Source organism: Schistocerca cancellata, chromosome 7 (genome assembly GCF_023864275.1).
Source record: "Schistocerca cancellata isolate TAMUIC-IGC-003103 chromosome 7, iqSchCanc2.1, whole genome shotgun sequence".
In the NCBI taxonomy this organism is placed as follows: domain Eukaryota; kingdom Metazoa; phylum Arthropoda; class Insecta; order Orthoptera; family Acrididae; genus Schistocerca; species Schistocerca cancellata.
In genome coordinates, this window is record NC_064632.1 from 447,324,899 (window position 1) to 447,469,077 (window position 144,179).

Sequence of the window (144,179 nt, forward strand, 5' to 3'; positions counted from 1 at the left end):
TTTCTCAGCAAGTTTCAGAATTAATTCTTGCAAACTCTTTATTGTCTCCGTTATACACAGTCCAGTTCACTTGAATGTAAAACTTTGCACATTTATAAACAACGTAATTTCGAGGTTAGCGTATTATGCAGTGAAGAAAAAGCATAACCTCCACTTCCCTCCGCTCATATTTTGTGAACCGTACGATCACGAAAGTCTATAGACAGTTATTTTCGTTTTGGATATTGCTTGTGACGTCGAAATGACGTCACGTTTGCTGGAAGTCTTGTGAGATGAGTGTTGCCCATGAGCTGAGTGTAGGTAACAAAGGAACGAACTCGTCAAAATTTGTCAACGTAAGTAAACTCAAGTAAACAGCAAGAAGGAAGCCTGAGAGAAGCTGTTGAAAGATAAATGTTAAAAAAAATCGTCACAAAGGGTAAGACTGGCGATTTCATGTGCTTGTCCTCTTAATTGTTCCGGAGTAGGAAATATCACAGGAGCATCACGTAATGGCAGATTACATCATTGGAAATTTTATTGAGACTAAAGCTGATGAACTATCAACAACATTGAGCACTAGTCAGATTAACATCTTAAAACCAAAAAAGAAAAGCTTAGACCAGCGATCCATTTCTCTAATCGAGTACATAGGAAGGGGATATTCGCAACTGATCTCTCTAACACAAGAACTCAACGCACATGGGAAATAGAAGGATGTTACATCCTGCACATTATAATTTTGTAGAAACAGAAGAAACACTCGGAGAAATATTTACGAGACCGGCCCTTTGTGGAACTTTGTTTTCTTTTGGGTAGTGTCGACCTTTAAGATCCACGGAACCCATACAGTAATTGGTAAACAATTAGCGAAGGAGATGACACACTGATAAGAAGCTAGAGTGAGGCGGCAGCCTTGGTGAAGTTGACGTAGCGTGTCTTTGTGGGCCTCCTGAGGTGGAGTTTGAATTTTAAAGTGGGAAACATGTCGGAAATTTGAGGCTAGTGATCCTTTGTAATTAACAAGTGTATTTCCCTGGTACAGAAACCCTACAAAACTTTTGAAAGTACGTTCCCACTGGCGGGCGTCGAATTCTGCTTGGGCATTTTCCAGTTTTTCTTGGCAACTGTTGCGAATTAGTGAGTGTGGCTTCGACCATTGGAGAGAAGCCTCCATAGCCAAGCATGGATCGATTAGATAGCTCCTGTTGTTGTTGTTGGATAAAAACGACGAACGGTTAGCGTGAATTGGCACTAAATACGTTTCATTTGTTTCCGTGAAAATACGTGATGATTCTATGTAGATCTTTCCCTGTTCATTTTGAACTATATTTCGGATTTGCTGCTGTGGAAAATATCGACGAAAGTCGCTAGTTACCTGTTGGAGTCGCTGTATGAACAGTATGCAGTGTACATGTCCCACTCCAGTGGTCGGACCTCGGTACCCCTCCGGAACTACAAGGCTTTTAATTACTGACGTTAGAATTTTGAAAAGTTTAATCCTTTATTGTAGGTCAAAGCAAGGCTGGCGATCGTTACACAATACACCGTCTTTATTGAGTGTGTTGTCCGATATTATGATCTCTATTTCTTCGTTTCTTAGGCTATCCCAGAAGCCGTTGGTCAGTTTCATAATATCTACATCTACATAGCTACAAATACAGGGTGTTACAAAAAGGTACGGCCAAACTTTCAGGAAACATTCCTCGCACACAAATAAAGAAAATATGTTATGTGGACATGTGTCCGGAAATGCTTAATTTCCATGTTAGAACTCATTTTGCTTTCGTCAGTATGTACTGTACTTCCTTGATTCACCGCCAGTTGGTCCAATTGAAGGAAGGTAATGTTGATTGCGGTGCTTGTGTTGACATGCGACTCATTGCTCTTCAGTACTAGCATCAAGCAAATCAGTACGTAGCATCAACAGGTTAGTGTTCATCACGAACGTGGCATTGCAGTCAGTGCAATGTTCACAAATGCGGAGTCGGCAGATGCCCATTAGATGTACGGCTTAGCACGGGGCAATAGCCGAGGCGCGGTACGTTTGTATCGAGAGAGATTTCCAGAACGAAGGTGTCCCGACAGGAAGACGTTCGAAGCAATTGATCGGCGTCTTATGGAGCACGGAAAATTCCAGCCTATGACTCGCGACTGGGGAAGACCTAGAACGACGAGGACACATGCAATGGACGAGGCAATTCTTCGTGCAGTTGACGATAACCCTAATGTCAGCGTCAGAGAAGTTGCTGCTGTACAAGAGTAACGTTGACCACGTCACTGTATGGAGAGTGCTACAGGAGAACCAGTTGTTTCCGTACCATGTACAGCGTGTGCAGTCACTATCAGCATCTGATTGGCCTCTGCGAATGGTTCATCCAACAATGTGTCAATCCTCATGTCAGTGCAAATGTTCTCTTTACGGATGAGGCTTCATTCCAACGTGATCAAATTGTAAATTTTCACAATCAACATGTCTGGGCTGACGAGAATCCGCACGCAATTGTGCAATCACGTCATCAACACAGATTTTCTGCGTACGTTTGGGCAGGCATTGTCTTGATTGGGCACCATGTTCTTCCACCTACGCTCAATGGAGCACGTTATCATGATTTCATACGGGATACTCTACCTGTGCTGCTAAAACATGTGCCTTTACAAGTACGACACAACATGTGGTTCATACACGATGGAGCTCCTGCACATTTCAGTCGAAGTGTTCGTACGCTTCTCAACAACAGATTCGGTGACCGATGGATTGGTAGAGGCGGATCAATTCCATGGCCTCCACGCTCTCCTGACCTCAACCCTCTTGACTTTCATTTATGGGGGCATTTGAAAGCTCTTGTCAACGCAACCCCGGTACCAAATGTAGAGACTCTTCGTGCTCGTATTGTGGACGGCTGTGATACAATACGCCATTCTTCAGGGTTGCATCAGCGCATCAGGGATTCCATGCGATGGAGGGTGGATGCATGTATCCTCGCTAACGGAGGACATTTTGAACATTTCCTGTAACAAAGTCTTTGAAGTAACGCTGGTACGTTCTGTTGCTGTGTGTTTCCATTCCATGATTAATGTGATTTGAAGAGAAGTAATAAAATGAGCTCTAACATGGAAAGTAAGCATTTCCGGACACATGCCCACATAAAATATTTTCTCTTTTTGTGTCTGAGGAATGTTTCCTGAAAGTTTGTCCGTACCTTTTTGTAACACCCTGTATACTGCGCTAGCCATCAAGCGTTGTGTGGCGGAGGAAACAATTCGCGCCAAAGTCATATTTCCCCCCGTCTGTTCCACTCCCGGATCGCGCGACGGAAAAACGACTCTGAATGCCTCAGTATGAGCTCTAATTTCCCTTTATCTTTGAATGGTGATCATTGCGCTATTTGAAAGTTGGTGGTAATAATATATGCTCTCATCCTCGGCAAAGATCGGATGTTGGAATTTAGTGAGCAGCCCCTTCCGTTTAGCGCTTCGTCTATTTGCAAGTATGTCCCACTTCAAACTTTCTATGAGATTTGTAACGCTCTAGCGATAGCTAAATGTACCAGTGACGAATCTTGCAGCTCTTCTTTGGACCTTCTCAATCTCTTGAATCAGACCCAACTGGCAAGTCTCCCATACAGACGAACAATCTCTAAGACTGAACGAAATAAAGTATTGTAAGCAATTTCCTTTGTTGATGGACTACATCGCTTCAGGATTCTACCAATAGACCGCAGTCTAGAGTTTGCCTTACCCGTTACTTTTGTAATCTGATCGTTCCATTTGAGATCATTTCGAACAGTCACACCCAGATACTTGACGGATGTTACCGCTTCCAAGGACTGGGCATTTATTTTGTACTCGTACATTAAGGGGGATTCTCGCTTTGTTATACGCAGTAGGTTACACTAACTAATAGTGAGATATTACACTTACTAACATTACCAGCCTTTACAGCACTCATTTATTTTCTGCAAATCCTCATTGTTCACTACTTTCGTGTGATACTACTTTCCTGTACACTACAGAATCATCGGCAAACAGTATAATGTCGCTGTCAATACCATTAACCAGATCGTTTATGTAAATCGTAAAAAGCAGCGGACCTATTACGCTGCCCTGGGGCACACCTTATGTTACGTTTGTTTCTGTTGAAGTCTCCCCATTCAAAGCGACATAATGCTCTCTGTCTGTTATAAAACTTTCTATACCATAGCATATGTGATCGGATAGACTGTAAGCAACCACTTTTTAGAGCAATCGACGGTGCGGAATTAAGTCGAACGCCTATCGACAGTCGAAGAATATGGCATCAACCTGGGAGCCAGGATCTAGAGGCTGTTGTATATCACGCAAAAAGAGGGCCAGCAGCGTCTCGCATGACCACTGTTTCCTAAAACCGTGCTCGTTTCTGCAGATGAGCTTCTCATTGTCTAGAAAGGTCATTATGTCTGAACACAAAATATGTTCCATGATTCTGCAACAAAACTATGTCAGCGAAATTGGCCGGTAATTATGTGCATCCGATTTTCTACCCTTTTTTATAGATTGCTATGACCTGAACCTTCTTCCAGTCCCGTGGAACTTTCCGCTGTTCCAATGATCTCTGATAGATGATGGATAAGAATGGTGCTATATTTGTAGCATAGTCAACATAAAATCTTACGGGGATACCGTCTGGACCAGATACCTTCCTGGCGTCTAAGGATCTTAACTGTTTTACAGTCCCAGATACACTAAACGCTATAATGGTGCTGCAGTCCTCTACCTTAAACGAGTTTTTGAAAGTTAGGTTTAAAATTTAGGCATTCTGTTTATCACCATCCGTTACATTACCCGTACTGTCAGCAAGAGAAGGTATTGAATTATTCGTAGTGTTCATAGATTTTATGTACGACCAAAATTGTTTGGGGTTATTTTTAGAATCTGCTGGTAAAATACTGCTTTCAAATTAGTTGAAAGAATCTCTCATTGACCTTTTGACAGCTGCTTTAATTTCGCATAATTTCTGTTTGTCAGCGGGGCAGTGACTACCTACCTTTAAAACAACTGTGCAAAATTCTCTGCTTTCTCAGCAACTTCCTAATATGTTTGTTGAACCAAGGTGGATCCCTTCCCTCCCTTATATTTTTGCTAGGCACATGCTTCTCTAGCACGTGGTGGACAATACCTTTAAATTCCGACCAGAGATGCTCAATATCGTTGTGTTTCTTGGTAAATGCTTGGAGCTGACTGAAGATATTCATTAATGACACTTTCATTTGCTTTCCCAAACAAAACTCTACGCTGTTTCTTTGGTTTTTCTTGTAACTGTCACTGACGCAGAAGCCACAACAGCGTTATGGTCGCTAATACCTTCTTCTAGATTAACTTCCTCAAAAAGATCAGGTCCGTTTGAGGCCAAGATATCTGGTCTCCAGTTGGTTTCCTAACCAATTGCACAAGATTGTATGTTGAAAGCGCTCCTAGAATAACTTCACACGAGTCTTTGCTTCTGATCCCTGTGGTAAACGTGTAATTTTCCCACTCAATGGACGCCAGATTGAAGTCTCCACCTATTACTAACGGATAATTTGGATATTTATTTCCTGTGTACTCAAGTCTTTCCCTGAAACGTTCTGCGACGTTTGTTGCGGATGCTGGTGGTCTATAAAAACATCCTAATACAATGGTCACTCCTTGTCTGATTGACAGCTTTATCCAGACTGTTTCACAGTCCGTCCCAGTATCGATCTCAACTACGTCTTAACTAAAATGAACACACCACCTCCCATAGCTTCAGTCCTATCCTTCCTAAACATTGTCCAATCTGAGTTCAAAATTTCACTGCTATTTATGTCTGGTTTCTACCAGCTTTTGGTACGTAATACAATATTGGCATTACTACTGTTTATTTCGGAGAGAAGTCTCGTCGTATGTAATTCGGTATCCGTTTTCCAGAGGATGTTGCGGATGCTGGTGGTCTATAAAAACATCCTGTTCAGTAGTGCAGACAGTCTGACCGGCGTAAAACTGCCAATACCAAAACGATATTTTGTATATTTTATTAATGGATACTGCCACGAGAGTATGTATCGCACATTATGAGTGGTCCTTCGGTGGGACTAAGCCGGTATTAACGAGACTTCCTGTCTCCTTCCTGTTGGTCGGTGACTGCCTCGCCACATTCACGTAGTCGCCAGTTTGAAAATGGTGAGCCTCATTGTAGCATCCTGAGTTTGCGGTTTGCTTGGACACTATAATAAAGTTTGGAAGGTAGGAGACGAGATACTGGCGGAAGTAAAGCTGGGAGTACCGGGCGTGAGTCGTGCTTTGGTAGCTCAGATGGTAGAGCACTTGCCCGAGTAAGGCAAAGGTCCCGAGTTCGAGTCTCGGTCGGGCACACAGTTTTAATCTGCCAGGAAGTTTCATATCAGCGCACACTCTGTTGCAGAGTGAAAATCTCGTTCTGGAAACTATAATATCAGGTTATTGATCACCTGAGATAGTGATTTACAAGATAAAAGGGTGTCCGTAGAATTCAGTCTTTGTCTAAAGCCAAAATTGGTTTCGGTACGGGCTAGTAGCCATCACGGTGGAGCTGTTATTTCGGCTTCTAAGAGTGGTGACGTTACGACGTCCGTTTATTATTGGTTTTGGCCATAAGTAAATTTAATTGTGCAGCAGCTCTCAGCCGTGCGGTGAATAGCTTAAGTCTCTATGTTTTCTTTTGAATAATGAGTAATGTTCTATTAAAAGCGATTTTTTTTTCTTTTGGGGAGGGGGGAATGTGCATTTAGTTTGTGCGTGTATTTTGCTTTTGTTAGGTGACCTGTTCTGTGGTACGAATTGCTGTATATACAGCGAACGCCTAGCGGAAACGTAAAGTAGGGGGCACCTGGGATCCGGTTGTGCAAGGTCGTGTGTGGGCTTGTACATATCTGGTACTTTTTTTTTTATTTGTTTAAATGGATTTCATTTCTTACCAGGTTCTTGCTTATTGAATATTAACAGTTTTGGCGATGGTGCCGTTTGTTTTTCAGTTTTTATAACGGTTTGTTATTTATTGAAAGATCTCAACAAAAATTCTTTTTCTTGTGTCTTTTTAACTTTTTAAAGGAATTTTTAAAAGTTTTTGAAATCTTTCTAAAATCGCATTTGTTTTTAATTTTTTTTAAATTAGCCCTTTTCAATAAATTTTCATTATAGGCCCTAGTTTAAGGTGCGCTATTTCAGAAATGATTAAATCAGAATGTTGTTGCTGTTGTGGTCTTCAGTACAAAGACTGGTTTGATGCAACTCTCCATGCTACTCATCTCCGAATAACTACTGCAACCAAGAACCGTCTGAATCAGTTTAGCGTATTCATCTCTTGGTTTTCCTCTACGATTTATACCCTCCAGGCTTCCCTCCAATACTAAATTGGCGATTCCTCGATGTTTCAGAATGTGTCATACCAACCGATCCCTTCGTCCAGTCCAGTTATGCCACAGATTCCTCTTCCCCCCAATTCTATTCAGTACCTGATCATTAGTTACGTGATTTACCAACTTAATCATCAGCTTTCTTCTGTAGCACCATATTTCGAAAGCTTCTATTCTTTTCTTGTCTAAACTAGTTATCGTCCATCTTTCACTTCCATACATGACTACACTCCATACAAATACTTCCAGAAAAGACTTCCTGACACTTAAATCTATACTCGATATTAACAAATTTCTCTTCTTCAGAATCGCTTTACTTGCCGTAGCCAGTCTACATTTTATATCCTCCCTACTTCGACAATCATCACTTATTTTCTTCCCAAATAGCACAATTCGTTTACTACTTTAAGTTCTTCAACTCCTAATCTAATTTCTTCTGCACCACCTGATTTACTTCGACCACGTTCCGTTATCCTCATTTTGCTTTTGTTGATGTTCATCATATATCCTCTTTTCAAGACACCGTCCATTCTCTTCAGCTACTCTTCCAGGTCCTTTGCTGTCTCTGACAGGTTTACAAAGTCGTCGGCAAACCTCACAGCTTTTATTTCTTCTTCCAGAATTTTAATTCCTACTTCAAATTTTTCTTTTGTTTCCCTTACTGCTTGCTCAATATACAGATTGAATAACGTCGGGGACAGGCTACAACCCTGTCTTACTCCCTCCTCGACCACTGCTTCCCTTTCACGCCCCTCGACTCTTATAAATATCATCTGGTTTCTGTATAAATTGTAACTAGCCTTTCGTTCCCTGTATTTTACCCCTGCCACCATGTATGGAAGTGAAACATGGACGGTAAATAGTTTGGACAAGAAGAGAATAGAAGCTTTTGAAATGTGGTGCTACAGAAGAATGCTGAAGATCAGGTGGGTAGATCACATAACTAATGAGGAGGTATTGAATAGGATTGGGGAGAAGAGAAGTTTGTGGCAGAACTTGACCAGAAGAAGGGATCGGTTGGTAGGACATGTTTTGAGGCATCAAGGGATCACCAATTTAGTATTGGAAGGCAGCGTGGAGGGTAAAAATCGTAGGGGGAGACCAAGAGATGAATACACTAAGCAGATTCAGAAGGATGTAGGTTGCAGTAGGTACTGGGAGATGAAGAAGCTTGCACAGGATAGAGTAGCATGGAGAGCTGCATCAAACCAGTCTCAGGACTGAAGACAACAACAACAACAACGTTCAGAATTTGAAGGAGAGTATTCCAGTGAACATTATCAAAAGCTTTCTGTACGGTCTACAAATGCTAGAAATGTAGGTTTGCCTTTCCTTGATCTATCTTATAAGACAAGTCGTAGGGTCAATAAATCAAAATACGAATTTGAAAAACAGGCTGTTTGTTTGTCTTTCATTTAAATTATATGTTAGTGTACTTATTGCACCAACATGGATGTCAGTAGATGAAGACCATAATGCCTAGGGGAGTCTAGAGGGGACTTTTATCCAGCAGCGTTGGGGTACTTTCTACAATAGTTTTAAATACACTGATTTTCGTTTCTGATGTAGTATTTCTGCTCCATACAACTCCATTAGGTTGTTTGACTTCTTGTCTATCTTGGCCAATATTTCGCCTTTAGTGTATCGTGGATCCATCTTTGTTAAGTGACTCCAAAATGTATTTAAGCGCCTACAGATCTTAATACCCCAAATCCTAAATTCAGGTTTCCATTCACTCCTCCAGCAGCAAAAACTCCGTTTTCTCTAATTAACACTTAAATCTCATTCCCGATATTCTATTGCAACTTTTTGAACACATAGTTCATGTTATTTTCATCGTCTGCAAAAATGTCTTGGTCAGTAAATCAGAATACGAATTTGAAAAACACACTGTTTGTGCTTGTGATCATTTACAGACATAACCATATTACGAAAGGACGTTTTTCATAACTTTGAGACAGAAATAAAGTATATTTTAAATAATGTAGGTAGTATCGCTCATCCTTGTCGTAACCCTTTGGTCACTGTATTACGAAAGGACGTTTTTCATAACTTTGAGACAGAAATAAAGTATATTTTAAATAATGTAGGTAGTATCGCTCATCCTTGTCGTAACCCTTTGGTCACTGTAATCTCTCCAGATACATTCTACCTATTTTATTTCTGTTTGTTTGCCACTATAGAAAGCTCTAACCGATTGAACATATAAAAAACTGACTCCATTCTCTAACATTGCACTCCACAATTTACAGAGGCGAGTGGTATCATAAGATTTCTTAACGCCAGTTACAATCATATCGGTCTCTAAATTCCTGGTATCGTTTCTTCCACGACGCAAAACGTTTTGTCTGTGCACTTTCTTTCGTCACTGAACCGATTCAGTTCATCTTCGCCCACAATCTGTGATTCGATTTTCCTCTTTATAACTTTCCCGTGTAATGTACAGACTGAATTTGTTACACTTGCTCATCTACAGTCGATGCAGATTTCCTATCGCCCCTTTTTTTGTATGTTGGATATGTATGATGTTTCCCAACCCTCTAGTAATATCACCCCACCCCCTCCTACACACGCACACTATGGAAGAAATTGAAAATAAGTCTATTAATACCAGACGTTTATTTGGTCTATTTCTGAACAATTCGATGGGCAATGATTTTGGACCTTGTAGCTTGACTATTTTTCATAGTCATACGATTTTTTTTTTCATTTTGTACTTCTACAAGCGTAATTATTTCCTCCTCTTCATAAGATGCATCCGAAATAAGCAAGTTCTCGTAATTTTTACAAAGAATTCTGAATGGTTTTCAGCTAAGGATTCCCATAATACATTCTCCACTTTTCCGATGGAATTAACGTAGCGGAACCCCATTCTGTTGCATGTCAGAGATTTCAGTTCTTCAGGATTCACTTCTTCGCCCACTTCCACTACATTGATCAATGTGTCTACATCTATCATGCAAACCGTATTGTTTGCATTCCTGACTGCTTTCTTCACCTCTGTTCTATATTTTAAATATTAATTCCTATTTTCTTTGGTTTTGACATGTATGCTCTCTTCGTTTCCTGTACTAGTGTTTCAATGTCCTGATTCCACCATGCATTTCTCTTTTGAATTCCTGACTTACTCTGCGATACTGCTAAAACTTCCCTAGCTGCTTCCCCTACACATCTATCAAAACCCTGATATGTATTTTACTCTTCACTCTTTCTCTAAACTTTTAAGGTTGTACTTCATTTCGTTTACCTCTTCGTCATCACATTCTGCGTTTCTATGCTAAAAGACTTTGCTATTGGGAAAAATGTTTTAGTTTTCAGAAGATAATAGTCAGTGCCACATTGTTCACTTCTTTATACTCTCACGTCGTGAAATTTTAAAAAGGACTTCTGTCTACTTATTATGTGGTCATTACAGATATTTTCTGGAGCTCAGCTTGTGTCCGGGTAAATTTAGTACATCTTTATGATTAAGATAAACATTTTGAATCCTTGGTGAATACTGCTGCCCACTATGTTTTACCATTCACATCCTTTTTTCCATGTGAACCTACAATTACATCCAATAGTTTGGACGCAGCATGAACCCCAAAATCGCCTAAAGGAATTGTGTCTTTCTTGTACTGATACTGCCCGGTATCTGGCTTAATTTCTCATAATGCTCATTCTTGGCATTATCTATTACCATCTCATGGAGTATTCACTGCAATGACAGCCACCTCATAACCTTTTACTTTATGCTCTAGTTTTATAATTCGTTAGTCTATTGCATCTCAATCCTCAGTTTTTTGCTAACTTTTTCTTGGTAAATATAGAAATCCAGTCTTTGCACTTCCTTGTCTTTATCGACACCACTACATAAATGGATACACACCCCCAGTTTTTCGCTTCCTTTTCTCCTCCATTTAGTCTCGGTAAGGGGTGCTTTGTACAGCTGAAATTGCTCTTCATTCAGAAACTATTTAATATTTGTTTGCAGGCCATTTATATTCCAGGCACCAAAATTAGTAATCTCTTTTCTTTTTCAGCGTCATCTTACGTTAAATCCACTCTCTGTGACACCTAGAACGGTAACCAGAGTGCAATGGTGTTGTTCGTGTTTAGTGTTGTTACCAGGTCTGATAGGGTATAGGAGGAGCATGCACAGCGCCAGATGTTGAGTAATCACTATAAAGGACAGAGAGATCCTACGTACCCGTGGGAGACAGCGTTATCAGCAAATGATAGGGCTCCAAGCAGCTTCCGTGTAGGTCATCGGCCGGGGTGGCCGAGCGGTTCTAGGCCCTACAGTCTGGAACCGCGCGACCGCTACGGTCGCAGGTTCGAATCCTGCCTCGGGCATGGATGTGTGTGATGTCCTTAGGTTAGTTAGGTTTAAGTAGTTCTAAGTTCTAAGGGACTGATGACCTCAGGAGTCCCACAGTGCTCAGAGCCAATTCTGGGTCACCTCTTGGTCAGCTGGTTAGATCGCATATTGCGATTTGTGAGGCATCCGGATGTGACAGTGATCCAATGTTGGACTGCATGAGAACCTGAAAGCAGGCGTAGTAACTGTCAAGATTCCGATCGACCATGTCTCATCGCCACAAGGGGGAATGCTGCACTGTACATCAAGGACGCCGTAACCCCTTCACTTCTCCGCCTGCTATCCGAGAACAGCAAATGGGCTCCCTAAAACATTCTGTGTCATTCTGCACCATTGATTAGAGACTGGAAGCAACTAGATTAGGGTATTATCAGCGTATGCGTAGGTTCCTGTTAACAGCACAACACAAATGGCTGCATTTGGAATGGTGCCATGTCTAGAAGCATGGATTGATGATGAAATAGGTTGCATCATTTTCAGTGATGACCCACAGTCCTACATCACACTGGATGACTTTCGTCTGTGAGTATGGAGGCGTTCCTCAAGTGTTACTTCTAATGCGACAGTACCGTGGAGCAGTTTTTTAACAACACAATGCTCGTATTTCTGTGTACTGTCTGCGTGGTGTTGAAGAACGCCTGTGGCCAGTAGAATCCCCAGATCTGTGCCCCATAGAACGTGTGCGAGACCACTTCAGACGCCAACTCTCTGCCCGTTCCAGTATCCAGCGTATCAACGCCAGAGGGTGTGCAACGACTTTCTGATAAGTAGGCCTACGCTGTCATGTTGTTTTTAAATTTTGACTCGATTTTGTAAGCATTGTAATAATGTCACACACCATCTAAGCCGGTGAAACTTCATTTCATCTCTTACTCCCCGTTTTAGTGCTAAGCTTTTCTTATCAGTCAGTGTACATAAAATATAAGATTGAAAATGTGAACTAAACTGCTTCTTGAAGTATGTACTATTGTACAACAAATGCTATGGAAGTTTGTTACTGTGTTTTTTTTTTTACTTATACAGTAAGCATCACGATTTCAACATTATTTATTTACACAGAATTCAAGGGAGAAATGGTTCAAATGACTCTGAGCACTATGGGACTTTACATCGAGTCCCCTAGAACTTAGAACTACTTAAACCTAACTAACGTAAGGACATCACACACATCCATGCCCGAGGCAGGATTCGAACATGCGACCGTAGCAGTCGCGCGGTTAAGGACTGTAGAGCCTAGAACCGCTCGGTCACCGCGGCCGGCTTCAAGGAACAAGTACGATATCACCGGTGAGCAGCACGTGACGTAAAAGAAGTAGTAGTTTCTGGCTGTAGCGAGCTGACCACGAACTGGAACCCGTCCAGTTGTGAAGTGCAAACAGTTTCTGTGAAAGAAGAGGGAAGCGGAAAGGCGGATAACGGGCGCCGACTGAGCTGTGGAATATCGCCATTTTGTGCGGATTGCGTGTTCTGCGGAAATGTATAGATGGAAGTCTCTCTCGTAATTGTTTTATTAGTATCTCTATGTATCATAGAGTACCCCGATATAATCGCACCACGGCTGCGGACAATAATCGTGTCTGCCACGTCTTTTAACGTAACGCAGCTGGCGGAAGAGAACACAACCACTCTAGTTCTGATTTCATCACAGTGTCTTGGATGCTGTTCAGGGCGTCATTTTTTTAAGTTCGTGCATTTACTTTGAAAGAACTGAGCGGTGACGTTAGATATGATTCACAAGGAAACCTCCCCATCGCACCCCCCTCAGATTTAGTTATAAGTTGGCACAGTGGATAGGCCTTGAAAAACTGAACACAGATCAATAGAGAAAACGGGAAGAAGTTGTGTGAAACTATGAAGAAAATAGCAAAATATACAAACTGAGTAATCCATGCGCAAGATAGGCAACATCAAGGATAGTGTGAACTCGGGAGCGCCGTGGTCCCGTGGTTAGCGTGAGCAGCAGCCGGCACTGAAGTTCAGCGTGTTCGGTCAGAGGGTTAGCCGCCCTCTGTAATAAAAAAACTGAGTTAATCGATCAACAACGAACTTAAAACGGCTGTCACGACGTCCGCCCCGAGCAGATGCAACGAACGAAAGCGAACAAAATGAGATTAAAAAAAAAAGAAAAATGAAAAGTTTACTTTCTTTATTTTCGCAAAGTTATGGTCTGTCCGTTCGTTCATTGACGTCTCTGTTCACTGTAATAAGTTTAGTGTCTGTGTTTTGCGACCGCACCGCAAAACCGTGCGATTAGTAGACGAAAGGACGTGCCTCTCCAATGGGAATCGAAAACATTTGATCGCAATATCATAGGTCAACCGATTCCTCCACAGGAAAACACGTCTGATATATTCTATACGACACTGGCGACGGCATGTGCGTCACATGACAGGAATATGTTGTGGACCCATCTAACTTGTACACTTGGCGAATGCGTAAAAAGATTCTTCTACCTTGCCCGATTTATGTTGTCTTGTAAATGTGATAATCATAAATTAAATAAAATAAATTAAAGTTTACACTCGGTGGAAGACTTGAACCAAGGACATTTCGTTCCGCAGCTGCTCACGCTAACCACGGGACCACGGCGCTCCTGAGCTCATACTATCCTTGCTGTTGCATAATCTTTCGCATGGACTACTCGGTTTGTATATTTTGCTTATTTTTTTCATAGTTCCACACAACTTCTTCCTGTTTTCTCGATTGATCTGTGTTCAGTTTTTCAAGGGCTATCCACTGTGCCAACTTATAACTAAATCTGAGGGGGGTGCGATGGAGAGGTTCCCTTGTCAGTACTAGATGTAAGGCATATCACATCTTTAAGTTTGCAAAACCATGAGAGACGAATTAAAGGAAATAAACGCTTTTCAGAAGTCTCTGCCAGAGGTCCGCAGCTCGTGGTCTAGAGGCTAGCGTAGCTGTCTCTGTGTCACGGGGTCCCGTGTTCGATTCCGGTTGGGATTTTCTCTGCCCGAGGACTGAGTGTTTGTGTTGTCCTTATCATTTCATCATCATCATCATTGGCGTAATGTGGTGGTGACCGGAAGGGCATCCGGCCACCTCTTAAATTAACCCTGCCAAATCCGTCCTTAACCATGCCGACCCTGAGAAACTTTTGGACAAAGGCACAAGGAAAAGAAGAAGAGGACGTCTCTGCCAGAGCAAGTAATTTTATGAATCGATCGGTGTGTCCCTAACACCTGAGCGTGCCAGGCATGCAGCTTGTCTCTGTAGTATTTGAATCGAGTAACGTGGCACAGTGGGGGAGACGATGCACTTCGTGGTCAGGCGGCTATGATACCTTATCCCAATGCGGCTACAAAAATTTACAACTTCCGTATTTTCCCCAAAATCAAGTAAGGGAATAACCTCTTTCTCTTCCCACCAATACCGATTATGAACTTGTGTTCCGTCTGTAATGGTCTAACCTTATCTTCTATGGATAGAAAAACCTGTTATTCTCTCCTATTTTCTCTAATTTTTTGACATCTCACCTTTACACGGGGAGACGGAAGAAGGGAGGACAGAGTGGGGCTGGTGGGTATGGGTATTTATGCACTCCCAAGTAGACGGTGGAAACGCCGTTGTCCTATAGTGTGGCATGAAGTTCCTTGTCAGGGTCTACGTAAGAAAATCATTTTACGCGGCACTTTGATTCAGTTTGTTTACATACTGAGGTGATCGAAATGCGATACATGGTGTCCGGTGTCCGGGAGTACTTACCACTCAGACCATACAAGCAAATCAATGAACAGTCTTTATTTTACGCAACATCTAACCTGTACACGCAGATGGCTGTGATATGGAGGACACAGACTGGATTTCTGATACCGCAGGGACTTTTCCTAGTGGGAGGACTGGAACTGGGCGCGTTAAGCTTCGTGGTATAATCTAAGAACTTGCTGGAATGTTCAGTAGCGCCTGCAAGGTCTAGAAGGCCCCTCCATACCGCATCCAAATGATGCCAGTGGTAAAGGATGACGCGGCGGTCTGCCGGTTCCGACTGGCCCGTCTGAGCCGGAACGTGGAGTTGGATGAGCCAGAATCCATGTCTTCGTTCCTGTTTTTCCTTGTGTCTTGGAACCTAGCAGAGAACTTCCTTCGCCCAGCCATCACTTAGTTGCTGAGCTACTGGTCCCATATACCTCTACTTCGTTTCCATTAAGGTTATAATTGCGTCATTCACCTCATTCTGTTCACTGCTCAATTTACGAGGGCGGTTCAGAAAGTAACCTCCGATCGGTCACAGTGCGGGTTGTGGGGGGAGTAGCGACGCCATCTGTGCGTTCACGCACTCAACAGGTCAGTCGGCATCAAGCCGTGGTCGAGTGAACGTCGTACCTGCGCTAGTTTAGTTTTTGTGGCAGTTTGAAATGTGTGCTGCAATAGAAAACCCCGCCAAATGTGAAATGCGTGCTGTCATAAGGTTTTTTACAGCCAAAGGATATTCTGCAGCAGCTATTCATCGTGAGCTTTGTGCCGTGTACGGACCAATAGTTATGAGTGAAGGAGTTGTCCGTGAATGGGTACGTTTATTTAAAAGTGGACGAGAAAACGTTCATGATGAAGAGAGGAGTGGTAGACCATCATTGGTGACTGACGAACTCGTTCAGACAGTTGATGCAAAAGTTCGTGAAAATCGACGTTTCTCAATGTCGGAGTTGTCTACTGGTTTTCCATAGATTTCTAAGACTCTCTTGTACGAGATAGTGATAGCAAGATTGGGTTACCGTAAGTTCTGTGCACGATGGTTGCCCAAAATTCTTACCGACCACCACAAAACTCAAAGAATGGCCTCTGCATTAGACTTTCTGTCGCGTTATGAGGACGAAGGAGAACCATTGTTAAACAGAATCGTGACCGGTGACGAAACCTGGATTAAGTACGTGAACCCTGAGACAAAAGAACAATCAAAGATGTGGGCACATTCAAATTCGCCTACCAAACCAAGAAAAGCCTCGCAAGATTTTTCTGCCAGAAAACTGATGGCAACGGTGTTTTGGGATGCCAAAGGGGTGTTGTTGGTTGAATTCATGGAACGTGGTACGACCATTAATCAAGACGTGTACTGTGAAACAATACAAAAGTTACGACGGGCTATACAGAACAAACGCCGTGGTATGCTGACTTCCGGTATCGTTTTTTTGCACGATAACGCCCGTCCTCACTCTGCTCGCAGAACAACGGCCCTTCTTGAGTCCTTCAAGTGGGACGTTATCAACCATCCACCTTACAGCCCAGACCTGGCGCCAAGTGATTATCACCTCTTCATGCATTTGAAGAAATGGCTCGGGTCACAGCGGTTTGATGACGACGAAGAGCTCAAAGATGCGGTCACAGGCTGGCTCCAGGCACAAGCGGGTGATTTTTATGCAGAAGGAATTTCAAAGCTTGTGAAGAGATACGATAAGTGCCTCAATCGCTATGGAGACTGTGTAGAAAAATAGTGCAAAGATGTAGTTGTAAGATGTATATATTAAAATATTTTTATTTAACTTGGTGTATTTTTTTAAATCAACCGGAGGTTACTTTCTGAAAAGTCCATGACTCACTACCAGGAGTCGAAACTGGTAATACACGCGTCTGACCGTAAAGTTTCCTTTCCACACATATGGGAAATTTAAAAGGGAAACTCCCCATCGCAGCTCCCTCTGATTTAGTGGTAAGATGGCCCATTGGATAGCCCATTATAAACTGAACCCAGATCAAGCATGAAAACAGGAAGAAGATTTACCGAACTGTTAAAAAAAGATGCAAAACAAAAACTATGAACAGTCCAAGCTCGAGATGTTCAACATAGACCGAGTTACAAGGACCAAGGCGCTGTGAGTATGTGCTCACGGTGCTGGACGACGAAGGGGAAGATCCGATTCAATTCTCCCTCGCGCCCCTTTTTCTCACAAAATTATGAACTGTCTGTCCGGTCACTGACGTGTCTGATCGCTGTATTCAGATATGTGTCGGTGCCGTGGTGTAACATCCATTTGCAACAACGAGGTGTAAGCAAGGAACCTCCAGAGGTACGTATCTCCTATTTGTCCTACACAAGTGCCACATCTTATGACTCTTGCGTTCCGTTTTGAGAGTTTTGACTCTTTGCTGTAACATAGTTCACATCCGATTATTTGTTGCTTTCTTTTCTGTGAGATATCTATGCAGCATCTCGCCTGCTCTACTACGTTAACACATTCTTACCACAAGACGCTTATTCAATAATCAATGTACAGTATGACACCGCCAAGACTACGAAAGGAGGACAGACACGTCAGTGATCGGATGCAGAGTTCATAATTAAGGAAAAAAAAAAGACATGAGTGAGCTTTGAATACGAACCTCCCCCGTCGCAGTCCAACACCGTCACCACACAACCACGACGACGTGGGTCTTGCAGTTCGCTCCACGTTGTAATGTTGTACATCTTCAGCTTGGACCGTTCACTATTTCCGTTTTGCTTCGTTTTCCACAGTTCAGTACACCTTCTTCCTCTTTTCAGGTTTGATCCGTGTTCGGTTTTTGGTGTGCTACCCACTGGGAAATTTTACCACTTGTACTTAGCTGCCCTAAACATAAAGATTAGTCAACGATTCCATTACTACGTTTTTAATTTTCACAATGTCTTCTCCGTTTTCGTGTGTCAGCCTTGTTCGTGCCACATCTTCTTTGATTTTCAAAGACTTCTTTTTTCCATATGGTACATTTTTCACGATTTGTAATGGTAATTACCGCTAAGACGTTATTTCCAGGTTGTCTTTCCATTATATTGATATTCAAGGTTCAATTTTAACTCTTTTGTGGTATCATCATTTTTATGTAATTTTGTACACACTTACACACCTCTTAGGAAAGTGAAAACAGCGTTCGGTGAAATAAAAAGCCGCGGTGGCCGTGCGGTTCTGGGCGCTGAAGTCCACAACCGCGGGACTGCTACGGTCGCATGTTCGAATCCTGCCCTCGGGAATATTTTTGTACAAAATTACCAGGTGTTGTGTGATGTCCTTAGGTTAGTTAGGTTTAAGTAGTTCTATGTTCTAGGGGACTGATGACCTCAGATGTTAAGTCCCATAGTGCTCAGAGCCATTTGATAACATTAAGATTGCGACGGAAAATCCACTGTTAAATGCAGAGGAGAGAGCGGATACGTGAAAAGAGTACACTGAAGGTTTCGATGAGGGGGAGGAAGAAACAGGAATTGATTTAGAAGAGATAGGAATTCCAGTGTTAAACAGACTTTAAGAGAGCTTTGTGGGACTTAAGATCTAATAAATTAGAGGGATATAAAACATTCCATCAGAATTTCTAAAATTATTGGGGCAGGTGGCAACAAAAAGACTATTCAAGTTGGTGTGTAGAATGTATGAGTCCAGCGACATACATCTGACTTTCGGAAAAATATCATCCACATAGTTCCGAAGACTGAAAGGGCTCGCAAGTGCGACAATTATCACACAACTAGATTAAAGTATCATCCATCCAAGTTGCTGACAAGAGTAATATACAGAAGAATAAAAAGGAAAATTGAGGATGTGTTACAGGACGATCAGTTTGGCTTTAGAAAAGGTAAAGGCACCAGAGAGGCAAATCTGAAATTGCAGTTGATAATGGAAGCGAGACCAAAGAAAAATGAAGACAGGATAATAGGATTTGTCGACTTGGAAAAAGCCTTTGACAATGTAATATGTTGCAAGATGATCGTAATTCTGAAAAAGAGAGGGGTAACCTATAGGGAAAGACTGGTAGTATACAATATGTACAAGAGCCAAGAAGGAATAATAATAGTGGACCACCAAGAACTAAGTGCTCGGATTAAAAAGCGTGTCAGACAGGTCTTTCCTCCCTTCAGTTCAGTCTGTACATAGAAAGAGCAATGACGGAAATAAAAGAAAGATTCAGGAATGGAATTAAAATTCGAGGTCAAGGGACGTCAATGATACGATTCACGGATGACATTGCTATCCTGAGTGAAAGTGAAGAGGAATACATGATCTGCTGAAGGGAATAACCAATCTAATGAATGGAGAATATGGATTGAGGATAGATCGAAGAAAGACGGAAGTAATGAGAAGTAGCAGAAATGAGAGCAGCGAGAAACTTAACATAGGGATTGATGGTCACGAAGTAGATGAAGTGGGCACCAAAATTACCAATGACGGACGGGGGAAGGATGTCATCGAAAGCAGACTAGCACAGGGAAAAAGAGCATTCCTGACTAAGAGAAGTCTACTAGTCTGAAATTTAGGCATTAATTTGAGGAAGAAATTTCTGAATATGTACGTTTGGAGTACAGCATTGTATGGTAGTGAAACATGGACTGGTGGAAAACCGGAGCAGAAGAGAATCGAAGCATTTGAGATGTGGTGAAATTTAGATGGACTGATAAGGTAAGGAATATGGAGGTTCTGCGCAGGGGGAGAAAAAGAACAGGGAGAAGGGACAGGATGATAGGACATCTGTAAGACATCAAGGAATGCCTTCTGTGCTAGTGAAGTGAGCTGTGGGGAGGAAAATTGTAAAGGAGAACCACCTAGAAGACCGGTGACTCAAAAAAAGGGGGGTTGGGGAATTCATTTCCGACCATTTTTTTCTCCGTCAATTGGTAAGGGACAGGTCAGATAACCATAGAGATACAGGAACTGACATAGCAGTTATATAAATTAATTTTACTATCTTTAATCAACTCTGTTTTCAATGCCAGAAATACATTGGAATTTCACAAGATTTTGATACACATTTTGATTTTCTAAATAACATATCTGAGCACGTGCACATAGCGATTTAATTTGGAACAGCCAAATAAAAGTAATCGCACGAAAGACAGATGGCATACGCGTTCACTGGAGTAATCCTCATGTCCACAGGCAAACAAGGTAGCTTATACAATCCTCTCAGAGATACTCATTCAGCTCTAGTAGCAGATGCTACAAGGAGGCGTCGTGCATCACGACGTGGTTTTCTGTTCAAATAATATTGCGTATTTTGATAGAAGAGTGAAGCTATATATTACCTCCTCCTACTCAACTGGCGAAAAGATCGAGAAAGTAAAATTAGAGAGATTCGAGCCCACACAGGGGTTTACTAACGATCTATCTTCCAGCGCACCATTCGGTACTGGATTAGGAAATGAGACAAGCGACAAAGGTACACAAGTACACCCCACCACTCCTAAAAGTTAACTTGCGGATAGATGTAGGTGTAGTGAAGACGTGTACCGTGCCGTACACCAGGATATTTTTTTATCGGTCGGAGGCCGCAGAAGAGACCGTGACTGCCACAGTAGGAGTTTCGCGTCCCGACCGCTGAATGGCAGTTTAATCGCCGGCGGCGCGCGACGTCCCCAAATTATTTTCCTCCGTCTTCCCCACTCGTGTTTCCTTCCGTTCCTCCGTCCATTTGCGAGGCTGCGCCAGCAGAACTGGACCGCGGCCAGCGCTCGCCGTTCTTGCTCCACGCCCAATGAATTATTTCGGTTAAATCATTTACAGCTCACTTGCCACTGAATCAGGTTTAAAGCTGGAGAGAGAGAGAGAGAACGGGGATGAAGAACGGGGAAGGAAGAAGAAAGGAAAACAGAGCGAGAGGAAGCGGCGGTGCGGTTGAAGTATTCGGGCAATTACTGCCGAGTGACTGGCGAGGCAGAATGCGGCTATCGCCGGCCACGCTCTGACCGCGCCGGTGCTCGCCGCCGCGCCGTCGTCGTATATCGCGGCGCCGAGCATCTGCTGCCCCTCGCCTCTCCTTCCGGTTCGCCGAAAATAGCGCGTGGCGAGTCCACGCTTCGATAAAAGCCAAATTACTGTGCGCATTTGTTATGGCGCCGCCACAGCATTTATTTATCGTTGTCGCTCGTTAAATTTGATTCCAGCGCTGCTTTTTTTCACATTTTCTACCTTTTTCTTTGAACGATCTCATTGTTTTCCTTCAAGAAACTTGCACATGCACATACACATCCACAACACACACATACACACAGACAATCACGAACGAACGAAATGTACAGCAAAAGTGATTTTTACCTACCAGAGTTTTTAGTTTTCTCGAACAACAGCTATGTCCCCTTCAAAGTGGTTCCCTACGGCAGCTATACACCAGTGGAGTCGTTACCAGCCTTAGTAGCAGCGCTGAAATGGTAAGGCCTTTAACATGTCGATCACATTCTTTTTAATGTTCTCCAGAATCCCAACATTACGCCCTTCTGTTTTTGAATTTCGGGAAAATAAAAAAGCAACAAGAGCTGAGATATGGCGAATAAGAGGGGCAGTGATGTACAGTTAAAATGCCGCTCCCCCATATACAGTGATTCCATAACGTGTCCACGAGTGCAGGTTGTGAAGCAGGAACGACGACTTACGGAGGTTTTGGTCTGGATGTGCGTCGTGCACGGATACCCAAAGACGTTGAGGCGATCGCTCGCGTAAGGTGGGAAATTCAGATTCGAGTTACGGTCCGGCACAAATTTTCGTTGCCGTCATTCCCTTATACAGCAGGTGGTCGTAACATTTGATGTATTTCATAGCGGCTGTAGTCGCCCCAGTGCCTGTTACTTTGAACCTGCATCCATGTCTGAACCAACATTGGCAGTATCAAACATGATCAAGTGTTCCTAGGTCTTAAGGTTTGCATTTTAGATGACACGTTTACTAGACTTCATTTCTTCTTTTCGTCCACACTACGATCTTTGAAAGTAGCATAATCTAAAATCTTAGCAACAACAGTGCCAGTACATGAATTCCACAGTCAGACGTATCAGAACGATTTTCGCTTACAACTTTCGACTCTCTCGTGTCCGGACCGAGGACCCTGATTTCACATTGATGCGTTTACACTTCTCCATCAGACTGGATGTCTGTAAAATAATCACCAAGTCATTCCTCTATACGCACCGGTGAAACCGTTGCTGTTTCGCAGGGCATTTCAAGACACGGCAGACTCTCCAAACATTCCGTTCCATCACGATCAATCGGTTTTGAAACTTCACAGCGTTCTGTCACCTTTGTTTTCTTGCTTCCTCGTAACTGAACGTCGCTATAGCTCCACAGTAAAGTAAGCAGTTAAAAAAAAAATTCTGGACCGTTTTTATTAACGAGGTAAAAACATCTAGATTGGTGGCCAAAAATTTGAATTTTCCACTATGTCTGATAAAAGGCCATGTAACAGTGCTTAGAGCAGAACCACTACAGCAACATTTCCCACCGTTACCGACTTCAATATATGGGGCGTTCAGAACACAAGGGAATCAATTCGCAATAAGCAACTTTTTAGATGTTGTTGTTCTTATTGCTGTGGTCTTCAGCCCAGAGACTGGTTTGATACAGTTCTCCATGCTACTCTGTCCTGTGAAGCTTCTTCATCTCCCAGTACCTACTGCAACCCACATCCTTATGAATCTGTTTAGTGTATTCATTTCGCAGTCTTCCTCTACGATTTTCCTCTCCACGCTGCCCTTGATGTTTCAGAACATGTCCTACCAACCGATCCCGTATTCTAGTCAAGTTGAGCCACAAATTTCTCTTCTCCCCAATTCTATTCAGTACCTCCTCATTATCTATGTGATCTACCCATCTAATCTTCAGCATTCTTCTGTAGCACCATATTTAGAAAGCTTCTATTCTCTTTCTGTCCAAACTATTTATCGTCCATGTTTCACTTCCATACAAATACTTTCAGAAACGACTTCCTGACACTTAAATCTATACTCGATCTTAACAAAATTCTCTTCTTCAGAAACGCTTCCTTGGCATTGCCACACTTTATATCCTCTCTAATTCTACAATCATCAGTTATTTTGCTCCCCAAATAGCGGAACTCATCTACTACTTTAAGTGTCTCATTTCCTAATCTAATTCCCTCAGCATCACCTAAATCAGGTGATTCGACTACATTCCATTATCCTCGTTTTGCTTTTGTTGATGTTCATCTTATATCCTTTCAAGACACTCTCCATTCTGTACAAATTGTAAATAGCCTTTCGCTCCCTATATTTCACCCCAGCCACCTTTAGAATTTGAAAGACGGTATTCCAGTCAACATTGTCAAAAGCTTTTGAGATAAATATACATAATGTTCTTGCTGAATAATTAATTATAGGAAAAGTTTACACATTTCTAAAAGATTGAATGGTAGAAGATATTGAGTGTAATGTACTCTCATATTGAATTACGATAAATTTAAGTGCTTACGTTGAATAGAAAATTTGGTATTGATTATTTTTTTCACTGAATCTGCTGTACTTGTATCTTCCTCTTTATTCTAATCTTCAAGTTGTAGTACAGAAACAGTAAATATGATACATTTATGTAATAGATAATTAAAACTTTATTTTCTGTTTCTGCTTATAACAAAATGTTTCCAGTTCAGATTCAAAGAAAAATCTGTTCACTTTCGTCTGCTTGCTCTTGCAAAGTGGAGGAAGTTCTTGTGGGAGCAGCACACGGCAGGCTCCTGAGAAAACGGTGATGCGCAGCAGGATTGTTATCAGTAAGTCCTTCATAGTCTTTTTCTTTGCCTTTATAGACATTTGATAGAAAAGAGTTCCGTGCTGGGTGTCACAAAAGTCTGTCATGGAATGGCCGGGTTTCTTCCTTACGCCAGCTTTCTCAAATTGCACACCAAGACTCACAGTTTAAAAATTACGACAAAATTTGTATCATAACCCTCAACCGTTCCGGCATAGTTGAATCAGAATGGAGGTATTTACTTTCACATTCTTCTCTGCAGTGCGATAGTTTTGCAAAGATGGGATGGATGTTATATGTTGAACAACTTTAGTATCATCAGTTTCCTTGCCTGCATCCGTCTTACACCAACCAATCAGTATACTAAAAACTTTATATTTTCCTGTGTGTACATGTACACCACCGGCCATTAAAATTGCTACATCACGAGGATGACGTGCTACAGACGCGAAATTTAACCGACAGGAAGAAGATGCTGTGATATGCAAATTATTAGCTTTTTCAGAGCATTCACACAAGGTTGGCGCCGGTGGCGACACCTACAACGTGCTGACATGAGGAAAGTTTCCAACCGATTTCTCATACAGAAACAGCAGTTGACCGGCGTTGCCTGGTGAAACGTTGTTGTGATGCCTCGTGTAAGGAGAGAAATGCGTACCATCACGTTTCCTACTTTGATGAAGGTCTCATTGTACCATATCGCGATTGCGGTTTATCGTATCGCGACATTGCTGCTCGCGTTGGTCGACATCCAATGACTGTTAGCAGAATATGGAATCGGTGGGTTCAGGAGGGTAATACGGAACGCCGTGCTGGATCCCAACGGCCTCGTATCACTAGCAGTCGGGATGACAGGCATCTTATCCGCATCGCTGTTACGGATCGTGCAGCCACGTCTCGATCCCTGAGTCAACAGATGGGGACGTTTGCAAGACAACAACCATCTGCACGAACAGTTCGACGACAATTGCAGCAGCATGGACTATCACCTCGCAGACCATGGCTGCGGTTACCCTTGACGCTGCATCACAGACAGGAGCGCCTGCGATGGTGTACTCAACCACGAACCTGGGTGCACGAATGGCAAAACGTCATTTTTTCGGATGAATCAAGGTTCTGTTTACAGCATCATGATGGTCACATCCGTGTTTAGCGACATCGCGGTGAACGCACATTGGAAGCGTGTACTCGTCATCGCTGGCGTATCACCCGGCGTGATGGTATGGAGTGCCATTGGTTTCTCGTCTCGGTCACCTCTTGTTCGCATTGACGGCACTTTGAACAGTGGACGTTACATTTTAGATGTGTTACAACACGTGGCTCTACCCTTCATTCGATCCCTGCGAAACCCTACATTTCAGCAGGATAATGCACCACTGCGTGTTAGAGGTCCTTACGGGCCTTTCTCGATACAGAAAACGTTTGACTGCTGCCCTGGCCAGCACGTTCTCCAGATATCTCACCAATTGAAAACGTCTGGTCAATGGTGGCCGAGCAACTGGCTCGTCACAATACGCCAGTCACTACCCTTGATGAACTGTGGTATCGTGTTGAAGCTGTATGGGCAGCTGTACCTGTACAAGCCATCCAAGCTCTGTTTGACTCAATGCCTAGGCGTATCAAGGCCGTTATTAGGGCCAGAGGTGGTTGTTCTGGGTACTGATTTCTCAGGATCTATGCACCGAAATTGCGTGAAAATGTATTCACATGTCAGTTCTAGTATAATATATTTGTCCAATGAATACCCGTTTATGACCTCCATTTCTTCTTGGTGTAGCAATTTTAATGGCCATTAGTGTATAAAACCTTTTCCCACGAACTTTTAACGTGTTCAAAAAATACTTCTTGCACACCCTTACAAATCTCACTCCAGTCCGAAAGAAATATTTGAGGCTAACGTCCATAGATTTCTAGAACCATCCGAGACCTCATGATAGTACCTGACTGGACAAGTCCACGAAGGTACTCGTTTCGCCGACTGTATATCACAAAGTTCCCAGAAGGAGTGAAATATGTTTTCGTCTCTTCTTCGTTAAGCTGATTGTGGTATTCCAACTTGCAGCAGGGAAAGCTTCTTGCTGGAACCCCTACGGCTTTCATATATTTCTCTCCGGAGTTTCGCTGCCGTAGCTTCATACTCCTCAGGATGCCGAGAATGTCTTCTGCCTCTCTTTTTTGCTCCACCTTTATTGCAGGCATTATTATCAGCTGCTGCAGAAGCATCGCATTGCTCACAGCTCTGCAGCCATACTCTCCTGCATTAAAGGAAAAAAGTGTTAATATAACGTACAACGACTTTGAAAGTACCATGTAATATTGTGCACATCGTATATAGAAATACTGTTATACATTTAACCTCAGTAGCCTAGTCTGGTAATTAACTCGTTAGTTTATTCTTACTTACCAATTTATAGTGTAATTATTAGCGTTACCTGTGCTAGAATGCCGATATTTCGATGCGTTATCTTTAATATCTTGAGACGTATCAGTCACAGTCTTTATTCCACTTTAATTAAAACACACACACCGACAAAGCAAACAATGCAAACTGTGACAATGGACATGCTGCCATTGTCCTCCGAACAAGAGACTGCTTCCCTCCCCCCCCCCCCCCCTCACGCTCAACAGTGTTGCCAATACTATAACTGTTATTCGTAACATCTAGACATGACCCTCTTCTATGCTGTACCTTCATAAATAGTTCTTAAAATTGGAATAATTCCAAACTGACTAAGAACAGACTTGTTTTCTTTGTGCACTGAAAGCCTCTTACGTATCTCCGAGGGTACAATTTAGGCCTATTTTCCTGTAGAGAAATTGACCCTCTGTTGCAGACAACGTGGAACATTTATTACAAATCTATTGTTGAAACAGAAAGGCCGTCACAGAAAGCATCAAGTGTAGTTCAAAATAAGATATCGGAGAGAGATATATCATGTAAATAGCAGCTATATCCTTGTCTCCTTAGATTTGAACTTACAATCACAAATACATATTCAGAGGAAATAAAAAGAAACACCCTATATTAATGCCACAACACTGGTGAGACATGCCTCAGATAATTAACTTATCTATTTCGTCACATTTTTTGCAATCTATTCTACATCTACATCTACATCTACATCCATACTCCGCAAGCCACCTGACGGTGTGTTTCAGAGGGTACCTTGAGTACCTCTATCGGTTCTCCCTTCTTTTCCAGTCTCGTATTGTTCGTGGAAAGAAGGGTTGTCGGTATGCCTCTGTGTGGGCTCTAATCTCTCTGATTTTATCCTCATTGTCTCTTCGCGAGATATACGTAGGAGGGAGCAATATACCGCTTGACTCCTCGGTGAAAGTATGTTCTCGAAACTTCAACAAAAGCCCGTACCGAGCTACTGAGCGTCTCTCCTGCAGAGTCTTCCACTGGAGTTTATCTATCATCTCCGTAACGCTTTCGCGATTACTAAATGATCCTGTAACGAAGCACGCTGCTCTCCGTTGGATTTTCTCTATCTCTTCCATCAACCCTATCTGGTACGGATCCCTCACTGCTGAGCAGTATTCAAGCAGTGGGCGAACAAGTGTACTGTAACCTACTTTCTTTGTTTTCGGATTGCATTTCCTTAGAACTCTTCCAATGAATCTTAGTATGGCATCTGCTTTACCGACGATCAACTTTATATGATCATCCCAATTTAAATCACTCCTAATGCGTACTCCCAGATAATTTATGGAATTAACTGCTTCCAGTTGCTGACCTGCTATATTGCAGCTAAATGATAAAGGATCTTTCTTTCTATGTATTCGCAGCACATTACACTTGTCTACATTGTGATTCAATTGCCATTCCCTGCACCATGCGTCATTTCGCTGCAGATCCTCCTGCATTTCAGTACAATTTTCCATTGTTACCACCTCTCGATATACCACAGCATCATCCGCAAAAAGCCTCAGTGAACTTCCGATGTCATCCACAAGGTCATTTATGTATATTGTGAATAGAAACGGTCCTACGACACTCCCCTGCGGCGGAACAAGTAAAGGATAAACAATTTATTTGAGAACCTAACAATAAAATGTCTTACCATTTGAAAAAAAAATTACAGTGATAATTATAAAATAACGTACTATATTCATTTTAAGAGTTTCCGTGAAGATTCTCCTAGCAGGAATACAGGGAGTTACCAAACAGAAAGTTGTCTAATTCAGACTTTAGGAACACAAGTTCATATACACGTGGTGCTTTCAATAAGTAATAAACCCATATATTTCTCGACCATTTTCAGTTCAAAAAATGCAGAATTTGTTGTGCGGCATTGCCAAATATTCCCTATTCAGCCCCTATAGTTTCGCGAAGTTCCGATGGATGGCGGTGCTACACGTAGCCTTCAAAATGGCGTCTGTAAGCGGAGGTGCGTTCCAAACTGAGAGCTGTCATAGAGTTTCTTTAGGCGGAAAACCAGAGCATCACAGATATTCATAGGCGTTTTCAGCATGTCTACGGAGACTCAGAAGTGAACAAAAGCACGGTGAATCGTTCGGTGAGGCGTCCGTCATCATCGCAGTATGGTTGGGCAAACTTGTCCAATTTTCCGCATGCCGGCCGGCTGCATACAGCTGTGACTCCTCCAGTGTTGGAACGTGCGGACACTCTCATCACATCAACAAATTCACACCCAAACACATCGCTGCACAACTGGACGTCTCTGTTGGCAGTGCCAGCACAATCATCCACCAGAAGGCGTACCTCAAAGAATGTGCCCGCGGGTTCCTCGCCACCTAACAGAAGATTTCCATCTGTATGGCTCAATGAAGGATACACTCCATGGGAAGCGGTACGTCGAGGCTGGGGAGGTTATTGATGCAGCAAGACGTTCGCTCCACGTCGACCATGCTGGCATACAGGCTCTCAGTGTAAGGTAGCGTAAGGCCGTCGCACTGAGCGGAGGTTGTGATGAAGAATGAAATTTTGTAGACAAAAGAGCGGAGAATATATTGGTGTATTTGAATCCTGAATAAAATCAGCCTGCTTCCAGAAAAATATGTGTTGCATTAGTCATTGAACGCCCCTTGGATACATCAAACATTTACTGTCGTCTCGCATTTGTACCCATTTAACAATAAGTGGCTTCTGTGCTAATGAAAGCACCTTGAATTCTCTGCAGGTAATGTTTTTATTACAGTGTAATATACCGGGTGATCAAAAAGGCAGTATAAATTTGAAAACTGAATAAATCACGGAATAATGTAGATAGAGAGGTACAAATTGATACACATGCTTGGAATGACATGGGGTTTTATTAGAACCAACAAAATACAAAATTTCAAAAAATGTCTGACACATGGCGCTTCATCTGATCAGAAAAAATGGTTCAAATGGCTCTGAGCACTATGGGACTCAACATCTTAGGTCATAAGTCCCCTAGAACTTAGAACTACGTAAACCTAACTAACCTAAGGACATCACACACACCCATGCCCGAGGCAGGATTCGAACCTGCGACCGTAGCAGTCCCGCGGTTCCGGACTGCAGCGCCAGAACCGCTAGACCATCGCGGCCTGCTTCATCTGATCAGAATAGCAATAATCAGCATAACGAAGTAAGTCAAAGCAAAGATGATGTTCTTTACAGGAAATGCTCAATATGTCCACCATCATTCCTCAACAATAGCTGTAGTCGAGGAATAATGTTGTGAACAGCATTGTAAAGCATGTCCGGAGTTATGGTGCGGCATTGGCGTCGGATGTTGTCTTTCAGCATCCCTAGAGATGTCGATGGATCACGATACACTTGCGACTTTAGGTAACCCCAAAGTCAATAATCGCACGGATTGAGGTCTGGGGACCTGGGAGACCAAGCATGACGAAAGTGGCGGCTGAGCACACGATCATCACCAAACGACGCGCGTAAGAGATCTTTCACGCGTCTACAATATGGGGTGGAGCGCCATCGTGCATAAACATCGTTCGTTCCAGCAGGTGTTTATCAGCCAGGCTGGGGATGATGCGATTCTGTAACATATCGGCGTACCTCTCACCCGTCACGGTAGCAGTTACAAAACCAGAATCATGCATTTTCTCGAAGAAAAAAGGCTCGATATCGGTAGATGTGGTAAATCCAACCCATACCCTGACTTTCTCGTCATGCAATGGAGTTTCCACGACAGTTCTAGGATTTTAGGTAGCCCAAATTCTGCAGTTGTGGGCGTTGACAGACCCTCGGAACGGTAAATGAGCTTCGTCGGTCCACAACATGTTACTCAACCAACCGTCATCTTCTGCCATCTTTTGAAATGCCCACACCGCAAATGCCCTCCACTTCACCAAATCGCCAGGTAACAGTTCATGATGCCGATGGATTTTGTACGGATAGCATCGGAGGGTACGCCTAAGTGCCAACCAAACAGTAGTGTATGAAATGCCGGTGCGACGTGCGACTGCACGAGCGTTGACTTCCCCGTCCACAGACGAACCCGCTACAGTCTCCATTTCTTCCTGAACTGTCTCAGCAGGATTACGCCTTGTGCTCGGTCGGCCGCTACGGGGCCCATCGTCTAAACAACCCGTGGCTTAGAACTTCGAAATCATTCTCGCCACAGCTGCATTTGTCAACGGACCTTGACTCGTTCGAATCTCCTTCCTATGGCGATAGGATCGTAACGCTGAACTAGCACATTCCCCATTCTGATAATACAGTTTCACTAACAGCGCCTTTTCAGGTAACGTCAACATGCTGCGACTGCTGGCGCATCTGATTCTCTCTCTTATTAAAGCTCCTTTTATACACGATTGTAATGCGCAGTCACTGACGTTTTTCTGTCCAGCGCCATCTGTTGGACATTTTGTGAACTTTGTTTTTTTTTTTGTTCTAATAAAACCCCATGTCATTCCAAGCACGTGTGTAAATTTTTACCTCTCTATCTACATTATTCCGTGGTTTATTAAGTTTTCAAATTTATACTGACTTTTTGATCACCTGGTATATACACGTTGCATCATTATTTCGAGAAAAATTGAATCTTATAGTATGCCTCTCCATTCTGAAACTATCTGTACCTGTAAGTAGACTTTCCTCGAAAAACGATTCCATAACTCATTAGTGAATCGAAGTATGCAAAATCATCTAGTTCCTTCACTTTCAAATCACCTGTAGTTGTAATACTGCGTACAACTGAAGTGTTTCAATAATGATAGGCGGTAGGTTATTCAGTTATGGTTGTGATCTATCTGTAGCCAGAAATCGTAGCATTTTCTAGTTATTGTGTTTCATTGTTTCAATAGCCTGTTTTCTGAGGTTATGGAAGTCTATGGAATGTACAGAACTGTATGTGCCAAATTTTGACAAAGTTTAACGATAAAGGATTTGCCTTGAACCGTTTGTTGCTATCACTTAGATGAATGGTATTATACTACTCTTTATTAGTACACTTTTATCATCTGCATAAAGGTCAAAATTTGACTCTTCTGGCAATATAAGATCATTTATATTTCTATAAGAAACAGCAGGGGACCAAAAGTGGAACCTGCAGTATACCACGGCAGATTATTTCAAATTTTGAGTGCCAATAATTATGTGAGCGACATGATACTGAGACATGTCACGTAAATAAGACAAAAACCATAGACTCACTGTGTCTGCTGTAACTTTGTTCTTCTTACAAGGCAGAACATATTACTAACATCTGAGCTCTCTTTCGCCGTGTCTGGTTGATTACGCTCACGAATGCTACTACCTGGACAAGTGAAGCTGCTCGTGAGATCGGTTGCATCGTATGAGAGAAGGTAACGTTCCCGCGAAGCCTCAGCACAGTTTTCCCCCAATAGAAGAGCGGAACGAGCGGGTCCAGCGGTCACGTCACTATTACCCCTCCCACTCCTTCTCCCCCCACCTACCCTCCTTTCCTCCTCCACCTGCACCTGCGACCTTGACCCTGCGAATTGACCCAGGGCGGGGCCACATTCTCGACGACAAAAATGATAGTCGCGTCAGAAAAAAGGGCAGCGAAACCCAGCCACCGGCACGTGTCCGTAGAGGCACTTTCCGTCGGTCATAACGCGTCATCGCAGAAGAGCTAACCACTCTACACATTGTTAACAAATGACATTAGGGAAATGACATCTCGTTACTTTATTTTAGTATTTTTTCTGTAATTGTTAGGACTGTCACTCTTCTAAACAAAAATGATATTTCTTTGTTGTGAACCTGGACAGAACTCATTCATAACTTCTTGAATCGGTGTTGTAATCCTGAACAATACAAGGGGTACAGCTACAGCTACGAAACACACCAAATTATCTGAAACTGTACGACTGTATTTTAAATATTTAACTTCTGCCACAACGTAAAACTGTATAATAGAAAGGCTGTCCTGAAATTCTGCATTGTCGAGTACAGTGAGAAATGATACAATGTGTGACGGTGCAATACCTGGCTTGCACTTCCAGTACACAAAACTAACAGAACAAATATTCTGCATAAAATTGCAAATTGAATTATGAGCAAATAAATAACGAAAATGTTTCTATAAAAATGTCGTGCGATTCTATGCCTGCAAACTGACTACACAAATTTCCACACACTGCAAATATAATATTGCACTGTGAGAATGAAACTATCTGCATAAGAAATGAGATTTGAACACACTTTGCCTAATTTGATACGGATAATAATCTTGAAATGCAAAGCTAACTGTAAATGTTATTGCTGTGTTCTGATTATGATCTAACTGGCCCTTACAAACATTTTTGTGGGTTTCCTTTGGCAATGAATATTCCGTACTGCTCTAAGTGACGAGCATAAAAAACTACAGCGCAGCAGCAAGCTAACTAAAAGGAAATAGAACCTAGCGCAGTGCAGTGCAAGGACATGCAACTATTCTATGCAGATCATGCTTTGACTGTAGCCATTGTATTCCGCAGAGTGCCATGTGGTGAAATACATAATAAGAAAAATGAAATTCTCTCGTGAGATAACGATGGTGGAATTTGAACTTGCTAAATGTTTGAAAAAACCTAAATTTTAAAAAACTCATCTTTTGGCAATCATTATGCACTTCACAAAAATTAGTTTTTGTAAAAAAAAATATTTCTCTAACACGACATTAATTATTGAATAAAAGAAGGAATCATAAATCTATAGCCTCTGAGTGCAAGCCTTGTGCACTGGTAGCTTTATTTCATCAAGTCTGAACAGTGACGTTAACTACTCCAAAGCAACAAAGCAAAATTCCATTAAAAACTTCCATTATTCAAACACATCATAACTATGCACAAGCAAGAGGTGCAGCAACAACAGTAGCTGAAATCTTCATTTGTCAAATTAATCTTCACCAAATCATATTCCAAAATTACACATTCTCCGTATCTTTATCTCTGGGCTTCTTTTAGAATACTACAACAATGACAATTCCACTGGCAACCAAAGATCACGTCGGTTATACTCAGAACCTCTATGGCTATTGAAAACTACTATTTGAGAAATCGCCTGAAGTATGACATCGAATGAAAATATAGAGCTCCCAGCGTATTCTCTGAATATCAAAAATAAGGTATAAACCTATCAAGAATCCCGTAGTAATTAGATACGCAGGAAGGAAATATACCAGATATCGAGTTGTAAGGACTTTCATTCATTCGTGGATCACTTTTACAACAGAGGTAAGGTGTTAAAATTTGAGGCAAAAAGTATAATTCATGTATAAAGAAATTAACATACTTACAGGTGTGGGCTGAGAAGGATGGGTCATATATTCGGTTGTGGGAACCATTTGCCTAAAGTAATTCAGGGAAACCATAAGAAAATCAGAAGCGCCAGATGGAGACTGGATCATCTGTCTTTCAAAATACAGCGCAGCAACATTCAGTGTTATCACTAGTGCGTAATAGTGTTTTGCAGAGAAGTGATTTAATAATACAGCATAAACTCTAGTGCTACACAGCTCTTCATTTCGTACTACCAACCACCACACGCACTACATGTATATAATTTATAATGTTTCAGTATTCTAGTTCATTATTCTTAAAAAGAATTTGACTGTCTCAGGGTTGCGTCTTTTGTTGAGTTCAAACGTTCAATTCTCTATTTTGAGCGAGTTAATAATATCGTATGCAATCAGTCTAGTTCTCCCATTCCCCTTCTGTCCTATAGCAGTTCCACAGTGAATCTATCACTCTGAAAAGGAATATGTTCTGTTTTATGTGCTGCCACAAACCCTTCTCGTCTCAAATTTCTGCTAGCTTTTTACTATGGACAGTTCAACAACAGCATTATCGCTAGCTTTCGACTGCATAAGACACTACAGAGAGTTTTGTAATTTTCCCCAGGGCTCCGGATGAGTGTCTAGTGGAATGAAAATGACCCTTGCCGTCCTAAAGCTGCCGATGAAAATTTATTTTAATACCTGAATTCGAACTGGATACCTGCGCACTAAGCCCCATCGTCCTATCTGCCCTACGGACGCTGTTCAGTTTCCTGTAAAATGCCTCAACACACACCATGTTATGTTTTATAGCAGTACACATGCCAAATATTTGCAAAATGTGGTCTATCTTCACATGAATAACAAAAACCAAACTTTAGTATTGATTAGAAACAGTCTTGGTTGCAATTTTATTTTTCAGCGACGCGTATCTCCTTATTTAGGAGCTCCTGAGAACGGGAACGCGTTATGCAGATCTTGGTGCCTCTCGCGTCCATGTAGAAAAGATAACCTGAAGATGCCTAAATAAGGCGAAACGCTTCGTTGAAAAATAAAAAAAAATTGCAACCAATACTGTTTTTTAACCAATACGGTTAGGCACTGGTTTGCTGTATGCCACAGAGGTATTGGAAGAATTTCCATACTTTAGAAGATGTTAGAGTGCTAAAGACGTTACGTTACAGAGACCGTAAACACTGAGGTGACAAAAGTCATGGAATACCTCCTAATATAGTGTCGGACTTCCTTTTGCCCGTCGTAGTGCAGTAACTATACTCGCCATGGACTCAACAGGTCATTGGAAGCCCCTGCAGAAACACTGTGCCATGGTGCCTCTACAGCCGTCCGTAACTGAAAAAGTGTTGTCGATGCAGGACTTTGTGCACGAACTGACCTCTCGTTTATGTTCCATAATTGTTCAATGGGATTCATGTCGGGCTATCTAGGTGGCCATACCATTCGCTCGAATTGTCCAGATTGTTATTAAGGCAATCGCGAACAATTGTGGCCCAGTGAAATGTCGCATTATTATCCATAAAAATTCCATCGTTGTTTCGGGATATGAAGTCCATGAATGACTCCACATAGCCGAACATGACCATTTTCAGTCAGTGATCGGTTCAGAATCCAATCAACCCAGCCCACACCATTATGGAGCCACCACCAGCTTGCACAGTACCTTGTTGACAACTTGGGTCCATGGTTCAAAATACTATGGGACTTATCTTCTGAGGTCATCAGTCCCCTAGAACCTAGAACTACTTAAATCTAACTAACCTAAGGACTTCACACACATCCATGCCCGAGGCAGGATTCGAACCTGCGACCGCAGCGGTCGCGTGGCTCCAGACTGTAGCGCCTAGAACCGCTCGGCCACTCCGGCCGGCTTGGGTCCATGACTTAGTGGAGTCGGCGCCACGGTCGCACCGTACCATCAGCCCTAACCAACTGAAATCGGGACTCATCTCATCAGGCCACGGTTTTCCAGTCGACTATATTTCATCCGATATGGTCACGAGCCCAGGAGAGGCGTTGCGAGCAAAGTCGTGTTGTTAGCAAGGGCAAATGAGTCGGTAGACTGCTGCTACAGCCCATTAACGCCAAATTTCGCCGCACTCTCCTAACGGATACGTTGGTCGTATGTCCCACATTGCTTTCTGCGTTTCTTTCACGCAGTCTTGCGTGTCTGTTAGCACTGACGGCTCTAAGCAAATACCGTTGCTCTCACTCGTTAAGTGAACGCCATATACCACTGCATTGGACGTGGTGAGACTGAAGTCTGCAATTTGATATTCCCGGCACACTCTTGACACTGTGGATCCGAGAATATTGAATTCCCAGACGATTTCCGAAATGGAATTTCCCATGCGTCTAATTCCAACTACCATTCCGTCGTGCTGTCATGAACACGTTGGAAACCTATTCACATGAATCACCTGAGTGCAAATGATAGCTCCTCCAGTGTACTGGCTTATCATAGCGTGTGTACCCGATACTACCACTGTCTGTATATGTGCATATCGCTGTACCATGTCACATGTACCTCAGTCTAGTGTGTAAGGGTGTGGCAATTAAACCACACTTACATAGCGCAGGTGCTATACTGTGTTTGTAATGCACAACACAAATTTAGGACGAATTCGTCACACAAAACATTCAACAAGCCAGTTTTCGCACCTTTTTTTTATTTTATTAACTTGAAGTTCATGTGAATGTTTCTGTGATAGTCAAAATAAAAAAATAAAAAAAACATCAGAATAAAAAAAAATCTCTTGTAACTTTACCGAACCATAATCGAGAAGCCTTTTGTCTTATGCAAAATACAAAAAGAGGCACCTGTAGGAACGAAATAAAAACTGTAAGATGAGATTTTAATGGGTACAAAACCAGTATTGGTTTGATTGAGTTAAATAATCATTTTAAACCACACTCATGGGTTGTCGCTCCTTATATAATAAACCTCATAATTTTTTTTCTAACTCTACAAATGCTATAACTGCAGATAACCTAAACTGATCTTCTCCTAGAGTTGCTTTCTACTAGTGATTCCACGCTACTGTAAATAACTCAAGTTGACAGTTTACCCCCATGACTTATTGAAGTAATGTTTCGATAATATTTACACCTTTCCGCACATATCTCTTTCGGAACTGAGATTATTGTATTCTTTTGAAAAAGAAATATGAGGACACTTAGCCAACCTCATATTTCAGTCCTGGTTGCTTTCTTAGATATTGTAATTATTATGAGAAAAGTCGTCTATTCCATGTGCATAATTCGACTTCGAATTTTCCGTGCCCTTTTAGTTTCTTTCATGTACATTAGCCTTCTGTTCATTCTTTCTGCCTTTCTTACTCTCCCGCTTTGCTTAGCTCGGGCTTGCCATCTTAGCTTTCCTGTTCTTACAGCTTTCGTACAGTTGCTTCTCATGTCTCCTGTGTACGGCCTCCATTTTGTCCATTGTTCTTTGCAGCTTTGTACTTCTCCTCCTGCCTTTTTCAGTTGGCCGCTTTGCACATTTTATCAGGCTCCTTCTTTAGATGCCAGTATTCTCTTTCACCTGTTTAATATTCTGTTCTTGTTATATTTTCTCCTTAAATGTAATATCTAGTTTGTTATCCAAGGAAATTTACTGAGACGTCTTTTTGCCTAGCTGTCCCTTGCTGTCTTCGAATTCCTTTCTTAAAGCTACACATTAACGTTTTCTTGCATTTATTTCTGTAACTGGCCGCTAGGGTCAACAAAAATACACTCTGAAGATGAGAAGAAAAAAAGGAAAGAAACTAACGCAACCGAGGAATTATCCGAATGGGGTGGGAATCCGTAGATGTGATGTACTTGCACAGAAAAACAAATGATTACAGTTTCAGAAAAAATTGGACGATTTACTCAAGAGAAAGAACTTCACAAATTGAACAAGTCAACAACGCTTTGGTTCACCTCTGGCCCATATGTAAGCATTTATTCGACCTACAGAGATTGATGGAGTTGTTGGGTGTTCTCCTGAGATACGTAGTGCCAGATCCTGTCCTATTGGCGCGTTAGATCGTCAAAAGCCCGAGCTGATTGGAGGGCCCTACCCGTAATACACGAAACTTCTCAATTTGAGAGAGTTCCGAACTTGCTGGACAAGATAGGATTTGGATAGCACGAAGAAAAGCGTTAGAATTTCTCGTCGTGTGCTGGTGGATATTATCTTGCTGAAATACAAGGTCTGGATGAGGTGCCACGAATGGCAACAATACGTGACGTAAAATATCGTGGACGTACCGCTGTGTTGTAATAGTGCCGCGGATGAGTACCAAAGGGGACTTCTGGTACTCTTAGGTATCGGGCCGTATGGCGGGTGACATTCAGGTTGATATCCCATCACTGTTTTCAGAACGTTTCCAGACAAGTCTTCGCTGGCCATCGGAGCTCAGTCCGAAGCGAGACTCATCACTCAGATTCCAGGCCGAATAACATTTTACACAAGGCCAGTTGTTGTCGAATGACAAGTTTTGGTTGTTTATTGATGGCAAGCGGAACTACAAGTGTGTGTGCTGTGAGCTAGAGCATGGCAACTTGTCAGTTTCATGCTGTGAGGCGCTGAGGCGGCTGCTGCCCTCTGCAGCGTTTTCCGCGGGGGGCCGCGCGCGCTCGGCTCGGCAGTTGGATTCGCACCGAGCTGGCGGTATTTTGTCTTCCGCCCCGGCACGGAGGTGTGGTCTCGCTGTTCGCGGGCCTCGTTGATTTGGCCGTTGGGCGGTGTGGCGTGTTGGTGACGTTCTGTAGTGGGCAGCTGATGGATCCCCGCACGCGATCGCTCGAGGTTCTCCGCCTCTGAAAAGGGTGCCACGATATCGTTTGGGTTTCCGCGCCCGCATCTCGTGGTCGTGCGGTAGCGTTCTCGCTTCCCACGCCCGGGTTCCCGGGTTCGATTCCCGGCGGGGTCAGGGATTTTCTCTGCCTCGTGATGGCTGGGTGTTGTGTGCTGTCCTTAGGTTAGTTAGGTTTAAGTAGTTCTAAGTTCTAGGGGACTGATGACCATAGATGTTAAGTCCCATAGTGCTTAGAGCCATTTGAACCATTTTGAGTTTCCGCACCCAGGAGTTGTAAGGACTGCAGGGCAGGCTTTCTGTGTGTTTGCTCTGTCCGGTCTGCTTGGCGGGGTTCGTTTCACCTAACTTCAGCTGTTGTTTACATTTTCTGCGTGATTCCGTTTTGGCCGGAGTCTAGGTGTCGAGTTTTCTGCTGGTGTGTACCCGATCGTCGCCCCAGGTTTCCCGCCCGGGGGGGGGGGGGGGGGGGCAGCCGTATTTGTTGGTGGGAATTATTTGCCAGTGTGAGTTTTGCGTGGACCCGGTGTGCTCACGCGCCCTGATTCTGAGTTGACATTACTGTGGTCAGGGTTCGGTTGCTGGAGTGTGTGTTATTGGTTTTCTGGCTTGCTGGGGACTGCGCGCGTGCCTGTTTTGTGATGTGGCAGCAGTCTGATATTTCTATGTGTGCTTATTAAGTTGCTAGCAATTGCTTTTAGCCTTGCGCTTACTTATTTTTATTTAAATTGCTGGGCATTGTCATTTGCCTGTTCTTTTACCTTTATTTATTTGTTGTGCCAGTTAGCCCTAAGATGATGTCAGACCTTGGTATCTGTCAACCTTATTTTGGCTACTAGCGCTCAGGTGCAATATTTCCCGGCCCATCCCGGATTTTGTCATTAATTGAGATCCTTTTATACTGTATTTTTAGTAGTAGGTTTGGCAAGTGCAATTGCGTATGGTATTTATTAGTTCTCCCCCCCCCCCCTTCCTCCGTCGTGTAAACTGATTTTGGTAAGATTGCTAGGTGGCCTGTGTTCTTTTATTACCTATGTAAGTTTGCCCGCTGCCGCAGTCGTAACACGTTTTGACCGGGAAGCGGCCCATGTTGGCTAGAGTTTAAACGTGGTCTGCGCTGTTGAAATCAGCAAACTTTCTGTAAGGAAGCAAATGTTGGGCTTTGCCGTACATATATTTATTATTTGAGCTAGTCATGTACGTGTTGTTGTGTTAAGGGTTTTGGGGCATTTTTAATAGAGATACCTTTTGGAAATTTTATCACTCTTTTAAAGAAGGTGTAGGAAGGAGTAACTTCGACTGAAAATTTAATTGTAAATTATACATTTGTGCTTCACATTATAAAATGTAACTGTATTAGGTGAAAGTATGTAGTTTAATGCACAATGATTATTTGTTAATGTATTAAATTGTAAACAGTTTTGTTTGGTAGTGATTCAAACGACACAAATAAGTTTCTCCATCCACCTGTGGCATATAACATTTTTATTACCTCATATTGTAAGCAGTTTGATTTGTTTGTGTCACTGTAATTTGTAACTCACAGTGTAATTTATTACAATTAATTAATTGTTTTGGGGAAATAAACCTTGAATTGTATGTCCCCTTTTCATTAACCGAATCCCATCCATATCGTCCGTTCATGATGTGTTTGGTCAGAAGTGAAACATAAGCTAGCCAGTCGGTTGTTTGGTCGTAGCAAGGGACACAGCTCTGGAAAACGTAAGGAGATCGCCTACGAGGGACACTTGTTGGCAAGACAGGAGAGACTACACTTGTGGTCAAGCCGGGAAAGAATACGGGGAAGAGGAGACTTGTGGTCAAAATGCTACAGCGGTACCTCCTGGTGGGCGTTCGAGCTGGAAATCGAGCACAGGTAGCAACCAAATACACCCACTGCCCGCCGCACAAGCACCGCCAGCCCACAAGCAATGAGGCCAGCCGTCTGTAGCACTCCAGCCCGCTGCCTCCCCCTGCTACGAGACGCTGCAAAAGACGTCGGCACACGGACCGCGCATTCGAACGTTGAGCGTTGAGCGTGCCAAGTTCTGTCGTCATAACGTGAAAAAAGCGCGCCGGGGAGTCTTTCCGAACGTGCAGGACAATATCTAGCAAGTCAGATATTCTGAACGTGCATTTGAACGTAGACCAATGAGACAGAAGAATGCCACCTACATGACATAATGCTTTCTCTCTTTAGTATGGATTCGCCAACGCCGCGTTGGCTTTCAGTAGGAATCCATTTGTATATAAGCTATATATCACGTTTCTAAGCACCAACACATTGAATATCTCTTGAAAACCCGTCTCTGCTACGATTTGTTGTAATAAAATGACGGAAAGCTTCATATTGGTAATTAAAGAATTATTGTAACTTGCGTGTTATGAAAGTATGCCGTCTCAGGCCATTGCATTCTGAGGATCCACAAAAATCGCATTGTTCTTGGTACAGATTTTTATAATTAAATGTTAATAACATATCTACGAAAGTAATGAGAAGTAGCAGAAATCAGAACAGCGAGAATCTTAACATCAGAATTGTCGGTCATGAGGTAGATGAAGTTCAGGAATTCTGTGCTGCCTAGGCAGCAAAAATAATCGATGACGGCCGGAACAAGGAGGACATCGAAAGCAAAATAGACTGGCAAAAAAGGCATTCCTGGCCAAGAGAAATCTACTGTTATCATACATAGACCTTAATTTTGGGAAACAAATTTCTGAGTATGTACGTTTGGAGGACAGCCCTGTGTGATAGTGAAACATGTTGTTGTTGTTGTGGTCTTCAGTCCTGATATTGGTTTGATGCAGCTCTGCATGCTACTCTATCCTGTGCAAGCTTCTTCATCTCCCAGTATCTACTGCAACCTACATCCTTCTGAGTCTGCTTAGTGTATTCATCTCTTGGTCTCCCTCTACGATTTTTACCCTCCACACTGCCCTCCAATGCTAAATTTGTGATCCCTTGATGCCTCAAAACATGTCCTACCAACCGATCCCTTCTTCTAGTCAAGTTGTGCCACAAACTTCTCTTCTCCCCAATCCTATTCAATACCTCCTCATTAGTTACGTGATATACCCACCTTATCTTCAGCATTCTTCTGTAGCACCACATTTCGAAAGCTTCTATTCTCTTCTTGTCCAAACTAGTTATCGTCCATGTTTCACTTCCATACATGGCTACACTCCATACAAATACTTTCAGAAACGACTTCCTGACGCTTAAATCTATACTCGATGTTAACAAATTCCTCTTCTTGAGAAACGCTTTCCTTGCCATTGCCAGTCTACATTTTATATCCTCTCTACTTCGACCATTATCGGTTATTTTACTCCCTAAATAGCAAAACTCCTTTACTACTTTAAGTGTCTCATTTCCTAATCTAATTCCCTCAGTATAACCCGACTTAATTTGACTACATTCCATTATCCTGGTTTTGCTTTTGTTGATGTTCATCTTATATCCTCCTTTCAACACACTGTCCATTCCGTTCAACTGCTCTTCCAAGTCCTTTGCTGTCTCTGACAGAATTACAATGTCATCAGCGAACCTCAAAGTTTTTATTTCTTCTCCATGAATTTTAATACCTACTCCGAATTTTTCTTTTGTTTCCTTTATTGCTTGCTCAATATACAGATTGAATAACATCGGAGAGAGGCTACAACCCTGTCTTACTCCTTTCCCAACCACTGCTTCCCTTTCATGCCCCTCGACTCTTATAACTGCCATCTGGTTTCTGTACAAACTGTAAATAGCCTTTCGCTCCCTGTATTTTACCCCTGCCACCTTCAGAATTTGAAAGAGAGTATTCCAGTTAACATTGTCAAAAGCTTTCTCTAAGTCTACAAATGCTAGAAACGTAGGTTTGCCTTTTCTTAATCTTTCTTCTAAGATAAGTCGTAAGGTCAGTATTGCCTCACGTGTTCCAGTATTTCTACGGAATCCAAACTGATCTTCCCCGATGTCGGCTTCTACTAGTTTTTCCATTCGTCTGTACAGAATTCGCGTTAGTATTTTGCATCTGTGACTTATTAAACTGATAGTTCGGTAATTTTCACATCTGTCAACACCTGCTTTCTTTGGGATTGGAATTATTATATTCTTCTTGAAGTCTGAGGGTATTTCGCCTGTCTCATACATCGTGCTCACCAGATGGTAGGGTTTTGTCATGACTGGCTCTCCCGAGGCCATCAGTAGTTCAAATGGAATGTTGTCTACTCCCGGAGCCTTGTTTCGACTCAGGTCTTTCAGTGCTCTGTCAAACTCTTCACGCAGTATCTTATCTCCCATTTCGTCTTCATCTACATCCTCTTCCATTTCCATAATATTGTCCTCAAGTACATCGCCCTTGTATAAACCCTCTATATACTCCTTCCACCTTTCTGCCATCCCGTCTTTGCTTAGAACTGGGTTGCCATCTGAGCTCTTGATATTCATACAAGTGGTTCTCTTCTCTCCAAAGGTCTCTTTAATTTTCCTGTAGGCAGTATCTATCTTACCCCTAGTGAGACAAGCCTCTACATCCTTACATTTGTCCTCTAGCCATCCCTGCTTAGCCATTTTGCACTTCCTGTCGATATCATTTTTGAGACGTTTGTATTCCTTTTTGCCTGCTTCATTTACTGCATTTTTATATTTTCTCCTTTCATCAATTACATTCAATATTTCTTCTGTTACCCAAGGATTTCTATTAGCCCTCGTCTTTTTACCTACTTGATCCTCTGCTGCCTTCACTACTTCATCCCTCAGAGCTACCCATTCTTCTTCTACTGTATTTCTTTCCCCTATTCCTGTCAATTGTTCCCTTATGCTCTCCCTGAAACTCTGTACAACCTCTGGTTCTTTCAGTTTATCCAGGTCCCATCTCCTTAAATTCCCACCTTTTTGCAGTTTCTTCAGTTTCAATCTGCAGTTCATAACGGGCCGGCCGAAGTGGCCGTGCGGTTAAAGGCGCTGCAGTCTGGAACCGCATGACCGCTACGGTCGCAGGTTCGAATCCTGCCTCGGGCATGGATGTTTGTGATGTCCTTAGGTTAGTTAGGTTTAACTAGTTCTAAGTTCTAGGGGACTAATGACCTCAGCAGTTGAGTCCCATAGTGCTCAGAGCCATTTGAACCATTTGCAGTTCATAACCAATAGATTGTGGTCAGAATCCACATCTGCCCCAGGAAATGTCTTACAATTTAAAACCTGGTTCCTAAATCTCTGTCTTACCATTATATAATCTATCTGATACCTTTCTGATATCTTTTGTGAAACATGGAGTGTGGCAAAACCGGAACGGAAGAGAATCGAAGCATTTGCGATGTGGCGCTGCCGACGAATGTTGGAAATTAGGTGGACTAATAACGAAAGGAATGAGGAGGGTCTGCGCAGAATCGGAAAGGAAAGGAATATGTGGGAAACACCGATAAGGAGAAGGGATAGGACATCTGTTAAGACATGAGAGAATGACTTCCATGGTACTAGAGGGAGCTGTAGAGGGCAAAAACTGTAGAAGAAGACAGAGACTGGAATACATCCAGCAAAAAATGACGTAGGTTGCAAGTGCTACTCTGAGATGAAGAGATTAGCATGGAAGAGGAATTCATGACCGGGCCACATCAAACCAGTCAGAAGACTGCTGACCCCAAAAAAAAAAGAAAAAAAAAAGATCAATGCTTTGAGATGATGGAAAGACGCAAAGTACGTTCGCATTTCAGTAACGGTCGGTAATGTGTAATAAGGAGAAGCCGGTAGCTGTGGCCGAGCGGTTCTAGGCGCTTCAGTCTGGAACCGCGCTGCTGCTACGGTCGCAGGTTCGAATCCTGCCTCGGGCATGCATGTGTGTGATGTCCTTAGGTTAGTTAGGTTTAAGTAGTCCTAAGTCTAGGGGACTGATGACCTCAGCCGTTAAGTCGCATAGTGCTGAGAGCCAGCCGTTTAAATAATATTCGATGTTCATATAAGCGCTCACTGTCTCCGATGTGTGAGTTTGTTCGATTGGCGTTATTTACAAGACAGTTTGCACTACTTGCAGTAAGATATTTTGCTCTCTCTTGTTTCAAGATTGTATTTCCCACGTTGTATTGATCAAGTAAAATTGATCTTAGGGTTTTAAAGTGAGAATGATCGAATAAATTTTAACCCTATGTGGAGAACTATTGTAAATTTCTATCGTGATATTTGCAATAAAACTTTCATAAGCGTATGTCCTTATTGACTGTAATGGTACTTCCCTTTTTACCTTATAACGTTTTCATAGATATTTAAGCTTTTATTTATGTAGAATACTTATAGAACATATGCATATGAAAAGGGAGCAAATGTGCGTTTTGGTAGAGGTGACGCAGGATTTTTACGCCCGTCCGTTTCGTGGACAGTGTAGTTTGCGAGTCAGATGCAGCTGACAATTGCCGCTGGAGTGCGGCTTTACCACATGTAGCACATTGAAGCATACGTACCGTGCGCACTAGTCGCACTGTTTCAGAGTGTTCAGCGGTACGTTGAACTCGGCACTCTGAACGTTGACGTTAAGAAACACAGTCCGTGTGCCAAAGACTTAACTCTCTCAGCGCCAAGCCCGTAGATTCTACTGGCCGCGCTCCCTTCTACGAGTAGAAGTGCCAAGCCCGTACGTTCTACGTGTCAGCATATTTTGTTGATTAAAAAGCGCTGCGTGTTGTTTTCGGGCATCACACTATCGACATACGACGTTTATACTGTCATTTATTAGTTGCACGGATAGATGGCGTGAATGTGCGTCTTGTTTTCGCGGTATTTCGTTCGTTATGAGTCACTGTTTTGCCTGCCGATAGAGAACACTATTGTTATTTGAACGACACAGTTGTCTTTGAAGGAGACTGCAGTAGGCCCACAATGTGTTCAGGCGCAGAACTGTAAAATGGTGGCGAAAACTGTTTTCTCATTTGCTCTTACTAGGAGCATCAAATGCATTTTGATTACACACTTTATTTCAGACCAAGAAAATGACAATAACTGATTTCATTATCAATCTCGCCAACAGCTTCAAATAACCAAAAGAGACTTATAGCCTGACTGATGTAGCGATATTTCCTGCAACGTTTATCACCCACAGGCAAAAAAGTACCTCCCGTATATATTATGTTTGTTCTTCAAAATCATAGAAGGAAAGTGGAAAAGCATCTCGCAAGGAGACACGTTATCAGCGCGAGCAGTGCTGTGTGGCGTTGTGTATGGAACCCTGCTTTAAAATATTTCACACGAAAATGCATTATACATCCACGAAGAAATTGTTCATCATTGCATGTTAAAGAAGACATAATGGGTTTAAAACAACGTTAATTTGCATTTACATGTTCAGTATTTTCCAAGATATAAATTTTTGAACAAAGATAAAATTGCCTGGATTCTGCGGACATGGACAAATATTGGGCCAGTACAGAGTGTTAACCGCTCCCAGTGTGCCGTCAGCTTCGTCGACAAGAGAACGAACAAAGCCCGGTAAAATACACAACAGCTCTCTCTCTCATCTAAATCTGCTTGCCAGTTCAATTTCTCTCATAGCAACCGCGATCTAAACAAACCGGTAACGACCTCGAGAATTTAGTAATTGACAATGGGCAAATTATTATTTCCTGTTCTTGCGGATAAATTTAATTTGCAAATTTGAATAAACTTGGTCCAAAGGCGCTATACTTCTACAAATAAATATTTATGACTAATCTCTTTACATTCTTGCAGGTGGCGTTCGTAATACTTTATATAATTTGCAATTGCCATACTCAGTTGCAATTTCGTTTAATAATATATTGGTAGAATTTCGACAACTAAAAACTACACCACGAACGTGTTTGCTTAGAATTCATCTTCTTTCTTGTTCTATACGCCCAAACATTTGTATTATTATGTAAGTATTTATGAATACATACGGTGAGCAAAAATTCGCGCACGCGATTCCTCACATGCCAGCAATACAAAAATGTCTGTCACAAAATTTCGTCCTGCGCAAATTTACGGCAGTAAATGGACGTTAAAGATTGGAAATCTGGCAACACTGTAATCACATGTATGGCAACTACCTCTGTCAGCACACACATCCAGCCTTGTGCAGGTCAGTCGGCTTTCGGCCGTGGTAGCGTGCGGACCGACTCGCGCACCGGACACCGCACCTCAGTTGTTTACTTCCGCGTCGCAGTATTGAGTATTTCGTATTGTGTAGAAACATTCCAAGCCGAACATGCACGACCACGACCTTCTGAAATTGAAGGGAGTGATAGGTATTTACTCCTTTATTACTGGCTGTATCGTCTATATTAAGATGACGACGGAGGAAGCATGTGCTGAGGTAGTTCGACAACACGCACACGGACTCAAGTTCAAGCATTCCGATGGGCGTATTGGAGAGGTAACGGTAGATCACGCTGGTTTCAGTCTTCGAACAATTCGGGTCTTTGAGCTCCCTTAAAAAGTGCCACGGGACGTGGTCATAGAAGCTTTCCAACCCTAAGATAATGTTGTGGGGCACATCGCAGGAAAATGGCAAACTTTCACGACATACCACGTGTTGAATGGTGTCCACCAAATCAAAATCGAACTCTCCAAATATGTATCATCCTATCTGCTGACAGGTGGCGTGTGAGCCATGGTTATGCATGATGGCCAGCAGCGGAGTGTGCCGGTTGCGGAGCAGAGGGCCATGTTTGGTCAGACTGTCTCCGCCGACGTTTGCTCCAGGTCCCGAACAGTGACAGCTACACCACAGCTGTACGCAGCCCCCATGTGCCACTTCAAGAAGCACCTGTTCTCCCCCCCCCGGCACTCCCCGGTGGAAATGACGGAGCTGCCACGGCCTAACTGGCACCATTTCCTCCGATGGCAACGACACCACCAACTATCCAGAGTTCGATGACCAGCCCGCTCGCTGCGATGGCTATTGATGCGAGTGCGGTGCCTACCTCTGCTTTTCCTCCGACGGGCGTGACCTCGGACATTGAACGTTCACATTATGATACAGGACAGCACCACTGAAAGCAGCGGTCACCCCGAAAAGGGAAGAAAAGAAGTCAAACGCCATCCGACGACATACTTCTTCACGTGGCATCAAAGGCGGTGGAGCCGATACAAGACAGTGATCTACCTTCGAGAGCCCAGATGATAGGAGCGGACGCTCTTGATGTCACATCTGAGGAACGATCCCACCCAACAACGATGGACTCCATGGAGGGAGAGTCTCTGGACCCTGCTACAGCAGCATCACCACAAATCGCTCTCAATCAGTGCGACAGTCGTTTGTCACCTGTTTCGGTCTCCTGGGCTGATGATGTCGACGATTGAGCAGATCGAGATGGTGGTCCTCCCGTCAAGCAGTGATCCATGGAGGTGCTTGACCCACCTTCTACCCAGTGATTTCGGCTCAGTGACTGCATCGGATGTTACACGCAAGCCGGACATCTCTGCCAGAACATCTGTGCCAATGGCTGGAGCACGCCCACAACACTACCGCATTGGACGATGAATCTGGCCACCATTCGGGCTTCCCACAAACTGGCAATGTTCCGAGAGGCCATCTATGCTGCTGGTCTCGAAATTGCCCTCCTCCAAGAAGTGATCGTCGCTGATTTCTACGCCCCCGCTGGTTACATGACACACATCGCCCATGCTTCTGACAATGGTACTGGAGTCACCATCCTCCTCCGTTGTGGCCAGCCACTGTGGCCGAGTGGTTCTAGGCGCTTCAGTCTGGAACCGCGCGACTGCTACGATCTCATGTTCGAATCCTGCCTCGGGCATGGATGTGTGTGATGTCCTTAGATTGGTTAGGTTTAAGTAGTTCTAAGTTCTAGGGGACTGATGACCTCAGATGTTACGTCCCATAGTGCTCAGAGTGATTTGAACCATTCATCCTCCGTTGTGGTCTCCCTGCTGAAGATGTGTACCTTCCTAGTGATAGAGGTATGACTCTCACGCTGTTCGGCGTCCGCATCCTCAATGTATACAAGCCGCCCGGCTCCAGTTGACGTCGTGATCGACACACTTTCTTTGCTAATTAGGTAATGCCGCTTTTTGAGGGTCCCCTGGATGAAATGGCGATTTCAACTAGACGAAAGGGCCTGATGATCAACTTCCACGTCGTTCCCCGTGTGCAGCCCTCTCCGTCATCGTCGATAAACTTCGACTTGTTGACACAGGTTCATGACACCTGTGCAGGTTTCACATACTATACAGGGCATTCATCCAGTCGCCTCGGCCGTATGTATCTCACATGGTCCCTTGCTGCCGACACTCGACAGCCTCTGGCTTTCTCTGACCACGACGCCTACATCTGCGTTGTCGTCCTCGCCCGCCAACATGTGTGGCACAGCCGCAGACTATGAAAATTAAAGCGGGCAGGTGTGGCCGTGCGGTCTAGGCGCTTCAGTCTGGAACCGCGTGACCGTTCCGGTCGCAGGTTCGAATCCTGCCGCGGGCATGGATGTGTGTGATGTCCTTAGGTTAGTTAGGTTTAAGTAGCTCTAAGTTCTAGGGGACTAATGACCACAGATATTAAGTCCCATAGTGTTCAGAGCCATTTGAACCATTTCATGAAAATTAAACGTTTCCCACCTGACTGTCCCTGACTGCTGACAGATCGTTGAGGCTGCATGGGCCCTCTGTCATCGACGTTACCCGAGATACACATCCACCCTATCATGGTGGCTATCCTGCGCGAAACCATCTCTAGGCAGGGCACTGATGGGATATGGCAAAGACTTCAAAGCTTGGCAAGCGAGCACAATGGACTTTTATTATGTGGTGTTTCGTGACTGCACTTCGATGGCATTCTCTCCTGTCCATCGGACGATAGTGCACCATGCTAAAGTGCAGATCACTTCACTCGTGAGACGATGTTTGGAAGGGATCCTTGTCAGATCCTGCACCCGCGACCATATGCCTCACGAAACGCCATCGATGTACCACCTCCTCACAGAACGCCGACGACGCCATCGTCGAGCTCTCATCCAACATCTCACCGATGCGGAAGGACAACGACACATTACGCAATGCACCATTGGTCACGCTTTCTATTCTCATTTCCACCAGTTGTACGCTCCGTCCCACATCTCTTGACCTTAATTGAAGAAGTAGCAGCACTGACTGACAACACCATGCCAGAGGATGTGGCTCAAGAATTTCAGTTACAAGTGATCTCCGATGAAGTTCTAGATGCTGTCTAGGTAGGAGCTGCTAACAAGTCCCCTGGATCTGACGATCTCCCCCTCGAATTTTACAAGAGCTGTAAGCTATCTTTTGAACACCTACTTGGATGTCCATCTGTCGTGAACTGATGTCACCCACAACGACGATCCCAGCCACCTTCCTTGATGGGGTCATCATCCTGGTCCCTAAGCAGCATGGGCGAACACGGATCTGTGATTACCGGCCCATCACTCTACTCGACAGTGACATGAAAATTTGTACACGTTTGTTGGCCTCACGACTCAAGAAGGCAGCAAGATACGTCATCTACCTCGATCAGACTTCGCTGGGCGGTGCAACACATCCACACGGCCCTTTGCCCTTACAGGAACATGATCGCGCTCGCGCGTTCGCAACATTTACCTGGCACGTTAGCTTGAATTCAGTCAGGAATTCGACCGTGTCGACCATACCTTTCTGAAATCGGTCCTCCAGCACATGCGTTTCCCGGCTCGTATAGTAAAAGTATTAATGCGACTCCTGAGCGGCGCGACTTCAAGAATACTCTGTAAAGGCCACCTCACCGCGCCTCTAGCGATCGAGCGCTATGTCCGACAGGATTGCCCACTGTATGCTTTGGCATTAGAGCCCTGCTGCAGGGGCTTCGCCATCGTCTGGTGGGCCTGACATTGCGCGGGCAATGCTTCTGTTGTACAGCCTATACAATGATCTGGTCCTCTACCTCCACTATTTATTTATTTATCGTATCCAAGACATCACCATTAAAAAAAAAAATTATATTGCAATGCAAGAGAAGCAGTTATAATACAATAATACATGGTTATAAGGTAAATTAACTACAATAATATAGGAAAGTATGTAACATATAATGATAACCGCTAAGGATGCGAAACAGAGCGATTTTCATATCCCACATGAAGCCCAATACACTGCAGCTTGAATGGCCTTGTCATTTGCTTCAAATAGGTCTTGAGTCGAACACGGGTTGTTTAGTTTCCTGCAGACCAGTAGGTGTTGTGGGTCTTGCTGTTCTCCACACTCGCAGGGCTCGTCTGCACTGTTGTAGCCCCATTTTTCCAAGTTTGCTCTGCATCTTGATAGGCCTGTTCGTAGTCTATTCAGGGCTTTCCAGGTCGTATATGGGAGTTCAGAGCCAGCTGTGGGTTCTTCCCTGGGGCTATTCCCTGGTCTTCCTGGGTCCTCATTGTACCACAGCTCTTCTCGTCGTGCTCTAGGCGATAAAAGAGTTGCTTCAGTTGTTCGTAGGAAACTCTTCCTTGATTTAAGTCGGCGAGGTTGAAGATTGTATCCGAACATTGGATGCCTGGGATCTGTCTCCTGTTTATGTTTTTCGATTTCTGCGGCAGTCCTTCTTCTGATGTCTGGCGGGGCTATGCCCATGAGGTGGTACAGCTGCTTTGTGGGAGTTGGGCGGAGGCATCCTGTCACGATGCGTCCAGTCTCATTCAAACCTCCGCTATGAAGACGATGTTCGCGCGGCTCTGGCTTGGGGAGGCATCGGGCAGTTCTCTTAACATTTACAAATCGAAGTTCTGCTCATTGGTGATCTACATGAGGTATGTCGTTCCTCTAAGTGTGGCCACCAGCGTCCGCTGTTTGGACATTGATTTTATGAATGACCTCCGTCGTTCAGCGGCAACCAACAGTAGACGTCTCCTCCAGACGATCAGGGCTGGCCTTGTGAACCACCGGCTTAGATCCCTCGACATTGTACACGCTTCATGCATCCCCAATGTGGCGCAAGTGCTCCCGGTTCCGATTACCTCGCACGTCGTATGTTGATGGCGATGGGATCCTTTCACTGTACCGGTATGTTATTTAAAATTCAATATTCCTCTCTTACCCTCCCGCGGGAGCTTTGTGGAGTGGGCTTATTCCATGTGCCAGGCAGAGTTACGGTATCTTTTGTTAGCTCCCAACTGAAAGTCTGGCGTCGCTGCACGACGAGTCTGACCAGACTGCTTTTGCATGAATATGCGCCAGTCTCCATGTCAGCCCCAGTCATGTTATCAGACGTTCCACCCCCTTTTATCACTTTCGGCACTTCTTTCTTGAATTAAATTACATCCTGCACTCCTTACCGCTTCCACGTATACTCCAGACAAAGACTGTACATGACTCATTACAAATGTGTCGATCCTCCAACCCCATCTGACACAAGTTTCTCCAGATCTTATAGCGTCGTATGGGGAAAGCGGTGCATTCTGGTTACCAAGACACCAGCGTTCAGTCCACTTGGTATATCACCGTCAATGGTAAACAGGTCAACCAGTTTCGTTTGCACCACATCCAACTCGCTGACTCACCCCTCTGTGTTCACTGTAGTGTTTTCGACACACGCTCATCCAGTCTCATGTGGTCCGACGTCTGACGTCTAGAGGCTCGCGCAGCGTATCTCGGCATTCCTTACCCGACAGCCACCTGCTCAGATCACTTTCCTGACGCTTTTATTCCCGGATGTGATTCATTACCCTGCAACAAAACCTAACGCTCTGAATTTGGTACGCGGTCATACGGTCCGCTACATTTTTGGCCCCGATGAGAAATCAGAACTAGGTTATTGGACTCACCTTAACGATCGACACTGTGCACTTGTTCGCAACTCCAGTACTTTTCCAATTTTCTATGGAGCGCCTTTCATGACCCGCCTTCCAGCGGGAAAGTCAAAGCCCTGAGATCCCGGTCCTTTTTTGCTGACATGGTGTTCTGAACGCACTATAAACAGAATCTCTATTAAAATTTGGAGAGGACACGTTTGGATGTTCCGCCAATCGGAACGCGCTTGCGACTCCTGGAATTCTGGCACATAGACTAATTTAATAAGAAAATTTAAACAAACAAAAGCAAAAAACAAAAAATAAGCAAATAAATAAAAGAAAAGAAAAATATACATACAAAAAACGCAAAAAACAAAAATATCATTAAAATAAACTAAAAAACAAAAGCTCGTACACAATTACTTTCATTTTCATCGCTACTCTCTACGCTCTTCCCCCCTACTTTCTCCCTTTCCTACACCCTTGTAGTAATAGGTTAGTTGTTTTGGGATAAGCGTAGATAGGCGCCAACATCTGAAGAGTTGCATTTTATTCTTTCTTTTTGTTAGGACACAAGTGGTGGTGGCAAGTAGATATTTCTTTGTGATTTCTCTTTCCTGTCCAGGGACGGAAAAAAAGGGTGGTGCATTGGATAGCTTTTTCGGTTTGGCATGCAGAAAGTCGAGGGTTCGATTCTGTGTCGATCTGTGTTTGTTTTTAATTTCCAGTTTCATTCTGTCATATAATACTGTGGTAAACACATTTTCTTAAACCAGACGTATCCGACACTTACATAGTACATTCCTAGCGAAATGTAATGGACCTGAACGTGGCAAGAATAATAGTTGGTACTAATCGATCGGACCATTGGGGGAGGATACACAGAAAATAGGTCTGGAATCTAGTAGATTCAAAGGTGCGAAACTATTCGCGTCCACGATTTGCAAAATGTTTCTTTAAAAGACGACTAATGAAAACGATTGTACTTTCATTTCTGTGTTTGTAGTACCCAAATGCAAATGTTTTGTAGAAGACCCTCTGTAATCGCTGTATTACGATTAAGAAGCCAGATTTCGTAACATGCTGGACACATTTACTAAATAAAAACAAATTATCCTAGATCTGGATTCGAACCCTCGACCTCCCGCATGCTAGACCAAAACGCTAGACACTGCTCCAGCTAAACAGTACTACTGTCATACACTGGCAGATAATAGTTACCGTACACGAGATTACAGTGTTGCCAGACTGCCGATCTTTAACGTCCATTTACTGCCCGAAATACGCGAAGGATGAAATTTTGTGACAGACACGTAGTTTGGTAGAGCGTTGTGCGTAGATTGTTGTGGTAGCTATCAGGTGACACTAGTAGTGATAGACCATTGCGTAGTTCCCTGTATGATGCTATTTAAGTTGAAGAGTTGTTCTACAGATGAAGTTATCTCAAATTTTATTACTGCTTAAAGCTGAGGCCAAGAATTAAATTGTTGATATTGTTGCCTGATTGTTTAGGTTAGGACAAATGTTGAATTTTAGTACTTTTATTTAATAGAAGAGCCGGCCGGTGTGGCCGTGCGGTTCTAGGCACTTCAGTCTGGAACCGCGCAACCACTACGGTAGCAGGTTCGAACCCTGCCTCGGGCATGGATGTGTGTGCAGTCCTTAGGTTAGTTAGGTTTATGTAGTTCTAAGTTCTAGGGGACTGATGACCTCAGATGTTATGTCCCATAGTGCTAAGAGCCATTTGAACCATTTAATGGAAGACAATTTTTTATTGATTTTGCGAGCCCTACTTAAGGATATTTAAGGTCTACTGGAATATTTTGTTTTACTGAAAGTGTGTCACTATTATGTTATCAAAATAATTTGATGTTTGATAAAATATTGTTAAACTGAGCCCCTCGCCTGCGAAAATCTCAGAACGACATCCCACTCCAGCGACATCCTACGCTTCATTACAGAACACAAATATGATAACACGACAAGAGCCCGCATCTCGTGGTCGTGCGGTAGCGTTCTCGCTTCCCACGCCCGGGTTCCCGGGTTCGATTCCCGGCGGGGTCAGGGATTTTCTCTGCCTCGTGATGGCTGGGTGTTGTGTGATGTCCTTAGGTTAGTTAGGTTTAAGTAGTTCTAAGTTCTAGGGGACTGATGACCTACGAAGTTAAGTCCCATAGTGCTCAGGGCCATTTGAACCATTTAACACGACAAGACGCTATACATACATCCATTACGGTAAGCTACACACAAGAGAGGAGGAAGAAAACCTTTCTGATTCGGTGGTCCAACTACCCCCTGGGGCCCTCCAGTCCACAACACCATGCACTCCACTCTGTATTTCCAGTCGGCCATCACAATCAAATTTTCATATGTGTTAAGATTTTCTTTTTTCTCATAGTAATTCTCTCTTTTTTCAGTCTCTTCGTCATGCTTGGAGCTAGCAAGCATATGTAGTACATACTGTGGTGGACTTTTGGGTGTGTTAGCTATGGTAACACATTCACTACGCTGTCGATCGTAGTCCACCCATATTCGAATTTTCTCATTCATAATTAGTCCCAATCCTGCATCGGTTCTAATCGATTTAGTGTTCAATACCCTGTACTTAACATGCCAGAAAATTTTTTCTTCTTTCCATTGCACTTGTAACGTTGTTGGTTTAATTTGGTATGAAAGTGGTGCTGCTATTCAAGACCATAAAAATGGGTTAAAAAGCTGTGAGCTGTCTGGGGAAGTTAACCTTGCATTACTGCGCAACTATTTCACCAGGTATCCAGTCTAGCTTACCAAATTCCCAACCAGACTAACATTAATTATAATCTTTTAATAACCATACGACAACCGGTGATATATATATATATATATATATATATATATATATATATATATATATATGAGAATTTAAATAAAAAGAAATAACTCAGTTTATATTTGGAAATTTATTTTAACATTGATCATTGAAATTTCAGCATATTAAATTTTATTCATAACTAAACTGGTGCCTTATTTAGGATTGTGGAAAATGTGAGTTTGTAATCTTACAGAACACATCAAATATGGAGCCAAGATTGGGAGACTGCATACAACACTGCATTCATAAAATAACACACGAAGAACGTTGAAACATATGCAAGAGGAAATTAACCACAACCAACCGATTCAATTTTCACCCAAAGAAGTTACGTTCGTAGCGCAATCCTGTCCGTCATGAAATTACCACACACTGGTACACTAAAATCATACTAACTTTCTGTGAAATCTTCCCGAAAGGAATAGCTGAGAGCTATTTGATGCTTACACCACATGCTTCACGTGGTCAACTTGGTTTACACAAAGAGTGTAACTCCACAATAATTTTGATAATTAAAATAAATTACATCGAAACGCGTTTTACTAAAGAAAAACCTCGAACTGGTTACTATCGTCTTACTATTAACCTGATGGGTCAAACAACTGTATAAGCACGTGGTACTGGTCTCACAAAGTACACCCCACGTGGGTTGGACATAAAGAAAATTTGCTATATTGAAAAATATTGTCAAGACGAGACGTTATAATCTCACGCACATTCGCATTTAAGATTGATGATCTTAGAGTTACTGATCAACACGTGGTTCCACTTTACTCACAAAGTAGTGACAAAGCAACTACCGGAAGATATTCTGAACTTCACACGCGAATTACAATGCGTTGCAATTTAAGATAACATTAGATATTTTAGAGCTAAACCTGAAATAAAGGTGATTAAATTTTCAGTTAGGCTGAACTTAAGAAATCCATTGTCCTACGGACTTAGCAGACGCGCTTAGCCGGAGATCTTACCACTTCAGACGCTCGCCACGGACAGACTGACCTGGTCCCTTCCTGAGGGAGGCTCACAAATACAAACGGAAGTGGCCAGATGGGCAGCTTCCTATACCAACATGACAAGGGACGGACAGGACCATACTAAGGATAGAAGCCTCTTTGCTTTTAGAAAGCGTAGCTACCTGTTCCGACGTTGGTCCTACTGTTCTCTAGCAGACAAGCTTGTCTGCTACCCTCAAGCATGCAACTAGAAATACATTTGCTCATTCATCCTCTCACACAGAAGGGAAGGGGGATGACAGTATCTTATCATATACAGTATATAAAAGAAAGCGGATGTAGGTTCCGTATGAGACTGTGTGACATGAATTACATATAAACTGTGTTTTAAAGTGTAGTAGGGTGACAGATCGTTCTTGTTTATGTGTAAAAGTAACACGTTTCACTACTCAGTCTTCTCCCAGATAGTCAGAAACGCCACAGTAAATTTAGAAGAGGAATTTATGCCGTAAATGACAACAGATTTAAGAAATCAAACATGAAAGGAATCCAACAGAGACCTTTCACACTTCATTCCCATTATATCTAACTTCAACATAACCATGTCTCTTTTCAAATTTCTGACCTATGTATTCGATTAAACTACTTAACATTTCACGCTACGACCCATAAAACACCAAATTTCCTGTCGAAAATTACCCTCCCTCCTCCTCTCCCCGTTCATGGATATCAGAATGGGAGGACTATTTTACCCCCGGAATATTTTACACAGGGGGATGCCGTCATTGAATCATACACCATGCTGCAGTACCTACATAGCAAGGACATGTTGACTAACATAACAAGGCCATATCTGTCAATCATTTAGTCTGTTGCCGTTCTACAGGAATCATGTTAGTCACTTCAAAAGAAATGCCCCTACGCTAGGAATATGTTTATCACTGTGGTACGGAAGCCTCGCCACTGCGACATGATCGATGGTTCATGGACGGGATAGTATATCTACATCTACTTCCACATGGATACTCTGCAAATCACATTTAAGTGCCTGGCAGAGGGTTCATCGAACCACCTTCGCAATTCTCTACTATTCCAATTTCGAATAGCGCGCGAAAAGAACGAACACCTATATCTTCCGTACGAGCTCTGGTTTCCCTCATTTTATCGTGGTGATGGCTCCTCCATATGTAGGTCGGTGTCAACAAAATATTTTTGCATTCTGAGCAGAGGGTTAGTGAATGAAATTTCGTGAGAATATTCCGTCGCAACGAACAACGCCTTTCTTTTAATGACGTCCAGCCCAGATCCTGTATCATTCCTGTGACACTGTCTCCCATATTTCGCGATAATACAAAAAGTACTGCCCTTCTTTGAACTTCTTCGATGTACTCCGTCAGTCCTATCTGGTAAGGATCCCACACCGCGCAGCAGTATTCTAAAAGAGGACGGACAAGCGTAGTGGTCGTAGTCTCCTTAGTAGGTCTGTTGCAATTTCTAAGTGTCCTGCCGATAAAACGCAGTCTTTGGTTAGCCTTTCCCACAACATTTTCTATGTGTTCCTTCCAATTTAAGTTGTTCTTAATTGTAACACCTAGGTATTTAGTTGAATTTACGGCTTTTAGATTAGACTGATTTATCGTGTAACCGAAGTTTAACGAATTCCTTTTAACACTCATGTTGAAGACCTCACACTTTTCGCTATTTAGGGTCAACTGCCAATTTTCGCACCATTCAGATATCTTTTCTAAATCGTTTTGCAATTTTTTATCTTCTGATGACTTTATTAGTCGATAAACGACAGCGTCATCTGCAAACAACCGAAGACGTCTGCTCAGACAGTCTCCCATATCGTTTATTTAGATAAGGAGTAGCAAAGGGCCTGTAACACTACCTTGGGAATTGCCAGAAATCTCTTTTGTTTTACTCGATGACTTTCCGTCAGCTACTACGAACTATGACCTCTCTGACAGGAAATCACAAATCCAGTCACATAACTGAGACGATATTCCGTAAGCACGCAATTTCACTACAAGCCGCTTGTGTAGTCCAGTGTCAATAGCCTTATGGAAATCCAGAAATACAGAATCGATCTGAAATCCCTTGTCAATAGCACTCAACACTTCATGTAAATAAAGAGCTAGTTGTCCTTCACAGGAACGACGTTTTCTAAACCCATGTTGACTTTGTGTCAGTAGACAGTTTTCTTCGACGCACTTCATGATGTTTGAACACAATATATGTTCCAAAATCCTGCTGCATATCTGCGTTAACGATATGGGCCTGTAATTTAGTGGATTACTTCAAAAATGTGTATGAAATCTTATGGGACTTAACTGCTAAGGACATCAGTCCCTAGTGTATTACTCCTACTACCTTTCTTCAATAGTGGTGTGACTTGTGCAACTTTCCAGTCTTTAGGTACGGATCTTTCGTCGAGCGAACGGTTGTATATGATTGTTAAGTATGGAGCTAATGCATCAACATACTCCGAAAGGAACCTAATTGGTATACAGTCTGGACCAGAACACTGGTTTTTATTAAGTTGCTTCACTAAAAAATGGTTCAAATGGCTCTGAGCACTATGGGACTCAACATCTTAGGTCATAAGTCCCCTATAACTTGGAACTACTTAAACCTAACTAACCTAAGGACATCACACACACCCATGCCCGAGGCAGGATTCGAACCTGCGACCGTAGCAGTCCCGCGGTTCCGGACTGCAGCGCCAGAACCGCTAGACCACCGCGGCCGGCGATAGTATCTCCATTGCTATCGCAATGTAATTACATAAACTCACTCACAGCAACATATTGTGACGGGTATCTCCCTCCCTAAGCAAACGGGGCTTCAGATACGGATACTCAAACCTGGAAGGCAGCAATCAGTTTATTGGACCAACCAGGCTTAACTCACGGGGCGACGAAGCTTTTCACTTGTGGCCCCCTAACCACACGGAAACTATCCCTTCAGACTGTGAGACTAGAATATCTGCGAGAGTTAAAATGCTCCATGATCGCAAATCAACGGACCGAATCCACGAGCCACTATCGTTGAGCGGAGCGTGAGAGATTATGCGACTTATCGCTCGACTGATTGCCTAGCAAACGCTTGTGGACGGTCCGGATTTAATCAATACGTTTACTGTCACATGGTGATAGAATCTGGACAGTGTACGAGGTTAGGTTTGCAAATACGGACAATGAGTTCGAGAGCGTCTACACTGCGGAAAGTCGCCAGCCAGGCTTCTGCAGTCTGGAAAGATTAATGAGCTCACAAAGTGCCATTTACGCGCAGCTCAAAGTATCACGAGGGAAATTAAAGTACATGAATGAATGCATACCTCGTATGTCACGCTTTTGCTCGTTCTGCTCCAATGCTCTCTATAGCGCATTCATTCTCAAGGATAAGAGAGTACAGTTAAACGGCTGATCCGTTATCGACATTCAACAAGCACAACTGGAGCAATAAATCGAATGCCTGATTTTCATGGGTGATAAAGTCTTTCTGTTTCTCGGTTGGGACAAAAACAGGCCAAACGTAAGACCACGAAAGTAGTTCATTCCTTGGAGTATATCAATGCTGGCGTAATGCCACGTAAAGAGCAATACACATTAGATTGACAAATAAGACACTTTGCTTTCCTTGTTACTATGTAAGAAGTTGATCTAGTGTACAAATTTACTTCAAGTCAATTACGTATTCACTTGTTTAAGAATTCAATCTATCCTTTTCCTTCTTCGCTTTCGTTTCTCTGTAATACATATGAGAATTGCCGAGAAAAACTACAATAATAAAAGACTTTTACAGCTACTTTTCGACATTATTTTCGTCATTGGAAATCATTTAATTGAGATAATTCTATAACGACGGCAGAGTACCAGATATGAATACTACGAAGGACGTTAGCTAAGACAGTGACACACACGAGTTCGAGTATCCTCGATGACGGCTGGGATGAATTTCACACTGCATGTTAGCATATGGACTTTGGTTGCTTTATTCTGAAGAAAAAAAACGTCCGTGCTTGTAAACAGCCTCATTGCCTTAAAAACCGATCTTTGAGTTAGTGTCTAGCAAGGATTAAAAAGTAACCGAAATACCTCTCTAGTGCATGCAAAAAAGGAATCTACATTTTAAAATGTCCATCGAATTCTTGATGGTGTGTGAGGTTTGTATTTTCCAAGAAACGCTCTTCCAGTTGGTTAACTGTTGCCATTTCTTTGCCTACGCTCTATACAATTTCGTTAACTTTGCGAGCTCACTTATCAGTAGAATTACATTTTTCGTGAAGATGTGCCAAGTGAGGCGGCACAGTGATTTTGATACCGCGTTCGTGTTACGGAAGCGGGTACAGATGTCTGTCAAATCACATGTTTTAAGATTTTCAGGATTCTGTACATCACTACAGGACAACGCTACACGTTGTCTTCCAAATGGGGCACGTCCAACGTCGTGAGACACTGTCCACTTGTTGAACATGTGCACTGTCTGTAATGGCCTCGAGGCCGACGTGGTGCCCTATCTTGCTTTTGTTTTCACGAGTGTTTGAATCACTCCAGTTTGGTTCATGCAATTAACCATGCTTTCTCATGTTTGAGTTTCGGTTCGTTGAAAGAAAAATGCATTGCGTGTGTCAAAAGATAAAAAGGAAAGCTGCTCTCAACCCGACGTCCGTCTGAACACAGCAGTGCTTTAGTGTACATGGTCCTATTGGAATTCGCAGGCTGCACTTGCCTTCCTTCGAAACGACTTATCCAGACGGTTATAGGGGACACACAATTTTCAGTTGACTTGGCGTTTCTGACTTTCATGTATGATTGCTAGATTTGAAAGAGGAAAGTGACAGGAAAAAATTCTTCGACGACCAGAAGATAGGACACACATTAGGACTTGCAGTCTAACGCATTCCTCCTTAAGCACGTACCTACCCTCTCAAATCGATAATAAATCTTGATGACTTGTTTCCCAGAGGTTAATATTTTGGAAATCAGGCTGGTTTACGGTAGTAACAATTTGGTCACATTTATCTGGGAGGTAACAATTGCTTGCACAGCACACAACATTTACGCTGATTATCTGCATCGCCTGCCAGATGCCCATCTAGACACAAGCAGAGATGGTATCCCTCTTGAGTTATCGAAATAGTTTAGTTAGGACTTGGACCTCTGACACTCATAAACGTAATAACGGGAAACACAACGGCAGTGCATTTCATTTTCTGTCGTTTTAATGCCCCTTTTAAAATCTTGCAGAATATGTGAGCCAAATACACATGGTGTATAAGAACACTTGTCAGAAACGTTAGGGATTTATTCTCACCATCAAAACACAACAAAATGTACATATGAATATGGGTTCGAAAATGTTTCATCAGGGAGGGTGTGAAAGGTGTGACATGACAGTCACATATGCAGTAGGGGGGAGTTGTGCAGTATCACCTAGATTACAGCGACGGCCACTACTGTGATTTCTCTTTCCGCCTCGAAATTGTAGTACAGTAAGCATAAGCAAGCTTCTGTTTCAATGTGCTCTGGAATCTGATATCTTTTTCTTCTCTTCAATGCTTTACCTACTCTGAATGCTTGATGGTGTTCGTGTAGCTTGTGAGTTAACGAGAATTTCGCTCGCATTTAAGTATATGGCCGAAACAGTCAGCCTATAGGAATTGTGAAACGAACCCTGTCGTCCAGAACCGCGAGCCACAAAAGGCGCAGATTCATCACGAGATCGGGAAATTCACAGGCGTCTATTGTCTATTGAGGCCTAAGCGCTGTAGTGCGTGAGTGAGGCAGACGAGAACCTACGTCATAGGGAAACCCAGTAGAAGCAAATGTGTGTGAAATGTTATGGGACTTAACTGCTAAGGTCATCAGTCCCTAAGCTTACGCACTACTTAACCTAAATTATCCTAACGACAAACACATACACCCATGCCCGAGGGAGGACTCGAACCTCCGCCGGGACCAGCCGCACAGTCCATAATTGCAGCGTCATAGATCGCTCGGCTAATCCCGCGCGGCCAGTAGAAGCCTTTTGTGTAGCAGTGTTAAATATGGCGGACCTAAGATCGGCCATAAAGGGAAACATTTATGAAAACTATTTAATTCTGTAGTAATGCAGGGAATGAAGCCACAGTAATTTTAATCTGCCATCCTCCATGAATTTTCATGGTAATTCCAATAAAACCTGAATATTGATCATATCTATAATAGTTAAGGATTTACTGTTAAAGTGAAATTAACAAGTTTGTAACAAAGACCAGAATGCTAAAATTTAAAAGCTTTAGTCGATCTTAACGAACGACATTTCATATAGAAGCGCATCGTTAAAATAACAAATGTTGTAGATATCAACTCTGCAACTTCATTTGTTTAAAAGATATATTAGACTTAAATTATCAGTATTTTCAGTTAAGCATCAGATCATTATTTCCTCCACACAAAACACATTCAACGATGACAGCATGACACCTTATTGAATCATTAGGTAATAGAATATTTAGTGCATAATAGTTACTTGTGTTCTTTATTTATTTATCAGAAAGTACGTTGGTGCAAGGCTACTGGATAGTGTAACTGGCAGTTACACGATCGTCTAGGGATGACGGAACTCGTCTGGCAGTGTCCATCCACCGCTCTGGAGTCTGAAGATGACTCTATGAAAGAGTCGAAACCGATCACTCACTCCAATAAAAAAATTGCGATCAAGACGGTTTTAAATTTTAATTTTAACAGATTTTAAGATCGCTGACTATGTTTCCAAAAATTTCAAAAATTATTTTACTTTCGATGTAATTAACTACGATCAATAAAAAATATAAATCATTACACTATGTTACACACAGAAGATGTCTTGAGTGAGAGAATAGCATATGAACATTATGATTAACCACCAGAGTTACACGGTAAACTCAAAAAGCTTATGCCAATCGACACTGCACGACCCTCCCTTGTCGTTTCATTTATCTGCCAGTATACTGTGGCTATTCAATTGAGACTAATGGGCATGTCTGCTCGGGAGGAAATATTTGCGTTTTTATTGCAGGGAAGGTGCGCTCCCACTGTGATCTCCAATTCCTGTTTGTTGGTAACAGGAAGTCAGTGAGTCTCATTTGGAGGAGTGATCATCCCCAGGGAGTTCAGTGGTTTCGTAGAGTTGGGGCCGCGAGCCACTCTGTGCTTTTGTGGCTAGAGCTGGTGCTTGTCCTCGCTAAGGCAGAAAATAATTGAGCATGGCATTTTCGCCTTTTCTGAATGGGCATCAGAGGACAGAACGCTATTGCGCCGCCAAACTAGCGTGAGAAATTCCGTTGTTTTTACTCCAAAAATTTGGTGTATCCCATTGGAGGAGACACGCCGGCCATCGTATTGACCAACCCACGATGCACTGCTAGATGTCGGTAACAAATTCCTGTTCAATAATGTGAGTTTCACTTGCCTAGAGTGAGAGGTTTCTGATGTGTTGCCCTGTTTTCTGTGTAGTAAGTCACGGTTGCAAAACGCTAACACGAATCTTTTTTCAGAAGTGTGGAAAAGCTGGTAGAAGTCGATCTCGAGAAACGTTTGGATTTCGCAGAAATGTAGGAACACGCGATGCCATACTGATCCTACAACTTACATTGGAAGATCGGTTAACCTATCTTTCCTTAAGGAAAGGCAAACCTAATTTGTAGCATTTGTATAATTATAGGAAGCTATTGACAATGTTGACTGGAATATTTTCTTTGAAATTCTGGTGGAAGCACAGATAAAATACAGGGAGCGGAAGCTTATTTACAACTTGTATAGAAAGCAGATGGCAGCTGTAAGTATCGAGGGACACGAAAGGGAAGTAGTGTTTGAGAAGACAGTGAGACAGAGTTGTATCTTATCCCAGATATTATACAGTCTGTATATTGAGTAAGTAGTCAAGAAAATCAAAGAAAAATTTGGAGTAGGAATTAAAGTTCAGGGAGAAGAAATAAAAACCGAGGTTTGCCGAAGGCATTGTCATTCTGTCGTAGGCAGCAAAAGACTTGGAAGAGTAGCTGAACGGAATGCACAGTGTCTGGAAAGGAAGCTGTAAAATTCACATCAACAAAAGCAAAACAAGGATTTTTGCTGAGGGAATTACATTACGAAACGAGACACTAAAAGTGGCAGATCAACTTTGCTACGTGGACAAAAAAATAACTAACGATGGCTAAAGTAGCCAGGATATAAAATTTAGACTAGCAATGACAAGGAAAACGTTTCTGGAGAAGAAAAGTTTGTTGACACGGAACATAGAATTAAGTGTTAGGAAGTCTTTTCAGAAAGTATTTGTCTGAAATGTAGGAATGTATGGAAGTGAAACAGGGACGAAAAACAGTTTAAATAGCTAGACAAAAGAAGCTTTTGAGATGTGGTACTACAGACGAATGCTGAATATATAATGGGTAGACCACGTAACTAACGACGAGTACTGAACAGAACTGGGGAGACAAGAAATTTGTGGTACAACCTGACTCAAGGAAGTGATCTGTTGATAGGACACTTTCAGAGACATCAAGGGATTGCCAATTTAGTACTGAAGGGAAGTACGAGGAGATAAAAATCGTAGTGGGAGATCAGGAAATGAAAACAGTAACCATATTCAGAAGAATTTAGGTTGCAGTATTTATTCGAAGATGAACAGTCTTGCACGGGACAGAGTATCGTGTAGAACTGCATGAAATCAGTCTTCGGACTGAGGACCACAATAACAACAAGCGATATTTTCGTTCGCCATATTTGCGACTGCGTTGAATTGTCCCCTCCATGTGATTTGAAGGCTGGGGAGTTAAGTGCTGTATACCAAGTTTAAGGACCATTCGTCTCCTGGCCGCCGTCTTATGCTGATTTTCGGAGGACTGCAAGTGTCACAACTGCAATAGCATTATACATATTCTGAGCAGCTCGCAACTTACGAATGGTTGTTTTACCATGTAAGTTGTGCTGCCTGTTTGATCATCACTTTTGGCCTTTTTGTCTCACTGAATTCGTGAACTGCTGAGATAAGACATTATTGCGGCAATTTCTCGATACAGTCTTCCATATAATTTGGCGTTATTGTCATTTTGTGTACTTAGATTTTAGAGAATTTTGCTCTCTGTAAATTCTATTTGAATTGTGTGCATTCTAAAGAGCAGATAAAACTATGTTATACCGAGACTTCACATAGATTTCAAGAACCCTTAATTTTCCTACAGCTTTCCCATTGCTGAGCAAACCACAAACAACAAACAAAAACTGTTGTATAACTAAGTGGTTGTCCTCACTATGATTATGTTTAAGTTGTGTAGAGTGGGCAAACACAACCAACGACAGGTAGAACTTGAGCAGAAACATTGGTTTTAAAAGGTTTTATTGTTCATGGAATAAAAATTAAACATGTACGAAACACATTTACACTTACAAAAATTGCTCGAAATAACCTCCTTCTGCTTCCATGGGGCTCCTTACTCTGTGCAAAACACCTTGTGCATTCTTTATTTGGTCAAATCCATTTTGGATTCCCTCCCACACGCATCGACATTGGGTATGTGAGTTTATACATCAAGGATTTTTAACTGTCCTCAAAGGGAAAAATCAATTGGATTCAAATCTGGAGATTGGGCAGGCCATGCAATGGATTCCCCTCGGTCGCTCCATCTCTTCGGAAACCATTTATCAAGATACTGTCGAACTACCCGTGTAGTGTGAGGTTTAGCGCCATGGTGCATAAACCATATTCTTTGGATGATACATAGAGGTACATCCTCACATAAATGAAGTAACTTATGTACGATAAACTGCAGACACTTTTATCCAGTAAATATCTGCAGAAAGGAGACAATGAGGCTGTACCTCTGCTCGCCTGTCTTATCACACTTCACGAGGATTATCATAAGCCCAGACATGACTGTCGTGAGAAGTCAAGATCCTATCACGTGAAAGGTCAGTCTCATCTGTGAATAAGAACTGCAAAAACACAGCGCACTACCCAAACATTCAAATGGTTCAAATGGCTCTGGGCACTATGGGACTTAACATCTGAAGTCATCAGTCCCCTAGAACTTGGAACTACTTAAACCTAACTAACCTAAGGGCATCACACATATCCATGCCCGAGGCAGGATTCTAACCTGCGACCGTAGCAGTCGAGAGGTTCCGAAATGAAGCGCCTAGAATCGCTCGGCCACCATGGCCGGCCCCCAAACATTCGTTGACGGGATGTTATTCTTGGCTGAACATCTCTTTCATTTAAGGCTTGCATCCGTTGAAGATGATACAGGTCCGGAAGATTTCCACGCAGGACATTCCAGAGCTTCATGCGAGAACACCTTCCCTCCTCGCAGTTCTCCTTGTGCTTGTTGATGAAGTTTCAGAGACAGTACAAAGAACCCGTTCTTCAAGATCAAGTAGTTGTAGATCGTGTATGGGTTCCCACCATCTGCAACTATGTTTTCAAAAGAGCCTGTCTCTCGCGAGCCTTGCTGGAATCGTAGAAACGCTCTTGCACAATGTTACTGCCTCTCAGTGTAACTTTCAACATACAGTTGACGTGTTACCTCCGCATTCCCATCTCCTCGATCGTACGTGTAGTGCATATTCGTCATTTGAGACACTGAATACACCCTTGCAATGTGTTAAGATAAAAGTTACTGTAAAAAAGAATAAACGACAGAGAGACAAAGCAAAATAAATGTTCCGACCGACTGTTAGCAAGAAAGTGAATAGAAATGCATATTTGAGGTAAACTACGGAACCAGGAGTCAATACATATCTTCCTATGGAGGGATTTTCGGACCCGTGTTCATATAAACTTTTTGTAATGTTTTGATGTCAAGAGTATATCCCTGAAGTAGTTGCTACAAGTTTTTATAAACTCTGTATTGGCAGAAAATCAAGAACAAACCTTACTTTTGAGACCTGACACCTACTCACCTCCCGTTAGTCGTCTGGTTTTCTTTTCTGTTCGACATCAGCAAAGAAGTTCGTCAGTCTCCCTAGTATGCTATCGCTTGACTGAAAGTCCCACCCACATCGATATTCAAATTACAGCTACAAGTCGGTTCATGCACTCCAGTCGATTATCTCATCCATTTGTACATTTTCCTTACTCTCCTAGTAATTCTTAACACGAATTTTCTGTTGTTTCTGTGAATAGCTATCACTTTTTGGATGGCCTGTTCATTAAAGGTTCTCACGTTTTTGACGAACTGTTCATTCCTCATTTAGCTCCCGTGAGTGAAAACTGGGAATGCACCCTGATTTTACACTTCCCTTTTCAGACACATCTGCACTTTCTTTTCAGAAAACATACACTACCGGTCATTAAAATTGCTACACAAAGAACAAATGCAGATGGTAAACGGGTATTCATTGGACAAATATATCATACTAGAACTGACATGTGATTACATTTTCACGTAATTTGGGTAGATAGATCCTGAGAAGTCAGTACCCAGAACAACCACCTCTGGCCGTAATAACGGCCTTGATACGCCTGGGCATTGAGTCAGAGCTTGGATGACGTGTACAGGTGCAGCTGCCCATGCAGCTTCAACGCAATACCACAGTTCATCAACAGTAGTGACTGGCGCATTTGACGAGCCAGTTGCTAGGCCACCATTGGCCAGACGTTTTCAGTTGGTGAGAGATCTGGAGAACGTGCTGGCCAGGGCGGCAGTCGAACATTTTCTGTATCCAGAAAGGCCCGTACAGGACCTGCAACATGCGGTCGTGCATTATCCTGCTGAAATGTAGGGTTTCGCAGGGATCGAATGAATGGTAGAGCCACGGGTCGTAACACATTTGAAACGTAACGTCCACTGTTCGAAGTGCCGTCAATGCGAACAAGAGGTGACCGAAACGTGTAACCAATGGCACCCCATGCCATCACGCCGTCTAATACACCAGTATGGCGATGACGAATACAAGCTTCCAATGTGCGTTCACCGCGATGTCGCCAAACACGGATGCGACCATCATGATGCTGTAAACAGAACCTGGATTCATCCGAAAAAATTACGTTTCGCCATTCGTGCACCCAGGTTCGACGTTGAGTACACCATCGCATGCGCTCCTCTCTGTGATGCAGCGTCAACGGTAACCGCAGCCATGGTCTCCGAGCTGATAGTCCATGTTGCTGCAAGCGTCGTCGAACTGTTCGTGCAGATGGTTGTTGTCTTGCAAATGTCCCCATCTGTTGACTCAGGGATCGAGACGTGGCTGCACGATCCGTTACAGCCATGCGGATAAGATGCCTGTCATCTCTAGGGTTACGCGGCTGTTGGTATCCAGCACGGCGTTCCGTATTACCCTCCTGAACCCATCGATGCCATATTCTGCTAACAGTCGTTGGATCTCGAGCACGGGAGCAGCAGTGTTGCGATACGATAAACCACATTCGCGATAGGCTGCAATCCGACCTTTATCAAAGTTGGAAACGTGATGATACGCATTTCTCCTCCTTACACGAGGCATCACAACAACGTTTCAGCAGGCAACGCCGGTCAACTGGTGTTTGTGTATGAGAAATCGGTTGGAAACTTTCCTCATGTCAGCACGTTGTAGGTGTCGCCACCGGCGCCAACCTTGTGTGAATGCTCTTAAAAGCTAATCATTTGCATATCACTGCATCTTCTTCCTGTAGCTTAAATTTCGCGTCTGTAGCACGTCATGTTCGTGGTGTAGTAATTTTAATGTCAGTAGTGTATTTAGTCTACCAAAAACACAACATCTCATTTTTACACCTCTATTCTTCCCTTCTGTTGTCCGTACAAAAGAAGGAAGATAAGGGTTTGATGACCTGTCGACTTAAAGGGCATTAGAGTGGAGCACAAGCTCAACTGGAGATAAGGCTGTGCCAAATACTCGGCCGTATCTATCTACAAATTTATCTTTACTGTTTTATGGAAACTACGGAAAAACTAAATCTAGGACTGGAACCGCCGTGGTCCCAAATGAGGGCCCACTGTGTTAACCTCTACGCTATCTCACTCGTCGTCCATCTGCTCGTCCTCTTCAACCACACAAAATAGGTACTGATTTCTTCTCCAGGTTTCCATTATAAATTTCTGTGCGAGGACGCGCTGAAAAGTAAAGCCTTCCAAATTTTTATAAGAAAATTTTTAAAGCTTTTAAAAAAAAAGAACCTCATCAACATTCTTCATCTTTATTCTTAATGTCTACGTATTTTGAGCCCTCTGCCACTACAGAGTTCCGAATAGTAGCGAGTAACATGTCGGTGTGTAATGGGACTACGTTGGTGCGTGAGAAACAGCGGGCTGTAATCGATTTTTGATTTCAGAGAGCTAAATAACACGTGGGACACACTATCCTTCAGCATTACAATGCGAGACCTCACACGAGCGCTGCCGCTATCTGCAGCAGTCCGACGCCTTGGGTTCGCTTTCCACGGTCATCTCTGATACAGTTCCAACTTGACCTCACCCAATTTTCATTTGCCTCCCCAACTCAAAGAACACCTGCGGGAACTTCAGTCTGCATCGGTGCAAGTAAAGGTGAGGTTGTGGCTCCGTCAATAATGTCAAACATTCTACTGCGTCGGTATCAACTGACTGGTATGTTGGTCACTACGGTGACTCAGTTGAGAAATAAATATGGAGACATGAAGAGTAGAGATGTAGAATGTTATAACGTTTGTCTTACTTTGAAACAGAAAAAGAAAAGATTTTCACATGCAAACTTCGCACGCTTTTCTTTTCATCAAGCCCTCGTAGACTTTTATGTTCAATCTTCTTTCAGATTTGCTCGGATGCGTCTTGGGTAGATGATGTAAATTGGCTTGCCTATCTTGTTGTTGTTGTTGTTGTTGTTGTGGTCTTCAGTCTAGGGACTTGTTTGATGCAGCTCTCCATGCTACTCTCTCCTGTGCAAGCTTCTTCATCTCCCAGCACCCACTGCAACGTACATCCGTATGAATTTGCTTTGTGTATTCATCTCTTGGTCTCCCTCTACGATTTTTACCCTCCATGCTGCCATCCAATACTAAATTGGTGATCCCTTGATGCCTCAGAACATGTCCTACCAACCGATCCCTTCTTCTAGTCGTGCCACAGATTTCTCTTCTCCCCAATTCTATTCAATACCTCCTGATTAGTTATGTGATCTACCCATGTAATCTTCATGAAGATAGGTTGCCTATCTTAAGGTGCATGAAACAAATTCGAGACTAGTTCTATTTTGCCCACCTTCACTCCCGTGAAAAGAAACTACAGTAAAGGATGAAGGAATTTAATAGACCAAATGTGAACGAAGGCCTCTGGAATGAATGATGTTAAGATGGGTTGCCTATCTTAAAGTTCATGAAACGTTTTACGGGTCAGTTTTATAAGGGACAGTCATATGAAAACGAGACAGGTGGGAAAAAGTAAGTAGACTGTTCGTTATTTCAAAAATAATCGCCATAACTGTTAATGCACCTATCCCATGGCGAGACAAGATGGTCAAAGCCCTTATGAATTTTTTTTTTTTTTTTTGCTGTTGCCTACGGACGTATCTGTGCACTCAGACGTGAACCTTCTTGTCTGAAGCAAATCGACTGCCGCGAACGTCTGTCTTCATGGCATAATCGCGTGGGATGAGCTAGGGACTGCAGCGTAATCGAAACAATCTTGGCAACAGGTGGGCGGATCGTCGATTTGCTTGGGACGGAGATGCGCGCGTCTGAGTATAATCATGATTTCGTAGGCAAATAAGACGTTTTTCCTGAAGGCCTTGATCGTCTTGTCTCGCAGTGGGACAAATGTGTTAACGGATATGTCGATTTGTTTTGAAATGAAAAACAGTTTATTTTTTTCCCATATATCTCATTTTCATTTGACTATCCCTTATATTTCGCCTACCTTGTATTAATATAATTCTGAAAATTGCAGCTTTGAGAAAGATAAATGCATCTGAAAAGACTTGCGTTTACAGTTCCGGTACATGACGATATACCAATAATTAATCTTCAAACGATACGCCGGCCGAAGTGGCCGTGCGGTTCTAGGCGCTGCAGTCTGGAACCGAGCGATCGCTTCCGTCGCAGATTCGAATCCTGCCTCGGGCATGGATGTGTGTGATGTCGATAGGTTAGTTAGGTTTAATTAGTTCTAAGTTCTAGGCGACTGATGACCTCAAAAGTTAAGTCGCATAGTGCTCAGAGCCATTTGAACCACTTCAAACAATACAGTGTATAAAAAAGTCACCAGGTTTGTGAAACAGCAATGTGGCGCAATCAAACTTTGTAAACGTTGTAGCATGGGATGAAAGAGGGCCTGAATATGAAGTAGGCCACCTGGAATCTCGCCGTCTGAGTACTAGGACATTGAGCATCAGCAGTTGTTGCTGGAGCACCATTTTGTGCAAGTTCCTGGGCACCTGTGTTCTACGTGTTAAGTAAATATGCAGACCAGGAAATATGTGGTGCCAGGGCTTGCACGTTTTTTGCCACATGTGACCAGGCAATGTCCTTCTGAAACATGATATCCGGAGCCGCCTTGAGGAGGTACAGCACCACTGACACTAAAACTTGCTCCAGGTATCTAGTTCTTCATTCACAGACACAGATGGTCAGACTAGGGATGACAATAATAACAATAAGAATAATATTTATTCATCCTTTGATCAGTTTGTACCATGATATAGGGAATCCTCTTCCAAAGAGAAATGCAACACAGGAATGATATCATCACATGGATACAATTTAGTGCCTTAAATTATTAAAAAAACAATAAAAATGCGGTAATTTAGTTCTTCCACATGTCTCATCACTTTTAGTCAAATGTATACATACACGAACATGCACTCTCACACTGAAACACACACACACACACACACACACACACACACACACACACACACACACACTATCCTAACTTCACTCACACCACTTCATACATTTAACTTATCTCACACAATCATCATTTCTATTCCCTAACAGCTTTCTGGGAACCCGACTACACTGAAACACTCAAACTCTCAAAACAGAGAATTAACAGCGTAATAAATTCGATACAATGAAGACATAGTAAACATCTGACGTATTCCTGAATAGAGTTGCAGACCGAAACGTGAATAATTTATAATTTCTTCAACGTTATAGAAACTATTAGATGCTAGAAACTTTTTCAACTGTTTTCTGCATCCCTAATGTTTTTTATTATTTCTTTAGACAATGTAAAAATTATTTTAGATCTCCGTGACATGGTTTTCCGACATAGGGCCTTACTATGCACTTTTCTATAAAATTATTGCTACTTTAATTCCACAATGTTGAATTTTCTTATTTTACTGTCTCGATGGCAAAGTTCTTCTACAGAATTACTGTCTTCGTTTATTGCATGGCCATCTTCAGATTCTCTCATTCTGCTGCACTGTAACAAGTCATAAACACATAAAAGATGACTCGTTGCAGTGCAGCAGATGGAGAGATTTCGAAGGCAGCTGCACAACAGCCGAAACTGGTAATTTTCAAATGGTTCAAATTGCTCTGAGCACTATGGGACTTAACATCTATGGTCATCAGTCCCCTAGAATTTAGAACTACTTAAACCTAAGTAACCTAAGGACATCACACAACACCTGGTAATTTTGTCCAAAAATATTTTCAATCAAAACAAACATATTATCGCTCACCAAACTGTCATTTTATGTAAAATTCTATTTATTATTGAAAATTCGATATGTGCTTTTAGATATCACAAGCATTCATATATTTACAATCCTGGAATAGTCAAAATTTAAGTTGCTTTAAAATTTCTTGCATAATTCTCTTTTGTAGCCCCTTCCATTATCTTTATTTTGGTTTTTTATTTCAAATTATTATTTTGCGAAACGTTTATTTTCACAGAACAGCAGTAGACTGACACATCGTAAAAGGTTATGCACAATTACTTATTGGAAATGTCCTGTGGCTAGGGCCTCCCGTCGGGTAGACCGTTCGCCTGGTGCAGGTCTTTCGATTTGACGCCACTTCGGCGACCTGCGCGTCGATGGGGATGAAATGATGATGATTAGGACAACACAACACCCAGTCCCTGAGCGGAGAAAATCTCCGACCCAGCCGGGAATCGAACCCGGGCCCTTAGGATTGACAGTCAGTCACGCTGACCACTCAGCTACCGGGGCGGACAATTACTTAATAAGCACGAAGTACTTTCTCTGAGCTTTGTAAAGAGATTAAGATATTTACTTATTTCTCGGTAGTCCAGGTATGTTTTTCTATTAAATGATCTACTGACCAGACTCTTAAAAACTTTGTACAAGCATTTTGTTCAGTGCTACAGCTAAATATTCTAGCATCATATTGCTTTTGGCTTTAATCCTCATGTTTGATCCATACCATCTTCTCCTTACTTATCCAGTTGCAACCACTTTCCACATATTAGTTTCATCTAGATACTTCTAGTCTCCATTTCTAACACATCGTGATCTTCCCGAAGACGTCGTCTTGCAAACATATTAAAGAAGTGACATTGAAGCTAGTGGTCTTCAGTTGTTATTCTGTGATACTTTAGCAAGAGAACTTGTCTAAGCGGTATTATGGAATGTGGCAGGTGAACGGAAACGCTATCTAAGGCTGTATATATTTGACATTGCGTCAATCGTTGGGGGGCGATCTGAAGGTTATATTGTTCTCGAAGAATCAAGTTAGCAAAGATCGCTAGTAATTCCTTTTCTTACTATTACCGGTTTCGACAGATCTGCGCTGTCATCAGATCTTGTAAAGACTAATGTGTCGAAACAGGCAGTAGCTGAATGAAGCTACTACAGAATAACTGACAATTCATGTTCCTGCCGTTCTAAAGCTAATGCAGATAGCAAACTACTCTCATGTCCCGTAATAATTAGGAGGAAAGAGTACATAACGCCTCGACATCTCAAACATGATGTCTCTTCATTTCAGCGAACAACGTGCACTTTCCGTATTGCGCAGACCACAATAAGTAAAATGTAAACATGCACCTTGGCAGTGCAACCTCAGTTCTCTCCCCCAGTACTCAGTGCTGAAACGTGCCTAGAAGCTTGCTGTCCTAACTGCGACCCGAACATCAGGTTGCATTTCCTACTGGCAGTGTGGAATTAAAACCAGACTATTTTCATAAAGGCTTTCGGAACATGCTCATACAGCCATATCAATAGGGAAATGTCGATTATGACGATACGTACGTAAGGACAACACTACATCAAGTTCCCAATCAAACAAAAATCTCCGACCCGGCCAGGAATCGAACCGGCGCCCCTTCGGTGCATTGACCGTGCAGTACCGCAGCGCATGAAGCCCAGACATTCCGCTTAGTCACTATTAACATACTACACTTATACTTGTAGTTCAGAAGAATTTATAACTCTACTCTGATAAGCGTCAACCTCACACCTGAATAAACCAGATATTATGAAGTTTATATTAGGGACATACAAACGAAGCTCTCCGACATAGAGTCTTTATTGTACAGAAATGGGCAGGATAGAATACGAATATAAGAATAAATTCGGCAGATATTGTTCACTTGATTGATTAGCGGATGCTTATATAGCTGGAGCGGCTCCATTACATAAAAAAATGTAAGAATGCGTAGTTTATTCTGTGCAAGCGTAACTACGTCTGCACAACTACTGCAACCTACATAGATTTCAGCCTCCTTAACGTTATCAAGCCGTGGCCTCCCTCTACAAGAGTTACATCCTCCACACATCCCTCCACTATCAAACTGAGGATTCCTTGATGTCTCAAGATGTGTCACTACCGCTGATCTTATAGTAAAAAAAATGGCTCTGAGCACTAGGGAACTTAACATCTATGGTCATCAGTCCCTTAGAACTTAGAACTACTTAAACCTAACTAACCTAAGGACACCCAGTCATCACGAGGCAGAGAAAATCTCTGACCCCGCCGGGAATCGAACTCGGGAACCCGGGCGCGGGAAGCGAGAACGCTGATCTTATAGTCAAGTAGCCAAGTGGCGACATAAATTTCCTCTTGCCCCCATTCGATTCCGTTTCTCCTCATTAGTTTTCGGTCTTCAGCATTATTGTATAGCATCGCATTTCAAGAGTGACAATTTGTTTCTTTACTGGAGTGGCTATCAGCCATAATTCAGCTCCATACAAAGCTCCATACTCCAGACAAATATTTCCAGAAAAGACTTTGCTATAAGTAAGAGGGTCATTTCAAAAGTTCTACACGCTGTAAGGACTGAAGAATAACACCTTGACAGGCATTCAATATAATTTCCATCCTTGGTTACGACAGCTTCCCAACGTTTTGGCAGCCACTGTATTCTGGAAGGGCTCTTTCATTCTCGATCTGCCTGATTACTCGGGTCACCTCACTGGAAGTTCTATCAGTTGTATCAATATGTTTTCCACGTAGCTGTGCCTCCAAGTTGGGAAACAAATCAAAGTCTGATGATGTGCTCATATCAGGACTGTAAAGTTGGTGGGGAAATGTTTTATATCCACATTTGTTGAACGTTCCTCTCATTGTTCAAAATGTTCAAATGTGTGTGAAATCTTATGGGACTTCACTGCCAAGGTCGTCAGTCCCTAAGCTTACACACTACATAACCTAAATTATCCTAAGGACACCCATGCCCGAGGGAGGACTCGAACCTCCGCCGGGACCAGCCGCACAGTGCATGACTGCAGCGCCTGAGACAGCGCGGCTAATCCCGCGCGGCTCCTCTCATTGATACGGCAACATGCGGTACAAAATGAACGTCAGCTGCAAGTGTGTCAGTCCTTCTTTAGCGAATTTTCGGACGCGAACATTTTGCAAAAACAGCTTGCAGACATCCCCTGTAGCTATGACTCCATTCGCGCCGTACTCAAAGATCCTCATCAGCTTCATTTTTGGTTGTTGGCAGCGGAACTTTTTTAGGATGTGGAGAATCGGAACCTGTTTCCTGGGACGACTGAAATTTCAATCCTGGCGCAAAATCTGGTATCCAGGTTGCATCAAGTGCAACAAACCTTTTCAGAATCTGTTCTCCTTCGGTTTGATAACGTTCAAGCAATTCTTCTGCGATTCTTTTGCGACCTGCTTTCTACTCTTCACCCTGATCATGTGGAACCCATCTGGAAGAATTTATTCTCATCTTTAATTTTCAGTTATGATTCTGTCAACTAAAGTGACCGACATTCTGAACTCACATGAAATTTTCTCACATGTTTTTGGCGACCCCCTCACTAAATGTCATTACTAATAATCTGAGAGGTGTAGTCTGTTGCACTTGATGGCTTCCCACTTCTTGGATTGTGCACAGCGCTCACCCGACCTTCAAGAAAAGGAGCAGACGACCTTGATAGTGTGCTACAATCCGCTACACTATTCCCTCACACTTCTCTCAAAGCGTTGTAAATTTCAGTTGGGTTCTTTCCACGTAGGTATTCGACTTTGATATAGGAACGCTGGTCGCTACGTTTTATGACTTGTTTTCCGCTTCCATTTTGAAACTAGATTAGTCAGGACACAGCCACGCGAACCAGCGAACACATATACGACACTCACGCCTATAGTTTCGCTCACAACTGACATGTATTTCAGCTTCATCACGTCACTGTATTGATCGGACATGAGCGGCATGCAGGACTTTTGAAATAACCCTCGTAAATTTATTTCCATCTTTTTAAAAATTTCTCTTTTTCAGATATGCTTTTCTTGCGACTGGCCGCGCGGGGTAGCTGTATAAGTTAGATTAAATAGTGTGTAAGCTTAGGGACCGATGATCTCAGCAGTTTGGTCCCATAAGATCTTACCACAAATTTCCAAATTTTTTTCTCCCGACTAGCAGTTAGCATTTGACATCTCTTGTATTTCTACCAGCTACTTTGTTGCCCAAACACCACGGCTTATCTGTGGCTGTGCTTGAGTTCCAGGTGCATCCTTGGCGCGTACCGTCTGTCAATGGAACAAAGAGAGCGCTTAGAGTATGGTCAGCCGGCCGGTGTGGCCGAGCGGTTCTAGGCGCTTCAGTCTGGGACCGCGCGACCGCTGCGGTCGCAGGTTCGAATTCTGCCTCGGGCATGGATGTGTGTGATGTCCTTAGGTTAGTTAGGTTTAAGTAGTTCTAAGTTCTAGGGGACTGATGATCTCAGATGTTCAGTCCCATTGTGCTCAGAGCCATTTGAATCATTTGCTTAGGGTATGGTACAACACCACTTAGAATGATGTGCATATTATACATGTAGATCTAGAACAAACTTAAGAAACCGAAATTCAGTACTTAATACACGATATCTGCGTCTACAGATACGAGTAGAACACGGATAGGTATGACATACAGTAGAAATACAGAGCTTCTCAGGAGGAAAGGTCAATACCCAGGGATGTGACATAAACCATCATGCGAAGCGAAAAGCTTCTTATTGACATATGCGCTATTTCGAATGGTTCCCGAGTCAGAACACATTTAATGTACATTAGTAGCTATTTTCTTTATTATTTAATTCGTTTTGAGGTTTACACATGTTTTAAACATACCTGCACAACAGCAACGGTTTCAAGTAATAAAATTACAAACAGCCGACCAGTTGCAATGGATAAAGAAATTCTTTACCTAGGTTTCGACGAATATAAATTTGTCTTTTTCAGAAGGTAGCAATTTTACATTAGTAAAGACTAATGTACCATCGCCGGTTTTACAATTTTCGGCACGGATCCATGTGTCAAAAATGAAATATAGGCCTTACTAATGTAAAATTGCTACCTTCTGAAGAAGACAAATTTATATTTGTCGAAACCTAGGTAAAGAATTTCTTTATCCATTGCAACTGGTCGGCTGTTTATAATTTTGTTTACACATGTACTCATAAACAACAGTTAGTAAACACTACAACATGCCTGAATTATTTTTTCACTCTGCAGTGAAGTGTGCTCTGATCTGAAGGAAGATCAGATACTGGCGGAAGTAAAGCTGTAAGGACTGGTCGTGAATCGTGTTTGGGTATCTCGGTCAGCAGAGCACTATCCCACGAAACGCAAAGATCCCGAGGTAATCTCGGTCCGGCACACAGTGCTAATCTAGCAGTAAGTGCAATATCAACATGCGTTTTGCAAAGTCTCAAATGAAAACGCGTATTTTTAACGCATTCACCTCTAAGCACAATCGTACACTTCGAAAATGGTTCAAATGCCTCTGAGCACTACGGGACTTCACGTCTGACGTCATCAGTCCCCTAGAACTTAGAACTATTTAAACCTAACTAACCTAAAGACCTCACACACATCCATGCCCGAGGCAGGATTCGAACCTGCGACCGTAGCGGTCCCGCGGTTCCACACTGATACGCCTAGAACCGCTCGGCCACTTGGGCTGGAGTAGACTTCACATTACAGAAAGTCGCCGTGTGCTGGCAGCATCAGTACGCCACATCATTTCAACTACGTGTTGCTGTTCCTTCATTGGTCATTGAACTGTAATGTTATAAAAAAGTGTGAACTTGGAAGAATACCTTTTTCAAGCTATGTGCTGAAAATTTTGGTAAAACACTCTACGATCAGGAATTCGCGTGTCGGGAGGCATCTACGACGCTCTTCGACAGTAGCTGCAGCACTACCTTCACAGAGGCCGTAAACGTACACCATATCTGCCTATTCTTCATTCGTGTACATGTGTGACATTTTAATTATGAGGTGTACAAGCACAGTTAACTGAGGTTTCTCTCTGATACACTCTCAATACCCCGCATTACAGCACTCACAGCTCATAGTAGACAACTGCGCGTTCAGCGCACTATTTTAATGGCAGAAGCGGAGACGCTGAACACAACGAGGCAGGCTGGCCTCTAAAATACGTCAGAGAGGTAAGATAGGAAACAAAACATAATTACGCTCGCCAGTATCCCAAAAACATTAAATATGTCCTATTAGGGAAATCATTTGGAAGAGGGAGTATGTCTGTCCGAATTTATTTGCTGAAGGTGGGCGTTCCTGTCATATCCCTGTCATATTCCTCCTGGAACACCCTGTATTTGCGTCGACAGTTCAGGTCATGCATCTATATTTATTTATTATTTATCGAATGGATATTCTGAACTTACAATGAGTATGTTCCTAAGTGGTGGATAACGTGCTGCTGTTAACAGGAATTTATTGAAACAAGATTTTATTACACATTGCAGATCCACTCATTACATAAAGACTCTCGTGGTTCTCAGGGAAAGAAACCTTAGCGTTTATCGCGATTCTGTTTCTGAATTATGGCTGCTCTTCAGCATTTATACCTTCACGTCGCAGCGTCACTCAACCGGTCCACGCAGCAAGTGACACCTTGGGCGCTGACTCGAGCGTAGTGTGCGGAGACCACAGCCGGCGATAGCGCCAGGGCTAGCGGAGCGTCACCCGCCGGCGACATGAGACGCGAGGTCGCGCGTCGCCGTTTTGTCCTCTTTGCGGCGCTGTCTCGGGTTCGACGCCCTCCGCGGGGCCTCTGCCGGAGACTGAAGGCTGCGGGGTGGCGCTGGCGCTGTCCGTCACGCCCACTTTGCATACGCGCGATTGGCCGTTTGGCGGCCGATGGGCGTGGCCGGGGCTCGAACATGGCGCCAGCCACATCGATTTGCGCGCTGCCGCCGCCGCCCTCCAGATGGCTCTGCCGGCGCGACCGGCCCGGCCGCATCGATCTGCCGACTGGCTGGCGGGCGCGCACACACACAGGCGCTCCCGCTCACGCATAGCGGGTCGCGCCTAGCCACGCTTTTTCCGCGAATTTCTTGTCGCCCGGGCCGTCGCATTCCCGGTGCGGCTCGCAGCCTGCGAAAGCTGGCATCCCGTCTTGCAACCGACGGAAAGCAGCGCTGGCGTCACGGAACTGCATCTTCTGGTTACGGGAGCTGCAGGCCGACAGCTAGCAATCTAGCTTATGTACGCATTCACTCTGCGAGTTTGCCATTTCCATCATATTACTCTTCGTAATCTCATACTACTCTTTTACTGTGTGCTGTCTGTTGGCCTGTTCATCCGAATTGCTGATTCCATTTATACGCACGGTACTTCGACGTCCAATTCGGTGGCCTTCCTCAGGAGCTGCGAGCTTTGTTATTGCACATACTAGCTACCTGGATGGCAACCAATCGTAGGTACGCCAGTGTGGCTTGCGGTATGACGTGCTGCTGTCTTTCACATTTCCCATTAGTACGCTAGTTACGCTCACCGGCTGATGCGTTGTCCTTGGACCGCAAGAGCGTCTCTCTGGAGGAGTTTCGTATCCTAATTGAAAACTTCATCTAATAACAATGAAACAATGGGAGAGTTACTGTTCATGATAGGCTGTAAGAATATAAATTAAGCTTACGCTTATTTTGCAGTGAGACACACAAATGGGAGGTAGCCTTGTTATAAGTTTTCTACCATGTACCGTGTTATCTGAGAGGAAGAAAGCATGAAACAGATGAAAAAGTACCTTATAGTATACAATAACACGTGCAGTCTCTTGAGAGAGCGAGGAATGGTTGAACGAGTGAATGATAAGATGCTAGCCATGAGGTCCGAATAACGAAAACAGGTGCAGCGGCCGAACGAAAAAGTGTACCTACTTACATTATGTGAGGTCGCGTTACAAACGGTGTAATGGTGCAGTGGTAACCAACGTGACTGCTCCAACTTGCCGTATGCAAGCCTTACTCACACGGACGGCCCTGAAACAAGGCCTCTCGCAAGGTAAGAAGAAGCAACACTTGTCTCACAGAATGGCGGCAACTTCGGTAATGCTTCTGAACACCAAGTGAAGGCATCTGGTATCAGCAACCAAAAAGAGCCCAGAACGTGGCCTTCGGTCCTATTTGTAAACTTGTGCGCTGAAGTGTAGTGCGCATCGGCATTTAACAAGCAGGTACCTGCAGACAGTGTGACAGGGAGAGGGAACGAACCGTAGGTGCAGCTTCGCCCAGGTGGGCGGTAGAGTACCTTGGACACTCACGTTGATACGGCATATTTCAGCTCGAAGTTTCCGGAGAACGGGTAAGCCTACACCACAGCGTGGCTTCAGTGAATATTAAATGTAACTGCCCAAGGCTGTAAACGAAACGCAATTATGTACATTTTCTGCGTTAAACAAATGGTGAATGTGAAAATTACTCTACGTAGACAATCCCTCGGCGATACTAACTGGCTGGGGAAAATTAATCCAACGACACAAAGTGATTGATTTACTTTGATCAATTGTTTATTAATAATACAACCGGTCTCAGATTATTGCCAATTAATTCGGAAATTTGTAGGCAACTGGGATACGTAGTTGAAATTATCAAATTAATTTTATTTTGCTATCTTTCTTTGTGGTGTCGGCAGACTCGTACAGTTTTGGAACCGCCAAGTACGTTGTAGGTCCTCAGAAAGTCTCTGCGTTACACAGTCTGTCAAGTATTGTGAGCTCCAAGATAAAGAGTCACGAAACATCGCTACTGCAGCTCCGCCATGCGGCTGGCACGTATGAACACTCTGCTGAACGACTGTGTATTGTTTATAAGGAGTTGAGAGTGACATTCAGGATGTAAATGAGTTTATTTTCCCGCTATAAACTGTAGCAGCTTTAGTTGCATTTGGCATACGTGGGCTTATCAAGGACGTAAAATTAGAACACTACGATTCATTGAATATACAGAGGGGTAACCGAAAGTACATAGGTAGGGCGTTTTGTGCTAAATGCAATGGAAATACGTGCTGAAGCTGTACCCTAGTGTGTCCGCAGCTCGTGGTCGTGTGGTAGCGTTCTCGCTTCCCGGGTTCCCGGGTTCGATTCCCGGCGGGGTCAGGGATTTTCTCTGCCTCGTGATGACTGGGTGTTGTGTGCTGTCCATAGGTTAGTTAGGTTTAAGTAGTTCTAAGTTCTAGGCGACTGATGGCCGTATATGTTAAGTCCCATAGTGCTCAGTGCCATTTGAACCATTTTGTACCATAGTGTAACATAAGCGTATAAATAGGACAACTTACGAGGAGGTATGTAACTATGGTCTAGTGATGGTTGCTCATTCTGGTTTACTTTCTGGGATTCGTTGCTTAGCCGGCCGTAGTGGCCGAGTGGTTGTAGGCGCTTTAGTCTGGAACCGCGCGACCATTACGGTCGCAGGTTCGAATCCTGCCTCGGCCGTGGGTGTGTGTGATGTCCTTAGGTTAATTAGGTTTAAGTAGTTCTAAGTTCTAGGGGACTAATGACCTCAGATGTTAAGTCCCGTAGTGCTCAGAGCCATTTGAACCATTCGTTGTTTTTATTGGCCCACATTATAGTGTGTGAGTTTTATTTTATTCATATGTAATTTTCAATTATTTTAGTAAATAATGATTTGGAATCTACGCATAGGCTTTTGCTATGGTGATGTAGTATTACTTTTAAATTTTACTGTGCCAAGTTGTTAAATTTAGTTATAGTTTCCTTAATGTAATTTTGTATGATGATAATGTATAATTCATATGAAGTTTGTTACTCAAAATTCTATGCGACCTCATGTGTTACATTGCTGTTACTATGTTGTTCTTAGGGCTTGATAATGGTATAATGGAATGCCGAAACCTATTGCCTCTGTGAAAAATCAGAGACGAAAATACAGCTGTTGATTTATTTATTGCAGGTTTTTACAGGTTCTAACTCACAATTGAACAAAACCTGACGTTTTAACTACATCAAGTGGGCATATGATTAGTGAGACTGAAAAGTCCAAATTTCTACCTGGCCAGACAGGTAGTGAACTGTCGTGCAAAGCCTTTCTTCAGGATCTTGTTCAAAGACGTAACGCTGCCATTTTTACTATTAGTAAGTAAGTGATAGTTCGGCACGAAAAGTAGTCTACTTTGCTTATTTTCACCGCTCATGACGTATGGTATATTTTGGGGTAATTCTTCCCATTCTCAAAGGGTATTTATGGCTCAGAAACAGGCGAGTTTACTATGCCAATAGGTAGTGTTAAGTTCGCGAACCTCTTGTTGATCTCTGGGTATTCTGACTTTGGCCTCTCCATGTGCATATTCTTCACTGTTTCTTGTTAACAACATAAGTTAATTCCCAAGAATTAGCAGCTTTCACTCAATTAATACCAGGCAGAAATTCAATCTGCTTTAGGATAGCACCACCTTGACTCTTCTGCAGAAAGGCGTGCAGTTTTCCACTTCGTCCATTTTCAGTAAGCTACCACAAGAACTCAAAAATATTAGTGTAATCTACCCGCTTTCAAATCTAAACTGAAGAATTCCTCATGGGTCACTCCTTCTATTCTGTCGAGGAATTCCTTGAAAAGTTAAGCTGATTCCTGGGTTATATTGTTGACTGCGATTGCATAAGCTTGCAGCTTCACGTCTGTTTAGGACTGATAAACATTCTACTGTATCTGTTTTTATTTTTATTTTTTTTTATATAATTTCATGTACTGAGGCCATCCATGACCATGGAGATTTTCTCCTCAGTTTGGTCCTATGGAACTAGACGTGCAAAATATAAAATAAAATCGGCTGTCGTCCTGTCGTCCTTCCTAGCAAGCATGGATGAAATTAAACAGGAAGCGTCACAGGATGACATGCTGGAGCACTAAATATTACAGCCAGGAAAGAGAATCTTGAAGATACATTTTGATACCTGGAAGGCCCAATAGTAAACGTGACAGGTGCACGCAAAGCACAGAAGCAAGGACAAGGCCAAAAGGGCATTTATAAGAAGAAGTAGCTACTGATCTCCGAGAAAGTAAGAAGCATTCCTAGTTTTAATGCATTACTGGCTCATTGATTATCAAATCTGTAAAGAAACTCGTGAAACGTAGAAACTCGTAAACGTATAAAGCACACAATTACGCTCGTAATCAGTTCCTTTCGAACTTAAACTCATCAGGAGTCAACGAATTTAAGATTCTGGATGATAAGATCATGAATCTGCTATTGTGAGCGGTATACACTACATTGAAGAAAGATTTTATTATTAAATGTTGACACTAACATGAGAAGGGACATTACTTTAATTACATTACTTTATTTAAACTAAAAATTCCTATTGAAAAAAAACCGTCACCTTTAGTTACCGGGAAATGTGGAAATAACGGCGTTAAAAATAGGAAGTTCTCAGTTTCTTTCTTCTGTTACTACATCCTCGCGGCATGGGGCGTTAGCAACACTCCATCTGTAAAAGGCTGCATTTTTTTGCTCTGTAGAGTTTCACGACTGTCTGTCGTAGACTGTGGCACTGTTGTTTTCGCGCTGCTATTTATTGCAGAGTTCGAGTACAGCGCTCATTTGTTATTCAGACCCCTCACTCTATTATTCCGTGAAACGCATATTCTCTCAGCGTTTTGCAGCTCTGGTGGAGATAACCGGCGATATCCTAACACAGGCTGATTCTTACAGCAAGCAGCCAATGTTTTATAACGCTGTTTATTATTTAAATAGCGCCGTTACCGGTTTCGAACTGACAGGCTCATTATCAGACGTCTTGTTCACATTAAAATACAACCCATGTGATGATGAAGCTGTCGGTTCGAATCCGGTAACGGTGCTATTTAAAGAAATAGTATTATAAATAGTGGCTGGTTGCTGTTATCTTCTCTGCAAGAATCAACCTGTATTTTCTACACAGCTACGGGCTCAGAATGTCAGTTTTCGACAAAATAGCGGAATCCGAATAAACTGAATGCCGAATCCCAACGTTTTTTTTAAAATTAAGTGTCCTTACTGGTTTACAAGCTTTTAAGACACCTTTATTTGGATATTATTGGAGCTTGGAAACGCCGGGAGTATGCGAGATTCACAGAACGACAGTGTGTTGTCTGAGTAGAGTGCCGACAGCGAGTGCGTATAATACGAAGCTCGCAGACCGTTGTCATTTCCCCCTTCGTTGATAATTACTCCTCACCTTGTCAATGATGGTTGTTTCATCATTAACAAGCCTATTATTTGATAATCGGATGCGTGGAATTCAATAAACACAATGAATTGAAATGTCACTATGTGTTTATTATTTTCTTTGTCGAAAGGAATTATTGAATTGTAGTAACACAATCGTACAGTGAGATCTGAATAGAACTTCAACTTCCATAAATGGTTCAATCTCGGACGACATACCCTACTTGTTAATTACTGTTCAGTATTCTCCTTACACGCAACGTTAAAATTCAGTCGAGTAGTTGGCTTTCTTTCGAATACCCGCCGGCCCGGAGTTCGCGACCGAAACGGCTCCACATTAATTACGGCCGCGCTGGCTCGCGCTCAAAGCAAGAAACTGTAAAATTAACTGTTGAGCCCAAAGATGGTTATCTGTGTGTTGTGTCACCTCTCAAGAAGCTGTTCTCGTATCGATCGAAATGCAGCAATGATGACCTCTCAATGTGAAGAGGACTGGATCGGTCGTTGAAACATCGAACATAAAAATCTAACAAGTGCAAGTAAGGATCATGATTCTAGGGTTCCGAGCAAACTTAATTACGTATATAGATAGCTTATCTATCCCGCGAATCGAGAATTTCGACGATCTTGCCCAGTTATCGACGTCGTTACTGGCAGTAAATCTGTCCACATAATTCCAAGACTTTCGAGACCCTATTAATTATGAGTTTCGAGTTTAAATTTTTTGTGTGATTTCTCATTCACTATTGTAATTTTTCTTTTATTTTATTTATTTTGGAATTACATTTACATACTTTGCTAACTGGCAATTGCAAATTTTTGACTTCGTCTGCTCTCGTTCCTTTTGCTATTACTGGTAAGATTTGCGGAAGTCTCCACAGAAGAAAATGGTACAGCCGGCCGTAGGGAAATTGTTGTTACTCAAATATCTAATTGTTCAGCGGAACACTTCAATGGTTATTTTATTATTCTGAAACCTCATCGCAAACAGTGTAAGTATAATCGTGGAGAAGTTACGAGTGTTACTTTGCTTTGAAACATTATGTGTTGACTGGATCGGTAGCTGTTCCGTCGTGTGAGGGGGGGGGGGAGGGGGGGGGGATAGAGAGAGGGGAGCGGATTGCTAACCTAAAGGGGCCCAGGTTCGATGCCAGACCGAGTCGAAGATTTCTCCGCTCGTGGCTGGGTGTTATGTTAGCCTTACGTTCATACCGTCGTAATTGACATCCCACTCTTGCGATGACTGTATGAAAACGTCCCGGAAAAAAGAAGGAAGGCACTACAGGTGCTGCATGTGTCGTATCGGGCGGCATTACGCCTGTTGTCGCTAGATGGCAAATGCATCATTCCCACAGCGGCGGGGGAATTCACTCCGTCGTAGCTCAGCTAATTAGATAAATTGTAAATTATACGCACAAAGCTTCCTTTTACATACAACTCAAACCAGATCAAAATTCCTGTAGTACTTCCTGAGATATTTGACAGATTATGAAAGCAGTGTAAGTTTACAATTGCAAAAAAGAAAAAACAAATAGGAAAGAAAAAAGTGATATATTTACAAATTAACTATTTTCTGATTTTTTTAGTTTGTGCTGCGAAAACGTGCATTTTGCAAAATTTCATGATTCTATGTCAAACGGTCAACCTATAAGTTTTGCTGAGTGAGTTTGCGAGTATGAGAAATAGCTGTATCTATTTACTGCATTCACTAATGAGCTTGAATTTTTGACACTGCCAAAGGATCGTAGATCTTAATAGAGAAAGGGTCTTAACAGTGAGACGGACAGACGGACAAAGAAGTGAAACTAGAAGCATTTCGTTTCTACCGTCTGAGGTACGGAACCTTAACAATGGCGTAAACAACTCGCATGAAAGCCCGAAAGCACGCCAGAAAACAATCATGCTGAAAACGTCTGAGAAATGACTTACCGTTCTTCTATTCTTCGATCGAAGCGCCGGACATGTAAGACAGTAGACTCACGTCCGGGAATACGACGGTTCAAATCCCGCTCGGACATCCAGATTTACGTTATCCGTGTTTCTCTTACAGCGCATAAGGCGAATGCTGGGATGCTTCCTTTGAAAACCTTACGTTTGGTAAAAACAATGGATGGTGATTTTCCAGCAACAGAGTGACTTTCGATTACTTTTAATCGAGAACGATACACAGGGATTCTGCTGTAGTGAACTGCCTCTGTCGTACAGAGAAGTAATCGACAGTAACGAAAAATAGGTGGTGACGTACAGTTTTATAATGCGCTAGATTTCACATACAGCTGCACATAATATTTAATGGAAAAGCGGCAACTGACCACACAATTGCTTTGAACAACTTGTTTTGAGAAACAGCAGACCAATGATGTTTGTTTTCGATAAATTAGTATTGTTTTTAGTTTTCGAATTGTATTACAGACATTTGTAAAATCAAGAATTAAAATCTATTCCTTCAGTCAGTGCCATGGTTCTTGCACCCAAAACACCCTTGGGAGGGCTACCACGCATTAAATAGTGTTGATCGTACAATCCAATTTCAGAGAGACTCAAGGGTCAGTCGAATGTTATCAGATTCAACTTCGACCAGGAGGGACTGAAGCAAGAATAAAATAAATAGTACCACATCGACATTGTGACGCCGAAAGCAAATGGAGATATTATAAGCCAAATTGAACCACAACACAAAGCTACAATTTCTTTTTACGTTGGTACCATTTCCCCTTCAGCCTCTGCCTGAATCTGCGAACGAACACTATGACTATAGTAGCATGATAATTGAGCAGGCCACTGGCGCCAGCAAAATATTAGAGAATGGAATGCACACATGTTGCAGTAAAACCTCAAAATATTGTCCTGCGGATAGCATGTCGTTCATACGCGATGGAACGATAATATTCGAGACGTAATCTGGCTATGATTCTGCTAAACGATACGCTATGTTGGTTGGTGAAATGCCTTGGAACTTATTACATACAAACGTGATGAGAACTATGAGATCGTAATACGACATAAATGACAGAAGCCCTCTCTTTGACGGTTTACATAGATGAGAGTGATGTCAGAACGAAGTCTCAACATCTTATAACGCGTAGGAGTTAGGTAAATAACTTACGCTTCCAAGAACATCTGAAAGGAAATGCAGGAGATCTTACGCACAGAGAATGCAGGCACTCGTACACAAGGGTGGAGGGGACAGCGATATGAAACCTTTTAGACGATAACTACGAAATCGGAGTAAGTTTTAGAAAACATTTTTTTTCCAGGTTTCCCCAGTCCATGATTCATTAACGTGTAACCCTGCGCTCTAGGTGTATTTTCTCATAAATCTCTCCATCAAATTAAGGCGTTTCTGATACTAGCAGACTTCTTATGGCCAGGAATGCCTTCTCTACCTGTGCTAGTCTCCTTTTTATGGCATTTTTGCTTCGTTCGTCATATGTCTTTCTGCTTCCAAGCTAGCGGAATTCCTTAACTTCGTCAACATCGTGCTGACCAACGTTGATGAGTTAACCGTCAATCTCATTTCTCCAACATCTCATTAATTTCTTTTCTCGATTTACCCTCAAGACATATTCTGTACCCATTAGACTATGGATACCATTTGTCATATAATTCTTCTTTACTTTCGCTGAGGATTCCAATGTCATCGGGAATCTTATAGTAGATTTTCTTTCAGTCTGAAATTTAATCCCCCTCCTGAAACTGTCTTTTATTTCCGACTTTGCTTCTTCATGTAGAGATTGATCCTTTTTAATCCGAGCACTTCGTTCTTAGTCTTCCTTTCTTACTGTTTCCAATTGGTTCTTGTACGAATTTTACATTACCCGTGTTCTCCTTAGTTCACTCCTATTTTCCTCAGAATTTTGTATCTCTTGCACCATTTTATGTTTTCTGGCGCTTTTCTATGTCAGCGAATCTAATGACCATGTCTTTATTTTTCTTAAATCTGGCTGCCCTTATTAACGTCAGAACTGCCTCCCTTGGCACCTTTCTGAAAGCCAAACTGATTGTCACCTGTCTGATCCTCGATTTTTCCATTTTTCAACGTAGTACTCTTGTTAGTTATTTTAATGCAGCAGACTTTAAGCTGATTGTGTGATACTTTTCGCATTATCTGCCCTTGCTATCTTCGGAGTTCTGCGGATGACATTTAATCATTAGTCTGATGGAATGTCTCCACCCCAGAGCCCACACACCAACTTGAACTGTCGATGGTTGCCACTTTCCCCCAACGATTTGAGAAATTACAACGTTATCTATCCCTTCCGCCCTAAGTGATCGCAAATCTTCCAATGCTCTGCTGAACTCATACCGAACGCTCTGTTTCTTGCATCTCGACTCCCATTTCTTCTAGCACATCACCAGACACGTTCTCTACCTCGCAATGGCCTCCAGTTTACTCTGTCCGTCTACCCGCTCTGTCCTTTGCTTGTAATAGTGGAATTCTCATTACACGATTCACGTTGACGCCCTTGAATGGAAGAGTGAACTCTACTGTCCAGGTCCGTACTATATCTAAACATGCGCGATTGATGGTCCGTCGAGGTATGTATACCTCTCAGTACTAAGTATGATTCCTTGCAAATGATGCCCGGCGTTTTTGAAGTACCTTACCTGGAAGTTAAAACAATTTTTTAACAAGTTCCACCCATATTTTCACACCAAATTTTCGGATACGGAACCATGGATAAACCGATTCGCAGCGAAAAATTGGTTACTCAAATGACAGAGCCTCGCAAGCCCAACACGGGTTTTTGTAAAACATTTTTAACTAGCACAGATTGAAAATTTCCTATGGAAGCTGCCCACACAAAGATCCGACATGTAAAGAACTGAGCCTTATAGATCAGTGTCGCCGGCCGATGTGGCCGTGCGGTTAAAGGCGCTTCAGTCTGGAACCGCGTGACCGCTACGGTCGCAGGTTCGAATCCTGCCTCGGGCATGGATGTGTGTGATGTCCTTAGGTTAGTTAGGTTTAAGTAGTTCTAAGTTCTAGGGGACTGATGACCACAGATATTAAGTCCCATAGTGCTCAGAGCCATTTTTGAGAACAGTGTCTTCTGGTCATTTGTGGTTGTCATTAGTTTACAACGACGTATCAGTATTTCTTCTTATGCTAGTAATATTTCTTTTACCAAATACAATGAATTAATTATGCTCTGAGGGGTTAATAACAAAGAAAGGAATCTCTTTTATAAAATATGAATGTATTGTGTTTCAAACTGTGTAGGAAGGGGGATAAATTACAATAACTTCGTGATGTGGTTTCTAAATTTTTTCTGTCTTTCTTCTTCTGTCACTTTCTTCGTTGCCTTTCCTCGCCCTGACATAGATCTTTTAGGATATATGAATCGTTTAAACTCATATAAGTGCGAATAATTATTTATTCTGTTCAAAGAATGATTCTTGTTTTATTTGTTCTTAACATCAGTCTGTTTAATGTGTTGTTGACAGGTTCCCAACGGGAAACATGGGCGAGTCTCGTTCCATGAGCGCGAATAACCGGCTTGGGCAATATCTGTTTAGCTGTCACTTCGGCCATCTAATCGAGATAAATTGCTTCAAACCTCCAAATCATGTGATTTAAAAAAGTCCGATTGCCTAGTGCCTATCAAATTAATGCGCTTGAGATAATCCATATCTCCACGGTCACGAAAATACGAAGCCAAGCCAGTTATTCCGAGAAAATAATATTTTGTGTCTTGCATATTTTAATCTGTAGATCTTTCGCTAATTTAACCTGCCTGGTGCTACTTATGCTGAATTAAAAGCTATATCTCTTATAGTTATCACTTAAAAAATTACTAAACTCTGAGCTGTGGGCAAATTACCACTCCAAAGAACTACGTCACTGAATCCTTAACTGCTTGCTGGGTAATGGTACCAAAGACAAAGCAAGCCATTTATGTTCACAGATGGAATAGTTATAACTGAATACCGCCAAACACGTGTGCACGTGGATTCGAACGGTTCACAAAAGGATAACGAATTTGGGGTGCACATCGTCAAATCCGATGTATGAGAAGGTATTCTGATTAAACGTTGTTTGAAGATATTTCTAAAACACAATAACGGTGAACGGAGACACAAGGATAGTGAATGGAGCGCTGATGAATTACACTGCTAGAGCCTACAACAGCCAGCAATCTGCCTAGTGGATCCATATAACAAGCCGAAACACCGAAACACCACCATCTTTCGCCACATCGTCTAAAGCAGGCCTGTTCGCCGATGCAAGTAAAGGGAGAGGAAGTCGAGGGTAGAAGAGGAGCAATCGCAGCAAGGCAGCTCGACACAAGAAACAAGTCCACACTACGGCTACTAACAGTTCTATGCAGATGTAGCGCTTCACGGTGGCTAATTAATGCCTTTCGTGGCAAACTGATTCCCTAAAAGTGTTGCATTGATTAAAATGACAATGAAATGAAACACACGTTTGTTTTAATTGATGAGGCAAAGAACGTGGGTCAGCTAAGTATGTTACGATTCATGCAATCTTGTAATGAATGTCGTTTTCGGAATAGTTTAAATTGTCACAAAGATATATTTCGTGACTTTTTTATTCACAGGTTGAAATTAAAATGCTTCATGTCACTGAATACTAATTATTTTGCTTTTCACTAAAGCACAAATGTCCTGTATCTCTTTCTAATCATTGCACATTTGATGATAAGCTTCTAAATTGAAGTCTGTCAGTGAGGTTCTGTCGGTAGATTTCGTTCTCTTCACTGCGGAAAAAAGTTGCTCTCAGGAACATGTAAGTTCACACATATCGACGTAATTGTGGCTGTAGACTGGTGGATTTGTGGAAGTTAATGTTGAAGAAAATTTTTATACGAGTCCACAAGACTGATTTTATTATGAAACTTATCACTCAGGTACCTGTCACGTATCTATAAGTTCTAACTGTAGCTAGGCAGCCTGCACTGACGTGTTATGAAACCATGTCGGTGTGTGTGACCTTCTCTTTGAAGTTCCTAACACAGCCATTAGGCCACTTTTCATCGATTTAAGCACTGTACCATTAAGTATATACGCTTGCATTTAGAACTACGGTGAAAATTACATATTGTCACTCCTCTCAAGATGTGTACAGTTTGAACTTCCTCTGCGCTACCGAGGCTCACGAAAATTACAGGCCCCGCAACGAACTTGTGACGTCACATCAGTAGGCTTGTCCGCCATGTTTCACGAAGGCTCGGCTCCGAGCAGGGCCCACGGGAAATCAGTATGTAATTGAAAAGGTACCCACCAAACATCTTGTCGTGTCGATAGCTTGCATGTATTTAAACGTACACTCAACAGTTATGAAACACTCTGAAATAGTTACTCGCTCACCGCCGGCGACGACTGTTGGCACTCGTAACGCCTGTAGTGTCACGTGCTGCGATCTACACACCACGGTTTGTCCTTCTCGTGGGCCTAGCTCCACTACATAACGACGTCTGACAACTACATTTTACCCAGGCGGCGAGCGAGCGTGAATGATCGTGCTTCCCTAGCGCATTTCTGAACAGGCCCGGCGTAAACCACACAAAAGCGGGACCCAGCAGCAAGTGTAAAAGCTTTCTCGTTCAGAGCACGTCGATACAACTAAATTTTCGTTGCCTGCTTTCTCACTGGCTCGTGGCGGTCAGAGTTCATCTATATCTACATCTACACTCTGCAAAACACTGTGAAATGCATGGCAGAGGTTACATCCCTTTGAACCAGTTGTTAGGGCTTCTCCACGTATGGAAGAATGATTGCTTAAATGATTCTGTGTGTGCTGGAATTAATCTAGTCTTGTCCTCACGATTCCTAAGGGAGCGGTATGTAGAGGGTAGTTTCTAAACTCATCAATTAAGGCCGGTTCTTGAAACTTGTTGGTCGGGATAGTCTCTATCTATCTTCAATAGCCTGCTAGTTCAATTCTTTAAACATCTCTGTGACACTCTCCCGCAAGTCGGCCAAACTTGTGACCGTTCGTACTACCTGTACTAATGAGCGTAGGTTCGTTATTCTGGAGCTCACATACTTGAGAAACATTCTAGAATGGCTCTCACAAGTGATTTCTAAGCAGTTTCCTTTGTGGATTGATTGCATTTTTCTAGCGATCTATCAGAGGTATGGCACACGAAGCAAAAGGCATTTGCTTTGGCTTGTAGACTCATTAGGCATGTGATACTTGCTAACAAATGACTCGTGCTGGGCACCCTGTGCGGAATACAGGAAATTGTGAAACAGAATGGGGCACACGGTGCCGACATATTTCGCCATGTGTCGGAGAAAGAACACGTAGGACAGAACTTCTAAAGATAATTTTTCCGTAACAAAGAGATGTGCACTTGGTACCGGAAGCGAACAGGGTACCACTACTGTTGTTAAAACCACCGGCAATAGTCTGCAACAGAACTTATAAAATGGTTCAAATGGCTCTGAGCACCATGGGACTTAACATCTGATGTCATCAGTTCCCTAGAACTTAGAACTACTTAAACCTACCTAACCCAAGGACATCACACACATCCATGCCCGAGGCAGGATTCGAACCTGAGACCGTAGCGGTCCCGCGGTTCCAGACTGAAGCGCCTAGAACCGCTCGGCCACACCGACCGGCACAACATAACTTCCGATCACTTCCATTTACCAGCAACCTCCAGAATCTGTACCTACTGATGCGTCAGCAATCAATGAGACAAACCGAATTTGCTAATCAGTGCGTAGCTGAAAATGTATACGATGTTGCTATCGGGATTTCGAACACAATGTCACAAAACCTGCCTATGAGAACAAATATGTTGCCTGATGCAGTGAATGTTATGACTACTGTGCCCTCCTCCTACAATGACAGTCAGTGGTATATTACAGTACAATGTAAGCGCTATAAAATCTAATAAGAAGAGTTTTATTTACCTTACTTATTGAAAGCATTTTTCAGTGGGTGGAGTTAATTAAACATGGTTACAGCTCACACATGTGTTCACGAAAGAGGGGGAGAAAGGATATGGTGACGCAGCAACGTTTCTAAAGCGTGGAATGAAACATAATAACTTAATGGAAACATAATAACCTCATGGACCTCACTCAGGCAGTGGCAACATCAATGTAATGGAACAGAGATGCCTATACTGAACATATATCGCCAACGAAATGTAAATGTATTGAAAGACACTACCTGCAAGCCTCCCGCTACCGTCTCGTCAAAGAAAGCCGCAAAATGGTTGCCGTGCTGAGAGTCCATGGCGTTCCAGACCTCGTTGTACTGCCCGCGTTGATACGGGAGGTGGACAGAAATATCGAAACGACAAAAACTGTTGGTATTCAAAACAGCTTCCAGTCGTCTTGGAGTGGGTAAATACCAGGGAGTCTTATACAGTAGTGTCGCGTTTATGTTACAATAATGGACGTGGATACCGATCACGCAACGTTCTTTCCAAAGTATACCACAAAGGCTTGGTAATATTGAGATCTGGTGATTGTGGTGGCCAGTTCACCCTCGCGCTCGTAGAAAATCCGTCTTGGACGATGTTAGCTGCGTTAACAGGTTCCCTGCCGTCTTGGAACGCAGCATCGGTGATCGCGAACAAACAGTGTGTCATCGGACGAACCTGATTATCCGAAATGGTCACACAATTCTTGGCAGTAGGCGATCTTGCAGAGTAACCGCGGGGCCCCTGGGATACCACGATATGACTGTCCAAAACATGAAGTTACACTGCTGGGACGTAAACTTGGCCAGAAGCTGGAAAAAATACGCAACAAGAATATGACCAAATGACTCTTTTCCACACCTTCATAGTCCAGGTTTTATGGCTGTGGCACCATGTTTTCCAGTTACCGGCTTTTGCATCAATGATGAGCGGTTTTGGAATTCCGATTTGTCCTACAATCCCTTGCTTCTGGAGCTCCCTCCATGTCGTTTTAGTGCCGACAGATTTAGCGAATACGAAATTCGTTTCTGCAATGACTTTTTCAGCTGTGGTCATATTATTTTTCGTCATAATCGTCTTACTGATCGTTTGTCACGATAACTCAAAACACACCTTCGTCCGCGTTGTGACTCAGTAGATGACTGATGTACGTCCGCGTTGTTACTCAGTGGATGATGTTCTTCCACTTTCCCTGCGTGCGGTATAATAACACTGATACTATGTACTCACAACTACACAGAACACTGTTCTCACCACGAGTGATACCTGCAATGAACATTGCACAGGTACCGTCCGTGGTTAAATACGAGGGCTATTCGGAAAGTAAGGTCCGATCGGTCGACAAATGGAAACCACTGTGAAAATAACAAAAAAAAAATGTTTTATTTGCAACAGCTAGCTAACCTTCCATCCATTTCTCTACATAGTCACCGCTCCAAGTTAGATATCTGTCATAGCGTTGCACCAACTTTCCAATACCTTCGTCATAGCCGCCTGTACTTGCCGGTAATTCTCTACGCTGGTCAGAAACTCACTGTCTGTGCACAGTCTTGTTTCCGTAGCCAACGGTTCATGTGAGCGGAGATGAAAAGTAAAGGGAGTCAGCTACGGGCTGCATTGTTGGTGATCAAACATATCCCATCGAAAACGCTTCAAGAGCATCTTCACTGCCCCTGCAGTGTGTGGCCGAGATTTGTCATGGAGAAGAAAACGCATGACAGCTGTGTTATGTGGGCTGCATAAAATGAGGCGAAATATCTCACCTTGCCCTCATACTTGGCAGGAGACACTACTTATCCAGGCATCTTTACGTGCTCGCTATGCACTCAGAACTGAAAAGTTATGTGATTCAATCGATGGGCGTAATAGAAACACTGCCCAACACATCTGTGTAAAGTGTCATCGGATTTTCACTGTGGTTTCCATTTCGGGAACACTCGGAACATACTTTCCGAATAGCTCTCAACAGCGCAACCTACGTGCTTGGCTTCTAGCATTTGCAGTTATATACTAGCATGCACTTCTCGTTGTGTTTCCACGTTTTTGTCCAACCCGTCCTATTGTCTTGCTGTATACAGGACCATTTCCTGACAATGGAACATCATGTCTGGACAATTCGCACGTCCTAGCGAACAATATTGTCTATCCTCACGCGCGTTAGACGTTTGGGGCTGCTGAGATCCTGCATGGCGTTTATTATGGCGCTCCTGAACCATTCAGTTCCGTTCTCACGATTGTCTTGGGATCTCAGTCATCGCGAGCAGTAATCTCACGCTCGATAAACCGTGGTCTTGACTGGCCACCATCCTGCCACTATCGAGTGGCGAGACGCTGGTAGGCTTTCCCACAACACAGATATTAAAGCAAATAAGAAACATTTAAATCAGATGTGTGAGTGGGATCCCCGCGATGTAGTTTATATAAAGATTGCAAATGGTTTGGCTCCCATCTACTTAATGCGGTTAAGCTGAAACGCTAATCATTTGGACATGCAAGAATGTGGTACACTCCATGCTGATTTGATGTTTGTCACAGGCAATGTTCATGATACTGTTTTAATGGCCTGCCGTATAAATTTATTTACACATACGTTTACATGATTATTCTGCGGTTCACAATTAATTGCTTGTCAGAGGGTTCATCGAAGCATCATTATCATCATTAGTGTTCTGCCAAAAGGCCTTTCACATGGTAGTTCTCCAGGCTGTCCGGTTTTCTGCCATCCTCTTCAGGTCTGCATAATTTCCTCTTCCCTTTATGTCGTCTATCATCTTGTATCTCCTTCTTCCTCTCAGTCTTCTCCCACAAACCAATCCTTCCAAAGCATCTGCCAGCAAGCACTCCCTTCTCAATGATAGTCCCAACCAGTTCTTTTTCCTTTCTCTTACAATCTTCAGAAGGCATCTTCTCTCACCAACCCTTTCCAATACATTTCATTACTCTTTCCATCCAGCTTGTTCTCTCCATTCTCCTCCACATCCACATCTCAAATGCTTCTAACCTTTTTTCATCCTCTCGTCTCAGCGTTCATGTTTGTGCCCCATATAGTACCACACTCCAGACAAAACATTTGCCGACCCTTTTCCTTAGTCCTTTTCTAATTTGTCACATAAGAGTCTCCTCTTTCTGTTGAATGCCTCCTTCACTATGGCAGTTCGAGTTTTCACCTCCTGCTGACATCTCAAGTCTTCAGTTATTGTGCTTCCAAGATATTTAAATTCACTTACTTGGCTAGTGGTAGACTGTACTATTTTAATACTGGACAGTCTGCGTCTTGTACTGATGTCCATACTCTTTGTTTGTGCTGTGTTTATTTGCATCCCATATTCCACACAAGCTTCATTCAGATCTTTCGGCATATTATTCACTGTCCGCTCACTTTCTGCCACTAATATCATGTCATCAGCAAATCTTATACATTCTATTCTGTTTCTACCAATACATATTCCTCTTTTCCCATCTAAGCTTTTCGCAATAATCTCTTCAAGGTATACGTTAAACAACAGCGGGGAAAGACAACAACTTTGTCTTACACCTCGTCCAATGCTGCTTCCTTCTGATATGTCATTTACTATCCTTATCCTCACTTTCTGGTGTAAATATAGATTCTGTATCAGTCGTCTCTCTTTCCAATCTACTCCTTCCCCCTTCAAAATATCCATCAGCTTGTTCCACTGAACTCTCTCAAAATCCTTTTCTAAATCTATCGAAACAGCAAAGATTTTTCTACCTTTTTCCATATATCTTTCCCTTATAGTTCTTAACAGGCCAATAGCATCTCTTGTTGCTTTTCCTCTTCTAAATACGAACTGCTCCTCTGCAATCCCTCTATCCAGCTTGCCATATAGCCTTCTATTCAACACTCTCAACAAGACTTTAGCTGCCTGAGAAATTAGAGTGATGGTCCGGTGCTCCTCACATTTTTTAGTTTTTCTCTTTTTCTCTATTGGTACCATAACTGTTGCAAGGAAGTCCTCTGGCCATTCCCCTTTGTCATATATCTCGTTACAGAGGTAGACCATTTCCTTTCTTGGCTTGTTGCCCAGACTCAACAGTTCTGCTGGCAAATCATCAATTCCACATGCCTCCCTATTCGTCATCTCCTTCATCGCCTTTTCTACTTCTGCTTTCAAGATAGTAAATCCCTTTCCATCTTCCGGCACATATTGCTCTTCTTCAACCTTAATTTTACTTTGCATTTCATCTCCCTTATACAAACATTCAATATATTCTTGCCATCTGTTCAAAACCATCGAAGCACCTTCAAGCTATTTCTCTACCGCTCCACTCTCGAACAGGGCACGGGGGAAACGAACACTCAGGATCTTTCTGTGTTAGCTCAGATCCCTCTTATGGTATTATGATGAGCTTTCTTTCCTACGTAGGTAGGCATCAACAAAAGATTTTCACACTCTGAGACGAAAATTGGTGATAGAAATTTCATGAGACGATCGTACCGCAACGAAAAACGCCTTTCTTTTGATGACTAACATCCAGATTCACGTATCATAATCCGTGGCACTCTCTCCCATATTTCGTGAAAATACAAAACGAGCTGCCCCTCTTTGAACTTTTTCGATGCCCACCGTCAGTCCCATCTGATGCGTATTCCACACCGCACAGCAGTAATCCAGAAGAAGGTGGATAAGTGTCGTGTAAGCAGTCTCTTTAGTAGACCTGTTGCAGTTTCTAAGTGTTCTGCTAATAAATCGTAGTGTTTGGTTTACTTTCCCCATAAAATTATCTATGTGATCATTCCAATAAAGTTTATTCGAAACAGTAATCCCTAAGTATTCAGTTGAGTTTACAGCCATTAGATTCGTGTAATTTATTGTGTAACTGAAATTCAGCAGATTTCTTTTAGTACTGATGTGGATGACTTCACAGGATTTGCACCCTACAGATGCCTTGTCTAAATCGTTTTGCAAACTCGCTTTGATCATCTGATGACTTGTACAGCACATGACAGAATCCTCAGCAAACTACCAAAAAGGACTGCTTAGTTTGTCTCCTAAATCGTGTATGTAGATCAGGAACAGCAGAGGGCTTATAAGCCGGATATCGTTTCTGTTTACTGGATGACTTTGGAAAAAACGACATTTTGTCTATGGAGTGCGTGGCTGATTCTTTTGTAAAATATTTTTTCCAAAATTGTTGAGGCTTTCGTGGCCACTTGTTGACAAACTGCCTATTGGCTTCCGTCTCGGGTTCTTCGGCCGACGTTCATCTAATGATTTTTCTGACGTTTCGCCAGCACGAGTGGCTGGCATTGTCAAAGCTTCACCCTCCATTGCCAGTTCACCACCGGCAATGGAGGGTGAAGCTTTGACAATGCCAGCCACTCGTGCTGGCGAAACGTCAGAAAAATCATTAGATGAACGTCGGCCGAAGAACCCGAGACGGAAGCCAATAGGCAGTTTGTCAAAATATTTTTTGTTTATTTATAGACACAATCACATGTTTATGACACAGTCATAACCGGTTTCGGCCATGCAATGACCATCTTCAGATGCTAAAGGCGGCATACACTGAACGCAGGATCATGGTTTTTCAAACTCGATGAGTCTCCGTCCATAACCAAGTACTGTGACTTTTCTGACAAGGAATCACGCATCCTGTCGCACAATTGATACGGTACTCCATAGCTACGCAGTTTGATCAGAAGTCGTTTGTGAGGATCGATGTCAACAGCCTTCTAGAAATCTAAAAGTATGGAATCAAGTTGACATACACTATCTATAGCACTCATCCATGTTGGCTGTTAGTCGATACTATTCTCGAGGTAACTCATAATGTTCGAACGCGGTATATGTTCCAAAATTCTACTACAAATCGACGTTAGTGATATGAGTCTGTAATTCAGCAGATTACTCCTATTCCATTTCTTGGGTATTGGTGTGACTTGCACAACTTTCCAGTGTTCAGATTCGGATCTTCCTACGAGCGAGCGGTTATAAATGGTTGCTAAATATGGAGCTATTATATTAGCATATTTTGAAAGGATCCTGACTGGTATACAATCTGGACAGGAGGCCTTGCCATTATTAAGTGATTTGAGCTGCTTCGCTACACCGAGGGTATCTATTTCAAAGTTACTCTGGTCAGCAATTACTCCAGATTCGAATTCTGAAATATCTACTTCATCTCCTTTGGTGGAGGAATTTCGGAAACTGTGTTTAGTAACTCTGTTTTAGTGACACTGTCCGCTGTGACATTACCATCGCTATTGCGCTGTGAAGGTATTTAAATACTCTAAGAAGAATACTTCAAACTTCAACTCAAAAAATAACTTTAAAGTGACTAAAAGCCGTGTTTCTCTCGTATAGTCTCACATAACTACTGATATTACTAACTATGCAGTATCTGATGCATCGCCAACAATCAGAATCATACTAAAAGTGCGTAAGATGTATCCGAAGAAGCTTTCAATGTTGAAGATTACACCCGACAAATAACGACTTACGGCGGTCTGCTTCTTAGAAAACTTCAATTCCATTATATGTCTGGTATGATAATCCACGTTATGATTACCAGGTGGCAATGCGAGCGTTTTGGGAGTTACTTAGCGCGATCTCAACTTGTACTACTAATGCTACTACTACTACTAATACCTTCTGATGCTTGTGAGTGAAACGAGATATCTGGATATAACGTGCACGGTGTTTATGGTATCGTCATTGATTACTGTTAAGAACTGTCTCGTCCTCCGTAAAATGTGTGTAAGAGGGCTACATACGTTTCACATTACAGCAGCAACTGATGACAGTGATACACGGCAGAGAATCTGTCCTGCTACCCTTGACGCAAAGTGTTGATCTTCCCATCTCATGTAAGACAAACAGCTGCTACATCACATATTCGGTGCATAATCTAACAGACCAGATGATATCCTCCTTTAGAGCAATTTTGGTTCTCTTCTGGTTTGCGCATTAACATGGCACTATATTCGTTATTTTTACTTTCATTAGGTAAAAATTTTGCGCTGTACTCTTCACTGAAATTGATTGAAAACGCAAAATATATTATTTTGGCCAGGTTTCTGTCGATGCCAAAAGAAGCAACGATCTACTGAATTCATCGCGCCTGGCGTGATCATTGCCAAGTGAATTCTAGAAGTACCCTCAGGAATATTGAAAATAGCGCAACCAGAGGGAAGAGAGTAAAAAACGCGAAACTTTGCAAATACAGGGTGGCGCAAAATGAACGCATGGATGTAAGTTGCATAGTCGAAGTGGAGAAGAGTGGTCACTTACCTCGCATATTTGTTATTCTGTCAGGTATAGTGTCCACTTCCAATAAAAATTAAATGATAATTAAATCATGACCCTAAGTTGTCGACAGGAGTTGATATAGATCAACGGGGACAGTTGAAATTGTGTGCCCCGACCGCGACTCGAACCCGGGATCTCCTGCTTACATGTCAGACGCTCTATCCATCTGAGCCACCGAGGACACAGAGGAAAGTGCTACTGCAGTGATATATCCCTTGTACGTTGCCCGTGAGACCCAAATTCCCAGCTTAATGTCCACACATTACATTTGTGGCGGGGCGCCACAAATGTAATGTGTGGACATTAAGCTGCCCATTACACTCATTACTCGCGGCAGACAATCTTACGTTGTCCCGTAAGAGTTCGGGCAATGCGTGTGCATCCAGCACAGAAGAAGTAGAAGCTCAATGGCTGGTTAGCCTAACAATATATGAAGATGTATCTGTTCTATTGGACATGTCAGAAAGAACAAATACCATCGGTAACTATGAAGCTCCCTTGGAATGAAATGATAATTAAATTCATGACCCTAAGCTGTCGGCAGGCGTTGATATACGGACAGTTGAAAATGTGTGCCCCAACCGGGATTCGAACCCTGGATCTCCTGTTTGCATATATATTCAGTAACAATGGCGCAATGGCCCGTTTAGCATTGTGTTTTCACAGTTAAATATCATTTCAAAAGTAATGAATCTGTTATCACCGTTGAACTGCTTTCCCGTGCGCAGTTCAGTTTTAAGCGCAATGGTCTGATACCTGATCGCAACGCAGTACTTCGTTGGTTTGACTCTTTTCGCACAACTGGATCCATTAGGAAGAAAAAGTTGACTGGTCGTCCTCGTACGGCGCGAATTCCAGAGGGTGTCGACAGTGTAAGAGCGTCTCTTCCTCGAAGTCATCGTTGCTCCACTAAGTGGTGTGCTCCGAGTTTTTTTGGATATGTCTCGTCGCTCGTTGCGGCGCATCTTAAACTGTGAGTTACAATTCCGTCCTTATGATTTATGATCATTCAGAAGCTTCACGAATTGATTTTGACTAACGAAGACCAGTCTGTGACAGGATGCTTCATATTCCTGCCTCTAATGATGTTTTGTTAATAATGAGTGATGAAGCTCACTTTCACTGGACTATTTGGTAAATAAGCAAAACTGTCTCTACTGGGCAGTAGACAGTCCAGAAGAATTGTACCATAAATCACTGTACAGTGCTAAAGTGACCGTATGGTGTCGAGTTTCCAAAGTGGGGGAAGTTAGGCCTTATTTATTTATTGCTTTGTTTATTTAAGGAGGCAACGCTAGTGTGACAATAAGTCCTGAACTTTTAAGTTACAAGGACGGGCAATTTTTTGCCGGCACAGTGAGAGTTTGGAGATCAATGCAACCCACACGGCCAATGCATCCCTGACAGATTTTTGAAAAATGTTTCCTCAACACTTGATCTCACATTTCGGCGATCTCCAATGACCTAAAAGATCGCCAGACTTCTTCTTACGGGGCGATTTGAAATGAAAAGTTTATTACCGCAAACCTGGTTCACTCAAAACGTGAAGAAATTGCTGCTCTTTCACAGGATATTTTGACAATAGTTATGCAGAACTGTAAAGAAAGACTTTTCATGTGTGCGCAAGAGGAAGAATGCCATCTTATCTTGAATAAATATTTGTCATTCTTAAAGTGGATTACTTACAGGTTGTACTGGTGTAAATACACTGGTGTCCTAAATCAAAGCAACAAAGCGCTATTTCTCACTCCTGTGTCTAATTCACGATGTAATCACATGAATTGCTAACAGAAGTCCGCGCCATCGTATCCTGCACGGAAGATGGGATTCCAGTCAACGGAAAACCACGCCAACAATGACGTCAGGGCACCAATCAGACGGGAAAGTGTTTTTCGGGTAGTCCTATATCCACAATCTCTGTGTACACAGTCACAGACGGTGTAGTATGGCACAAAGAAGACTCCTACGTGAGGGCCATAGGAAGAATGGAAGCAGGACAGTCGCAAACTAATATGGCCCGATGGCTTAATGTAAAACGTTCTGTTATTTCTTGGATGTGGCAACAGTTTAGAGAGACCGAAACTGTAACCCGAAGATCAGTGTATGGCCGGCCACGTGTGACATCGTGACGATCGTTATTTGGATGTAAGAACATGATAGTACTGCTTTAGAACTGAACAGCAACTGTCATCTGTCCACTGGACGTTTTGTATCAAGGCAAACGGTGTACAGAAGAATTCAACAGAATGGCCTAAAGTGTCAGAGATCTGCTGTATGTATACATATGATACGCCTTCACAGAATGTCTAGAGTGGAGTCGTCAACATGCCATCTTGACGGTCGAACAGTGGGCCAATGTTCTTTTCACAAACGAATACCGATTTCGTCTGGAGAGTGGATCTCATTGGCTTCGCATCTAGACGGAACGTGGAACACGATTTTGGGGCCCAAACATTGCGGAAAGAAACTGATATTAAGGAGGATCCCCAATGCTGAGGGCAGAGAATATATTTACTTGAATATCTCTTCATGAAATTGTACAGATGAATCGGCAAGGTTTAACTGCTGTTATGTACCGTGACAAGATCTTGTGACCTCATGTACTGTGGGCCCTTACTTCGTATTGACGGACGATAATACTCTACCTCGTAGAGCGTGGATGGTTGAAGGTTTCTTGGAACTGAAAGATACTCCACGCATGGCGCGGCCTGATCGCTCTCCCGATTTGAATCCAATAGAGCATGTCTGGGATGCTCTAGAGAGATGGCTTGCATCACGTCAGCGTTCGCCAACCACTCTCCAAAACGTGCGAGCAGCTCTGCCGGAAGAATGGGCGTTATTGCATCAACGTGAGATTGGCGACATCATTCACAGCATCCCCGTCGTTGTCAAGCCTGTATTGCTACCTCCTGTTCATACTGTTTTGTGGCAAAATAAACGCAATCTTGCAAAATGTCCTTTTGTTGCTTTAATTTTGGATACCAATGTACATTTTATATGTGATCGCAATAAAACGAATCATAGTAATTTGATATTAATGCTTTCTTTTTCCACCACTCTGCACATACAGTGAGATTCTATGCGCAAATGAACGAAGTTTTCTGCCAATGCCCATGGTCAGAGACCGTGCATTCGTGCTGCAGTCGGGCAGGTGAGCCTGTCTAAACGGCGCACAGTGGACGAGTCATACACGATCCCAACGTTAGCAGGAGCAGAATGCCAGGTACGCGTGTTACACGGTAATTGTCACCACGAGGAAGGTTTGAGAGGGGCCTAATCATCGGCATGAAAAGCGTAGGCTGGTCGACACGTAGTGTGACCAGCCAGGTCAATCGTTCGGTGCTTTCTGTCAGACGATGTCGGTAACAGTGGGCACGAGATGGCATCAACGTGCCACGTACCAGGTCTGAAGCGACCGGGAAGACGACGAGGCGAAAGGAACGGAGGATCGTGTGGGGCGGGAGGCGATCTGGAATCCTACAGTGCCCCTCTCCACGATACGAGCAGACGTTCGGATGGTAGTTATTCCACAAAACATTTACAGATGCGGATTTGCAGCCAAGGAACCCTCGTCGTGCACTGCCGTTAACACCGAGATATCGTAGACGGCGTCTACATTGGTGCCAAGCCAGAAGGAAGTGGACTGCCACAGAGAATGAGGACAGGCAAAAGTTAGTACAAACTCGTGATGCTGTAAAACGAGCGATGCGCGAAGCATACAACCACTACCGCCGTCATACCTTAGCAAAAGATCTTGCTGAAAACCCAAGGAAATTCTGGTCTTACGTAAAATCGATAAGCGGGTCGAAGGCTTCCATCCAGTCACTCACTGATCATTCTGGCCTGGCAACGGAAGACAGCAAAACGAAAGCTGAAATTTTAAATTTAGCATTTGAGAAATCTTTCACGCAGGAGGATCGTAAAAACATACCGTCGTTTGAGTCTCGTACAGATTCCCGTATGGAGGACATAGTGATAGACATCCTTGGGGTCATGAAGCAGCTGAATGGGTTGAAAATAAATAAATCGCCAGGTCCTGATGGGATTCCAAGCCGGTTTTACAGAGAGTACTCTACTGCATTGGCTTACTTAGCTTGCATTTATCGCGAATCTCTTGCCCAACGTAAAGTCCCGAGCGACTGGAAAAAAGCGCAGGTGACGCCTGTATATAAGAAGGGTAGAAGGACGGATCCTCAAAATTACAGACAAATATACTTAACATAGGTTTGTTGCAGGATTCTCGAACATATTCTCAGTTCGAATACAATGAATTTCCTTGAGACAGAGAAGTTGCTGTCCATGCATCAGCACTGCTTTAGAAAGCATCGCTCCTGCGAAACGCAACTCGCCCTTTTTTCACATGATATCTGACGAACCATGGATGAAGTGTATCAGACGGATGCCATATCCCTTGACTTCTGGAAAGGGTTTGACTCGGTGCCCACTGCAGACTCCTAACTAAGGTACGAGCATATGGGATTGGTTCCCAAATATGTGACTGGCTCAAGGACTTCTTAAGTCATAGAACCCAGTACGTTGTCCTCGATGGTGAGTGTTCATCGGAGGTGAGGGTATTATTTGGAATGCCCCAGGGAAGTGTGGTAGGTCCGTTGTTGATTTCTATCTACATAAATGATCTTTTGGATAAGGTGGATAGCAATGTGCGGCTGTTTGCTGATGATGCTGTGGTGTACGGGAAGGTGTCGTCGTTGAGTGACTATAGGAGGATACAAGATGCCTTGGACAGGATTTGATTGGTGTAAAGAATGGCAGCTAATTCTAAATATAGATAAATGTAAATTAATGCAGATGATTAGGAAAAAGAATCCCGTAATGTTTGAATACTCCATTAGTAGTATAGCGCTTGACACAGTCACGTCGATTAAATATTTGGGCGTAACAATGCAGAGCGATATGAAATGGTACAAGCATGTAATGGCAGATGTGGGGAAGACGGGTAGTCGTCTTCGGTTCATTGGCAGAATTTTGGGAAGATGTGGTTCATCTGTAAAGGAGACAGCTTATAAAACTCTAATACGACCTGTTCTTGAGTACTGCTCGAGCGTTTGGGATCCCTATCAGGTCGGATTGAGGGAGACATAGAAGCAATTCAGAGGCGGGCTGCTAGATTTGTTACTGGTAGGTTTGATCATCACGCGACTGTTACGGAAATCCTTCAGGAACTCGGGTGGGAGTCTCTAGAGGAAAGGAGGCGTTCTTTTCGTGAATCGCTACTGAGGAAATTTAGAGAACCAGCATTTGAGGCTGAGTGCAGTACAGTTTTACTGCCGCCAACTTATATTTCGCGGAAAGACCACAAAGATAAGATAAGAGAGATTAGGGCTCGTACAGGGGCATATAGGCAGTCATTTTTCCCTCGTTCTATTTGGGAGTGGAACAGGGAGAGAAGATGCTAGTTGTGGTACGAGGTACCCTCCGCCACGTACCGTATGGTGGATTGCGGAGTATGTATGTAGATGTAGATGTAGATTGGCGAACCGTGGTGTTTAGTGATGTATCCCCATTTGTTTTGGGGCAGATAGTGGCCGCATACTGGTCTGGATGCAGATTCGCGAATGGTAGAGTTCCATCCCCGCTGTCACGCAGCACACCGTTCGTACAGGCGGCGTAACGGTCTGCAAGACCATAGCCTACGACAGCCGGTCCCCTTTAACTGTGATACTTGGACCTTAACGGACCAGCATTACGCTGATTACATCCTGTGACCCTGTGTGGCACCTTTCATACATCGTCTACCAAGGGCACTTTTACAGCAATATAATGCTCGTTCATATACAGTTCGAGTTGCTCGAGTCTTAATACATTATGTTCCGACTCTTCCATGGCCGAAATGCTATGCGGACCTCTCCCCTGTAGAGTCATGTGTGGGGCCAGCTGAAACGTCAGGTGCAGCCGTGTTACTCTGTACGTGATATGGAGGTGGATATTCTAGATTTGTGCGTCAGTCTGTCTCAGAACAACATCAAACGTCTAATGAACTCGAGGCCAAAAATGGTTCAAATGGCTCTGAGCACAATGGGACTTAACTGCTGTGGTCATGAGTTCCCCAGAACTTAGAACTACTTAAACCTAAGGACAGCACACACATCCATGCCCGAGGCAGGATTCGAACCTGCGACCGTAGCGGTCGCGCGGTTCCAAACTGTAGCGCCTAGAACCGCTCGGCCACTTCAGCCGGCAACTCGAGGCCAGACCATGCTGCGGACGGTCACTGAATTTGTCTACTTGTACTCACTGTATTTTTTACTTGTCTTGACTTTAGAATCAAGTGATTCTGTCATCTGTATCATTATGTCCAATGAATTTAATTTCCATCCAATGCTCCCATCTTGGTGCGCCATTTTCAGTGTTCCTGATTGTATATTCTGATAAGCAAAACAGGCCATATACAGTACGAAATTTCTTTTATATTCAGTTGAAACTTACATACACCGTTTCCTTCAGGGTCATTCAGAGCTTGCATAAACGAATAACAGCTTGTTGACTAATAGCTTATATTCCTCTGCGCGTGTTTATACGATTTCGTAGAAAGAAAAATTACGTGCCATTATCAAGTATGTAAATTCTCTTAACAACATTTATTTCAAAACTCCGACGTCAGAAAGCCATTTGGTTTTTCCTTCAACGTGACGGCCTTGAATATACTTGCTCATTTACACTGTCATATTCTCCACACGTAGAGCACATTTATTCCCTCATAATGCCGCCTTTGTGAGATAAAGGACGCAGTGAAACATTTGCAAGTTTCCCCATCCTGGCAAATTCCACCAGCAGCCTTGGCTTAGGAATGTCACAGGAGCCGTAGACTAGTATACCACCTGTCGAATACAAACTCGTCTGCCATCTGCTTGCAGGGTGCCTTATAATTTTACTTCACACTGGCGTATAAAAGATAGTCTCTTCCAAACATAAAAAAGTGTAAGCAGTGAAATCCCAAATCCATTAATATGAATATCGCACTGTGTGTTTGTGGTCCTAAAGAAATGCTCTATGAATAATTCTGATATTACGTTTTGACTTTTGCAGCGGTCATTATTTATCAAATGATGAATCCACCCGTGTAATTAATTCTTTTTGTGTGCTTGTGACACTAAGATTTTTCGCGTGATCCGCGACATGTTTAGATAGTTACGAACTCATATTAGCTTCCGTAACTTGTATGTTAATAGGCGCACGAAAGGGCGACCGTAATGTTAGTGTATTACTTAGAAGCAAGTTTTAACAACACATGAGCTGTGCGTCAGCTGCATTACAATTAAAGTCATGAACTTTCATGACGTTTGTAAGAGGGTATAGAGGTGCAGAATGAATACTTTCCACTTTTAGTTGGTCTGTCAGACATGCACGAATAACTCAGTGGTAACACAATGGGCGTGATATCAGGATCCAGGTTTCGAATTGTGCCCGGTACGCAGCATATACAATCGTACGTTTCCAAATGAAAGCTTGCTAGTGGAATTCCCAGACACTAAATGCTTGACCAAAGTCCACAGAAATATCGAAAAATTTACGGACGATAAATTAAAATTCGTTATTGTTTGTAAATAGTGGAATCCCATATAAAAACATTTTTGTATGTAAATGGTGGAATCCCTTAGTGAATAAAACCATCTTAATACTTATTGTATTATTCATAGAGGGCGGGGTTGTACGCTGTTTATAGTGACAGATACACATGCCACTTTCAAACAAAAATTATAGCAGTATTAGGGTGACGGCAGAATAGGTTTTTTTCCTATGTTAAAAACTCAATTCGGATTGTTATTATTTTGAGTGATTATAAATTCAAATAGCACTTACGGTCAACATTCTCACAAAATATCTGTTATTTTTATGTAATTAAAGCTTAAAAATTATTAAATATTAAGACTTGGTCACGTGATAAAAAACGCTCTGTTATTGCGGTGTCGTCACAGACTAGGAGTAAGACGAAGCTGTACGTGTGTTACATGAATGTTAGCCGAAGTTACTAGGGTTTTACGTACTTTTTCTGCAAACAGCTTAACTGTTTAGTGATGTAAAACGCAGTTACAAGTTGTAAGCAACAATGGAAAAGAATTATGTGAAGGCTGATAGTGGAAATCTTCCGAAAATCGATGTGTTTCTGCTACACCCATTTTGAGAGAGATAAGTGCAGCGACGGACATTCTTTTCCCTGCTCCCTGCAACATCATTAAACCCTCACAATACTAAGGCACTGTAGAACTTTTGCAAATGGATCCGTACCTTATAACTAGACTGTCATTGTCGACTATCAGTCATGAACTACGAGCGTTTAAATTATTCTTGGAAAATCTTAGTGCTGATTTCCTTTATACAAGACACTCAGCAGAGTCATTACTCCAGAACGCGTTCTGTATGGCAACGGATATCGCATCTGACGGATGATAAATAGGATCCAGGTTCGAATCCAGAAAATTTCATATATTTTTAAAAGTCTTACACGAAATACAAGATTAGCGTTAGGAAGAATTGATTGTAGCAGTTGTTTCGATATAGCTCCACGTTAATCTAACAATTAGTCTGAGCAACGGACAACTGAGGATAAATAAATTTATTTGCCGTACTTACAATTTACATTTCTGGAAAGCATCGCTAGTAGTGAAGATATCACCATGCGCGCACAGTAGAACGAGATGTAGGACGGTGAGATTTTGTATACAGGGACATATAAAGCCTGTACAACATGCTGGTAACATAAACGTAAGGGCTGTAATGTTTGTGAGTGTGAACTAACGTCCGTGTCTCAAGCAGACTCACCTCACCCTTAAGTAAAACGATGAAACTTCTAAAATTTAAACAGTAAGGATCCCAGCTGGACAGTACGAAGATAACAAAAACATTGCTTCCAATAAAGTAGAAGGTGTTTTGCCACATTAATTATAAAATATGTTTTTCAACGTGGCGTGTGTGAAGAGTGACTGGAAATGTAAGCGTACGTAAACGCAAGGAAAACACAATAATACTCTGTTTATGACTGGTGTGATCATGTTTTGTAACTGTCATTTGGTTTTCATGTAGGAGCAGTGTCGAGTCCCGAATTCGAAGCAGTGATCTAGGGATATCATCATATATAATTCGACGGTCTACCGCTCTAACAACTTAGCTGCCGCATAATGTAGCGAAATAGGGCAAAATGGCAATTTAATTTCGTTGAATGACGCTATCCTTCCTTTTAGCAGTGAGAAAGCGTGTCTCACACATAAATTAACGTTAACTGCAAAGTGTGAGACTTTTTAATTAAGTTAGGGAACTCGTGTGTCGATGTGGTGGCATTTTTCCGGTACAGTGCAACCACACTTTACGCAACTTCTCATTCTTCAGAACACACAAAAAAATTTTTTCAGGAATTTTTGAAGATGTATTTCTACAGTGTGGCATTACACACCATTTGTAACCCATTTTCCAAAACGTAAATTCCGAAACAAGACATAACTGTGAGTGAGCTTCATGACAGTAGGAGGAGCCGGCTAGCCAGTGACGTCACAGGCATCACATGACTCGAATGGAGGGTTTTAGCAGGCTTTCAAATTATTTGAATTTAATTTCCCTTTTTATTAAAGAATACTGAAATTCAGAAGGAAAAAAATCATGTTATTAGCATTAAATGACATGATTGACCATTTAAGACGATGTCCATAAAACAGTCAAACACTTTATTACGGTTACTGTAGGATAATAGAACAAATTTTTAATGCAAATGAATACTGCTACATATACTGTTCTAAGTTTTCTCTCATAAATTCTGTAGTTACAAACGATAGAAGACAGGAGTTTTATATTCTTCGAAGAAGTGGTCGTTGGAGATCGAACAACGAACTTTAGGAGGAAAAGTAACTGCGGGGTAGCGGTACTGGCGTTTGTCTGAAGAGGTGTGATATCTGATCGAAAGCTCCCTACAAATTATTTCAAATGCTTTCGGCGAAATGTAATGCAGGCTAAGTTCACTGACCTACAATAAATCGTATCTTTGAAAGTTTGCATTTTTTGACGAAATAAAATTAGGGAGGCTTTGCACTTTAGTTAATTGAATAACTTGAAATGATTCTTCCTGCTCCGGCTGTGGTGATATGTTACACAACAAAATAAATTTAAATACGCCGCCTAATGGCGGCCAATTGTTGGCAGTCAAAGATCACAGCTGCTCGCTTCGCAGAGACTGAAAAAATGCTAAATAACTTCTTGCAATTTTTAATTCAGGAAGAATTGTTTGCATGGGTTATTTAAGTAACACAATGCACTCACTTTTTGTAAATATATTTCCACTAAGCACAGAAGAATTATTCGCTCCATACGAGAACAAATAGAACAAAAGCTACCGCTTTACAATAGCAAGCGTACCTTACATACAGCAGAAGAAATGATCTGACTCGAAGTATATCTTTTTTCTCTTACATATAATGACAAAGATAATAATGATAGTTTCGAGAACGTTATGCACTACGATCTCGTGTAATATAATAATGTCTTTTTATTACATTGCAATCGATATAGTCTTTCTTTGAAGCTAATTTAACACATTATCATAATTAATTTGGCGTTTATGTCCATATATTGTTCGTAATCCTTTTATTATTTACTTCAAATATACATGCTGAGGACACATTCATTGAGGTGTCTGACCGTCTGGAGGAATGGCAGCCGGAGGAATGGCAGCCGAAACCTGACAATGGGTCCGGAGCGAGGTCGACGGTTACGGTGTTCCATTGGGTCCAAGACGAGACTCTGGACATACCAGTCCATTTCAAGAATGCTATTGTCCACGCATGATTGTCCAACAGATCTCTATGACAGAGCGGCAGCATCATGCTGACTCAATCATAGTGTCCGAACTGTTCTTCTACTGGAGGTAGAACATAATGCTGTAAAGTGTGTAGAAATCCTTCTGCATTTAGTGTTTTCTTAAGCTCAGTAAGGGTACTAAACCTTAACCACAAAAAATATTCCCATACTGTAACTGTATCTCTCTGTTGTTCATTGTTGGCGCAACACATGATGGCAGGTAAAGCTCTCCAAGCGTTAGCCAAACCCAAACCCTTCCACTGCTTTACCACAGGTATAACGTGATTCATCACTCCAGATCGCTGCTTTTCGGCCATCCACTGTTCAGGGGCGTCGCTCTTTCTCAAGCCTCACTCAGCACCGACTACAAAATTGTGTGACTTCTGAGGCTCTGCTCGACCATTGTGAGCTATTCTGTTTAACAACCTACGCACATTGTGCTAGCTGGACTCCTGGTAGCGCTTAGAACTCTTAAGTGATTCCTTTCGCTAATTTAATTCACGATGATCTTTGCTGAATGTTGGCTCCCTGTCAGTCATAATAATACCTTACATAGATGATGATCTTCTGATACGGCCCATTACAATAGTGAGTGCTGAATGCTTGCAGACTGTTTCGTGGTTCTTCCAATTTACTCCTTATTGTACGCTGTAAATTTTGAGTTTTGAATCATTGAGTGTTTGAATTTTACCAAAGGTAGCTCCAAATGAGTTTATCTGTTAGTTATGAACATCAAGAAAAGCCAAAGTACGTCAGTTTATAAGACTCAAAAACAAGAAAATCATTTTTTTTTTCGAACAATATTCAATTAATAATTTCGCCTGTGCATTATTATCTGACCCTTTTTTTTTAAATCTAAACCGACACAACCAGTTAATAATCGACCTGAAGTTTACAAGTAATGTGAAATGTGGACCACAGAACACAAATTGACATTTCTGACATACCAAGAGGGTTGACACGTGCGGAAGGCACGTGAAGCAAAAGAAAACAATTTTCACACTGTCAGCAAATTGACTTTCCAACACATGGATTCACAATCACACTTACTTTTACAGTACTTGAAATTCAAAAATGTATAATGAAATACAGTTAGCATTGAAGTTTTCGGAATCGCATATTTTCATCAAAATTGATTTTGACTGTAATGGTGGCCTTCTTTCTTGACAGAAACCTGTTGAAAGACAACAACATTGTATCGTGTAAGAATAAGATGGCCGTAGTTCATAATCTGAATCAGAGACCTGTGCCCAACTACCGAGGCCACTTTTATGTTAGACACGACTTAAAATTCGAGTACCAAGACTTCATTTTCTTATACATTGCCTGAACATGGTCGCTCAGTGATTAAAAGGGTCGTTACGCTGTGGCGATGCGAAAGAATGCTCAGGCGAACACTACCTGGACTGTATGTGCCGTAGCATAAACAAATAATGTTTATTGATAATTTGATCAATAATATTGCACTGGGTGCGTCACATAGAAATTTGTTTGTATACGGTGAAGAAAATGTAGAACGAAAACAGATTTTAGTCGTAATTATGTAAGGATACGATAAAAGTCTAATGCGCTAATTCACATGTTGACATTTATAGAATAGACACAGACGTACACATTCCCTTATACGTACACACGCACGCACGCACACACATACACACATACACACATACACACACACACACACACACACACACACACACACACATATATATATATACACACGCACACACACACTCACACATCACACGTATTTTCACTAGCACAATTATTATTACTCTTCACCAAGCTCACTTCAACAAGTATTAGGATTCCCGACTTCCCGTAACCATCAAAACAAATACTCAGAATCAAAAACATTCTTTATGTGAAAGATATAATAAAATGCATCACGCATTCTTGAACAATGTAGCTCGTCTGTGTTAATGTGAATCATGTATGTGTTTCCCTGTGCTATAAAGTTATTAGCATATTTTGATGTTTTTATATTCTTTATGTCTGCAGCCAACGCTTTCAAGAGTATTCCAGGTTTACATAGCATACTTTTCCGATACAGGCCTTTGCCGTGTACTACTCTATGAAAATCATTCGTGCTTCTGATTGTGATCTTTGCTGTTTATTGCGGCAAACTCCCTGTGTGGTTGAACGTATCACACAATTTTTTACTTACACATTCATGGACGAGGCAAAATTTTAAATTCTTCAAAAACGACCATTTATGATCCTCTATTAGTATCTCCTGTCATAATTATATTTTATAAAACTGTAAGTAATTGTTTCATAAAACTTGCATTTCTTAAGGACAACGAGTATGTCTAACGCTACCTTCGGTTATGATCACACGATGGAGACGTTAATTGCAAGAATGACAAGAAAAGCGCTGTAACCCCGACTTGTCGACTTGATAAGGAAGAGGTAACAGTATTTTCTTAAAACTAAAATGTTGTGCGGAGTGTTGCATCTAATTAGTTTTTTCACTAAAACTCTACTTTAGCAAATGCAATGAAAGGAGAGAGTCAGAAAATTACTTCCTATATTAACACAGGGCTGTACAAAAAAGTCAACTGCTCCCAGACCTGGGTGCTCCGGTACTAAATTAAATAACAGCATTTCAAAGTTCAACATGAAACTAATCTTATTACCAATTACAAATACAACCCTAAAGCGAAGCACAGTATAAAAATAAACAGTGAACAGTGGTGTACGAAAAAGTGTGCCGTGTACTCGAAAAACCTAAGAAATGCACAGTTCTACAGAGCTACAAAAAATTAGACTAGAAGTATCAGTGCCTAATGACGAAAGACACCAAAGACGTGCTAGCAGACGGTATTTCCTGATACAGGCGAGAAACCAAGCAGAAATTACCGCGAGTGAAAGCCAACAAACTGTTAAAGAATTGTTTTTCGATCTTTAAAACATATCAAATAGTAAATATTTTTAATTACAGACCACTGATGACGCTTTACCTCAATAAAGAGAAATGCACCTTAAAAAAAAAAAAAAAAGCATTTTCTTGTAGTTGTAACGACGGAACGAAAAGACGCTTAGGAATTAAAGTAAAGGCTTTAGCACTTGATTATAATAGTCACAAGAGCCTGCGTGAGACTTACACAAGATACTCGTTTGTCAACAGTCTTGTAATAGCACAGAATGCAAGTTTCAATAATGAAGTTTGATGAAAAAATCGAATTTTTGTATTTTCCCCTGTCTGATACGCTATTTAATTCTCCACAGGAAAATTTTTTGTTTTCGGTAATTGGCACAATTAAACGTCTTTATTCTGGCGTTTAAAGATTAGGTGGCAGGTTTGTTTGAGGTGGCCTGTTTATGAAAATAAACTGAAATGACTCTGAGCCCTATGGGACTTAACAGCTATGGTCAACAGTCCCCTAGAACTACTTAAACCTAACTAACCTAAGGACATCACACAACACCCAGTCATCACGAGGCAGAGAAAATCCCTGACCCCGCCGGGAATCGAACCCGGGAACCCGGGCGCGGGAAGCGAAATAAACTGAAACATCTGGTATCTGATGCAAGTGCTTTCTGTAGTACTGAGTATGTGAAACTCTAACAAATTGGACACCTGCAGAAAATAATGAGAGCAAGGTTACGATAACCTAAGAAGGACACAAAGGACAAACACTATTTCTTGACAAGAGACAGATCTCGCACATACTGAGAAACAGTTGCTCCCGAGTTACTAAGGTATGACAAAACGGAGAAGAGCAGTGTGGGAAGCATTTTTTTTAACTCCCAACAGTCATTAACTCAAAGTGTACACTTTGCCCGAAATGTTCCTAGACATAATGTGCGTCTCCACACAGCTTATCAACAGGAAAATTTACATCCATAAACAGTCATGAGTACAAGAAAATCTTCTTTCGGTTCGGCCCCCATCTAAAATGAAAATATACCACTTCAGTAAGGGATGATTAATCAAATTCTTTATGATAAAAATAATTTAAAAATGGGCGAAGAATAATTCTTAACATTATATGTAATTATTAAATTGTGATTATATAAACGTGTTCGCACAGCGTTCCATTAAAAGCATATATTTATAACATCACATACATATAAGTTATATGTACTAAGTCGTGGGGTAACATCAGGTAGTTCCGCTTTTACCCATTGCTTCCATCAGGTTTTATCACATCTGTTTTACCCCACTGCTTCTACCCGGCTGTACACCAAATTGTACCTTTTCTGTAAAATTTCTTCTAATAAGAAAGAAGTTGATGAAAAGTTTAACATGGTGTGTGTTCATAAAGCTTGTTAAAATATTATTCATTATATTGGTAGTATCAAATTGTCATAAGATGATGTAAGTTCCTTATTGAACACAAAATATCATAAAGTAAGATACACAACCATAAAAATCTAGCAAATTATTTTGCTCAACAACGACTCGGCGGACACTGCCAAGCCACATGGCAGTACTGAGGGTCCGGGCTGTCTTAATGGGCTAACGGCCAAAAACCAGTGTTACCAACTCGTAACGAGAAATGTGAGGGTTGCCGATTTCACCCCCATACGTGCTATAACCCAACTTGTCCTACAGTAAAATCCTCATTTGAAACAGCTGCTCAAATTTTACACGAGAATGAGTAGAAAGTAGGCTACACCCAGATGCAGGTGGGTGAGAGTTGTCTATCAGCTAAGACTAGGACGAGCAAGTAGCAAGGTAGGAAATTCCAAGAGAAATGTAAATGTGAGAAAACTTGGTACTTTATGGAAAGCTAAATTAGTAAAAGTCCTGGGTGGTATAAATGTGTATTTTTGGGCAAATACAAATACTTTGTTATAGAGCAGATGCAAAATAGCCAGTGTTACTCAAGAGAAAAAAGAATGTCAATAGAGAAGTGTTTAACCATTTTGCAAAAAGTTACATCAGTAAAGGTTCTCTGTGTACGTAGATGACGTATTTGTCCGCAAAACTAAATGCTATTTTTACAGACCAGTTCGAGGGTGAGTATGTAACGAATTAATAATATATGCAGCATAATAAAATACTTATTAGAAGTGTAATGGTATGGAAATGTATGTCTCCGGTTGGAAGCTAGAACTTGTGCGTAACAGAAGAATTGTTAGGGTAAAAGTGTAAGTAGGCTGTTTAGGTTTTTATGTTCGTAACGCCACGTAGAGCTCTGTATGACAATCACTGACTGTGCTGTGTGTAGTCTGTGGCTGGTTTGCATTGTTGGAATTTTTGTTATTGTAGTGTTGGGCAGTTGGATGCGAATAGCGCATAGCGTTGCGAAGTTGGAGGTGAGCCGCCAGCAGTGCTGGATGTGGGGAGAGAGATGGCAGAATTTTGAGAGCGGACGATCTGGACGTGTGTCCATCAAAAAGAGCAAATTTGTAATTTTGGATATCATGAACTGATATATATATATAAGCTAGAACTTGTGCGTAACAGAAGAATTGTTAGAGTGAAAGTGTAAGTAGGCTGTTTAGGTTTATATATATATATATATATATATATATATATATATATATATATAAAGAGACGCAATATATATGATGACTTTTGAACATTATTAAGGTAAATTCATTGTTTGTTCTTTATCAAAATCTTTAATTTGCTAACTATGTGTATCAGTAGTTAGTGCCTTCAGTAGTTATAATCTTTTATTTAGCTGGCAGTATAGGCGCACGCTGTATTACAGTAGTTAGAGTAACGAAGATTTTTCTGAAGTAAGTGATTCATGAAAGATATAGGTTATTGTTAGTCAGGGCCATTCTTTTGTAGGGATTATTGAAATTCAGATTGTGCTGCGCTAAAAAAAATGTTGTGTATCAGTTTAGTGATGAACAGAATAAGTAAAGAGAGAAATGTCTGAGTACGTTCAGTTTTGCTCAGCTGTTTGAAAATCTAATAACGTAGAGGTTTCCCAGCACTGTCATTTATAAATTTTTTCTAAGGGGATGTTTCAAAGTATAATTATATAGAAATTTGTGTCTCCGGTTGGAAGGCTGAACTTGTGCACAACAGAAAAACAGTCAGGGTAAAAGTATCATTTTTTTTAATAATGCTCTCAGTCGTCGATCTTTTATTTCATATCCGTAATATTGTCGGGCTTCCCTTGAGTCTATTTTGCGCATGAGGAATATTTATTTGTATTTGAAGCGGTTTAGGATAGTTTTACAATGATCTCTTTGCTGCTTGGATTACGTTATCACGAGACGCTGAATACAGTTTCCTGAACAGCTTTATTTTTGACTTTCTGCTAAAGGCTGAATTTTTATTTGTCTATAACAAACAAGCTGAATATCGAAAAAGAACGATGATATAGGTTTCATTTAGTATGTCTTCCTTGTTTTTCTTCATTCCTTTATTTTATCGACTTTTTCAATTTGTGGAGCTCTTTCTTTTGAATAAATCATCCAATTTTTCTGAAGCTGTAATCATCTGTTTGTCTGAACATGTACATTACATTGACCTATTTCCGTCCCAATTGGGTAATCCCTTCGTGGTGCGTTCTTTTCTTTGTGTGTGTGTGTGTGTGTGTGTGTGTGTGTGTGTGTGTGTGTGTGTGGTAAGGAACAGACAAACGAATTTTGTACGTAGAAGCGTTGGTATGCGATCTTTTATTGTAACACTTAGTAACTGTTCGTTATACTGGATTCACTACACTGCACACATTTTTGTTTCATGACACGGATCCGTAAAATAACATGTTTGAGGACATTCAATTAGCTGGGTGTTATCTTAAACTGTTATCCATGGAATTGAGTCTTTAGTTGTGTAGTCAGAGGAAAATCGGATTGCTTTATGTTGGAGCAGAATGGCGGACTGTCCTCCTTAGTCGCAAAGTCTTCTGAACTGTCATGTGGCACTGAGTTGTGTTGCAACTTCATGTTCTTCTCTTGTGACTGGCTTGTTTGTTCGTAAGATATTTTATAGCGTGCTCACAGATGAACATTATCACTGCTTGATACTGATCATCCCACATTTCAGAAAATGTTTTATGATACTTTTGTGATACCAAAAGGATGTCGCCATCAGTTTGTTACGTGACCTGGTTAGCGCCGACTTGCTCTGACCTGGAGATTCTGAGATCGTCCATCTCATCGACTACGTTTTTGTCTTCGGGTCGATATGAAACAGATTGCGTCGCACCTGATGACTCATGAAAACGCAGTCAACAATATCTGCGGAAACTTTGCAGGTAATTTTCTCACATCTTCTTCCTGATCTCCATCAACTTCCTTGTTAAGAGTCGTGGCACCCACGGAGTAATTTATTTGGCCCCAGCCGATGTTTTAACCTTCATCCATGAACTCTGTGAACGCCTCGTAATTTCATCACCGATTAATGCATTTTCATCAAATGACAGCCTGCAAGAACACGAATACGCATTTCATTTTCGTGGAGTCAGTGGTGGGTAGGAGTTTTTCAGCTGTTGCACTGTTTATCCCAGTATCAGTCTCAGTTTCGCCGTACAGCTGTGCCAGAAATTTGATTTACTGGTCAGCTTACGTACAATACATTGCAGGACTAAGCAGGTATCAAACGTGTCACATAAAGAGAACTTTCTGCTGGTGTTGTTGATATATGTTGCAAGGACGCTGAATTCGACGTTTTGTCTGGACAAACACTTGTGGCACCCTCTACGAAATAGTCTTAATTTGTCAACGAAGCTAAGCACACCCTTGCTATATTATAATTGAGTTTTCCACTCCTTTGAAATGGTACATTTAGCGTTTATAAATGCTGAACAAAATTTTACAAAAATGTCATATCTAACAGCCATTCTGAGAAAGTTGAGGGAAAAATTTTCTTTTGACGGCAGAATTTGTTTGATAGGATCCAGTAATATTAAGCTTACCAAAAACATTACCTACTGATAGCTATCTTCTTCTACTTCTTCTTCTTCTTTTTCTTCTTCGGCACTACAGCCCTTGGTGGTCCTTGGCCTTCTCAACAATGTTCCACCATATCTCTCTGTTCTCAGCTTTTCCCTTCCATCCACGGATCCCCATCTTCGCAAGGTCAGCCAGCACATTGTCCATCCATCTAGCTCTTGGTCTGCCCTTCCTTCTGGAGGAATACAGTCTGGTGTTCATTATTCGTTTGGGATTCCTGTCTTCCGTCATTCTCTCCACATGTCCTAACCAACGTATTCTTTGAGATTTGATAAATTTCACTATATCTTTCCCTTGTATAAATTTCTGAATTTCATTGTTGTACCTCACTCTCCAACCTTCTGCCACTCTCACAGACCCATAGATTTTTCGTGAGATTTTCCTTTCAAATGCTCTTTGGCTGTTACTGTCTGCTTCTGTCATTGTCCACGTTTCTGACCCATATGTAGCAACAGGTCGCACAAGGGAATAGTATATTCTCAATTAACTTGTTCTTGCAATTAGAGAGTCCTTGAGTATCTTTAAGTTTGCATAATAGGCTTTGTTTCCTGCTTGTATCTTCCTTTAATACATGTTCTCAAACTATTATCTGATAGCTATCTCACTAAGCAATATCAGCTCTACTCCGACCAAGAAATTTTTCCTTCCTCTTCCCTGTCTTTAAAATATTCTATTCCTTTATTCCTTTTTACCGCTTCTTAGACAACATCTTAGCTTACTTAATAAAAATCCTCCGCATCATTTACCAGTTGCTGTCCAGATGGGCATTGCGATTTCTGGCCCTACCATCCCATCCTGTGCGTTTGTCTGAGGTGAGTGTCTTCGCCCATGAATGACTGTCCCGACCACCACACGCTTATACTACCATAATTATTTGGTGGCACATGAAGATGAAGCTTTAAGCTTCGTAGCCAATAGTGGAATAAATTAAGAAAATTAGTGAGTGGTAACAAGAACGGATTTTTGTTCTATATATACGTTCCTCAGTTGCCGATGTTCACCTGATCAAATATTTAGCAACATGATAAGTGTTGGGACATCAGCAATAGTCACAACTGTACTTAAACAGTGTAAATTCGCGAAGGACATTACTCAGTTATGAGATTGAGTGACTACTAGCCGGCCGCTGTGGCCGGGCGGTTATAGGCGCTTCAGTCCGGAACCTCGCGGCTGCTACGGTCGCAGGTTCGAATCTTGCCTCGGGCATGGATGTTTGTGATGTCCTTAGTTTGGTTAGGTTTACGTAGTTCTAAGTCTAGGGGGACTGATGACCTCAGATTTTAAGTCCCATAGTGTTTAGAGCCAGTGACTACTAGGTGCGATGTGCAAAGCTATCCATGCGACAAGAATGTTGCTCGTCTACAATGTTCCGAAATCGACAAGAGCCACACTAGGTTGAGGTAAGAGCTTCGTTGTGGCACCAACGTCGTCATGTTGTCTTGAAATCGTTAGTACATATATATAAGACTGATAGAGTTGCATGCAGAAGTTATTGTTACTGTTCCTTGTTGCTGCAGACATCATACCGAAACCTCTAAAGCTATCGGAATGCATTACTTCAATGCATTGCGTCTCTTCATAGACACTGGGTGAGCTGGCAGAGTGATTAACACCCTGGACTCCTATTGGGGAGGACGATGGTTCAAATTCGCGTCCGCCCATCCAGATCTAGGTTCCCCGTGATTTTCCTAAATCGCCCCAGGTAGATCCTGGTATGTTTCCTTGGAAGGGAATGGACGATTTTCTTCCCCATCCTTGAAACTTCGAGCTTTTCTCCGTCTCTGATGAGTTCAGTGTCGACCAGACGTTTATCTCTAATCTTCCTTCTTCCTCATAGACTCTCGATCTTTATCCATGACGGATTACCTGGCACAGCATGAAAGTAGAAACAGAGCTTCCACCTGCGTATTTAATTTCAGTTGTTCTTGCCTGTTCCTGCTGCAGATTACTTCCTGAGGGCCGTTCACTCTTTTCAGGAGCTCTGTCACGCTGCAGGTTTCGCCTTCGCAGAACGGTCGGCCGGCGCCTGGAGTTTCTTGCAGAGTGCGGTCCGCATTCCACCCCGCGCCCGGGTGCATTCCGTCCCGTGGGCAGAGCGAGGATCGCATAGGAAAATCTCCAGCCACATCACTGCAGCCGCACACTTTCATCTCTACCGCTGACCGGTGAAAGACTGTCAGGCGTCGATTCCTGTTTCAGGTAATGGAGAGGGACAGAGAGTCTCGCGGCAGTGACATCGAATAAAATGACATCCGGCAGCATCAAGTAGTTAAAATACCATGAACTTTTTGCGAAGTTCTCATTGGTGATTGTCAAGCGGACTGACTGATGGGCTGCTGGTACGCTCATATATTAACTATAGATTTGGGATGTAACGTCGCCAGTGCATCCGCTATCGCCCAATTTCGCTGGGAAGTTTGTGAACTACCCAAAGTTTCTGCATTACTACATTCGCTGCGGTTGTCATGTGGTCTCGCACTTCACCCTCAGTTGACGGCAGGGGAGAAAGCTAGACGGAGAATTTCATAAAACTAGACAACGTTGGAGGCCAATGGTGGAATGTGAGATTGGTATGCCCCATACGCCTGATCCGCTGTTGAGACAGCTCGCTGAAAAGAAATGTTCTAAACTGCGTGTGCCAGTGCAGTGGTGCTCCGTAATGTTCAAAAGTGAAAATTTAAGCATGTTCTCACCTGCTACGTGATCCGTATAACTGCATTTTCCGCAGAAAAGCTGTTTGCTTGGGAGACGGCGCAGAGCATAGGAAGCTGTGTATGTGTTTGTGCAGTGCTCGACTATGGTAAGTGACTGTTGTTTTCCTCATGTTCTTAGTTTGCGGCGGCTAAGTTTTACCCTTAAATGGAACGTAGACAGTTGAGCATACACTTCGTGCTTGGCTCAAGCAATTGCCTTTAGCGACAGATGTCCAGCCAGACTTAGAATGATCCAAATGTTGTTCATCACGACGAGGGAGCAAGTTGTTGTGTTGGCAGAAGAGCCAACACCGTGTTACTAGAGGAGGCCGAAATGCACGCATTTTAGCTCACGCAGGCTGGCGTAAGGAGGGAAGGACTATACTGACGTGAGGTCTGGAACATTACAAAGAATTAGAATTGAGAAAGCGGACGTAATTAGTTTGATACTTAACTTTAATCTATTAATGATGAACGTCGCTCTTGACGGTACATGATTCACAATATTATCTGTTCAGAATACATCTGTAGTAACTGAATATGGCGCCTTGCTAGGTCGTAGCAAATGACGTAGCTGAAGGCTATGCTAAACTGTCGGCTCTGCAAATGAGAACGTATGTAGACAGTGAACCATCGCTAGCAAAGTCGGCTGTACCACTGGAGCGAGTGCTAGGGAGTCTCTCTAGACTAGACCCGCCGTGTGGCGGCGCTCGGTCTGCAATCACTGATAGTGGCGACACGCGGGTCCGACGTATACTAACGGACCGCGGCCGATTTAAAGGCTACCACCTAGCAAGTGTGGTGTCTGGCGGTGACACCACATAAGTAACTTCAATGACATAGTTTTCTCGTGAATACTTGTTCAGAAACACTGCATTTTGTGAGTCCTTCAGACTTACAATAAACTGCGTCCCCATTTACATTGATTTGTGTATTAGGTGATTACCTAGTATTGCAGAGGTCTATTTATTCGTATCATCTATTAGTATACATCCTCCTGTCGCGTCTCTATTATGTCCATCTCCTTCACCCCGCTCTGTCAGTTCACCTCTTCCATCCCGACTCTCTATTTCCTGCAGCCCCTCTGTCTGCCCTCGTCCTTCTTCCCCCTCTGTTAGTCTCCTCCTTCCCCCTCTAAGTCCAGCCCCTCCTTTCCTCTCTCTTTCATCCCTACTTTCCCGTGTCTTTGTCCATTTCCTCCCCCCCCCCCCCCCAACAAACTCCGTACATCTGTTCCTCCGCTTCTCTCTGTCCATCTCTTTATCCCCCCTCTCCCTCTCCGTCTCCTCCCACTCCCTTCTCTCTCCATGTTGTCATCATCTTCCCAGTGTCCATGCCGGTCGGTGTGGCCGAGCGGTTCTAGGCGCTTCAGTCTGGAACCGCGGGACTGCTACGCTCGCAGGTTCGAATCCTGCCTCGGGCATGGATGTGTGTGATGTCCTTAGGTTAGTTACGTTTAAGTAGTTCTAAATTCAAGGGGACTGATAACCTCAGATGTTAAGTCCCATAGTGCTCAGAGCCAGCCCAGTGTTCATGACGCCACATCTCCTGAACTACAGTGATGTAACGTTGCTGTTAGTTTCTGTGGTATGCGTGAATACTGTCTGCAAAATGCACTGCATGAACAGCGAAAATTTAGTAAGCGATAAACATTTTTCCTTTCATTATTTTGTCGAGGGTGTCTGCGATGGAAAGTTTCCTAAAGGTTTGAAACAACGTGTAAAATTTGCTGGACGTCGCTAAGTGCTCTCATTCTCAAATACTGAATGAATGAAGTTTGCGTCGTGGACTTCGCTACTTTTTTAACCGCTCCCTCTCTCTCTTGATAAGCAGGTGGCTTCTACTCCCAAAGCTATTCTTTCCGGATAGTAAGTGACGTGTGTACCAAGTTGGGTTGAAATCGGTTCATTGGCTTAGGAGGCTATGTGGAACATACATACATGGATACATACGTACATCCGTTTTTCTATGTTGGAAATAAAGTGTTTGTTGCACTATCAGGTAATCATTGTTGGCATATACGGTCACACTCTGGTCACCATAATTTTAGTTCTTCAGCATTTTATGTATTTTCGAAGATTACCCTCAGCAGGGTTCTCCTGAGTTCTATGTCAATATCTCATACCGGAAGAGCCTGTTTGTTGACGACATACTTCTTCGTCTGCGACAGTCTGTTTTGGTGTCTTGCCTCAGCCGCTTTCTCTCTCTCTCTCTCTCTCTCTCTCTCTGTGTGTGTGTGTGTGTGTGTGTGTGTGTGTGCGTGTAATTTCACTTCATGGGCGAAGAACTGTTCCACGTCTTCCACGACGGTGACGTGCCGAATTTTGATGGTAGGCAAGTCGCTCTACTCTTCATCGTGGAGACATCGCTCGGCCCAATAAAGTAGCTTATACGAATTTTCATCCTGACTGCGATTAGTTTCAGTATACGTGCTATTTGTATCACCTACCATATTTTAGTTAAGATACAACTGTTTACAAAAGAGAGTGTACGTTCGAAGATGAGTCGGGTAACATATTACTTTCTGCCACGTAGGCCTCGCGAAATTATCACGACCGGAAAAACAGATACAGTTGAGCTGATAGGGAAGTTTATTGCTGGTCGTTTCTTCGAGGCAGCATTTACGAATGGGAGAGAGAAGGTACGCTACATCACGCGCAGTGGAAGCCTACCGTCATGTTGGGAAAAGTTACAAAACTTTCTATTAAATTTCGGAAGCTAGTTTCACACCGACGTTTAGCCAGTTTTAGCGCATGGTTCCCTGATAACTCAATCTGACTGGTAAATTCCATCGGTGACGATTGTGCTCTGTCAAGCGCAATGGAGAGTTTCATCGAAAAATATTTATGAAGTAAGCATATCAGTAGGTCTATTACTATAGGTTATCCGTCTTGAGCTGACTGCACTCTAATTAAAAAGATTTACACCAGACGTGTTTCGCTTTTATTTACAAAGCATCTTCCGTAGTTATTCTGTAAATTGGATACATACGTTTGAAAATTTTTTAGTGGTTTAGGTTAAAAACAGCTTTTTCTTTACAAAGTTGGTCTGCAAGCTACGTATGGTGTTTCTTTATGTAATCTACTCCTTCCCTCCTTGCTAGCGGTGGTTGGTGTCACCAGGCTTCATTTCGCATCACGCCTTGCCAGTTTTTTTGCATTCTGCACTATTTCCTGCGATGCACTATTTATAATTGACTTTCTTAAACTATTTTTTCTTTCTGCACTGCCACAGTGTTTGTCTTTTCGTTTGTTTTCGTTCACGTTTTGATAGGATATTACAATGAATGCTGTTGACTAATGCCTGTGTAATGAGTTTCAGCCTGCAGACAAAACGTTTGCTCGACAATGTATTTGCCACCTGTATAACTACGAAAATGTCGGCCTCCTTAGCTAAGTGTTCAGCTTGTCTGACTGCCATGCAGAAGAACCGGATTCGATTCCTGGCACTGCCAGGGATTTTTCCTGAGTGGGAGAACTGGAAAGGATTGCCCCCACACTTGAAAGGCTAACTGAGGAACTACCCGACAGATTAGTCGCGGTTCCAATGTCAACAAACTCGACAACGGCAGGCAGATCCGTGTACTAAGCACAAGCCCCTTGAGACGGCACCGAGTGGGGTAGAGCAGTGGTTAGCACACTGTAATCGCATTCGGTAGGACGACGGTTCAAACCCGTGTCCGGCCAACCTGATTTAAGTTTTCAATGATTTCTCTAAGACAATTTGGGGCAAATACCGGGATGTTTCCTTCAAAAGAGCTCTGCCGCTTTCCTTCCCCGTCCCGAGGTTGTGCTCTGTCCCCAATGACCCCATTGTAAGCACTAATCTTCATCTCCAGACTGCTTCCAATGAATGAAATGGCACAGAACGACACGGCGGTCGGTTGCGTCCGATTGGCCCTTATATGGTAAGCCCAGAAGGTGGAACTTCACTTTCACTTTTATACCATGAAAATAAGCACTCAGAATAAGAAATCTCACACTCTAAGAAACAGCGACAAAATTTATGCCCAAGAGACCGATCCGATGCTGACGTTGGTCCAAACTGAATATTCCAGCAAAAAATTCTGCGGTTCTCCGACTTACCCCATAGCTGAATGCTGAAGTTAAGCAACTGCATTTCTTAGTGGCGAGAAACAATAAAATGTTGCTATGGGAACTCAGTACTGGTTCAAGCGTGTAATGACACTTGCTTGCAAGTGTAGACAATGGAAACCTTTTAATTCAGTGAACGCAAAGTGTCTTAGACAAGTACGCTATGGTCAAAACTTCTATGCACGATAGATAGCTTTATCTGGATGAGTGCAACTGGTTTCGGACACCACTCGCAACCCTCAATAATGTCTGTCCACAGCATGACCAGAAAATAATACAATAAAATCCTTCTTCTTGTCTTTAGTTAAGAGGAGACAGAGTTTAATCCCACTGTTCACGGATGTGATAATCGCAAATGGATGTTGCCACCTACTTGGTCACATAATTCCCATTTCATCACAAAGCAAAACATGTTTTCGTTACGATTTGGACAAACATGTCGCGAGAATTTACTCTGTACAAAAATGACTCAAAAGTAATACGATATGTAAGAATCAATGGTGATAAGCGGAAAACGCACTAAGAACATGCAGCGGCATAACTCAGGCACGTGAAACTGCATACTGTAACCGCAGATTAGCATTGCCCTTCCTCTAACTATGAACAGAGCGTCCAGTCCTAACAAAAGTCGCCCAAGTGTTCTTTCCTGTTCAGCCACATTGCCTCAACGCGAATTTTTAGCAGCAGGCCTCTGACTGACTCACGCAGCTGGCTTGCGGAGTATACATATAGATGAAACATATGAACTACACTTGCGTTACCAGTAACCGCGATACACTGTAAAACAAACGAGGAGTCCAAATATTCAAATAAATATAATGTGTGTGGGACGCTGTAAGGTAATACAGGATTATACAACGGTGTGCAAAACTTAAGAACGAAAGTAACTTATACATGCTTCGTCACCATTAACATATCTCGATGGGACTTGGACCGTACATAGAAACAACTGCTACAGTATAGTACAACAGGTAATGGAGCGAAATACGCAATGAGACGAACAGAAATGACATTTTTATTTCAAGATTGTAATTACACTGCAGTCACAGCAATTTTTAGTGGCCCCCTGGACAATACGAAAGGTGAAACATGGTTCTCAATAGGGTGTATGATGACCAGCGGCGGCAATACATTCTGTGCGATGTGCTTCCGTCCTGGCCAAAAGGTTGGTGCGGAGTTCCTGCTGTACGGCGTTCCACCAAACGTGGTTAACAACTGCTGGATGGGTGTCGGTGCTACAGTGTAACTCTCGAACGTCTCCCACACGTGCTCGATGGGAGCTAAGTAGGGGGGACGGGCAGGCCAGTCCAGTCGCTGTAGATCCTTCTAAGAGCTCCTCCAGCTACGCTTTCCGATGCGGACTTGCGGTAGTCCGTTGTCTTCCACAAAATGAAGCGAACGGCGAATAGACCCCTGAAAAGAGGAAGGGAAACACGGCCATGTTAACGACGATGGGTCAGTGCACCATGTTCAAAGGTCTGGACATTAGTATGTCCGTGAAACATTATGCCTCCCCACAACGCAGCACCTGGACCATCGTAACGATAGGGTTCGACAGTGCTGGACATACGAGGCGTGTTTTTTAAGTAAGTACCGTTCTGAAATAAAAAAAAGACGTGCTAAGATATCTGAATAATTCTATTTTTACATGAAAGCCTGCACTTTAATCTACGCACTGATGTCATTACAGTCTGATCCTTCCTTGTTTACGTTGTGTACTGAGTGTTTACGATGCCTCCGATAATCGTGAGTCCTGCTGTCGGTGAGGTACTAGTGCTAATGGCGTAAAAGCGATCGATATTCATCATGAGATCTGTGCAGTTCGCGGAGAAAACATTATGAGTGATGGAATGGTAAGAAAGTGGGTGAGAGCATTTACAGATGGCAGCACAAATGTGCGTGATGAACAACGGAGTGGGCGTCCTTTGGTCGTTAATGAAAGTTTGGTGCTGGAAGTGGACAATAAGGTGAGAGAAAACAGACACTTTACGATTTCCTCTTTGCAGGATGTCTTTCCTAATGTGTCTCGTAGTGTTTTGTATGGCATTGCGACCGAGCACTTGAATTACCGAAAATTGTGCTTACGTTGGGTACCGAAAATGTTGACGGATGTGCACAAAACCAAACGTATAGACAGTGCATTGACTTTCCTTGAGCGGTACCAAAACAACGGTGGTGATTGCTTAAGCCAAATTGTTACGGGCGATGAAACATGGGTGGCCTACGTCACACCAGAATCAAAGCAACAGTCCATGGAAGTTGAGCAAGGGCATCGTTTTGCTGCAAGACAATGCCCGTCCGCATGTGGAGAATCAGACCAAAGATCTCATCACATATTTTCGATGGGAAACTCTAAATCATTCTCCGTACAGCCCCGATCTTGCACCCACTCTGTTCCTGCACTTGAAGAAACACCTGGGCGGTCAGCGTCTTCAAGACGATGACGAAGTCAGAACAGTGGTGTTGCAGTGGTTAACAAGTCAGGCGGCAGACGTCTATGAGAAGGGTATTCAGAAACTGGTACAACATTATGACAAGTGCCTCAATATTGACGGAAATTATGTAGAAAAGTAGATTAAGGTACGGGCTTTGATGTAAAAATAAAATTATTGAGATATCTTAGCACGCCTTTTTTTAAATTTCTAAACGGTATTTACTTAAAAAACACGCCTCGTACTTTCATATAGGGAGAGGTGAGAACACTTAATGTACCCAGGAACATTGCCGAATATAATCATTTTGGTTGTCCAGGTGTTGTGGTGTGGGAAAGCATAAAGTTGCATGGGCGTACATTCACTTCCCACCGTCATTGTGAAACTGTGCCCCTTTCGCATGTTGTCCTTTCCAGGGATTTATCCGCCAGTTATTTCATTTTTACGGACAAGTTCTGCGAAAAGGGCAGATGGAGGAGCTCTTAAAGCGAGGGAATATTCGGCGAATGGACTGACCCACCCGTTCGGCGAATTAAATTCCATGTTAGGTATCGTAGCACGACCATATGCAGCAATTGCCATTCAGCAGTTGTCTACCGCAATGGGCGAGGAGTGAAACGCCCTGCCAGAAGAACTCCTTAACAGACTTGTGACCGGCATGTGAGTGCGTTGTTGTCCGTGGTGATCACACACAAAATCATCTCCCGTATTTTTTATTGCCTATGGTACCATCATAACTCGTGGTGACTGTCTTTGAATAATATTGTAATTTCTTGACGTTTCACTGCATATCTCTTTCAGTTACCTTCTGTGATTTTCTTCAAAAAATGGTTCAATTGGCTCCAAACACTATGGGACTTAACATCTCAGGTCACCAGCCCCTAGGTTTTTTTTCTATGTATGGTTTAAGTTCCATCCAGTTATTATTCTCAGCAAAGACACATCAAGTGAAAGTTACTCGTACTTTCGTCCTTAAGTTTTGCACACTAGTGTATTTGTGGATCATTGTAGCACAACTAAAAGAAATTGTAACTACTGTCAGGATTTGCTTTATTGTAACTGCAGTCAGGTTTTGCATTATTTAAGGAGGGATAAATGTGGTGTATTGAGCAAATAGACCGTCTGCCGCCCAGATGCAGAGAGGAAACTGTTTTCGCCCCACAATACTATTACAAACAGGTGTTTCCAATTCACAGGTAGTCATCAGGAGTTTGGAGACAGACCGTTTAAGTTGCCACAGGTGTGCCTCGAAGATCCATTATCTGACCAAAAAGGATTGTTACTCATGCTTCCCGACATTTGACCAGCTGTAGGGACGCTGATAATCTGCGAAATAAAGACGATCTTCGAAGACAGAGGTGGCAAATGGACACGACCGCCAGACAATGTGCTTGGGTGTAAGAAAGAAACGATGGAACGCTTTCGTAGAATAATTTGTTGGCAATGTGTGCTTTCTTCATTGTGGAAAAAGAAAGATGCAAAATGATGTAAAATAATTCAGGACAGCCTGAACTAGCCAGTCAGGTGCGTGCGCATACCCGTTGAAAACTCTGCGGATCTCTGGGAGGGAGACACTCCTTGTGAGTACTTTACTGAGAGATTTCGATGCTGGAATCGCACAAGGCGCATCTCGCACACGTAAACAATGAGCGTCAGCCAGATTCTTTCCCGGTAGCCACCTGACCACTCGTGCAGCTGGAGGAGATTACCTGTACTGTGGCCACCAGTTTCACGACAACTCCCCACCACCCGTTGTTGTCACGTAATCCTGCAGTAGTCCGTCTGCCAATATTCCCCAAAAAAGTTCTAGAAAAGGCCCAGAGAGGTTTTCATCACTAAAATGCCAACTATAATCGTTGTGAAGGAAACGCGTTGTTTTATAACGGGGAACCTAAAGTAACCAGCGTTGGCCCTAGACAGAGCATTTTATGAAATTACGACGATTATATTATACTCCGTTTGCATTCCTGCAGCTGGCACACACAACTCCGTAATTTATTATCAATCGAAACACCGCACTACTTATTATAAATAAATTTAATCAACTTCTCGCGGCGTAATGTATAATCCATTAAATTTCAGTTATAGAGCCCCGCAAATACTACTTCTTCAATTTCTTCAACTAGCTGAAGAACCAGTATTTACGGGGCTGCTTGCTCGAAATTTAATGGATTAAATTTAATCAGTTTTAATTAATCCGTCAAGGTAGACTTTTAAATTGTCTAAAATTTATTACTACATAACTTGCATCCAACGTGGGGCAGGAATAGTTATTACTTGCCCGCGCCTAGATTTGTTATTATTATGGGCAGTCAAATCAGACCGATGTAAAAAAGTAAATAAACTTTTTATTATATCAAGATAAATCGCCATGACAATTAACACATTTATCCCACTCTGTGTGAAAACGATAAAAGCCTTCATGGAAAAGTGCTTGCGGTTGTCTAGCGAACCGTAACTGTAACCGGCGTGCACTTCTTCGTACGAAGCAGATCGACGGAAACATTTGTTTCTTCGGGGCTCCAAAAATATGGAAATCGTATGGAAAGAGATCGAGACTGTATTAAGGAGTGTAAGGGCTTCCCAGCGAAATTTCTGCAAATTACATGGAACAGCTTCGGAAAAGTCATGACGAACTTATTCTGTGTGTGCAAGTCGCAATGACGCACAGCGGTACGTGGAAACATTGCAAAAATTGAAGCGTGCCATCATGACCGAATGCCTAGGAAGGTTAACGGATGTCATCACTCTGTTGCGGGATAATGCTCGTCCATATGTTGCCGAGGTTGTTTCGACTACGCTGTGCAGTTGTCGCCCTTACGCACCCTGTACTACAGTATTCTGATTTATTGAGGAGAAATACAGACATACACACAGTGTTTCATTTTTTGGTTCAAAAATGATTCAAATGGCTCTGAGCACTATGGGACTTAACTTCTGAGGTCATCAGTCCCCTAGAAATTAGAACTACTTAAACCTAACTAACCTAAGGACATCACACACATCCATGCTCGAGGCAGGATTCGAACCTGCGACCGTAGCGGTCGCGCGGTTCCAGACTGTAGCGCCTACAACCGCTCGGCCACCCCAGCCGGCCATTTTTTTGTCTTTACAGCTGGTAATTAGTAAATAATTAGCATATTTTCCCTTCTGGAATAAAGAAAAGTTTTCGTAGATATTTTTTTTTCAGTTTCTCTCTAACAACGTCTGACATTTCTTAACTACTTTCAGGGATATTTTGAAACTTATTACCCATGGCTGTATCAAATATTTTATGTATATTGGTTTTATCAAATCACGGAGGCCGCTGATCACTTGCCTAAACTACATTAAAAATCTAGCGGTGCGCATCACACTGAATGTTCTTTTGGGCACCAGAATTCGGAAACATGACTGCTCCTACTTGAGACGATATGCCATTGCATTTTTTATCCTATAATGCAACTCACTCAACCAATACAGGAGATATCGGAATGACGTGCAACTTGCCGAGTCTCATATACCAGTAGTCTTGGCGAAAGTCAGGTTCCAGGAAAGAAGAAGAAAAAAAAAAAAACATAAGGCTGTTCAGAAGGCTTAGGTCAAAGATTCGGCTTTTTAGTTAGTCACGAAGCCGCTGTATATCTGTACATAACAAAACAAGCAAGCAATTTTGTTAGTCAATGATACAAATATAACTGACCTATAGTTGTTTCAGAAATTAAAATGGAAAAACTTGGAGAATGGAATATGTAACTGTAACAGATTAATGTAATGTAATAAACGGGGAAGAAATCGACCGTGTACTTTTGAAAAGAAGCTTTCCGTCATTTGCCTCAAGCGAGTTAGGGAAACTACAAGAAACAAACGTCCCCGTGGTCGGACAGAGATTTGAATCACTGTTCTTCCGTATACCAGGCCACCTCCAGCTCTACTGTTCCTGGGCTAGTGTCGAAAAATATGGTACAGCTATACCGTGTTGCTAGAGACTGATGACGAATTTCCCAACGGATAACATCAGAGCTACTTGAGACGTTGAAGAAGTACGCTTTTAAAATGACATTAATTTCCAAAATATGTAAAAGTTGTATTAGATAAGCTAGGAGTAATAATAAAGGTATCGCCACCTATGTTGTGCGGAAGTGATAACTGGGCTTTTATGAAAACAGATGGAGAACAGCAGCCAGAAAAAAAGATGATCGTGAACTGTAGACGAATGCAGTTTAAAAGGTTGGACAAGAAACGAAGAAGTCATGGAAGTAAAGTAATGGAATAAATGGAAATCGAATGGCAAACATGAACTAAAACCATCAGCCAGTTTGTACGAGAAGGAAAACGAGCCCTGGGAGGACATAAGAATATGTGGGGATGGTATCAGGTTCATTGGCTCATCACTTTCCTAGAAGATTTCGCTTTGCACACTTCCTGTGTCACAATTTCACATTTTAGTTCTTCGTTACTGTATGTTGAAACCATTGTTTCATTCCACAGTAAGAGTTCTTTTTGTACAAATTAACTTTATTGTATGGTATATTACATAGACGGCCTGTTTCGGCCTGTGGACAATTTCAAATGCACTTCCGTCGGTGAAATACATGTCGTATTGAAAAGCTATTTAGTTTCATAGACGCAGTTGTGTCTGAAAATGGACAGAGGCTGAGTCTGGGCGGTGATGTACAACATATGGGATAAAGTTAAGTCCCACAGCCTACGCTGGACATAAAAATGTATTTAGCATTCAGAAATCGTATCGAGTTTGTGGACACGCGCATGAAGAAACTAATGGTACTTTTTAACTTTTTTCGAATTAATGTCAGTTTCATAATATGCTTTTTAAATCTAAAGTGCCTCTTAGCGCATAGCTGTAGATTGAAGGCTAGTTCTGATTTATGTTTTGCTTATCTCGTCCACTGTATCCAAAAATTTCCCTATACGTTCCTCCTTATCACCCAAGATATAATCTGTTTTCTCACAACCGTATTCTAAAATCCTCATTTATTCGAGATTGCTGTCAGTACTGTTTTTCACCTTAATGTTACGGTGACATTCTCCCAGAGGCAGTTCCGTTTCACTTTCTCCCATTTAGATACGGTTGTGTCATCGCAGTCGCACCGCATAGCCCCAGTGCAACATGGCCCGTCTCCCTGCACTTCACTGCCCTCCACACCCGCAGCTATATCTTACTCCAATACTACAACCCTCGCAACAGTCATTTGAAAAATTAGTCTTTTTACCCCAAATTCCTACGCCAGCTGCCCACCAACGTCTTATTTCATTTTCCGTTTTCACACTCTCATTTCACCCACGTTTTTAATCAGAGCATGTCATAAAACTACAGATGATGACCTCCAATGAAACCAGAGCTGTCGCAACATAAACGTTCGCTGCAGCATTACAACACAAATTTCATCGAGAAATCAAGTTACCCATTTTAAGTACGAAGTTCGCATTTCTTTATCGTAATATAGTCGTTTTATTTACAACTTTGTTGTTGTTATACATAACCTGTACGACTGTAGAGTAGATACTTAGTTGCTACCTGCCCGTCCCAAAATAGGAATGAAAAATCAGTAAAGAGAAAAAAGGACGAGCAGCTGGATCATAAAATAAATGCAAAACAAAAAGAAAGGTGTTAAACCCAGAAACAACAGTGAAAACAGAAGGAAGTGGGAAAATGTAACCCTTATAATAAAATTAGGAATGACCAATGCATTCCTAAGGCCTGCAAGTCAATCACATACAGTAAGCGTGTGTTACACGGTGAGATCCCGTTGCCTCCTCTTGTAAATCCCATGTGTGACATTTTGTCTTTAGAACGATGGTGAATGGAAATGACTTACAGAAGACATTTGTATGGTGATGTTCCTCAGTGTAAGGAAAGAACACGAAAAAAAGGAGCAAGTCATTCCACGCTGTAAAAGAAGTTACGTTTGCAAGATGCGTCATGGGGCAAGATAAATAGCGATGTTGTGTTATGGCTGTCGGTGTGGTAGTCCGCCCCCGGTAGCTGCGGGGTCAGCGCGACAGAATGTCAATCCTAAGGACCGGGGTTCGATTCCTGGCAGGGTCGGAGACTTTCTCTGCTCCGGGACCGAGTGTTGTGTTGTCCTAAACATCATCATTTCATCCCCATCGACGCGCAAGTCGCCGAAGAGGGGTCAAATCGAAAGACTTGCACCCGGCAAACGGTCTACCCGACGGGAGGCCCTAGTCACACGACATTATTATTATTATAAGGTGTGGTAGGCGGTGGCGCATTATTATATGCAAATCACAGCCGTCTGCTTACAGTGAAATGAAATTACACATATCAAGCTTCACAGGAGACAGTGTTTATCAAAATGCATCTCTAATGGGTTACGTAAGACGGTCCGTTTTACATATGAGTTGTCAGTTTCTCCGTAAAAAGTTTTCGAAGATCACAACTATAGAAGAGATTAAGGTTATTTTAATATGTCACCAAGAAGAAGGCAAGTTTTTTAGCATAACGTTCCTTTACTGAGTATGTAAGCTTTAGAGATGGTATGACTTTGCTTTCTCCAGTCTGATCACTGAGTCACCCAGTCAGTAGAGAAACCTACTCCTGGCCATTGTATTTAATCTGTTGTGGCTATCCCCTAAAAAAATTCATCACTGAAACTCTCCGAGGACACTCACGTCGCCATACTCGATACGTATGACACACGCGTAGCACAGCTAACAGTAAGTGGCAGAACTTCATAGCGAGGCGGAGCTATTCTCACACCGTGAGACGTTAGGTTGCTGCCCTAAGAAGGATCAGTAACATTTTAAAATAACTGTTCCCAGCGACAATATAAATTACACAAAACATGCGAAGGAGTAGTGTGTTCGAAGACTGTTAACGATGTATTATCTGACCCGTAGTGCCACCGCTACACGGGACGGGCAAAACTCGAAGTATTTGCCACAGCGTTAATAAATTTATGGCGAGGGCAGTGTGACAGCACCGCGGTATACGATCAGGAAGCATAACGGCGCGAAAGCCGTCCAACTCGTCAGTCCTAGCGGTCAGACGCTTCGCGGCAGCGTCCGTCAACTGGCTTCGCTTCCCGTGTAATTTAGATGCTCCCGGCCGCGAGTTATTGCGCTGGGAACGCGAGAGAAATCGCATTACAAGAAACTCTAGGCCGCTAAGCCAGCAGCGCTCTGCTAAGACTGAATCACCGAAGGCAATCCATATTTAGTACCTAGAACGTTACGGACTGTGAAACAAAACAGACAGCCCGACTCTTATCGTACGAAATACGGGAACCGTCATCACCCCTATACAAGGTGAATATCAAGAAAGGGGACGAAGTTCAGAAGAAGGGGAAAAGCATATGCTCAGAAACGTGTGCCGACCTCATCAACGAGAAGTTAACTTCGCTTCCTCAGTTAGTTGTCAACATCAATGAAATTCTCCAGGAACCGTGTGGCTAAGATGTTATTTTATTTTATTGTATTTTGACGACAACCAGTTTTGGCATTCCACTATGCCATCTTCAGGCCCCATATCATCCATGAAGATTGCCGAAACTGGTAGTCGTCAAAATCAAATAAAATAAAGTAACATCTTAGTTACACATCTGCTGGAGAATTTAACTGGTACTGACAATATCTTAACCAGCTGATGTTCCCTGTCCATGATGGACCAACAGAAATGTAATGTTCCTTAATTAGAGTTCTGTGCCTTACGGAACCCTTAGAATCGCTTTGTTGTCCGTCTAATTCCCCGATATTTAAAAACCCTCATGAAAGACTAGACATTGACATACCAAATTCAAATTTATGTCACATTTTAAGTTCTGCGCTCCCTTGTCAGTGTAAAAATGTTAAGCTTCTACATCAGTTCATCAAAAGATATTGCCATTTATGTCACATATTTTGATACTGGAAAACTTATTTATCAAAACCTATAGGTTACCTCCCGTTGACCTGGTATCATGAAATTTGGCAAGCAGTTTCACATTACAAGCAAAAGAAAAAAATTTGAAAAATGTTAATTTGTAACTATATAACACGAAAAATTATTTTTTGTCATTTTTCATCCTTTCGATTGATTTAAAAGAAATATATTCGCAGGTGCGAATGGCAACAATGAAAATTTATGCCAGACCGGGACTCGAACCCGAATTTCCCACATATCGCGAGCGGTCGTCAACCATTTGGGTACCTGCGCACGACTTATGGCCAGAACCAAATTTCCATATGTCGTCAACCACATGCGTACAATGTATACTCGTACAACCATTCTGTATATTCCCATACAGGAAAGACATTTTACTTGAAAGTCGCTTGCCCGTTGTCGTCAGATAAATACGAAATTGCAGTACGTATGTTATTCCAAATTACAATGCAGGATATCTTCGGACATGTATGCATGAAATAACACAGGCACTGTAATACCATGTTTGTCTGTCCGTCTGTTAAGGCCCCCTTTTGTCTAGAAAAGATTGTGGTATTAATTTCAAATTTATGTCACGTAATAAGGTCTATGATCTTTCTGTGGTGTAAAAATTTTGAGCTTCTAACTCACTGCAGTCAAAAGAGGCGACCATTGATGTCACATATTGATAAAAACTCACTCATAAAAACCTATAATGCACTTCCTGTTGACCTAGAATCATAAAATTTGCAAAGACGCACAGTTTCACGCTACAAATAAAGGTAGAATTTCGAAAGTTGTTAATTTGTAGTTATATCACACGGAAAAATACTTTATCATTTTTTATCTCTATCTCTGTCTGCTAAGACCCAATTTCCCCCTGGAACAGTTTGGCGTATCGAGTTCACATTTATGCCACATACTAAAGTTTATGATCTCTTGACAGTGCAAACGTTTAAGTTCTTAAGTTAATTCAGTCAAAAGTTTCAGCCGTTTATCTCACTTATTTTGAAACTTGGGAACCCATTCATTAAACCCTATAGGGTACTTCCCGTTGATCTGGAATCATGAAATTCGACAAGAAGCAAAATTTCACAGTACAGGTAAAAAAAAAAAAATCCGAAAATCGTTAGTTTGTAATTATAAAACACGAACTCTTATTTTGTCAATTTTTATACGTCTGTGTATTTGTCTGTCCGTCTGTTGAGACTCCTTTTTCTCGTGAACACATTGAGTACGAAATTCAAATTTATGTCACTTACTAAAGAGTAAAAATTTAAGCTTCTAAGTCATGAGTCATGTCCCTCCATACAACAAGTTGATACTGGATATGCCGTCACAATAAGAATATTGAATGCCTCGATCAAATAATCAAATAAAATGCAGAACAATTAAACAAATATATTTTTCAGCCAGAACAGAATGAGACGTTCGCCAAATACAAGAGAAATTAACAAATGTCAATCATTTAAGTCATATGTCAATATTCATTAAAAACAGAAAAAACTAAACTCAGCATAATGGATCGTAAACAGCACGTATTACATAGTGCCAAGAAGAAACAAATCAACAGAATTAACGCTCATGGCCAAAGAATGCCATTCATATAATCAATAATGAAAACCACTTCAGAGTCCACAACCCTGAAAAATTTCACAAAATAAGCTAAAATTACTAAATATCATTAATCGCAATGTCTTTAACAACCACTAAATTTCGAACTCGTCGATATACGTACTTCAATGTATAGAAGAGTCAGAACTGACCCTTAGGGATTTGTGTCCTAAAATTTTTCTGAGTCCATTTAGATTCCACCTACCTTCCCTGGCACTAATGATAGTCGTGAACCAGCTTCCCTTTACAAGCACAAAATACAGTCTGTGGATAAAGCCCACGGAAACATCAAGAAGACAATAGACAAAATACTTCTAGCCGACTTGTTACTGACTCACCAGGAAAAATCAAGCAGATACGCACTGACGCACAGAATCGACAGAACAATTCGCAGTGAAATATGCGACGAAGTAACGTTAAAGAAATCCAATAGAAATATCTAGAGGGACCACTGAATTTCAATCCCCATCACACTCTCAAAGCACATCATTGCTACACATGGTGTCCCAGGCAGAATGGTAAGCATTCAGGAACATTACAGGAACGCTAATTCAAAGCAAAAAGTCTAGTAAACATGGGCTATAAAATGCATTTTGCACGACCGGTGAACGCTTGTTCAGCAGAAGATGTGTTTCACAGTAGCGAATACGAACAAGTGTTCATAGCTCTTCATATATGCATTTTAGAGAATATGTTTACTACAATCTTTTGCTTCGAATGACCGTTATTGTCATATCCCTGAATATTGACTCTTCCTCCTTGTACCTCCTATGTTTTTCAAACAAAAAAAGTATATATAGAAACCTCGACATCACATAATTTTCATGTAATAATCTATCCAGTTGAAAGATAATTTACATACAGATATGAAATGAAAGGCTACTTGCAGAGAAACCACAAGCGAAAACTGTGATGCTGCTTACACAAATCCACATCCACGATCTGATAACTTTACTTTAAGAAATTTGACGTCTAACACCACTTATTACGCACATAGTCCTCACAAACGTGTTACTGTTCATCAGTAACCAAAAGCAAACGGCAGAATCACTGTGCCTCCCCTCAAAACTGCTCTGCCCGACTCTACTCTGCAACATGAAGTTGGTTGCAGACTGAAAACACTCAAGCACACGCTACACGTAAATAAGCCTAGTTGCACCCTCCAAAGACGTTGAATAATTTTCACACAATAAGTACTACCTGCCAAAAACGTGTGCAGTTTTCTAATACCAAAGGAAACAAATTTCATCAGAACTGATATAACACGACAGCACAAGCATCTGAACTTCCATTAAAAGAAGAAGACATGATTGAAATTTCAAGCACATCGGAATAGCTTTTTGTAAGAGCACATGACATCAATAAAAAACATACAACTGAAATTTTCAACATCACAAACAATTAAGGATATCATAGGTAAAGAACTACACAAAAATTGATCTCAACTAAGTTACTCTTCACCAGATAAAAAAGAAAAGCCCACAAATTATGGAAAAAGATTCTGGCTATGTTAAGCCATGCACCTCTCACTTTATAACATAGTTTACAAAATTTTCTTATACAGTCTATACTGGTTTCAAACCAGCCTCTACTTAATTGCCAGAAGGAAATAATGCGATTGCAGGACACCATATACATCAGGTGAAAGTGGATAATATGCATGTAAATAAACATAAAAATTCCCATGAAGCTAATCCTGGAAGTATAAGGCATTTTAAACCTAACTAAAATATTTCTAAGATTTATAATCGCCAATTGAGCCAGTGAAAGCCATTTAAAAGATAATACTGGCAAAGTGAACCTAATCCTGGCAAAGTAGGCCTAATGAAAACTAAATGTTGTAAATCGTGGCAAGATACCCAACTAAAAATTGATTCATGCAGGGTCGCCAGTTGAACGCTAACTCTCATCTTCTGCATTTTAAAGTTTCGACCAAAATTTGAAGAATTTGCAATCGTTCACTGCCATTTCTGGCAATCTCAGCTAATGACACATCTGTTATTTATGGAGTGTCAACATTTAGCCATCGCATGTGCAATGGAATACAGAGTCTCGAATACCAGAAAAAAACTGTATGTGATAATGGTTGCTCAGTTCTCAGAAAAAAGTGAACTAGAAACATCGCAGATTATCAACTTTTAGTTTAATGGAGAGACCGTTACAGGAAATCATTCGTGCCAGGCGTATTTTCGTGTAGTTTATATAATCTGTAACGACTCAGAACATTATCTAAGTGCAAACGCTAATCTTTGAATACAAGACGAACTTTCATGTGAGCGTTTGCTGAGACCTAACCTGTAGCGGCTGTCTGCTGTGCTGCTGCATTTACTGTTAGACTCCTGCATAATAATTTACCTGAAAATGCTGAATGTGACGTAAAATATAATGATACCAACAGCGATGGGGAATCTGCATGGTATTTGTGAGTGTTGGTACATGTAACAGGACACGGAATCATAGCGTGACTGATTGCAGGCCGTTATCTTACGTAAGCACTTAGCTCCAGGAAAAACAAAAGAGATTTTGGAGAGACTTTCATAGGATACCATTTTGGCTAATAACTTCCTCTATTAGAAAAACCATTACTTTTACAGAATAATTACATTTACTTTCAAGATCATAGATCAAGGTTGAAATTCAGACTAAGTACATTAACACCAGATCACTTTACAGGATACATGAAATAATGGTGACAAAGAATCAAACTGACTTGTTACTGAATGAGCGGGGTTTGAGGAACTAGCATGACCGTGAATAACAGAGAATGTACATGGATGTCACGGTCCATGTGCGCACAGGACTCAAGGCAGCCCCAAAGAACTAACTTTCGTTTTCAATCATAATGATGAGGAACGTAACTGTGACATTGGAAAAGTATGTTTGTTCTACATGAATGTAGTCGATCATAATGCAATGCAATGTGTAAAATGGTGTGGTCCATAACTGGAATAGATGTTCAAATCAAATGTGTGTGAAATCTTAAGAGACTTAACTGCCAAGGTCATCAGTCCCTAAACTTACGCACTACTTAACCTAAATTGTCCTAAGGAGAAACTCATACACCCATGCCCGAGGGAGGACTCGAACCTCCGCCGGGACCAGGAATAGATGTAAAACGCTTCCTGCGTCACTGCTTTTTTTTTTTTTTTTTTTTTTTTTTTTGCTGCTATGTCACAACTCATGCAGTATGAGATCCTCCAAATGTGAAAAAATACAATGTACTGCTGTACAGTTGCAGAACAAAAATGCAGAAGTATGAGAAACCACACAGAAGGGCCAGAAAGGAGACAAAGCCACAGGTTTTCCCAGAAACAAGATTTTGTGGGCATCTCTGCTGCTTCTTGCAGACATAGGCGTAGTCGCACACTTACGCGTCACCTTATTCTGCCGTATTTTCTTACAAAGTCACAATCCTTAGCTGCTTTCTTCATCATTCCATTCAGCGGAGTAGATCGTCCTAAGACGGAAGTGATCGTATCTTGCACCCAATTATGTCTCATTCAGCCTCTACTTATTCCCACGTGGCCATGAAAATTGCGAGCAGTTAATTAAGGAGCATACTATGCCAGCATCAAATCTGTTAAACAAACTATCATCATGCTATATTGTCACTTCACTGTAGAATAACGGTTCTTCGTTACACATGTCAGATACAGTTGTGAGTCTGCGTTTCGACTTAAACGTTTTTGTTAATTGTTGGCAACAGCCTGAACTGTACATTCAAGGGTCAGCTTGCAGACACCCTGTCGAGCCAAAATATTACGCCTGTAACTAACGTGCTCAGCTACCATCGGAAAGCAATAAATTACTATTTCGCGTGGCATGGATTCTACAAGTCGTTCCTGGGTTTCCAGGAATACGACAGGTGTTCGATTAGTAATGCAACACATTTCTTTTCCTCGATATTTAGATTGCAGCAATGCGAAATTTTTTCGGAGGACATCGTGGAATATTCCTTCTTCAGCCCCTATAATTTCATCAAGTTCCCATTAGTGGCGGTGCTATACATGGAATTCAAACTGGCACCTGCAACTGAGGTGAGTTCCAAGAAGGGAGCTGTCACTGAGTTTCTTTTGGCGGAAAATAATAGCATTGCAGATATTCAAAGGCGCTTACAGAAGGTGTAGAGAGACATGACAGTGGACAAAAGCACGATGAGTCTTTGGGCGAGGCGTCTGTCATCATAGCAACAAGATCGACCAAATCTGTCCTACCTCCCGGGTGCCGGCCGCGCGCACACAGCAATAAAGCGCTATTTCGCGTGGCATGGATTCCAGGAATACAACAGGTGTTCAGTAAGTAATGCTACACATTTATTTTCCTTAATCAGTTTCTATTGCAGCAATGCGGAATTTTTTGCAGGACATGGTGGAATATTCCTTCTTCAGCCCCTATATTTTCATCGAGATCCCATTTGTGGCGGTGCTATACGTAGAATTCAAACTGGCACCTGCAACTGAGGTGCGTTCCAAGAAGGGAGCTGTCACTGAGTTTCGTTTGGCGGAAAATAATAGCATTGCAGATATTCAAAGGCGCTTGCAGAAGGTCTAGAGAGACATGACAGTGGACAAAAGCACGACGAGTCTTTGGGCGAGGCGTCTGTCATCACAGCAACAAGATCGACCAGATCTGTCCTACCTCCCGGGCGCCGGCCGCGCGCACACACCTGTAACTCCTGCAGTGTTCGAACTTGGGGACACTTTCATTCGAAGTGATTGGCGGATCACAGGCAAAGTCCTCGCTGCACGACTGAACGTCTCTGTTGGTAGTGCTGACACGCTCGTCCATCAGCTGGGGTACTCAGAGGTGTGTGCCCGCTGGCTTCCTGGCCGCCTAACGGAAGACTATAAAGAAGAACGAAGGACCATCTGTGAAGAATTGCTTGCTCGTTACAATTTTTTTGAACATCGTCACAGGCTATGAACCGTGAGTTTATCACTTCGAACAGGAAAAAAAAACAGCAGTCCATGAAGCGGCACCACGCCACCTCTTCTCCGAAGGAAAAGTTCGAAGTAGCACCCTCAGCCGGTAAATTCATGGCGACGGTTTTCTGGAACTCTGAAGGAATTATTGTGATGTTTCCCCCTCATGGTGCAACAATCAACTCTGAAGTGTATTGTGGTACCCTCTGGAAATTGAAGGAACCAGTGTGTCCGTCGGCACAAACATACAAACTACACTTCTCCATGACAATGTAAGGCCTCACTCACGTTTGTGCACCCGAGACGAGCTTCAGTAACTTCATTCGGCAGTTTTGCCTCTTCCAGCCTACAGCCCGAATCTCGCACCTTCCATCTGCTTGACCCAATGAAGGATGCACCCTGGGGGGGGGGGGGGGGGCAGTACTTGGATGATGGGGAGTTGACTGATGCAGCAAGAAGTTGGCTCCGACTCGACCTAGCCACCAAGCGGTGTGTGGCTGAGGGCACAATTTATGACAAAGTCATATTTCCCCCTCTCTGTACCACTTGCGGATCGCGCAAGGGAAAAACGATTGTCTGAGCGCCTCAGTACGAGCTCTAATTTTCCTTATTATTTCACGGTGATCATTGCGCGATTTGAAAGTTGGTGGTAATAATATATGCTCTACATCCTCGGCGAAGATCGGGTTTCCGAATTTAGTGA